The 106,341-nt window shown below is 37.7% G+C and overlaps 6 protein-coding genes across 7 annotated transcripts; 4 read left to right on the top strand and 2 right to left on the bottom strand.

Moving 5' to 3' along the window:
* Positions 1-405: 405 nt before the first annotated feature.
* nol10 (nucleolar protein 10) lies at positions 406-27,574 on the bottom strand. Its single transcript, XM_041813243.1, has 21 exons — positions 27,417-27,574; positions 26,684-26,729; positions 25,791-25,889; positions 25,621-25,698; positions 25,499-25,536; positions 25,000-25,136; positions 24,835-24,900; positions 24,635-24,695; positions 23,239-23,324; positions 22,850-22,928; positions 22,402-22,551; positions 21,586-21,652; positions 20,213-20,265; positions 13,415-13,541; positions 11,350-11,429; positions 11,093-11,191; positions 9,454-9,546; positions 8,745-8,921; positions 7,783-8,084; positions 5,097-5,199; positions 406-971 (listed from the first exon to the last, which is right to left on the bottom strand). The coding sequence occupies exons 1-21, from the start codon at positions 27,480-27,482 to the stop codon at positions 834-836; spliced, it is 2,145 nt and encodes a 714-aa protein (XP_041669177.1). The 5' UTR covers positions 27,483-27,574; the 3' UTR covers positions 406-833.
* A 1,416-nt stretch (positions 27,575-28,990) lies between these two features.
* Positions 28,991-51,493, top strand: LOC121526588 (V-type proton ATPase subunit C 1-B-like). The gene is made up of 15 exons (XM_041813234.1): positions 28,991-29,005; positions 29,115-29,218; positions 34,106-34,171; positions 35,409-35,610; positions 37,922-37,989; positions 38,460-38,545; positions 40,845-40,939; positions 43,967-44,058; positions 44,271-44,366; positions 44,466-44,534; positions 46,373-46,465; positions 46,556-46,643; positions 48,312-48,409; positions 48,531-48,660; positions 50,588-51,493. Exons 1-15 carry the CDS (start codon positions 28,991-28,993, stop codon positions 50,675-50,677), a joined length of 1,392 nt encoding a protein of 463 aa, XP_041669168.1. The 3' UTR covers positions 50,678-51,493.
* A 2,330-nt stretch (positions 51,494-53,823) lies between these two features.
* On the top strand, positions 53,824-64,318 carry sdsl (serine dehydratase-like). The gene is made up of 9 exons (XM_041812147.1): positions 53,824-53,943; positions 57,440-57,602; positions 58,012-58,048; positions 58,142-58,281; positions 58,380-58,468; positions 58,604-58,837; positions 58,914-59,044; positions 61,284-61,370; positions 62,412-64,318. Exons 2-9 carry the CDS (start codon positions 57,456-57,458, stop codon positions 62,513-62,515), a joined length of 969 nt encoding a protein of 322 aa, XP_041668081.1. The 5' UTR covers positions 53,824-53,943; positions 57,440-57,455; the 3' UTR covers positions 62,516-64,318.
* A 3,447-nt stretch (positions 64,319-67,765) lies between these two features.
* On the top strand, positions 67,766-78,341 carry bsdc1 (BSD domain containing 1). Its single transcript, XM_041812355.1, has 11 exons — positions 67,766-67,816; positions 68,388-68,442; positions 70,617-70,733; positions 70,913-71,080; positions 71,161-71,215; positions 71,497-71,612; positions 71,773-71,841; positions 73,445-73,529; positions 76,095-76,586; positions 76,738-76,841; positions 76,931-78,341. The coding sequence occupies exons 1-11, from the start codon at positions 67,806-67,808 to the stop codon at positions 76,958-76,960; spliced, it is 1,302 nt and encodes a 433-aa protein (XP_041668289.1). The 5' UTR covers positions 67,766-67,805; the 3' UTR covers positions 76,961-78,341.
* Positions 78,342-79,951: 1,610 nt separating this feature from the next.
* On the bottom strand, positions 79,952-89,855 carry gjb9a (gap junction protein beta 9a). The gene is made up of 4 exons (XM_041812357.1): positions 89,704-89,855; positions 83,803-84,018; positions 81,341-81,642; positions 79,952-81,244 (listed from the first exon to the last, which is right to left on the bottom strand). Exons 2-4 carry the CDS (start codon positions 83,971-83,973, stop codon positions 80,902-80,904), a joined length of 816 nt encoding a protein of 271 aa, XP_041668291.1. The 5' UTR covers positions 83,974-84,018; positions 89,704-89,855; the 3' UTR covers positions 79,952-80,901.
* Positions 89,856-91,708: 1,853 nt separating this feature from the next.
* LOC121526297 (protein tyrosine phosphatase type IVA 2-like) lies at positions 91,709-100,435 on the top strand. 2 transcript variants are annotated; one of them, XM_041812819.1, is made up of 8 exons: positions 91,709-91,807; positions 92,505-92,640; positions 94,239-94,360; positions 95,847-96,380; positions 96,487-96,579; positions 96,884-97,014; positions 99,032-99,106; positions 99,259-100,435. In XM_041812819.1, the coding sequence occupies exons 4-8, from the start codon at positions 96,285-96,287 to the stop codon at positions 99,368-99,370; spliced, it is 507 nt and encodes a 168-aa protein (XP_041668753.1). In that variant the 5' UTR covers positions 91,709-91,807; positions 92,505-92,640; positions 94,239-94,360; positions 95,847-96,284; the 3' UTR covers positions 99,371-100,435. The 2 variants fall into 2 exon arrangements, with proteins under 2 accessions (XP_041668753.1, XP_041668754.1); XM_041812820.1 differs by lacking the exon at positions 94,239-94,360.
* Positions 100,436-106,341: the final 5,906 nt, after the last annotated feature.

Genomic DNA, 106,341 nt, shown 5'->3' with positions numbered 1-106,341 from the left:
CCAGAACACAACTCCCCCGTGAAATTGGGCATTGTCGTTTTTTCCACTTCTTGCTTTTGTAGGAGATGGGTCATGGTGAAAATTCATGGTGACATCAAATGAGTTCAAATGAGCCATGGGGCCAGTGTTGGCATGCTGAGGGGCTTTTACAGACCTCCCTCACTTTTGAAATGGGCCAATGCTGAGGCAGGGGGGGTTCATACCATTAGCAATTTGGGGGGATGGGGAGGACACCCAGGCAGGGCTTCTATTTCCAAGAACTGCAGTTGTTGGCGGGGAAAAGAAAAAAAAGAAAAATTCTCCTCCTCTCCGCTTACTTTATGACGCATATAGGTACTTAACTTCTGCAGAGAAAGCACGCTCTGGTGCCACACTGAAAGATGAATGAATACCATGCAGACAAAAAGGTTTTGTACTTAATGTAATCTATAGTACAAGAGTTGTTCATCCATGTTGTTTTAACAATAAACAACAAAAAGCATTAAAAATACATTTTTACACACATATTACCAAACTTTCTTTGCTGTGATAGCAGAATTCAACAGAAGAATTTACAGTCTTGAAACTTTTAATGGCCTGAGTGTTAAAAAAGACGCAGGGAGTTTCTACTCAGTATGGGTGAAATTTGCAGGGAGCAGCTAAACACATGGTCCAGACCACCCAGGAGAGAGAGACAGGCCTGTGTGTTCGTCTCCGTCAGTCTCTGCCACCGATGCATCGCGTCTCCACTGAGTCTCTGCAGCTTAAAGATCCATTTTTTAAGGCATCTGCATGTGCCTGTCATGATGTGGGCCGTGGACGTTTTCAGTGAAGACAACACTGAGCTGCTCTCCTCAGTACCGGCCTCTCCCTCTCCCTCTCCCCCAGCCTCTGCCCCGGCTGCTGCTCAGGTGTCCGGCTGAGCGCCTCAGCTTCTTTCTCTCCTCGTGGTGCGCCCATTCTGCCTGCTGCTGCGTCCTCTGCTGCTCTGACTGCAGAAGGGAACAGAATAATGAATGTTAAATATATGCAACCTAAATGTTCACTGATTTAGCATTTATACTTAAGGCAAAAAAGGGAACATTTTTCAAACCGTATTTTATGTTTATTTCACTGTGCCTTTGTAATATTGTCTCACCTATTTTTATTTAAGCAGGTTTCTGCCTTTTCACACAGCTTTGATCCACCATTCCCCTACTTTTGACCTGTTTATATACTCAAGCTGTTTACACTTCCCTTTTCTCTTGCACCATGGATTGAAAAAGCTGATACACCCCTGTCAAAATGGCACAGTTTTGTGATGTACACCATGAGGCGTACATGCATCATTTCACAACTTTTCTGCGTTTACTGAAACCTATAACCAAGGCCACTCATGACGGAGGATAAAAGGGAGAGCTTTCTGGGACCCAGCAAAATAGGGGGCCCAAGAAGGTCAGCAACGTAATGCTCTATTTTACAGTTAATCATTCATAACAATATTTTATCATTTTATTTTTAACCTGAAAAATAACCACTCTTATCAAAGCAAAAAAAAAAGAAATTAATTTATTTATGCTGTAGTATAACATAGACTTTCAAACTTTAAACCCATTCTCTTAAAACAGAATTACCTTTTTTGTGATGTTAACAATGTGGATGGGCACGCTGGCTAAACCATTTGTAAAGTAATGCCTGATTTCATAGCTAAGCCATGATGTGAACAAACATCAGGATGCTAGAGAATAAAGTACAAAAAACTGAAATAACTTTGAGGTAAAAAATAATTAAATAATTGCAAAAAGGCAAAAACAGTGAAAACTGGCAAAAAAGAAAGGGTTAAAAGTGGCAAAAAAAAAATGTAGAAGAAAGTGGTGATGTTTGGTGACAGAGTGGCAAGAATGGATTCAAGGAGGAAAAAATGGCATACAAGCAACAAAAATTTGTTAAAAAAAGGCAGAAAAGAGCTAAGAGTGGGCAGAAAATGGTGGAAAGTGGCAAAAATTGGGGGGGGCAGGTGGCCTGTTGGTTTTAGGCGCGTTCCATGTATGCTCCACAGCTCAATCGCCCCTGACTTGAATTCTGCCCACAGTCTTCCTCTGTCAATAAAAGCATAAAAAGCCAGAAAATAAAATCTAATCTAAAAAAGTGGCAAAAAAATTGGTTAAAAGTGGCAAAAAAAAATGCAGCAAAAAGTGGTTATAGAGTGGCAAAAATGGGCTTAAAGGGGCAAAAATGGGTGGTAAAAATAGTGAAAATCAATTGAAAAGCTGCAAAAATTGGTTGAAGGTGGCTAGAATGGGTTAAACAAGAGGCAAAATGGACAAGAAGCAGAAACAATGGGTTAAGCGAGCAGAAAATGCTGAAAAAAAGGGCAGAAAATTGTGGAAAGTGGCAAAAATTGGTTAAGGGAAAAACTGCCTTGAGTAGTGGAAATTAGTTAAAAATAGCAAAAACAGATTAGAAGTGGCAAAAATGGGCATCAAGTGGCAAAAATTGATTAAAAGAGGCAAAAATGGCTCAAATGTAGAAAAAATGTGTGGAAAAAACTGTTGGAAATGGTGGCATGAATAACATCAGTACGTCAAAACCCAATTAAAGCTTGACACACTTTTCAGCTCCAAAACGAGGTAAATGTTAGCCATGACAGTAGCACCAATGCTTCTGATCCAACACACACTGATATCAGTGAATCACAACTGGGGAGGGCTCATCGCTAGTTTGCTCACAGGCCCATCCAGTTCTTTGTGCAGGCCTGTCTTTAACATATACAATTCAGGATCAAATAATAAAACATTTTTAAAAACTGGTTGCATAAATATGCACACCACTAGATTAAAATTTTTTGAATCACCCTTTGATTTGATTACAACATTCAGTCTTTTTGGGTAGGAGTCCATCTGCGTAACATTTCTATACTGGGCAAAATGTACCCACTCTTCATTGCAAAAGCTTTCAAAATCTGCCAGATTATGAGGGCGTTTCCTGTGCACAGCCCTCTTCAGGCCACCCACAGACTTTTCAGCAGGATTCAGGTCTGACCCTTTCTAAAACTTACCTTTCTACTTTTTCTTTTCATGCATTTTACTTACATCACACATTTTGCCTTATGCTTACTTTTGTTCTATTGTTTTAATTTTTGCTCACTGTTCATCTTCTCATCATTTGCTCATCTGTTGTGCTTCTGTCTGCTTTGTGCTAAATGGGCACTTCAAAGAGTTTGACATCCAACAGCCCAGACTGCATACAGACGTGGCCTAGGATACCTTAATTCAGACTGGACTGGTAATGGAAATGCAACACGTATTGCCACACATTAAGGACCACCCTGTCAACTGACATGATCTGCTGTTTTCTGCCAATAAACAAAAGGCTTGGCTTCATTTATGTCTGTCCAGTCTCGCTTGAAGTGATGGGATTAGTGGCTCTGTTTAGAGTTTTAGATTGTTTGGGTCAGCTCACCAGTAAGAGACAATCTTTCAGCTCCCAAAAAGCTCTTCATCTGGTACAATTTTGCCTTTTTATTTCTAAAAACGACACAAAAAGAAAAAAGGGAAACTGCTTCTCAAGCGGGAGGCGTTACCAACCATTCACAAAAGGAACTGACTCATCTCTGAAAATAATAATAATGATAATAATAATAATAAAAAACTATGACTCCTCATTAGTGGTCTTGATTTGAGTTGTCATTTAATTTCATGTCATGCAAATTCAACCAGTCACCAACAAAGTTGCTCAACAGTACTCTACATTCAGGAAGTATTCAGACCCCCCTTCACTTCTATTTTATTTAGTTGCAGCCTGATGCTACAATCGACCAAACAATAAAAACAAACAAACAAACAAAAAAAGTGAAAACTGATTTTTTTTGTTTTGTTTTGTTGGCAAATGAATGGAAAAGAAAAAACTGAAATATCACATTGACAAAAGACCAGCTCCGGTGCCTCCCATTACTTTCAATCTTTGCTGAAACGTTTCCACACCTTGATTGGTGTCCATCTGTGGTTAATTAAATTGACTGAACATTTAGAACAGCTCTATAAATAAGGACCTCACAGCTGACAATATATATCAGAGCAAAAACCAAGGCCATGAGGACAGAGGAACTGCCTGCAGAGCTCAGAGACAGGATTGTTGCAAAGCACAGATCTGGAGAAGGCTACAAAAAAATCTGCTGTACTGAAGGTTCCCAAGAGCACAGTGGCCTCCATAATTCTCAGATGAAAGAAGTTTGGCACAACCAGGACTCCTTTAAGAGAAGCCCGCTTGGTGATTGCAGAAAGCTCTACATCAAAGCCAAGCCTCTTATGTGTTTGCATTGAGGAGAGGTTTTCCATCTGGACACTATGCCATGAAGCATAAGAATTGTTGTCCTTGTAGAACTTTGTCCGATTTCTACACAAGGATCTCTGGAGCTCAGTCAGAGTGACCTCTCTTACTACGGCCTTTCTTCCCCTATTGCTCAGTCTGGGTGACCAGCTCTTGGAAGAGTTGATGTGCTGGTTTGTAGCACACAGCCAACATTTTAAATTTAAAAATCGATCATTAAAATTGTATCTTATACATTTAAGGTGTTCAAATAAAATACTGAAAATACAGCAGCTAAGCTATAAATTAAGTTTGTCTGAATAAAAACAGAAACCATCCTAAAACTAGACACATTACTTAATGACATCTAACATGGCTTTCAAAGTAGTGGATTATTGTGTCATAAAATACCATAAAATAAATAAATAAATCTTTACTGTGGCAGGAGGGCTGATATTACACGTATCCTGGGCATATATAGAGTTTATTTCTCACATCTTTGCTTGAGAAATATTAAAACTACTGAGATGTGGATTTGAGGAGAAGTGCTTTAGAGTTTCCTTAAAAGTTCTGAGCAAAATAAAGAGGGTTTCATATAACTCTTTGGCCTGTGTGTTAGCGTAGACTGCATTTGCACTGGAAAAGGATCTCAATTTGTATTTTTGCTTCTTGTAAAGTCGTTTCTCAGGGTCTACACTATGACTTTTGCTTTTTTATCTCAAAGTGTTTTATTCAAATGATGCTTACCACTATGACGTCCAGCAGCCTCCGTATGCTTCTCATAATATGCAAATTCAAAGAGAGAATAGCGAAAAATGTGAACAGCTTACCTTTTTGAGAGTGAACGTCAGCTGTTTGCTGCCCACTGCAGTGTCGGCCATGTTGTTTGTTCCAGAGTTCTCCTCTAGTTTCAGACGATCCTCTAATGAAGCCCTGAAAGGACACACACATTTTTTAGACTGAAAACATAAAGCAGCAAGGACACGGCCTAACTGTCTGTCTCTGAACTCTAGCGCTGTATTTTTGTTTTCTGTCAAATATTCTTATCACTTCAGGACAATGTGGCAGGAAAACAAAATCCCAGATTTACAGCAGGGTCTTTTTTTTTACTAAATTAATTTCACGCTGCCAATTTTTCTCACCTCTTAGCAGCTATTTCTTGTTCGCTGCTCTTTTTCACAGCTCATTTATTTTTATTTGTTAAGGAACAAAAGACACAGACGTTGACAAGTGCCTAGGATTTGTTTTCAAAATCATGACTGATTACAAAAGTTTGACAGCATATTGGATCTCATTTTTCATTTCATGTTTAAAACTCAATTATTTTGCGTTTCAAAACAAATTTCTAAGTTCATATGTGTTTTATTCATATTTGAAACATTTGCTGTTTAACACTGTTATGCTTTATGTCAGTGGTTCCCAACCTTTATTCCTTGCCACCCCCACACATACTTAAAAAAATCCCCTCCCCATACATTTTTTCTTGCTAAAATATAATTACAATGTTGTATTAGAGCCCCTTATAGAAAATCAAAACAATGATGAAGCTCTATTATTAGCAGCAATAAACTCAAAATTCTCAAGTGTATAAAGTTGGAAATTTACAAAACAATAACTGTTACGACCACGGTCGTCATGTATTTTGTTATTGTATATTGTATCTTGTGTTTGCTTCGAATTGGTTGTGTCTGGAGCGTGTGTGGTGAGTGTGTGTGGCTCATGTGCTCTCTATCTGTCCTATTAGGTGTGCTATCGCCTGCTGCTGATTGGCTGCTCTGGATCCCGTGTGGACAGGTTGTAGGCTGCTGTGAAATGGGGCGTAACTATAACTTTCGACTTTGAATGTCATAAATAATGTAAATGAACCAAAACTTAATGTTTTTGGTATTATAAAGCCAAAAATTTAGCCACTTATTCAGTTTCATTTTCTTGTAAAATTTTGACTTAACAGTGTTGCAAATTTAAGACTTTATCATCTCAAAAAAACAGATCCTCTTATTTTTGTTATCTCTTAGGGTAGCCCCAATACACTGTCATATATTATGTTTCTAATCTAATAGTGAAATATATGCACACCCAATTTTGATGACATCAGAGCAGACAGGGCTTCGCGCCCCCCCTGAAATCTTTGTCGCCGCCCCCTAGGGGTGCCCAGACCCCAAGTTGGGAACCACTGCTTTATGTAATAGGCAGAGGGTATGTACAAAATGACTCACTGATGTCCAGTTATCCCTGGTTAAAGTAATCTAGTTAAGGTTAACAATAGGGGTGCAACGATACACAAAATTCACGGTTCAGTTCGGTTTGATACGTTTTTGTCATGGTACGATACTTTTTCGATACAAAAATAGAGAAATTTCCATGTCTTTTTTTACTTGTTTACTGAAAATTAAATGTATCTGGTGCAGCTATACCTGACACATGTTCTGCTGTGCATACTTAGCACCATATAAAACAAAAACAGCACCATGTAAAAGTAAGAATAATATTAAAAAAATACATTTATTTGATGGAGAAATCACCCATCTTACGTGGTGCATTCTTAGCAGCAGAGTATATATTAAAAATAAATTGCTCAATAAATGTTTTTTGAAACATTTGAAACATTCTAACAACACAGTATCAACCAAATACAGTACTATATAATTTGGGGGTCCCTGATGGTGTATTTTCTGTTTTTGACAGAATATAAAACAAACACACCCAATCCCTGACATGAAAACAATTTTCACCATAGAACCACTGTTCTATGGTGTACAATTCTATGAGAATATTTAAAAAAACATCAAATGAAAAATTAAATGTATCTGGTGCAGCTATACCTGACACATGTTCTGCTGTGCAGAACATATCCACTGAGCTTTCAGCACAGAGCGCCTCATCAGAAGTTGATGAAATAAATATAAAATTGCGTATCGTTCAATTCATTGGTCACGGTTCGGTACGCACTGTTATGAACGATTCAGTATAGATACATGTATTGTTGCACCCCTAGTTAACAATTAGGTTAGAGATTTTCATTACCAACTGTTTGTTGTTGTGCCTTTACTTTGTAATTTGTTCAGTCTTAAGCCACGAGCACTTATCTTCCTGTTTGGATAAAAACCTGTTTTTTTCCCCTTTTTTTAAGGAACTTCTAGAAAGTAATGACATTAGCTTTATGACACAAAAGAACCTGCTACGGATAGAAAATTAAATGAAAACGGCTCAAGTAAAAACTCAAGTGTCTGAAATCAAAGTGTAAATGACATTTACTTTTCCACTGAGCTGTCTGTGAGTTAACATATTAACACTGATGGACCTAATTATAACCCTTGGTAAGCTGTAAAACCTTTCAATATTTAAAAAACATCCTTACCTTTACGTTTGTAAGTATTATGTTATTTTTCTGAATCCACCCACTGAGAAACCACAATAACAAAAGACTGAAATGTAATGTGGATACGTTTAAATGAGTGTTCCTGACATCAGACTAGCCCTTCTCTATGACCCCTTAAAGACGTTTTTAAGACGTACTTTTGCAGTTTCTGCTTGCGGGCGATGTCATTAAAACTTCTGAACTCTTCCCCGGCTTTAATCTGATAAAACTGCGGCTGACTTGTCTTCATGCCATTTGTGGTTTTCTCTTTTCTGTTCCGTTCCCCGTCCAGCAGGACGGTGCCGCGGTCCGCTTCCTTCCTCTCCTGCCGTCGGCGGTCTCGGTCCTCCTGTCGCAGCAACCTGCGCTGCTCCCTCACCTCCTCCACCCAGCTCTTATCGTCATCCGAGCTCTCATCAGAGCTGGCTCGACCCTCGGGCTCCTCCTCGTCTTCGGCTGCCTGGAAGGAGAAACAAAGTTATGATGTGATTTTTTTTTTTTTTTATATAATATCTCCCATCCGTATCAGCCTTCATTAACACAGTTTGTGGAAAACACAGCTCTGCAGAGAGAAAAAAACAGATGATTGTGTCCGGAAGGATTATGGAGCGTGCAACCACCACACTTATTTAAATATTTCCAAAACAAAAGCTAAAATGTGGAAAGCCACTAATTTATGCCATTCTGCATGCTCTCATATTCTTCCTTAGGCTTGTTATAGCTTTTCAGTGCCTACTCACGTGGAGCTCAAAATCTTCAAGTCTCATGTCTGATACCTTTAACTCATACTTTCATTGGTTTATTGCTGCATTCTAGTGCGGCACAATTTGGCAATAATATGTGAATATACTCTACAATATTGCGACTGAGATTGACATGATATCAATGGTCTACTTGGTTGGTTATCTATGAAAACTTTAGAAATTGTGATAGTTCTGAAGTTTCTATTTCTCAACTCAAAACATACAGTAATTTTTTCAAAATGAATGAGTACTTTCCAAAAAATAAAAAGTTTTTCCTTTGTTGAAAATAAAGGTACTTTTAGAAAGTGCAATAGTGGCACTATAATAAACTCAAAGACCTTTACAGATAACCAAACTACTGCTAGCTTTGGAATTACCTTTTGGGACTCAGCAGCCTGCTTAGCCAGCAGTCGCAGCTTCTTCTTCCTCTTCTGTTCGACCTTGGAGACGATGGGGTTCAGGAGGCGGAAGTCTTCGCTTTGCTCGTCCACCTGGAAGTCTGGGTTTTCAAACATCACCTTGAAGCGGTCGTCTCCCAGGATGCTCGGGAGAGCCTGCAGTTTGCAAATATTGAGATAGGAAAGTTAAGGATGTACAGACATCACTGTCTTCAAATCAAGTATAAGTGCTTAAAAATGCCAGATGGTGAATGGATTTGAGTTTTTATAGCACTTTATTAGACGTCCAATAACTCAGTGCATATTTCAGCCATTCACTCACTGATAACAAAGGCTGCTATGTAGAGTGACCATCAGTATCAGTTCATCTCATTCATGTCTTACCCAAGGATGCATCAACATGTGGCTGCAGGAGCAGGGGATCAAACCCCTGATCTTCCAGCAGAGAGATGACTGACTGACTGACTGAATTTAAGGCCATGGTTTATGTAAATAGTCCACTGTAAACTGAACAGTTTTAAAATTTAATTTCAAAGACATTTTCTGTTCAGACAACAATATTTTGTCTGAATCTGTTTAGACAACACGATCTAAAAACTGACAAAAAGAGCTCAAGTATAAATGCCTGGTTTGACTAAGCAAAGTTTAATACATGACCACGCTGATTTTGTGATACATATTTTCTTACCTTGCCCTTCTTCTTCCTAGCCACCATCTCTAGTTCATCGTCGCCTTCCTCCATCAGCTTGAGAGCCAACTCCTTGTTCACCTTGGGCAGTTTCTGTCTCAGTCAGATCACATTGCACAGATTATAAGACACAAAAGCAAAGTGTAAGTATGATCCAGTCAGGGTCATCTGTGAATAATCATACATGTGTTAACTGACAATCTGTAAAGGTGAACTGCTGTGTTTCCCACAGAATGACACATAAACTTTGGCCTGGAAAGGTGATATGTATGATGATATAATCAAATCTCATTATTTTCAGTTGAATGGCAATAATATTGGGGCTGTCAAAAGATGAACTTTTTAATCGCAATTCATCTCAGAATTTCTGTGGTTATTGGGATTAATCGCATCCATTTTATCGCATTTCCGCTATTCTCCATCTTTCCACAGTCTTATGCTAAGGGTAACTCATGTTAAGATCTTAACATGAACTTTATCACAGGAAAGAGAACTTGTTTCCGGTCTTTAAGGAACTGACTTTGGCTGGTCCACTGAGCTATCTGTGACCTTTTTTTCACAGAGAAATGAGTCACAAGAAAGAGAAACACAATATCTTTATCTGATTTCATATCTTTCATATCTTTATCTGATATTCATTTTATCTTTATCTTTATCATTGAATTTCCCTTCGGGGATGAATAAAGTTCTTGTATTATATTCTTGTATTGTATTGTATTGTATATCTGCAGTGCTTTCGGTTTGTGCTTTTTAAAGTAAAAGCACTGTATAACATTTCTGTAGAGAAACTCCCTTTGTTTGTACAGAATACTTTTATTTAGAATTTTTCCCAGCACAGTTTCACTATACAGTGAATAAAGTCACTTGTAAGGTGGTTTATTGAGGTAAAACTTATGAGGAATGACAGGGCTTTGAAGAGCAGGGAGACGCTGCGAAGATACACTCAGGCATAGTGTCAAAGCTGCAACACAGGAGCTGGAACAGACACATGCAGTGCATGTGTGCAGCAAAACATGCAGCCGGTCCAAAAAGCATTTGCTTGATGACATTGTTACACCTTCCAAAAATGCTAGTAAGATTTGCAACGGTGGGAGGAACTAGCAAGAATTAAGGGTTTTTCCATGAAAATTTCCAAGTAAACCTACACGTCCTGCAATTTTTGATTGTTAAAAAACAATAAACTGTTTATTTTGGGCGTCTAGGACCTCTGTTTTTTTTTGTAATGGGACCATATATCTTATCATATCATATCTTTTTGTCATTAAGAATATCCCTGTTGGTGGTTCATACAGTATTTCCTTTTTTGGTCATTGGCTGAATAAAGTCAGAAGAAATGTTTAATGTTGATTAATGCTATATAAACTACAATAATGTATAATAAAAACAATATTGTTTACCCTATAACTCAATTGAAAATATATCACTATATCTTAATAAAAGAAATATACACTTCCATTCCTCATATGTCCATTCAAAATATTCAATGGACAAAAAAGTATTGCCATTATTCCTCCTCTCAGTAAACACAAGAAACAAAAAAAATCAACATATCAGGACATGTTTTAACACTTCTAACACTCTGTTGAAGGGAAATATGTACACACATGCAAAGATGATAAATTTAACCCAGACTTCTCACCTTTACTTGCACTCTCTGTGTCCTGGACTCCTCAATCTTCTGCCGGATCTTGTCCTTACGGTACTCCTCGTATGCAAATGGATTTGCCATGCTTTTGACCTGGAGCCAGACCAAAACATCAGTACTGTCAAATCTTAACCTTAAGAGAAGCAACACATTTACAGCAGGTCTGCAACAAACTATACGCTGAAATTAACAACTCAGCAGCATACTGAAGGATGTAAACACAGTGTTGAAGTCATAGTACGACATCTTACCTTGTGATATAGTCTGATGTCCATGAAGTAGCCGTGCATGTAGGCTCTCAGCATAGTTGATCCCACAAGGTGAGACAAACCTGAGAAAAAATAACAAAAACACAAAAGAATAAGAGATTAGTTTATGCCTATATGTCGGAGAAAGCCAGAGTCGAAGGCATTATGTTTACAGGTTGTCTATCACAAGACCACTCTGATGGATTTTTCTATAACTCTGCACAAATGTCCACTCTGACTCGAGGATAAACTGAAAACCTTTTAGAGGTGGTAATAAAAGGTCACAAACTAACCAGGTCCTTTTCCTTGACCTACTACTGTTCTAGTTTCGAAAGTAATTCATTAAAAGCCTTGGATCTAAGCAGGCGTTTGTCAGAAAAGTGCAGAAATGATCTCATTAATGTGGACATTTATAACATTTTAACTTTCATTATGGGTATAAAGCTAGAGACAGCTATTCACTGGATTAAAATTAGATTAAGTCTGGATGGTTATGGTCGTCATTAATTTTGGTTTTCCTATTAAATGTCCCCCCAATTACCACCAAAACATTCACATCCATGATACTAACTGAACAATTTAATGAGCAGTTTTATTAATGCATGCTAGAATGAACAGATCAGTTCTGCTAGGGTTAATTATTCTTGTGTAAAAGTGTCATTTTAAAATGAAAATTCAGCAGTGGGAAAATTTCTTCTGTGGGGATGAAACATTGACTCTTTCTGATTTTATTGAAATTACCCAACATTTCGTTATACAATCCAAATTTTAATTATCACTGAAACCTTCTGCAACAGCTGTGATTTAATATCATGACAAGTAATGTCCAGATGGCATGGAAATAGGTTTGATTACACAGGTGACTCAAATAAAAAGCCACAGGTTGGTTGGGACAGAAAAACTTTAAGGGCAAAGTAGACGTCAGAGTTTCTCTCCTCTAGACTCTCGTCTGTGCCACAGCAGGGCACTGTCTGTTTGAATGCAGAGCAAGAGACAAAAAAATGAATGTCTTCAAAAGCTCTTTCATGACTTGGTTTTAATAATTAATGTTTAACATTTTAATGTTAGTTCTTAATGTATTTGTGAATCAGAGTTTTGTTGTTTTTATCGCTGTGATGCCAAAACTCCCATCTGCACAACAAATCTACCTTTTTGGGTTGAACCTTGAAAACAAAGTGACAATGACTTTTGACTTGTGCATTGAGCTTTCAGTGAGTTTTTGAAGTGAAATGAGACATTAAGGAGCAGTGGTGGACTTATTTTACATTACTGTGGCTGCAGGGTGATGCTGAAATGGCTTAACCAAGGTGTGCTGAAAGGGACAATAAAGTATGTGATTAATCATGCAATAAAAAAAAACATTAATGCACTAATTTTGGTCATTATTGATCACTTCATTTCTGCCAATACTGATAACTACCTTTTAAACTAATACAATAATATCTAACTACATAAAAATATTACAATGTGTCTTTAAATCAGAGAAACTCTACCCTGAGTTTACTCAGTGGTGCAGTAGCACACACCGCTCGTGTTGATTAACGAAAAAGGATTTATTACGTCAATGCCACAAAGAATTTGGAGTGGCTGTTCTTCCTAAGATCTCCTATCAGCAAGTTCAGCCTTGGTGTTACATAACCGGGCCACATTACGTGGCTTCTGTAAACCAACACCGCTGTTCCCCTCCTGCCCCCCTCCTCTCCTTTTATTCCACAGCAGCCAACCGCCTTCCTGCTTCTTGTCATTTGATCTCTTTACTGCTGAGCCTGCATTCCAGTGTTCATTCAACCCTTCCAGTGTCCTCTTCCCCCTCTCCCACTACACTTTCCTTACCTAAAGCCTCTCAATCATTCCCCAGGCCTCTAGTTAAACAGTCTAGCCGCTCGTGCAAATCCCAGAGGCGGCAATGTGACTGATTCATAGTTTGGGTGTAACTTTCTGGGCTGGCCTGAAATTCCCTTTCTATTCATCAGCCTCTTTGACCTCTAGCCTGCAGCGTAAAAGCAGATATTGCTCTGCTGTTTATTCCTCTGTACATTCAGGTTTGGCTGGAAAAACACAGTCTCACCCAGATTCTCCAGGTCCTTGCGGGTGACAAACTTATAGTCGTCGTACACAGTGCTCTCCGGGCTCTCCTCCAGCTCCTCTGTCAGGTTGTCGAGGAAGGAGCACCATCGTGGTGCAGGGCCCAGAGCCTAAAGAAATACACATACATGAACTTAGCTGAGATTTAGACTGTGGGGAAGTGTGAAACCTGTCATGTGTTTGCTGAAACAAAAATAGATTCTCGCTTCATGTTTCCATGGCAGGTGAAAACACTGTTATGTTTGATTTTCCAGATAGACTGTGGGATTCTGTTGATCTTTAACTAAATGTAATGCAGCAAAGAGTCCCAGCTTGTCTACTGGTCATTTTAACACTGTGCCCTTTTAATTATAAGTAAGGGCATGGTGGATATGATGCCATGAAAAATATAAAAGGGTTGCAAATTTAAACATAATTATCTACTTTTAGGGCTCCTTTCAGTCATGGGCATTAAATTATCGGCCTAACTTTTCTGATATGGTGCTCCAGAGAATGTTAAAAGGCAGTTATTAACTGCTTTTCTTTCCCCCACTTAGTCATTTTAGCTACCATCCTTTTAGGGATACCCCCATCGTGCTGTTTTTTTTTTTCCTTCTTTTTTTTGGCCACCAATAAGAGATGTAACAACATCTAAATTTTACATCACAATAAACATGACCAAAAAAAAAATCATGTTCATCAATATTACTATGGTTATAATTTGCTGAAAATACTCAATAAACTAATGTTTTGTCGTATGAAATAAGTTCATCAAGAATAATATTTTTTAAAAACTGTTATGTAGCATAGAGTACTGTGAACTTTTTAGCATTAACATTAAATTATTAACCTGTTTAAAGTAGACATGTAAACTGTGCATAAACAAAGTTGCTTTGATAATAAGGTTGACAAAATATTTTGAACTTTGAGCTTTAAACAACACATCATCTATCTCTTTATTTTTTATGTTTTAAAGGAGAGAGAAGTACCAAAGTTAGCAATGAATGAACAAATATACAAGACCCCCTTACAAATACTATTTTTCTATTGCTGGTGGAAAGATAAAAGTTAAAAGATGCATTTTTGTTAAAGAAGTAGTAAAATGTAAGTAGAGCTCAGGTTATAAAGTTAAAAGCTCATCATTCCATTTGGTTTATCTACTTTATATTGCTTGACACAACAACTAACTGAGCTTTCCTGATGTTGCATGTAAACACACCATGACATATTTCCATTGTAATTGTCAGTTGTCCAAGCTAACCATGAACACATCATATTATAACTAACTTTCAGCTTGTTAGTAAGTTACGTCAATTCTGCTGACTTTACAGGGGTTTCAACACTGGGTTCATATTTTTAACTAACAAGACTTACTACAAAGTTTAGGAGCACTTTTCACAGATGATCTGAGCAGATGAGGAGCAGCTAAAGCCAGTGAGTGCATGTGCCTCCCACAGTGTGAGTTTGGTCTTCTAAGCTGAAGGTAGGCTACGTGCTCTGATACAGCAAGAGAGCAGAGGAGAAAGACAGCGATATCTCAGCTCCCTGAATAGTTTCCTTTAAAATCCCTGTAAAGTGATATAAAAATCTTTATTCTGGGTTTTTTGTATGACAAATTGTGTTATGAACCACTGGGCCAAATATTAGTCAAGAGAAACATCTGAGTTTATAAAATTAATCTTCAAAATCAGGAACATTGAATCAGTAAATCTGCTCTTGAATGGTGTGGTCGGTTGAATGAGCTGAAGCCATGCCCACTCATAAGAAATATGTTCCTCAAATTCTAAAAAATGCTAAGACCAAATCTAAAATAGCTGTCAAAATTGACACTGGTTTGTTTAAACACCAAAAAGTCCAGATTTAAATCATGCTGTTGGTAAGATTTGAAAAAACAAGGTAACGTGACTTCTTCATCTTCCTTCAATCCTGATCCGGGCAGGGCCGGGGATCCTGGGCCCACCAGGTTCCAGGCTGTAGGCCAAGTCAGACCTGTCTCAGGCAAAACTTTTGAGCATCTGAGCTTTATTTTTTGGTTGCAGCTCACTCCTGCATGCACTAAGATGGAGGGCCCATTCGGTGACGCTCATGGTTTAAGTTGTGATATAACGATGCAAAACTTGTTGACCATTACCAAAGCAGCTAAAGTTAGGGTGATGTTTATTCATTTTAATGAAATATATGCACATCTATTGCTAAACAGCTGGACAAACTTAGATGGATTTGATAATAACAGGCCATGACACCTACCACAATTACTTTCATTATGAAAAATGTGCAGTATGTGTTGCAGGAATTTAAAGAAATCGTGTTAACGTGTGTTCGTTTAGTACATTATGACTAAAATTTGCACCCACGTTATCATCTTTGCTCTCTATATTGGCTGCAGGGCTGCTGATTCAATGCTATTGTTGTTCAGCATGATAATGTTTCAGTGGTCTGACTCAGCTCAACCTCGGGAGGTTTTCTGCATCCTGGCAGCTATTCATACATTTGGTTATTGATCGAGGTCGAGAGTTCTGTTCCAGCAGCAAACCTCCATGTGACTGCTGGGAAGTAGCCCTGTTTTATATCTCACCAAGGAAAACAATGCAGAGAGAAAAACAGCTGAACTGGGCATTTTTGTCTCCTATCACTTACATTACAGCCTCCATAAAGAGAAGGCAGTATTGATGAAGCCATAAATATCTACTAAATTGTTATTATGACAAGTTCTTTACAGTGAAATATTACAGGGGAACTGGGTATAATTTGAGGTCAACAACCTTGGGGGTTAAACATTTCAAGAAGCCGATTGAGGGAAAGAGTTGAAAAAGTAAGCAGCATGATGTCAGTCTGTCCGATTTCCTCTGCTCTAGTGATGACTGGTGATGAGCGAATTATCCACAAATTATCCTCTGTTGGCTTCCTGATTGGTCCACTGAACCACTAATCAGAGAGCCCGCTCTCATAGCAAACGTTGCCAGGCTACTCCCCCTTAGACAAACTCTCACCTGGGCCAAATCCTGGGATTTGCTTGTGAGAAAGCGTCCATTAAAGTACCTTTTAGAGCTTTCAAACCTGCTTGATTGTCACCAGGATTAAAATTCTGGTCTTGCGTCAACCCTACTTCTATTTGTTCTTTCTTGTATCCTTTTACTGATTGTTGTTCCTCAAAGTCCAAACTTTGTTCGTCTTTGTCTTTTCCTAGAAACGCCGAGCAGATCAAAGATCCACTCACTCTTTGATTTGTCAGTGAAGAAGAATGAATGGATGAGTTGAAATCTTAATGAAAAGGCTGAAGGGTTTATCTGGATAATGACGTCAAAGGGAGTCACACGCTGAGGTTAAAGATGAATGAGAAAGCTTTGAGTCAGCCTGCAGAGGTAATCAGAGGTGTGTGATGGGTGCACAGAGGGCTGACAGCAGGTTTCCAAAGAGCTTACATTACAGTAGGGTAAATGTCAGGTTGCTCAGACAAGTCTGAACACTGACTTTTTCCTAGAAGTCTGCTTCCTGAAGCCATAAACAAACATGTTTAAAATCTCTGTCAGGTCAGGAGCCACCGTTTAAAACCCAAATGTGCTGGCTGATCTCAGCGATGGTTACACAAAGACTACCTCATTAAGGAAAAGACACTAAATGATGCCACTTATGGTGAACAGACTGACTAAACAGAGACGTGTTAAAAAAAGAACATATCAAAGGCCCTCAGAAGTATACAAACATACACTTAATTTTTCTCTGTTTATATTAAGTAAACTTTTAATGTTTTTAAAGATTGAGAAATGAACACACTATCATGTCAGAACCAACTTTGTTATCCCAAGAAAATGGCATACAATTCTTAAAAATTTACTTTCATGCATGGCAAGACAGAGTAAAATAAAATATCGCTAAACATCCACTTAAGGCTAATGCACATCACTGGCTGACTTATTGTCCGGACACGCATTTGCGACACACTGAAAACAGCTCTGTGACCCAATTTTGTGTCCTGACCCACCAGCTGAGAACCACTGAGCTAAAGGGATAGCATGGATGCATTTGTGCCAAAACTAAAGCATAAAGTATGTACGAAAAGTACGAAGCTTTCAAGTTTGTCTGAGTCACCATTGTTTAAATCACCAATTTCACCACTAAACCATACTACAATACAATACAACACACCTGATGAGACAAGACGATAAGATAGGACGCAATAGTCACGTTTACATGGACACTTTTATTCCAATCTGATTGAAATCAACCCGATTAAATGTTTTGGGTCAAGCGTTTACATTGTGTGTGATCCATCCAATTCGGTGTTTATATGTGCCCGTTTTTTATCGGAATAGCAGCCACCGCGTCAACGGTCACCACTAGCAACCATAAATCATGTGACCTGTGTGTCACATGATTTATGGTTGCTGGTGGTTTCCAGTGGTATATAGTCCCGCTGCTCCGTTATTGAGGCCGACATCCCCTGAGTCTTGGCTTCTCCACTACCGGCCATTGAGTCTAGTGACCTGTTTCTGCTGGCAAGAACGGCTCCTGACAATACGTCACCACGCAGTTACGTCAAGACAAAAAGCATGCGCAGATAATGTGATACAATACATTACGAGACCATACGATGAGATAGGACATGAGATATGTTGCGATGATATACGATGTGATTCTTCAGACAACTTCAATGTTTGCCAATATCACAAACCTGTTATGATATGAGCCTTCTTCAATTCAGGAGCCTATATTATCTAAAAGCTAATATTCTGCACTAATTTCACACAGTTTAAGGGAAAAAAAACAAAGGAATTTTGCAATGTAATTGCCGAAAGGTTTCTTTGTGTTACAGACTACAATCAATCCCTCAAAGGAGGTACGCCACAATGAACTTCTCCCTCTCTGTTTAGTTGCAGAGCCTTTATTAGACACTATTTCAGCCATGGGTAGATAGTGACACCAATTGTATACAAAAAAAGTAATGCAAATACAATCAGCAAAAAAAAGGGGGAGAGGCCTGCCCTGGTGTTGTCTATGTCTGAAATATTTCCAGACAGCCAAGAGAACAGAAGACATCTTGGACATCCTCTTACTCTTAGCTGCTATCTTGTTTGAAAGTTCAGGATGACACAAAAACAGAGACACAACTTGCAGCAGTGCTAATAGAGCGCAATTTTTAATTATTGGCGGCTGGTAAAGAACAGAATGCAATGATTTATAAATCTCATAAAGCTACACTTTATTCACATAAGAACATAAACAACATATCGGAAATATTAGCTCATTCTGGTAGCAGCAACACATCTCAATGAAATAGGGACAAGGTCACGTTTATGATTTTAAACCTTGTCCTGTGTCTTCTTTGCAAGATTTTTTGTTTTAAAATGGGCAAATACTTTCTGTTGATGAAAGGCACCCGGACTCTTCTATTGTGAAGCCATGCTGTTGTGATGGATGTGGTATGTGTTTTAGCATTATTTTGCTGAAATATGCAAGGTCTTCCCTGAAAGGGATGTTGTCTGGATGGGAGCATATGTTGCTCTTTAACCTCTATATTGATAATTCCTTTCGAGATGTGCAAGCTGCCCACGCCATAGGCACTGATGCAACCCCATACCATCATAGATGCAGGCTTTTCAACTGTGTGCTGATAACAAGCTGGACAGTCCCTCTCCTCTTTAGTCCGCAGGACTCTTCATATGTTGTTTCCAAAAATAATTTCAAATTTTGATTCAAGTGACCACAAAACAGTTTTCCATTTTGCCTCTGTCCATTTGAAATGAGTTTTCGCCCAGAGATAATGGCAGTGTTTCTAGATCATATTCACATATGGCTTTTTCTTTGCATTATGCAGCTTAAACTTTATGGATGACACGACCAAAGGTGTTGACAGACATTGACATTGACATCTGAAAGTGTTCCTGACACCACGTGGTAATTTCCAGTACAGAATGATGTCTCTTTATATTGCAGAGCTGCCTGAGGGCCCAAGGATTACAATCATCCATACTGACCTTCAACCTTGTCCCTTACACATAAATTTCTCAATATTCTCTGAATCTTTTGATGAGGTTTTGAACTGCAGATAGTGGGCTATTCAAAGCCTTCGCAATAGTACGCCGAGGAAAAATTTTCTGAAATTGTTCAAAATTTTCAGACACAGTTCCTTGCAGTTTGATGAACCTCTGCCCATCTTCACTTCTGACAGACTCTGCCTCTCTAAAATGCTACTTTTACACCCAGTCATGCTACTGATGGGTTGCCATTTAATCTAATTAGTACAAAATGTTCCTCCAGCTGTTTTCCATTAGTACCACTTACTTTTTCCAGCCTTTTGTGACCTTGCCCTACTTTTTGAGATGTGTTGCTGCAATCAAATTTAACATGAGCTAATATTTTTCAAAATGGTAAAAGGCCTCAGTTTTGACATCTGGTGTGTTGTGTTTGCTCTATTGTGGGTAAAATATGGGTTTATGAGATTTGCAAATCACTGGATTCTGTTTTTGTTTACATTATATACTGTGCCCCAACATTTTTGGATGTGGGGTCGTAAATAAACCTTGCTGGCACATGTTCATGAAATCTGACCATCACCTGACAAAACAACTTGGAAGATATGACCATCAGATAATCTCTCTGTGGCAGAGAATTAATGTGCGTGCTTGTCCCCTCTCTTCTTGTGCTTATTTTAATCTCCCACACCACCTACGTAATGTCCTCCTTTTCAGTTACTCTTTCTTTCATCAGTTCATCACATGTTAAACAGGATGGGACTCTGACCCGTCAGCTGCATCCTGTTTGTAACGTTACCCATCAGGAAAAAAGAAGTCTCTAAACTTACCGGGATGTAAAACGTGCTCATCTTTGGATCTTCGTTGGCAGTGAAGAGCATACCTGTCAGACAGACACAGGATGTAAGACAATGCGAGGAAGGCATATAGATATTAATAGAGCTCACCTGCAGCGGAAATACTCGTTAGTTACACTAATGTGCATATGAAGGTTCAAGAAGTGTTTAAAAATAATACGGGTTAGTCATGAACAATTTAGACCCTTTTTCTTGGCCAAACAGTAGAGGGAAATGAACACCCTTTTTAGGCAGGTGATAAACATTATAGTATAAAAATACAAGCATGTGTGTGCTGCGCTAGAAAGAGAAAACTTAGGGCTATTTATGAAATGGGTTTAATAATCACTTTAAAGTAAAGTGGCAGTATGGGTTTGTGTGAACCTGTACAGCACGCATAAAGAATCTAGACAAAGTGTAAAGGCCAAATGTGTCTGAAAATTTCTGTACAATGGCGCCACCTTGAGGTGATTCAACTGCATTAAGGTTGGCTGTTGTTCACTTAAGCCGTTTAAACACAGAGACTCCTAAAAATGTTTGAAGACTTTAGGACAGCCTGCCCCTGAAATCTTACACTGTTTCTTATAATGACATTTTTTTTGCCTTTATATCAACGTTACAAGTAACTGTAACTGCAAGTGTCAGGGGAAGAGAGGGAAGGAGCAAAGTGGTGAGCAGAAAAGGTAAGAAGCTGCTTCTTTATGTCCCCAATGATCACATTGATTGTTTAATGTAAACATCATTATTTTTGCCTGCTTGCCTGCAGTGTATTCTCCAAAATATCACCTGCTGTGTTCTCAAATTAGCTCACTCCCACTTCATGAAGCTGGAAAGAAAACTTGGGGGTTACGTCTGGGTGAAAATGTGGCTGTCTTTACACATGCAGTTTGCCTAGAAAATGTCCAGCAATTGCTCGTTGGATGCAACAACGCACTACAGACTGCTCCTTTAACTGACATGATCTGTTGTATTTTGCTAGAAAACACAAGTATGGATTTATTTATGTCCATCCAGCCTTGGTCCAAGTGATAGGATTGACTAAATTTTGGGGGGGATCTGGATTATTTAGATTATTCAGATCAGTAAAAGGTAGTTTCCAGTCTTTCAGTTTGCACACAGCTTTTTATATCCTTAAAACAACAGAAAAAGGGAAAACAGAAACTGTCTCTCAAACAGGAGCCATTGTTTACTTGGAGCCAGCTCTTAAAAATGGCTGAATAAGGACTCACACATTACGACTCCCATGAATCTTATCCTGTCATATTGAGTTGTCACTTCAATCAAAGTGGTAACCTTCAAGATTTATAAGCTAAATGGTATATCATCATGTTCTTTAAAAGCTTACTCAATGGAGGAGCTCTTCTCACCTGAGTTGGGGTAGATGCAAACATCGTTGATGTTGGTCTGAGGCTGTATGGAGGAGAAGATTTTGCCCTGTGGAGTAAAGAAAGAATATATGATGATCTAAAGGGTGAAGACACATGTAGACTGACTTAATTCAATGAGTTAATGCTGATTTCTAAATCTTGGCCCCATTTCATAACATATTTTAAGGTAAAATGTAAAAAATATACAAAAAACAGCTCTTGATTGCTTTAGATGTCATCCATAAAATGAGATATAAAGAAAGAAATGTATATCATGAAGCATGAGCAACATACGTCCACTACACATTACTGTTTGGATCACTGGACTTATGAATGAAGGAAGTAAGATGACCAAAAACACCTTGATCTAATAGGTTTATAATATGTTTTTTTAAACAGAGTCAGGGGGTTTTCTGGGGAGCATGTAAAAGCTGGTTATAAAAGAGATCTTACTTTTTATTCAGAATCAGACAAATTTCATCTGTTTTTCTTTTCTCAGACACAATAAAACAATCAGACCACCATCACCAAGCTCAAACAGTTAAGTGGACATTAATGAAGGTTCATTTAGTCCTGTGAAACTAAACTGCAGACTCTGCAGCTTGTTTTGTGGCTGCTGACTGAGGCAATCAACTCCAGTAAAGCTTTCTGTGTCTAATAAGTCATTTTACAAGCGAAAATGTATTAAAAAAAAAAAAAAAAACAGCCAAGAACCAGAATGCAACCTCTTAATGAACAAACATAGACTGAAATTAAAAACCATGAAAAGAAAATCAACGAATAACATGAATTCTTCACAAACAGCACACATCTTACATTGTCTTTGTTCCAGATTTTTATGATTTTGGCGTCAGCGGATACAACCAGGTCCAGCTGATCATGGAAGTTGAGGGATTTGACTGGCAGGTTGTAGAAGTGATCTTTAACTAGCAGAGGCTGGTTTGAGCGCAAGTCATACAGCAGCACCTTCAAGACAAAGCAAAGAATTAAACCGCCATGTAAACAAAATGGTATCAACTCAAGATGATTAGAATTAATTATTCTAAAATACAGCCAAAGATGTGAAATTGTTTATTAACAGAGAGAGCTAAATTATATTAAAGAAGGCAACATCTCATTGGCTGCACCAAGCGTTCTTACTCAAAATCTCTTTGTTTTCAGAAAAAGCACATTTTTTACTGGATAAGATGTTAATTTTTTTATATCCATCAGGCTTTTTTTGTATATTACAAACCCAATCATCAGCTACATATTTCTGGCTCACCTGTCCTGTGCTGGTCCCAACTGCCATGGTGAGGGAGCCGTTAAACTTCAGCGCGCTGATTGAGGGTAAACCTTGAACCCTGTCAGCAAAAGCAAAGTAGAATAACATTACCCATCATTCTGGGGTGGGGGGGTTGGTAATAAAGATACAAATAAAACCAACCAGCAGATATCCGTGATTTCTTGTGACACAACAAGAAACTAACCATGAATTAGGTGCTTAGCGGGATATTTCCTCAATTTCTCACAAATATGCACAACTTGAAACTTTGTTATTTTAAGTAGCAGTCATACATGCAGTAGGGAAGACCTCTCTGTGGTTACATATAAATTACCAGCTTCATCTCAGTTAAAATGATTGTTTTCTCTGTATAACAGCTCGGTACTTACTCAGTTCCTTCAGTGAGGCTGCTGAGGGCACAGTCCAGCATGCCCACTCTGCTGCGGACACGAGGGTCCCAGCATTCAACCCTTCCCTGATAATCAAAGAGGAAGGAAGTCAAACAGTTAAATGAGGAATATTTGAAAACCCTTAAAGGCATGCTACAAACAGCATGAGTCAGTGTAAACTCTGATGGATAACCTCTGACACAGGCAGCTCCAATTGTATGAGTGAAAAGACTTGGGGACTTGTATGCCGAGAGCAAAGTGTCTTGCTGTGCAGCTCAGATTTCTTATTCCCATGTTCCACCCCATGCAGTTTTAATTCTTACGCCCAGTGCTCACAATGTTCAGTGTTTCCCACACATAGATCTCCCTCAGGTGGATCATACAGGTATTTTTTAAATCTATATATAACCACCATCCATACACCAGAGAGCATCCACTGATATGTCCCTACAGAAAATGTTGGTCTGCGGGACAATTTCACATTTTAAAAATTAAGCTTTTCAAACCAGTGACACGTCGCCAGTTTGCTGATGTACATGACTTTTTGAGAGACAATGCTAGCAGCATTAAAAAAGCCATGGACAAAAAAAGATTTTTAACAGATTTGCACATACAATACTGCTAAACAAGGGTTTGGCAGACGGGGAGTGAGATTGTGGAGTAGATTTTGAAACAATGTCTGTGTAAACTGTGTTTTTTATTAATTTATTTACATTTGATTTACTAAGTTAGGGAAATCTGATGTTGCACATGAATGATTACCAGTCTAAGCCTGACAGTGAGGAACATAATGTTAAATACGGTGTATAACCTGCACTTTTATGACCTTTTTTTAATCTCAAAACTTGTGCACACTGCAAGAGACCTAACATGACTGAAAATTCATCCCAATTTATTGTTCTCTGCAAGCATCCGCTTCAACTTCACTGCTCAGAATGTGAAGTCGAATGTTGAAGAAAGCAGCAGAGAACACTCCTCAACAACAAGTGACAGGATGAGGAGAGCAGAGCAGCATGTGGGCTGTGAGTCAATCTCATCAATGCAGGCTGAGAGCTGAACTACTATACAATAGAGAGTAGATGTGCTGACTCCATACAATGAAAGCAGGTGGAACTAAAAGAGCAAATAAGCTGTATAGAAAGTGCACATTGTCAAAATTTGTCACACAGAATGACGATTAAAACCTATTTCCCCTTTAGGAGATTTCAAAAATGGACAGTGGCTTATACACCGGATTTTAGAGTAGGTTATTAACTTCAACATTGGTATGAGATTGGACCAAAAACCCAGTAACTGGACCATTCAGAGTGTCTACACATACACAATCATTAATTGCTCTCTTGTCTCGGTTATTAAATTGTGTTTCATTTTGCACACAACCTGCTACGACACTCACCTCAGAGGTTCCCGTGGCAAACAAATGATGGACGGGGTTGATGTCGCAAACATTGTTCTCTCTGGATGAGGAATCAAGATAAAATTCCAAATGTCAGCTTTTAGAAAATTTAGAAAAAACTACCAAATACCTCTTATCAGGTTTTATTCATGTATGACTGCACATGAAAACATTTAGGGCAAACGCCTCATTCTACTTACACAGCGTCTGTCTGGAGTGAGTTTAAGAAACGTCCTTGTTCCAGATTCAGCCTGAACACCTCTGAGCTGTAACGTAAACATAACAATGTCATTTGACCAGGTTACTCCTACTAAAAACAGATCTATTAGAGTGTCTTCTCATTTATTTTACTTTTATACTCTCACCTCGTCCCCACAAAAAATAGATCACAGGAGGGGTAGTGATAAGAAAAGTCCCGTCCAAACTTTGGGATCCGTGTTTTGTAGTAGTGTCCGTGCTGTGAGTGGAACTCTACATATCGGTCACTGTGCAAAAACACCAACTGCACAAAACACAGAAAATATTTAACATTAAAAAAATACAAAATCTTCAGGAAGGACAATGAAACATTTACTCCTTATGGTGAAAATACTTCAAAGATTTAAGGGACACAATTAAGCCTTCAATGTTTTAAGAGTGTTAATGATCCTAAGGGGAAAAGAAACTATCCATGTCATTAAACATACCCTAATACTAGTATCCTAGCAATAGTTAAATATCAAAGTGTGTACAATAAAACTGATCAACATCGGATAATATTAAGTGTAATAAAAGGTAGGCCATGTGAAGCATAAAACCCAGATCACTCATATAAAAATAGAAAATCAACCTTGGACAGTGTGAGCAAGAAGACCTTTATCTAACCTTTGAGTAGTCATCCGACAGGATATCAAAAGCCACAACTGAAAGAGAAAGGAAGACTATTGGTCAGATTAATGCACTCCACATGGATGACATATGAAAAAATGCTGTGTGTGCCTCCTTACCGTCTGAATCCAGACAGCGCTCAAACTTCAGGGACAACTGGTAAGTGTCATAACAGCGAATCCTGGGTTTGTAGGTGCCTGAAATCAATCAAAATGAAAAGCTGACAACTCTTTTCTCTCCTACCTTTATGGAGCATTTATAGAGATACTTTTAGAGAGAGTTTTTTTACCTGCTGCCAGGATGAACTGACCATCTCTAGACACTTTGATTGAGGTGCACACTGTGGGCATCTCAAAGTCCTGAATGAGCTCAATCCTGCGCTGGATATCTGAAGGAAAAGATAAGAAGATTTAAAAAAAATCAGAAAAATGTGTAGGATGTAATTTACTGAATGTTGAAATCAAAGGTGAATATATTGAAAAATATCTGGGAATTATTTTAGATTCACAGTTGAAATTTAAAAACCATGTTAAAAAGATCTGCCAAACTATCAAGGTTAACCTTTGCCATTTAAAGAAGATGAGAAACTGTTTGACAACCATTTGTGCTTTTATTGTTCTGAATTCCATGATACTTACACACCTGTCTTATGATTTAACTGCCCAAAACCAAATATGCCAGTGATCAAACCCTTAGAAAACATCACTGCAACTTTAAGGAGATACGAAATTTTGAGTTTTAGTCATTTTATTCACTTCCATGACGTAAAGTTTGTGTTTGAATTGACTTGGTCTTGCACCCCTCTGCATAAACATCAAGACACTACAGAGCAGCAGCAGATCCAACTTATTACAAACTTCTCCAATTTTAAGAGAGCCAGTCTGGTTAAAGCAGCAAGGAGCTGCACTTGTGTCTGATTTTCTGTAATAATCTCACTGCTAACTGTGTTTTTACAGTTTCATATTGCACTCAGTTCGCCTTTTTAACTTACTGTTTTAACCTCATAAAAGCTCCCTTAGGGATGGGTATTGAAAATTAGCATTTTTTTTTAAAAACTATGATACTTGCATGGGATTGCTGTTCTCGGTTTGTTTGTGTATACTGCATCAATCCCTAACAAATAAACCAGAAACAAAGACATTTAACTGGTCAGTCATGCTGAAACTGTAGCATCCAACTCACCCACATCTTTCTTCTGTAACTGCCTTTTCTTCCGATCTGACAGCCACTGGAAAAAAGACATGTGATAAGGACTTGACATTAGGACAACCATTAGAGAGGGCATAGAAAAAGCAACAAGTTCAAAGCTTATATCTATGATTAATTTTGCTGGCCTTAGACTCTGGTATAGTTTACTTTTGCCTGTGATAGCACAACTGATAAATCACATAATGTAACAGTAAATTGTCAATATTGTCAATTCTTAATTGCTTTTAAATACAATGTGTGTATCAATACACACTCCTTTATTTTAATGACCAATAGCATCAAAAGTGCCAGAACTCTTAATTATAAAAATTCGTTGGCAATTTAGGCATTTTGAAGGAATTTGCTTTGATTTTTTAATTTACAGTAACATTGTTTCACAGATTATGTGCATTAGACTTGTTTTTGTTGCCGTTTTATGACAGATATTGATATTGCTTGTTAATTACTAGTATCGTGTCGAAGTTAAAAACCCTGGTATCGTGACAACCAGCAATTAACCAGATCACTTGGAAATAATACTCCTGCTTGATCTCTACTTAATTCAATGAAAACTAACAAATTATAACATATGTTACCAAAGGTACATGAAAAGAAGCTAAACGTTACTCTTATCATATTAGCTGTCTTTGCTAACTAGCTAGGTTTAACCATTATCTTTCAAGCTTGTAAAATGTAAATACGTGTCACAGCCGAGCTGTTTTCTCACCTCAGGCAGAGACTTTCCGTGGCTTAAATTATAAATCTTCACATCGTTCACACTGGAAATCTGCATCGTAGAAAGTTAGTAGGAATCTGGAAACACATAACACTGTTTCTACACACCGGTAAGCTGAACTGAACCCACGTTGTCACACCGGAGCAAAAACAGGAAGTGGGGCTGAGCTTTCAGAATTATGTCCGGGTACAACAATACTCCATGAGAACAGTTCCCTTTTCTGTCCAAAATTACCATAGTTTGTTTGGATGTAGAGCAACTCTTTAATGTACAGACCGGCTCCAAAGTTTGGTTAAATGAAAAGAATTTAATTTTTAATGACAATGGAAAGTGTCAAAAGCTTTATATTTTGAATTGTCTTCTATTGTTTGGTAAATATTGTATCCATAAGTGTAAATGGACTTAAAAGTTACCTAAAATACAACAATTTAAAATGAAAATAGAATATTATATGAGCTCACTATATGGAATGAAAGACAAAAGAGCAAAGTAAACTCTGGACATTTGTAAATCTCTAAATATGTTTATTTAATTTCTAGGAACTGCATGTTTATATGTATAAATGTACATACTTATTCTTTGATTTCTTTGGACTTTAATCAGTGTAGATTGCCATCAGAAATGTAATGCCAAAATATGATATTTAGAGTAGATGTTGGGCCAGTTTTTAATATAAGTGTGGTTCATTTAAGGGACCCACCTTCTTTTCTTTTTAGTCCAGACTACTCTTGGAGGAAAAAAGCAAAACTGATTGATTTACAAAAAACTGCAATATTTCTTAGAGCTCTTGATTAATTGACCGATAGAGTACTTGATTATAAAAAGCATGGATTACTGCAGCTCTACTCTCATTACTGTGTGTTTAAGTCCTTTGTCTTAGTTTCATTTGGGCCTTGCACCTAACCTTGCAAAACAGATGGATACGCCCGTTTCTTTGTTTCTCACTGGCGAATCCATCTTGCAAAGCTCCTGTCTGAACCGTTTAGGCCTGGTTAGAAAGTGACAGATCCAATCAGCGATGAGGGGCAGTACTTTCAGGCGCAGCAGAGTCGTGACGTAAGCAAGCAGCAACAAGAGGCCGGTGCAATTATGTCGGAAGACAGCATGGATGCTGCTAAAGCGCCAGTTTTATTAGAACTTGACATTTCTTCATTAAAAGAAGAACAAAAAACAGCAGTGAGTTGTTTTCTTTTCAAAAACAACAACATTTGTGTACTGACATGTCTATAGTCGCCATGGTTTGCGTTATTCCTCAGTAGCTGCACATGCGCACCTTGGTATTGGCTACGTCACGTGTCGTTGCTCTGATTGGCCCGTAAAGATGTGACAGACAGAACGTTCATCCAATCACACTCCAAGTTTTTTTCAAATCCTCTGCCCTTTCCCAAATGCTTAGAATTGAAAGTTTTCCATCTGGTGTGTGAGGTTACTTTGCACAATCATGCAACTGAGACTTGATTAATAATGCTAGTGTATGGACAGTAGCATTGATAAGAGGATGAATGCAGCAGCTCTAGACTTGAAAAATTGTCCCTGCAAAAAAACAAGTCACCAAGTCAGTAAAAATGCAGAAGATGCTGGTGAGGTTGAAGTTGAGGTGTGGCACCATCAGTAGGGCTGTCCAGGCTGCCACAGGACGGCCGGGACCAAAAACTTGTGGCTGCCTGTTGTGCCTTCGACCATGTTCAGCTTGGAGGCCAGGGCAAAGCCTGTAACATGGGCCGCTGTGTGACCACAGCTATCACAGGAGGCATCACACAGCTGAGAGCTTCATCAGCTCTCCTGTGTCTTCAGTCTGTTTCACAGCCTGGGCAGCTGCAACTATAGACACCTAGGTGGTCTGAGCCAGGACGTAGAGTTCCTGGTGTCATTTTTGCCCTGACTTGACCTGTGGTGATTATCTACGTATTATCTTACTCTATAAGAAACTTCAGTCATGTTTAAAGGTTGTCAGAAAAAAAACACATTTTGGCAAATATGCTATGAGACTAATGATATTAAAATGGGTTACAACCATACAGAAATGGCAGCTTTTCAACTTCCTCATCTTTCTTTTGTTCTGTGTTTAAGATTTCAGTACTTAATATTGACCTGTTTAAGATGGAATAAAACCTTAACCTGGATAATCAATGCAATATAGAATAAATTTTTACATTTTGATAGTCAATTGGAACACCATATCCTTGAGACTTCAGATTTTACCATTTAGATAATTCTAACCAAAAATATTAAATTGAATTGTTGTATAACATGCAGTCTTGATATACTTGATTTCTTTTAACCCATACAATCGAATCATTTTTATTTACTGTAAACCGCAAATTCTCTTTTTTCTTTCTTTCGTTTGTTTTTTTTTTGTTTTGTTTTCTTTTTTTGCATTTTCAAGGCACACATCATATGTTCCTTATGCCTGTTTTTTTTCATCTAATATTGCAGATTAGAAACTCGCACACAAATTTTCTCCACATAGACTCCTATTTGGATCAACAGATTTAATAATGTCCAAAGAAAATCTCTGTATTTACTACACTGGATGGATAAAAATATCTGGTCAGTAACTTATTTAATTGATGACCAGGGACTCATGTTATATTTCAAGCAAAAGTTTTCATAAGATAACCAAACATACACTTATACTGAATTTGACAAAATAATCAAAGCAAAACCCAGTTCAGTCAAACTTTAAATACAAAATATTAGAATAGACATTAAAATAAAACTGGTATGAAACTACATCACAGATACTCTGTACCCAGTAAGACCAAACAGAATCTCCATTATACAACTGTTTTCAGAATCAGATGTAAAAAATGGAAAACAAACTATATCAAATATCATTTAAGTCCTGATGTAAAATAAGTGCATTTGAAAATTTGAATAATATTTATTCATCCAATGAAATGCTAAGACTCCAGTTTAATGTTGATCATAACAGCTGTATTTCTGTGGCATGGACACTGAAACAACAGATCATCTGTTTTTCTATTGTGTGAACTCCGAAAATTTTGCGAGTCAGAAAAAATGTCTGTTGTCAGTGCTTGTGATGAACTGAAAATAAATGATGACCTCTGGTAAACTCTGTACAAGAATATACATGAGTTGTATTTTTATTATTTATTTATTATTATTTTGGTCTTTGTTTTTTTCTATTCATCCTAAATATTTTTTTCTGTTCTTGTTTTTATTAATTTATCTTTTATCATTAATGTACTTTATCATGACTGTGCCTTGCTGTTAATGTTGTTACTGTTTTCTAATACCAAATGTTTGGAAATGAACGTTTATTTAGTATTAAAGAAAAAAAAGGTTTGTGATCTACTGATTTATTGCACACTACATATTTCAATCTCCTAATAAATCATATTCATACAGTGCATGACAGAATTGATCTAAATTCATGTAATTTTATCTATATTTACAGCAAATGTTTAAAAAATATATTGAATGAACTTAAGATCTGTCCTCTGTTTGTGGAGAGAGTAATGGTGGGAACAGCGCCCTAGCGCCCCCTATTGACCTGCCGCCATCGTTGTGTGGATGTGCATGTTGAGTACTGCTGCAGTGACTAGACACTGCTTACATCCTTGCCTAAACATACTGATGTGCAGTTATATGATGTTATTCCCTCATGACAGTCTGTGTAGTATGATGTCACTGGCTCTGAGAGAGGACAGCATTGATGTAGAGGAGTTCAGCAACATTGAAACTCTACGTTAGGGATGGGCGTTTGGAAGAAACCTGCCAACTCATATATATATATATATAGGTAATTTCATATAAATTTGGGAAATCTTTAAAGATATGGGGAAATTTCATTGGTAATTTTGGGGAGGTTGTCTTTTTAAATTAAAAAGAAAAAAAAACTCCATGGAAAGCTGAGGGTTGTTAAGGTCATTTTTTGTCAGTTTCACAGAATATTTTTGTAGAATGTATTTTTAAATTTTGGGGAATTTGGACATTTATGGGGGAATAAGCTTGATGGACTTTTTGAAAACTATTATTAGGATGTTTAGGCTTTATGATAACGTTTCACTGTGTCATTCGGGGAATATGTTAAAAAAAAATTGGGGAACTTTTAATGGGATAAATTAAAGCTATATTTAAGAATTTCAGCTGATTCTCTTTGAAATGTTATGGCATGTGTGGATTTAGAAAAGGGAATTTTCAAAAATGTTCCAAATTCACTGTGGAAATATGTTGATGCTTGACCTTAACAAGTCCTTGTTGTCCATTGTGAAAATAAGGGCAAAAATGCCTCTACCATAGCTTCTCAGTGATTGACACCTTACTGATTGAGGACCCCCAACAGCTGATCACCTGACCAACACACAGCCAAAACATATCCTCTAAATGTGACCTAGTTGCTTACAGGACCTTCGGGAGATTTGTGCATCTGATTTTTTTGGTAAAAACGAAGTGGTGTTCAAGACAAGACTGAGCTTGCACACTCATCAGGTCCTACTGATCCCAATGGCGTGGGAGAAAGTCAAAATGCAGTGAAAACAAAGCTGAATTCTCAGGAAGCTAAAGAAGCGGTAACCAAGTGCAGTATAAAGCTTACAATGCTGTTATAATACCCCCTCAGGACCTGAAGGTGGTTGAACAGCCAGGAACATTCAAGAATAGTTGTGTGCAGACAAGGCTGCCCAATAGGAGTTATAAAGGGGAGGTTTCTGGGACCCAGCCAAACTGGGGGCCCATGGAGGTCAGCAAAACCATGGTCCATTGTAAAGTTAAGCTGTGAAAACCATATTTTGTATTTAACCTAAATAATAACCACTCTTATCAACAAACAAATATCTTTATGTATTCATTTAGCCTTCTTTAGATGAAAAACTTTTGTTTAAAACAAAATTTAAAGGGGTTAAAAATTGCTAAAATTTGTTCATAATGGCTAAAAATGGTAAAGAGGTGTTGAAATTGGATATTTAAAGAACACAAATGGGTTAAAAGTGGCCAAAATTTGATAAAAGTGGAAAAAATGACCCAAAAAAATGGGTTAAAGTGGCAAAAACGGGAATGAAAAGTGGCAAAAGGTGATTAAAAAGTGGCTGAAATGTCTATAACGTGCAAAAAAAATGGTGGAAATTAGGTGGAATGGGATGAAAAATCGATATAAACGGGCAAAATTGGGTTAACTGTGGTTCACAAGGATTGGAAAAATCTGTTGATAGAGAGAATAATGGGTGAACAGAGGCAACAACAGGCAGAAAGTGGCCCCCTATGGACAGTGATTGAACTGGCACAGTCATGCCTCCAGTGTTGACTCGAGTAGTTGTGTTAAAAGGGGCCGATTCCCACGTTTGTGAGTGAAGACTAGCCATAAAAAGGCTATATCTATTTTGATGTGTAATGGTGTAAAAAAGTTGAAAAGGTGGAGGCACCCGGATTTGAACCGGGGACGTAACGGTTTATAGCCGCGGCTCTACCATACTGAGCTACACCTCCTGGCGGTTAATTGAGGAACTTTTGTATATTTTGACTTTTGTATCCACGATGCTCCAGCCAATGAGGAGGCTTGTTCTCGCAGCCAATCGCGGCTCAGGACGGAGGGAGGGAGCGTTCCTATTGGCCGTTGCAAAGGTAGCGCGCGTGCACACTCAGACAACTTGATCATGGCGGACTCGCCGGCCCGAAAACCTTACTATTCTGACACTAACAACGACAGCCTACACTGAAAAGCAGCCCAAGGAAGAAAAGCCGATGCCACGACAAATAAAACAAGGACAAATGACAAGCATTTCAAAGATGGACAGAACTACGCCATAGCATCGCTCTCAACTTGGATTACCAACTGGAAGCCCTTCTCCTGGACAGGTAGGCGTCTAACTTGGTGTTCTTCTAACCTCTCATTGGGCTGTAACGGTTGTGTGAGCTTTTTAGGGAAATGGACATTTCCAAACGCTGACGTTTTGTGGCATTTTTCAGTGTTGAAAAGCACTTTAGCATAAAGCTAACGGTAGGTGAGCTTCGGTTGATGGGGGATAAATATTACTAATAACGTCATACGTACTTTTGTAATGTACATGGTTTTCTCATGACAAAACTCCTATGTGGTGTTGAGATGTTCAGGTTTGTCAAGAGACTGAAGCATGAACGTTGGTGGTATGTGACTGTGTTGTTGTTCTGAGTTGTTTAGCATAAAAGCTGTGGCAAGGTAAAACGTCACCCGGCCAGCCTGTATTTTTTTTTTCACTCTTGCATTTATTCCCGCTATGGAATTGTGTTTCTGATATTTTCTTCGCGGTGATTTGTGGCAGTGCTGAGCATAGTTTTACCATATGCAAAATAGAGCCAAATGTTCACTATTGGGGTTGGCTGAGGGTAACCATCACAGATATACAGTAACTCTGTTTATTTGCAGTGAAGTTTGTGTTGGGAAAGCTATGACTGCATTGTGTCTCTATGTCTTGGAGCTATGACAAGAACACTGTTTCATGTACACCGCACAAGGGAAAATATACTGGATCGCCAGAACCAGCAGAGTCTGGTATTTTGGCTGGATCTCTTTCTGACAGTGAGTTTCGTATGATTTGTTGCTTATTTTCGTACTTCTTCGCAAATTTAAATTTGCCCAAATATCCCTTTCTGTTTTGTCCTCCCAATGAGTATAGTGAATGCCAGCTGAATATATATTTTCATGTGTTAATTTTGTTTAAACTTGTTTTTCTCATTTTCAGAGACAACTTCTCTGTTGTTGGTGTTGAGGAGCTGGAAAACAGCAGCAATGAGGACAAAGCAGTGCAGTGACTTCAGTGCAAGGTATATTTTAGATTTTAATGACAAAACTGTTATCTGGAAAGAGGCCTGATTATCTGTGGAGTCAGACGGTTTTCATACCGCGTCGATGTCCGCCATCCTCTAAATATTAAATTGATGATAACTTCCAAATGAACACTGCAGTGACAGGAAAGCTTGAATTTAAAGTCAACCATTTATTTCAAGCTGCAAAAGTACAAACATTGGTCCTTTTAATCATCAATATGGAAAATTCTCTAGTTTTAGACCAGCAGAATATTTTGTAGTTAAGAAATTAAGTTTATACAGAAGTTCAGAAAACTGTTGTTCCTTAAATGTCCACTAGAGGCTGTCTGCAGAAATACCAGGAGACACATACATGTACATGTTAAAATTCTGATTTCTAGAAATAAATCTATTCACAGCCTGGTGTTTGTGTAAGTAGTTTGTGATTTTTTTTAGGCACACGTTGTCTGAAGAATATTATTTTTTCATATCTTCCATTTTTGTTTTAAAAAGGATAAAAAAAAATATACATTCTTAGGGGCATGGTTTGTTAGAAGGTCAGAATTTGTCTTTTTCTAGGCTGACTAAAATGCAGTATAAGACAGGGTTTTCATTATGATGAAAGTCATGAATTTGATTCAGAGGACAGCTTCATTAAACAAATAAGTGACATAACTCGGACTTCGTCCAATACTTTATATAATCTAAAAATTATACAGAAACATGTTTTTCTTTTCAAGAAAGTCCTAATTATGTTCATCATTTACTTAGTGTGTCCCGAATAAATCCTTAGTAGATTCTGTGTAATATCCTTGTGTGTCTGATCTAACTGGTTATACTTGTTCAAATCACCTGGAGTGATGTAAGAGCTACCTGTGATCCTAGAGGACAAAGAGCCATCAGTCAGTGTCGGGTAGAGCTGCTGCTTGGACTCTCACACTCACTCACAGAGGGATTGACAGAGAGTAATCATGAGGATAACGTGAAGGTAAGAATCTCTACTTTGAAACACTGTTCTTTAAATTTCTTTATTCTTTATTAAGTCTGAACTAAAGGAAAATGCTTCTATGATTATTGGAAACTATGGCTTTGTTAAAACTGCATAATTGATATTTAATCCAGGCTGTAATTTAGGAATTATAAAGTTGGCATAATAAGACAGTTGACATGCTGGGCTATCTTTTATGATTTTTACATAACTTTTTCTTCCATTTTTGTTGTTTTTTTGTTGTGTGACAGTACCTGTGGTGCCAAATCCTGTTTTTGTGGGAGGATTTTTGACTGGATGTCTCCATGCGAAGCCTTTGGAGTCATGACAGACTTGTGGTTAATTTCTGTCCCTTTGGACAAGACCAGTATAACCAGTGTGGAGAAACTCAAGCGCACCATAGCCAAAACACATCTGGCATCCTGCTGCAGGTTCTCCATTCCTGAACTCAAGGTAGGATTTTTCATCACCTCTCCATTAGAGAATCCTGAGTGGTCTTCAGTAGAAAGTAAATACTTACACAAGAACCAGATATGTGACAGTTTCATTGTCATCAAGAGAGGAAAAGAGGAACTGTATGTGTAGGTTAATGCAGTGTTAGTACAGTATAGTGCTGCTTAGGAGGCTGATGGTGTTTGGTGTCCTTCTCTGGTGAAGGTGCACAGGCTCAGGTTGCTCTTTGCAGTTTGAGGCAAAATTTCCATCTGACCCATTTCACTCAACGTGATCTATGCTCACCTGCTCACATTTTAGCTGCACTTTTCCACCTCGTTACAAGTTCAAACACTGACATTTTGAGGTAGACTCTCTGGTTTAGTTTTCAAATGGAAAGTTTAGGATTCTTGAAGAGGGGGTGTATAAGGTACTAATTATTAGTAAGTTTATTAACTACAGGAGATGTTAGTCATTCCAGCCCATCTACTGAGAAACAGGCAGGAGTGCAGGCACACTATAGCAGATGGAAATGTTTACCCCATGTAATTTCACTAATTTAAAAAAAAATCTAAAAACTCACAATATATTTAAAGTCTGTTTGGAGCAAATATAAACTGTAGAAAAAATTGGGCAAAACCTGAATGAAGTCAGTCATTTGATTACTAAATGGAACTTCTGAAGCCAATCAGCAGCAGACACCATGGTGAAGCACTGTCTAGCTGCACTGAATCTGTCCACACCATGAAGTGATGGACAGCTTGGCTCCACTCCATTCCCTGAATATTATTTTAAAATGAGAATTTTTACCATAAAATGGCATTCCATAATGTTTATTTACTGATTGATAAACCACTGTTGTCATTTAATGCCTGTATGTCACTTAATGAGGGATGTTTTAAAAGTGGTGACTGGTTTTGCATCTCTAGGTACATGCAAAGCCTTTTGGAGCAACTTTTAAACAGCTTTTCTCCATCAGTATATGAAATTCATCCATGGAACAGAGGCGTTACTTCACACAGGGGCCATCAACTACATTTGTACATGGGCCATCTTTACTTGTTCTTTGACAAACATTTAGTCTAATGTATTGTTTAAATATTTTTATTTTTTTTTCAAATTAAACTGATCATTAGCCTTTTGCAGCGAGATCAGCGAGTCCAATCCCCTATACTATAGCCAGCCACAAAGGGGAGATCGAGATCTTTTAGCTGCATATTTCTAGAGCTATCATTTTGTCCATCCTTAGGTTTGATGCTTTTCTGCTGTGTTGTTACTGATGAAAAGCCTATGCAGGAAAAAGGTCTTTTGTTTTGATTCTTTGGCAGGCATTACTCTCTCAAAGAGCCTGATGCAGTAGATGTGAAAAAAAAACAGTTTTATATTAATATCTGCTTATAATGGCTAGAAACGGAGGGGGTAAGCTGAGATATCAGTGTGGCACTGCCGTCAAACTAACTACCTGCCTACCAGACAAAGACATGGAACTGAGGCAGAGCTTAGCCTTCCAGCAAACAGCTACTCCATGCTAACCTGCAGTCATATCAGCCACACCTCCAATTAGGCATAACTTTTGTCCTTCTTAACACCAAAATATTTTTAAAAATCAGTTCCATGTAGTGTGTGCCCATAAAGGCATGAACTATTCCAAAATCATTTTAGTAGCAGGCAAATAAATCTATTGCAGTGAAAGCAAAACATATTTTATTCAAAGTTTGATAAATGTAAGTTACTACTGAGGAGCCGTACAGGAAAATGTTATCTTTTATTGTCAATACCAACATGATAATATGGATCAAAAGCCAAGTTTTTTTTGGTTTAAGACACACCTTTATAATAAAGTGAAGTGCAACAGATGTTCTGGGATGTGATGTGGAATCAGTTTCTTGCTATGTTTCACTAGAACCTCCTGATTTAGGCTTTTAGTTTTAGTTTTTTTACTTAGTAAATTATGCTTTTATTAACATGATAAAGTACAATATTTTCCCAAAATATACTTTTGTGAAGGTAATGTCACTGACATACTTAAAAAAGTACAAAATACAAAAATGCTAAGTAAATGTAATTACTTACTTTCCACCCAGTGTATAGCCTAGCTCCTGCGTCTGCAATCCTGTCCGTTTATCAGTCAAGGTGCTGAGCTGACCGACATCTTCTGTGGCTCATAAACTTACAATTGATAAGCACCTCATACAGCCCCACTCAAAAAATGCTGAACTATTCCTTTAAAAACCAGGCCATGCTGGAGCGTTGCTTGTGTGATCTGAGCTCTCTGTGATGTCGGATCGATGATACAGTAACACTAACTGTGCTGTCTCTGCTGTGACCTCAGGTGGGAATACTGGACAGTCTGCTCAGCGTGTCAGATGATCTTTCCAAGCTTGACACACTGACTGAGAGGTAAAAAATAATATCTAAGTATCAGTCTGAAAATGTTGCTCGTGCTTTTTGTCTCAGTAGTTATGGCCTGGTTGTAGCTACATGCAGCGGTGTCCTTAAATAAGTTGTGTTACTCTGAGCTTGTGTGCAGTCTGTGTCATTATAAATTGATGGTCAGGGGCCGCTGACGGTTAGTTTTCCCTCCTGATTTTAAATTCTTTGTTGGTCTACTTGAGCTGGAGTGGTGTAAGTAGGGATGATAATATTATTTTGTTTCATCTTTTCTTGTTTAAATTAATCCCTCAGTTTATTTGATAGTTCATTGTAGACCTCACTGCCATTTGGAGAAGAGACATTTCCAGAGAATAAGCCTTGAGAAACTGTGACTAAATACAATATAATAATACAATACAATACAACATAAATGACAACCTCTCTAATTCATGGAAGCATTTTTGTGATCATGACGTTTTTTCCTTTCACCTGCTCAGTGTGATTAAAAAAACACATCAGTGTATGAGGGAGGTGATGGAGCAGTCTGATGACAAAGTGCTGGAGAATGCCTTAGCCAATGGAGGTGAGTCACACGCTCACAAACACACACACCCATGCATAATGAGGGTGTTAATTACAGCTTATAGAAACTCATCCAGTAAGTGCGTTAGAAGCCTCAGGCTGTATGCACATGACACTTCATAAAGCAAACTATAGGTGAATGTACACTCATCCATATGGAAAGCTGTTTTAGCATTTATTCTATATTCTTGATACTCAGTGTCAGTGTCCTGTAGTTCTTTCACAACAGCTGAATGCCTTAGCTCATCACTTAGCTTGTCAAATGCATCCCCCTCTTCTCTCTTGCTTCCCTGCTGCTCCCCCAACCCCAGCAAAGCTTTGGCAGATGGCCGTCAACATGAGTCTGGTCCTGCTCAAGGTTCTTGCTAGTGCTAGGCTCATGGTGATAACTGTTTATGATAATACACCGAAGAGTACGGTCTAGACTTGCCCTCTTTGTAAATTGTCTTGAGACAACTTCAACTGGCGCCATACAAAAAAGGACTGGTTTATTGACTGAACTAGAGTGCTGTTTTGGTGGTAGCTAGCAGGGGCATGAGGGGGGATAAAGGGTAGAGGTTTCTGGGGCCGTGCCAAACTGGGGACCCATGGAGGTCAGGGAAATCATGGTCCATTTTAAAGTTAATCTGTGATGACCATATTTTATTTTTAACCTGCATGATAGACTTTTCTTAATTGAAAAAAAAAAAAAGAATTTTATTAATTTAAGCTGTTGTACAGTATAGCCTTTTTCAAAATAACCCATTTTCTTAAAACAGAACTACCCTTTTTTTGGTAATGTTAAAAATGTGAACAGGTACTTTGAACATGGGAAGGAATGTAAGACTTCAGGGCTATACTGTGAAGTCACAGACACCAGAATGCTGGAAAATGAAGCAGAAGGAACTGATATAACTTAGAGGGAAAAATAATTAAATGATTGAGAAAAGAGTACAAAAAACTGGCAAAATTGGTCGAAAATGGCAAAAATTTGTGAAAAGTGGTTACTTACTGGCAAAAATGTAATGAAAGCAAAAAAATGACTTTAAAAAGGCAAACTATGGCCTAAAAGGTGCAGGAAAATCGTGAAAAGTGGTTTAAAAAGTGGCAGAAATTGTCAAAAAGTGGCAACAATGCTTGGCTTAAATGGTGAAAAGTGGCTAAAATGTGGCCATGTCGAGTCATTTGAACATCATAACCCTATAATAGTTTGACACACTTTTCAGCTCCAAAATGAGGTAACTGTTAGAAAGGACACATCATCAACAAATCACAACTGGGGAGGGCCCATTATCTGGGTTTTTCAGGGGCCCAGCCAATTCTGTGTGTAGACCTACTACCTAGGAAGCTAGTAAGATGTCATGTCTTTTACTTTTTTGGTAGATTTTGCACAAAAGACTCCAGCTAGTAAAACATAAGGATGTTTTGGCCTTTAGTCAACCTGCAAATATTTCTGTGGATCTGTAGCTTAGTGTGTGTGTAATATTTTCTTTTACTGAATCAAAAAGAAGAAGAAAAACATAAAGGAATCCTGTCCTTGCATTAGCAGTGGCTATAAACTGGGAATTTACACCTGCTGCAAAAGCAATGTTATGCTGCCCACCTTCTCTGAACATTTGTTGTCCTTTGATTGGGGGGTCTTTTTCATTTTCTTTTCATTTAAAGCTCTAGAGAAGAACTTTAAACCATAGATACAGCTGCATACACATGCACACACTACAGACTGTAGATGCTAGCAGTTATACATGCACAGTTCTTTAAATGCTTACGTCTTTGCTGGCTTCCTCACCCTTTGTTTGTCATTAGATGCAGGTTGTCTATAAGAAGAAGATAACAGCACTGGATCAACAGGGATCAACACTTGATATTAAGGATATAAAACAAATGCTTAGATGGCTTTCCATACAGCAACACCCACATTTTCACTTAATCCATTCCTTTTTATTAGCTTACTGATACAGATCCACAGCTGGCAAATACAAACCAGGCTAACCAGCTTCTCTGATAACTCTTCCCATCAGACCATGGCGTGACTCACAGAGCCGTCCTGTCACCTCTGAAAGCTTACCTCAAGTCTCTTAGGGGTATTTTATCTGCTGGTGGTGTGCTCTTTTAGATGAAGTGCTGTGATTCCTTAAATTCAGTGTGCATTGTTTACATGAGTGTTCTGGCTTGTGCTACACCTTTGATTTAGCGTAATTTAATTTAATTTAGTGCAGTATTTACATTGCTGACATTTTTGTTGTATCATTTCTGTACCTCTGCATGGTGTTGTGTTTTTGCTTTTTTGTCATTGTACTCTGTCCATGGTTGTTTCTCAGTTGATCTGATGAGCTATGTGACCAAGTTTCAGTGGGACAAAGCCAGGTATCCCACAGCTCTGCCTTTGTCCAGCCTAGCAGACATCATCAACAAGGTACAAACATGTTAATATAATTTCTAATATTCTGATTTGAAAAATCAGAAAATAGGAAGATGTGAACCCAAGCCATAGCTGAAAAACCTCAATATAATCATGGCCGTTTTGAACAACTCTTAATGAAGAAGCCACTTAGTGAAGAAATTTGGAGCAAACATTAATAAAAGTTTCTTTTAGAAATGTTATGTTGTGTCAGTCTTGGTGCCCCCTTAAAGACACTTTATCTCCTATGTCTATACAGTCATTTTTTTGATACGTAACGTCTCACCCTGATTCTTTAACCAGTCAAATGCCACACCATTGACAATATTTGCCATGGAAAATGTGAACTGCTTCCGTCACATGCTGTAAGTTAGGGACACATTGATGCTTCAGTTTGATATTGGTATTGGCCGATAACGGATCTTTTGGCTGATGTAATCCATCAGCAAATAATGTGTGCAAAAAGGTGCCAAAAGCAGATTTTTATCTGCTGTGGCCATAGACTGTAGAGAGAATTGGACAAAGCCTGTGTGACGTCAGCCGTCTGCTTACAATAGGCGGACTCAAACAGCTCTTGAAGCCAAACTGCGGCGGCTTCCATATTGAAATCGATATTTCAACCAAACTTTGGATCAACCTAACAGCCCACCCACTTAGCTCAAATTCCTGTTAGCTAGCTAGCTAGCATTCTGGTTGACAGAATTGTAGCTTCTGCCTGTCAAGCTTTCTGTCAATCAAATGAGACACACCAATCAGTGCACAGTGAGGTTTTTCCTAAATATAATCTAAATGATTGTGGTACAAAAAAATTCACCCCCAGTGCAATGAGAGGACATGAAGACATTAGCTAATGAGACACATTTGGTTTTTGAACCAGGCAGTAAACCAGTTTATTTCTAGTGTAAAAAAACGGCTTTTTAACAGGTGTCCAGTTGGGACTTCTGGTGTTCCTGCAGCCAGCCTCAAGTGGACATTCGCTGTATTGCAAATTTTTTTTTGCACTTCTGCATTGGCTTCATTTTTCAGGACTGGAAGTTGAGATGTCAAGGCATATAGGCAAAATAGTTGTACAACAAATATTAGATGATCATCAAAAATTACTTCAGTGGTTAAAATGCATATTTGGAACCAGAATGCATAGAATAGCGGAGCATCATAGTCCATAGAGTACATCGAAATATCAAATCAAAGAAACTGTGAATCACTTTGCTGTAAAATGTCATAGAAAACATATAAAATATGGTTTGTAGTAGAAGAACTGTCCAGTTAAGTTTTATTACACTGCCCCCTGCCTGAAAAGTCTTTGTATGCAGTCTGAGTTTAGTTGTTTTTACACTGCCCCCTCCTGGCTGAAAGAGAGACCAGGGACCATGTGCTGCTGGCTAGTTTATTGCCATGTGAGGGCCTTGGAGTGCAGGCAGCAGTTGATTAATCTTGTGCAGGATTATCTTTTGGACAATAATTGTCAGCGAGTATGGTGTTTTTTGTGATAGGGATAGAAGCAGAGGGTTATAGGTCAGTTTGTGCTTTGTATTTTTGACTGTATATTTGTAGTGGAGTTTTAGCCAGCAGAGCTGATTGATATTTTTACCGTGCCTTATTTTCTGTCTATTTTTCTTAATGCATTTTGTAATGTGTTTTTCATTGCAGTTTTACAAAGAAATAAAAGGATAAGAATGCTTTAATAAATGACAAGAAAAGTTATGCCTTTAAATTTTTGGAGGATTTTAAGTTGTTAGCTGTCTAGCTTTGAATGTTGGCTACTCATAGCGAGGATAGTACAAGAACTGATAATTCAACTGTAGCATGCACATATTGTTTAACTTTGTAAGATACACCTTGTCTCACAATACGTAAGGCTATATTTACACATGGAGACTTTCTGTCATGCTGTTACTCAAACAAGATGTGACAAGTAAATACTGATGCTTACATTTGTCTGTATCCTGTGCTCATGTACAGTAGTTGTGTGAGTAGTTGTATGGTCATTGCCTGGGGCCTACAAATTACAACCCCAATTCCAAAAAGTTGGGCCATTGTGTAACATGTAAATAATAACAGAATGCAATAATTTGCAAACCTCATAAAGTCATATTTTATTCACGATAGAACATGAACAACATATCAGATGTTTGAACTGAGACATTTTACCATTTCATGAAAAATTTTAGCTCATCTTGAATTTGATAGCAGGCACACATCTCAAAGAAATAGGAGCGGGGTAACAAAAGGCTGATAAAGTAAGTGGCACTGATGATAAACAGATCATTTTGCTACTAATTAGGTTAATCAGGAACATGTCAGTTACATGAATGGGCATAAAAGGAGCATTTTAGAGGGAACCTCTCAGATATTAAGATAGGCAATCTGTGAAATCTGTGAAAACCTGCAAGACAAGTTTACATTGGTCTCAGAGGTTCTGTGAGGTTTGTTCCTGAAACATACTCCTGTATTGGATTTTTGCATTTCTAAAGCCCCTCTGTTCCAGCCCTGCTCAAAATGAGCTGTTTATGTAGCTTCAAATGTTAATGAGCTCTCTGACTCTGCCCCTGACACCCGCCTCTCAGGAATTTTTATGATTCTTCAGGGGATTGTGGACAGACCAGGGCATATTTTTGCTAGAAAAGACTGAAAAAGTGAGTTTTGCATAATATGTGACTTAGAATTTAGGGATTTAAGAATAATGTTCATGCACTCTAGACCTTTCACCAATAGAAAACATGTGGTGCATCATAAAATAAAAATCCAGCAAGGAAGACCTAGGACTGTTGAGCAGCTATAGACCTGCTAGCTAGAGTGAGACAACATTCCTCTCCCAAAACTCCAGCAACTGGTCTCCTCACCTCCTAGAAATTTACAGACTGTTATTAAAGCAAGAGAGGATGCTACACACCACCTGTCCCTACTTTTTTTGAGATTTTACACAGTGCCACAACTTTTTTTGGAATTCATGTTATGCTTAGTGAGGTGCTGAGGTTTTGAGTGTTCACATACTGTATACTTTTGATGCTCTTATGTGTTTTTTTGCTGCATGTGTGTCAGGAAGTTTCATTAATGGAGGCCGAGCTAAGATCCCGAACTCTCGCATACAACAGTGTGAAGTCCAGCCTGCAAAGCCTAGAGCACAAAAACCAGTAAGTTTTCTCTGCTGTGTGCTAAGTAAATACACATTATTAGTATTGTATAGTGTTAGTTTGCATGGTTTACTTGTGGAGGTCAATACTAAGGGCATTTTTGGTTTCACAGATTTCTTCACAGAGCACATATCCTTTCAATAGGACATAAGTATCCTCTGTTCACTTAAGATTAACCATGAAATGATGAACTGGACTTTCTGTCTTTCCAGAGGGAGTTTACAAACTTGCAGTCTGAATAGCATAGTGAGGAAAGAAGACCTGGTGGTGTCAGAGTACCTCACAACTCTTCTAATACTGGTCAGCAGGTCAGTGACACATTTACAAGTCTTTAACGTCATTGTAATGCATAATATTTGCGATAGTATTTCTCTATAAATGTGTTTCTCTCCATGTTTTGGCCCTAGAGGGTGCTACCTGGAGTGGGAGAGATCTTATGAGTCTTTTTCTCAGTTTGTGGTTCCTCGCTCTAGCAGGTGAGCTCTCTTTATGTAAGACAAGACTCTACACCTGATCCAGGTACAAGTGCACCAGCTGAGCTCAGAGTACCTACTCTCAGCGTCTAAAAGGTCGGGCCTGGTAACAGCAGGTGTTTCATTACCGACAGAAAGTAAGAGTCCAAGAGTAAAAGCACAGAAACAATGAAATTATTTATTTATTTATTAAGGTTTATTTAACCAGGAAAGCCTCATTGAGATTACATATATCATTTACAAGAGAATTAAATAATGTTTGTGAAATTTGAATGCTCTGTGACATCCTGCTCAAAACTTACCCCATGAATCCTCTACCCTTATAGAAAAAATAAATACTCAGAAGAATTGTTGTTTAGGGACTATCGTTATAAAAGACTGAAATGAGTATTGACTAAACTAACTTAAAAATGTAAAACCACTGCCTTACAACACAACCCAACACATTGTACTACGATATCATATATGATACAAGACAATAAAGTCCGAAGCCACAGGATACAACCCAGCTCATGATGCTACCATACAATTGGATTACAATGGTACGGTACAATATGCAATGTGTTCATGTAAACAGAAAATGTAATACTAATGCAATCCAGAAAAACAGAGCACGTGATCCATATCCACCTTATTCCTAGGGGGTCTACAGTAGCTGCAAATATGGTGGAAATTCTGGAAACTGCAGTTGTTGTTTCTTCCAATGGCTTACTAAAGTGACTTAGCACCAATTGCAGTCGTTTTGAATAGAATAAACCCAAAATTCAGTAACTACTGCTTCATTTTTATTTGAGCAGACATCCAGCTAAATGTTATTGTAAGCTGAACGTTACATTTCCCGAAATACTGTAGAAATACTGTGCTGTGAGTGTTGGTACCTGTTGCTGTGTTCTTGTTACTATTAACTAAACAAAGTTAAATTTGTGTCTTGAAAAACAGTGTTTTCAACATGCTGGTCATCAGGGATGTGATTCTTTTAATGTTCATTTTATATGAATTCTTAATATGGAATTTCAGATTTACTAAATTGAGTTGACTAAGTGAATCATGGATATTTATATAATTCATATATTTAAAGAGGGGCTAGTTGGTAGAAATTTTTTTTTTAACAATTCCACAAACTAAATAGAGAAATGTTAACGCTGTGACTAGGCTCTGCATCTGCTACAAAGTGTGTGAGGTCGTCAATGAAATAGGATTGTCCTTGTCCTTGCAAATACCAATATGAAGCTGAAAAAGAGAGCTAAATTTCCTACTGTACCTCCACAGAGGCAATTTCTTTATATTGTCCTCTCAAGAAGGAATAATAAAATCCCCTTTCAGGTTTAACAGGTGACAGTGGCATATCCTGAACTCCAAATCACTCTAACAATCAGGATTGCATCTCTTTGCAGTCTATCGGTCTGATAGACTGGGAAATTGCAAAGTATCACAGGGGCTAAGAATAAGGTGGATATGATGATTCTTACATGGCCCTTCAAATACCTGCTTCCATTTGATCCTATCTTGTGAAGTACTTTTTGTTTGGCCCAAGTTTGGTTCAGCAGTTTTCAATTCTAAGGTGGCAGTTCTTTTCCAAGTCAGTGGGCATCCTTTGTTTCTTCTTTACAGGTGTGGTCTATCTCCAAGCTACTTTAGGAATGCAGTCCTGGTCCATCCTAAGAACAAGTCTTAGCCAACAGAGCCATCAATATTTGATTTCATATTTATATTTCCCTCGTTGATAGGTGTCGCCCAGTCTTAAGTCGCTTTTGTTACTTAACTATCATCTTTCAGCTTGTCCTTTCACTTTCTTTTTTTACTCCAACTTTTTTTTTTTTTTTTTTGTGTGTGGTCATCAGGAAGTTGTACGAAGATGCAGAGGGAGGAATTTTCTCCGTTACACTTTTTAAAAGAGCTGTGTCCGAATTCAAAGCCAAAGCCCAGGAGAGCAAGTAAGCAGGATGAATTGGTAGAAAATTCTCCACCAATTTAAAGTTGTGTTATCTGTGTGAATGACCAAAGTGTAGCCTCTGATCACACAGGTTCAGCGTGCGTGATTACAGTTTTGATGTGGAGGAGAAGAGGCAGCAGGAGATGAAGCAGCTCAGTGTTCACAAGAAGGAACAGTATGTGAGTCAAACGTCATAGACCTTGTTCATAGAAGTTTCACTGTGTTTTCAATTTTGTTTGTGTACACCACATTCTTGTGAACTCAACAGCACTTCGCATCTTTCCCTAAATTAAGTCCCAAATACCCTTTTGGAGTCAAAGATAAATGTGTAAATGCAAATTATGAAGTCATTTCAAACATTTGATGAAGTAATGATAAAATAACGGATTCAATCATGTCATATTACTTCTGATGTAACAAACTGCATTTAACATCAGGTGGGAGTGTGAGACCAGCCTCCAGTGGACTCTCAAGAAACTCAGTCTATTGCACTGGCTTCATTTTTCATCATCAGATGTTGTGGCTCGTCTTCGCTGTGGATTTTGTTGTTCACTGGCAGTATAGACCCTGCTGATCACCACATAGAAATGCCATTCATGTGACCAAAATTAAAAATAGTAAATTATTTTGCTTTCATGTTGATAGGGCGCTAACAAAAATATATGGGGTGTTGATGGCTTAGCTGTTCGGTCATGTCCCACATAAGAAAGCTAGTCACCCAAGTGGGCTTTCCAGGTTCAAGTCTGATCAGGGGCTCTTCTCTTTCCTGCATGTCATTCCCCATTTCTTTTGTCCTGATTTCTTATGCTCTTCACTGTCCTGTCCTCTCCCAATAAAGGCAAAAAAGCCTCCAAATTAATGATTCCAATTGTTAAGGACTTGATAACTGTCTGTATGTTTTCTAAAATACTATCTCCGTGGGGTGTCTGTCAGGACACGGTAGGAAATAGGCATAGATTTCCTTTTCCACTTTATTGAAGGCATGTGCACATGTCAGGCATAGAAGGCATCACAGGTCTGTATGTACTCTATATCTTTGTTTGTGGTTTTCTGGTCATAACACACAAAAGGGAAACCTGATGGTGTGCTAAAGTCTGACGGAAAAATGGGAGAACAGCCATATTACTGAATCACTGAGGAACGATAACTGGGGTGGATCTCATGCAGTCATAAACTATCAGCCAGTAGTATGAGGGATCACTTCTAAACCAATCAGAGCACTGAACACATAATACGAACTGCTAAACTGAAATCTGACCTGAGAACAGTTTTGTACACCAATTGTAAACATTTACACCAAATTCCTACCCTACCGATGTAATAAAACTTTGAACAATAAACATCAGAGAGCATCCTCTCCTTTCTGTGAGGCAGAAGTAAAATTTATTGATCTTCAGCGTGTTGATTTTTGATTTAAAAACAATGAGGACACCTTGAGAACAGTCAGATTTTAAAAATGGAGTTGGTACTGAAGTTTTTTGTGTAAAACTATAATTTTGGCTCAAATTATGAATATGTCAGTCGAAATTCTAAATCAGATTTTGTATTTTGTACTTTATTTAAATTAGAGTATTTAACAGTCTGATGAGCAAAAAAAAAAAAAAAAATCTGGTGAGGCATGAACATGAACCCTAAGTTTGGGCTAGGCATCAGACATTTAACACTTTTGGCTCTACCCCTAACTTCGTACAAGTCAATAAAGTCATAACCTGTGACCTCAACAAAAATTATTGAAAATTGTGAACTGAATAAATGAATTTAAAGACTTAATCTTATGACCCTAAATTCAGTTTGAATTGGATTTTTCTTTGTTGAAGTTTGTAACTAATGTGGACATCTCCTCTCAGGGAATCTTTGTGCGTTGGCTGAAGGTGAATTTCAGCGAGGTGTTCATTGCCTGGATTCACTTAAAGGCTTTGAGGGTGTTTGTGGAATCAGTCCTCAGGTCAGTGCTACAAACATGAGTGGCTTTCTCTTCTTTTTTATCCTCATTAATGAAGAAAATATTGTGGTACACTTTCCTGTTCATTCTTTGTGAGAGTACTAATGACTTTGTCACTTCTCAGGTACGGGTTGCCAGTGAGCTATCAGGCTCTTCTGCTGCAGACAGACAGGAAGCGCTCAAAGAAACTGAGAGATATACTCTCATCACTCTTCATGCATCTGGACCCAACTGCAAAAGCTGGCAAGACAGACGTAAGAGGCCGGATCTATTTATAAAGCCACAACGGATACTTTTGTTTGGGTTAAATTTTATTTGTGGGTATTTTTTGGCCCTGTTCAACACAACCAGAGAGATTAGGGAGTATTTTCTGCACATATTTGAAGAGAATATGCAAGACTTCTCCGACGTTAAAGCATGAAGAGCTCTTTGTGAGATGGTGCAGCCATGGTTTGCTTCAAATCCATGTCACATGTTAACACAGCGCTCCAGGTTGCATCTGAAGTTATTCTGTCTGAGATTAGAGAACCATTTTCATTTCAAAAAAACAGGGTAGACCTTCACATTCCCACTTAATTTTTGGGCATGTGGGTCCTGAGGTATTTAAACACTATTGTAGTCCCAAAGTTAACTATACATATGATAAAACCAATTTTATTAACATACAAAAAGGACAAAAATTGAATATTAGAAACACAGCTATTATTACAAAAATACCTGAACTTTTTTTTTCAATTGATTATTGACCAACTTACTGATGATTAGCCATGCTTTGGAAACAGGACTAAATGTGCATTGACTTTATTTAGCATTGCTTTTCTACCCCCCTGTATAATTTCTGGCCCTCTCTAAGAATCACTACTTTAACCTTTGGTTTTAGTGTTGGCTTATACTTAACATCTGCCTCTTCTTCAAGGATCTAAATTCAACTTCTGTTTTTAATTTTTTTCGCATGTTGCAGTTGCCTGTTGCTTATATTTAGTGTTGGAATAATGCAAACTAACTCAAGACTCAACAGTAATGCTCAACAATAAGTGCACTAAAATTGGTATAACTATCAGGTGAAACAATAGTTAACCACTGATTAGCATGTAGATGGTGAGAGATTGCTCCTTAAATTTATTTGGTATGGACAACAATTGTTAGTTTTTAAGCCAAAAAGTGCTGAATAAAATACAAAAATTTTTTGTACACTGTTCTAAAAATATGCCACTAGAATTATTGCATGATATGTAACGCATAACATTTCTGCTGCTGCTGCAAAAAAAGTTTTGAACCAGTATTTTGACTCACATTTCAGGTAAAAGAAATATTGCACCTTCTGCAATTTGAAAATTGCACCAGGCCATATTGCGATTTAATCTAATTTGCAATAAGTTGCCCAGCCCTAGCCGGGTGCTCATAAACGGGAAGCATGTGCACGTTTTCCCTAACTGGCATAGAGAAATGCCTCTTTTACGCTCATGTAAGGGCATGAGACTGCAAAGCAGTGTGCAAAATCAGAAGGGGAATGAGTGAGTGGAGAAGAGGCAAGAGATCGGTGATGCTTAAATCAAAATAAACCATAAAAATAATTGTACAATAGACTCCAGATATAAGAAACACCTTAATAATTCTAAAGTGGATGTAGCGCTGAAAGAAAAAACCAAACAGGATGGTTTAATTGTGTTTAAGCGCCACTAGTGGCTATTAAATATGTGCTACAAACACATTATTTAGATGATATCACTTGTTCAGACAGTGCTTTCATCACGAATGGCATGCATTTCGTTTAGTTTAATTGGGGAATTTTTTTTAAAGTGAGAATTATTTGAATAAAACGTACATTTATTCTAAAACATGTTGCTTTAAAATGATGAAACATTTAAACACATTTGAATGCTGGTGTATGAGGATAGGGTTTTATTGGTAGTGTCTAATAATAAAACTCCGGCAAATGGACACGAAGTGTTGTTCTTAATCTAACACATTTGAGCACTGACAAGTGTAAAATTAAACATTTTTTCCTGTCATATCAGCACTCAAATGTTTATAAGAGCATTCTCTACTGTTCTTGGATTTTGTTCTTAGTTAAGTTTAAATCAAAGACGAGAAAACTTTAGTGAATGTCATTATTTTCTCAAAAACTGTCGGGTAAGAGCTCATTGTTCTCACTGCTGTGTGTTTTCTGTTGTCCATCAGGTGAGCTTTGACATCCCAGGACTGTGTCAGCAGGAGTACTCCTCCGTCATCTGCTTCAACATCAACATTAATCTGCTGGAGATCAGCTAGCAGTCCGTAGAGGAGGAAAGAGGCACAAAGACACTAAACAACCACGAGGAGCCTGTTGTTCGGGCAGTCAGAGCCAGGAAGACCGAGACCTTTGACTCTAAATAAAGCTCAACTAGTGAAGAGTATATCCATGAATAAATTGGTTTTCAACATTTCTCATGAGCTGGAAACAACTGTGGAGCTCTTCTGACAGTGCTGTAAATATTCTGTGAACAGTGGATGAACTTGGTCATCAAAATAAGAGAAGCACATGGATTAAACTTTAAGATGAGCTGCACTTGGAACTCGAGAACCACTGACTGTAAATGTTCATGTTAATGTACAGCTTTAAGTATTTAAAATCATTTCTTCTACACATCCAAATGCCATCTAATAATGCAGATCTCATCAGTCACAGTTGAAAAAACACTGTAGACACTTTTCAGGACATTATACAGTATACTTTGTGAAGGGAAGGCATATCATGACGGTATATATACAGCATCTTACCTCTTTTAACTTATTTTAGATCACAGTGTTTTCAATGTAAACCTACCATCTATGAAAGGAGTACCAGAATACCTGGTTAAAATAACAGAAACCTCAGTATAAATAAACGTGAGCCATGGCTTTGGGAATCAAAGTTTAAATGTTGCTCAAGCAGGATCCTAAGATTCGTAGAGGTGGTCTTACCCATTGTTTTCACAAATGTATAATTATAGAGGTCAGTCAGAGATCCATTCATTCTATAAGAATCTCTGTGATATTCACCCCTCCTAACCTCTCATACTTTCATCCAAAATTTGCCACAATTACATTAAAAATTTTGCCGCAATTCTGGACCTTAAGGATAACTAGTTTTATAAGTATTAAAGAGTGGCTGATTCTGTTAAAAAGGTTCCTGTGACTGATCAATACACAGAGGTGTACATATTAAATGATTAAAGTATCACTTTTAATGCATCATTTACATGTTGTTTTTTTATTGTTGAAGCTGCTAAGACAGAGCTTCTTTTAAAAGGGAGTTGTAACACTTAGATGTCAAGATACAATCACAAATGTCACAAATATTTAGTGCAAGTCTTCTTTCTGTCACCAGGGGGAGCTGTGCAAATTCTGATACATGTCCATTAATGTTCTTGTAAAGTCAGCAACGTGGAGCTGAAGGACTGTAAAGGTGCTTAGTGATACCCTGAGGTGAGGTTTTATCACACAAACAGGATTTAACTACAGAAAACTCCCGCACAGAAGCCCTGAGTAGACAAACATCTGTATTTTTAACCGTTTTATTTTCCCTTGACAATAGCAGGGGCAGTTTTGGTCATCTGGAGGCCCCAGGCAAAGACTAATAGAAAGCCCTTCCCTATTCAGATAGAGGCGATCACAGTGAGTGACGAAAATATTTTGAAACATCTCTTTTCAGGTGAAAAAATCCGAAAACTACAGGACTCACCCAAATTGAGGTATTAACGCCCAAATATTTAACATGACTTTATCAGGCCTTACAAGAACATCCTAACTAAAACTCACCATATCATAACACTTTCATGTTAAGGTCGAACTTATAGAACAGGAATATAGGCTCAATATTGATGCATTATCTGTTCCTCTGCTACCAATCATATTTAATTTACTGCATGGCATTTAACCACAATCTCATTCAACCAATTCAGTGATTCAATGTCTACAGGGATTTACCTAGCCTATACATAATTTGTATTATAAAAATATTTTTGGCTTTCTGAGATGTTTGGATCTTGCTGTTGGGACCAGGGCTCCTCCCCAAGGACCTTTTTATCTCAGTGCAATTGAGTCAAAAATCACTGTCACCAGTGTCATCCGTTCTATGCACACAAGGGTTTCTTACTTTGCTTTAGGAAAGCTATCTAGCACAGGGCTCTGTTGTACAGTTTACACTTGCTGCTGTGCGTCAGCAATACATATTTTAAAGACTGTCAGCATTAATGTGATCAAGGTCCATAATTAGTGTATTAGCTGTATTTGATTGCAATTAATTGCATGTTTTATTGTCTCTTTCAGCATATTTTAGATAAGTTACAGTGATTTTAAAAAGTCCAGCACAGCTCCTTAATGGCTCAATTCACTTTAAAAATTCCCAGACAGCTCAGACAAGTCAAAGTCATTTATACCTTGTGCTATTAATATGCCTGTTATCCTGTTATTAACGTGTTAACGCTCGTGATTAATCCAGAAAGCTTAACGCGTTAAAAAAAATAAGAACGCAATTTAATCATATGGCTTGACCACAACTTCCTCCTGCTGTCCTGCTGCGCGGATGGGGGAATTTGGGGTTGAATTTGGGTTTTTCAAAGCCACAATCATCAACATTTCAAGGAATAAAGGCTTGAAATATTTGAAATATAGCTATGCGTGATGAGTCTCTTTAATATATGGGTTTTACTTTCTGAAATGAGTGATAAAAAATATTGAACTTTTTCATGATATTCTATTTTTTTGAGATGTAGCCTACCTGTACTGTCACAAGAATCCGTGAACGGTATGACAGCTAAAAAGGCAACTAAAGTGGAGCAGCTGGCCCGAGCTACATTTATTACACTGATGAAAGACCACTGGACATCAGTCAGCAACAACAGCTACCTCAGGGTAACAGCACACCTCATCATTCACTTTACAGAAGTTATATTGTGCCTGATGTTTGTCTTCTGGGCTCATTTGCATATTATAAATATTATTGCTCAGTGAATTAAGACACTGATTTACAAACCACAAATAAGATTAAAAACTCTAGTTTGTTAAATATTTCTTCATTTAAACACCATTGATGTATTAATTTATCTCAAACAAAAATGCAAGTAAATGGTAGTATTTAAAATTTTAATACATTTTATAGATAATAATAATAATAATAATAACAATAATAGTAATAATACCTAAATAATAATTAATTACTAAATAATTTTAGTAAAAAGCGCTTTCAAAGGGCTGTATATAAAGTTAAAAAAAAATTGGGAATAGACACTTGATAATAAGAACGTTTAAAAATTAACTAAAGAACTAAAGAAATGCTGTGGTTAATCATGATTAATCACAGCATGTTACGCAATGAGCGGCGCGCGTTCCCGTGAGGTGCATGCGGAACCAACTGTCAATCGATACCGTTTCGCTTGAAGGACCGATTTAGTGGACGGAACGAAATCAGAACCAGCCTACTGTGGAGGGTCGGTGCTGTATACTTTCTCGTCAGATCCTTTGCTGATTCTCAAACTCCATACTCGCAGACTAGCTGACTTCGAAGCGCATTCCCGGTAAGTGTGTTAGTGCTTATTGCTGTCCCATTGTGAAATCGATAAGTGCGTTAAGGCTCTGGTGTGGACTTGTCAACGTCAATTCATGCACTTCATGTAGTTCTGCATGAGTGCATGCTTTCCAGTCTGCACTCATGCAGTCCATTGCAAACTTGTTGACGTGAAGCACTTCTACTCCCTCACAAAATATGACGGAGGCTTTATTGAAACAGTCCCTAATAATCAAATCAATCAAATAAAATCAAAGCAACCCTTATGCAATGATTAGATTTATTCAATCATGGGGCCATTCTTGTATTGCCAGAATATGAGGACAGGTGGCCCCTACTTTTTCCCTGTTCCAAACAAAATACCATTTTTTAATTTAACAGTAATTAAGCTTTGTATGAAACTCACAAAAACACCTCTTGATGGCTAACCCCCTACCCTTGAAAACAACTCTCCCTTTTTCCAAACCAATGCAAGGCTTCTGGGAGGGGAGGATTTACATCTATAAAACACTTTACAGGAGGCTAGTAGTTCATTTTATGTCATATGCTATTTACTTAAACCATAAACCTTTTCATAGCAACAGTCCATTTATTTTAGATATTGCGCATTTACTTTACAACTCTGTAATCATCAGTCTTGTTTGCTTGAAACCCATCTGGTTATGAGATACAGTACACTACTACCTGGATGTAAGCTTTGTTGGCATTGTTAATTAATTATTAGTGGAACTGTGTTCAGTAAAATATTTGTTGACAAGTATAATTGCATATAAAAGCTAAATCACCAAGCAATCTGAAACAGACTCAGTAAAATTGGAGTTGTTAACAGTGAAAACCTATTTTGCCTACTTTTTCCTAAAGGGAAATTCACAGGAAGAAATTGATGTGGAATTGGAAAAGAATTGAATCACCAAGAAGAATCAATAACGGCATCAATATTAATAAAATCTATCAATTCCCATCCCTTTCCATTACTCTACATATTAGCATCAGCTGCTGGCATCAGTTTTAATTGCTTACCACTGAGAGAAATCCGTGTTGGCATTCAAGGGCCTCCTGACCAGACCAGACCTTTCATAAGCAGTTAGAATGACCTGTTCTAGTTTGGTGTAGGGATGTAGTTTCAATACTCAAGTTCTCACACAGCCCAATGAATGATAGAGCTGCGGGTGGCAGGCTATGTTACTTTGTTACTGTGCACTGCTCATCATCAGTTGCTTATTATGTTCTAAACCAAAGCTTGAGCTCAGGATAAATCAGACTTTATTAAATCAGGTAGATGATGTCAAACTTCTAGGTGTCATTATAGACCATAAACTGTCCCGGGACAAGCAGGTACAAAAACTAGGATGGGAAATACTTTGTCTCATATTAAAAGGTGTACAAAGTACTTCTCACCAAAAACAGTTCAACAACTAATTTGTTCTTTGTTTTTTTTTTTTCTCATCTGGATTACTGCTCTGTAGTCTGGTCCAGCATTTCCATCAGGAATATTAAGAAACTGCAGCTGGTCCAGAATAAGGCTGCACGTGTGGCTCTATCATGCAGGTTTTGGTCAAATGTCAGTAAAATGCATGAAAATCTCACATGGTGTGAAGTTAAAAATAGATTATTATATGCACTGATGGTCTTCTTACGGATTATCATAACAACTAAAACCCCTTTAAATTTATATGAAAAGCTCTCCTTTAGTGCAGATGTACATCATTACACTACCAGGCATGCTGTTAGAGGTTGTTTTATTTTGCCTAAAGCAAAGACTTCATCAGCTCAGCGCTCAGTAATATACAGAGCAATGTAGGAATGGAACTTGCTTCCAAATGATTTTAAACAACATAATACTCTTTATAGTGCTAAAAAAATCCCTGAAAAGATATTATCTCCTAAGGAACTTTAGTAGCATATATTAATTCTGAATACTTTGTTGAATACGTGGGCTTGCTAACTTCTGTTCTTTAGAGTCACTTGGACTTGGAATTATCTACTCGTGTTACTTTGTTTTTTTTTTTGTTTTTTTTCTGACTTTCTCCATGACAAAGATTCCCTGTAAGCTATATTTGACTTGCAGTTTGAGTTTATTTTGTTTTAAATGCTTAAGTATGTTATGCTAGCAGAATTAACTACAGCAAAAAGAGGAATATACAGGTAAATACTACACAACAATTAAAACAGAATGGGCTTGTCTTATTTATTCATACCTTATTAGTCCCCCTAAAAACCTCCATGCTGCCATTAATACTTATTGGCATACACTATTGCTTGTTTGCCTTTAGAGACAATAGTGATGGTAAGTGCTCAGTGTATTGTAAATGACCGGTCCGAACATTTATCTCTGGTTAAACAATAATGAAGCACGTTGTGAGTGCATGTGTCCCTCACCATAAACACAAGTATATTACCCATGTTTACACTCACCTCATTCAATCTGATAGTGGATCACTTTGGAGTAAAGCATTAAGTAGTCCATGGTATGATCCAAACACACAGTAGAACTAAAACTTTTGGTGAGGAAGCTTCTGGCAATTTCCTTTTCCAGTTTCCTCTCCTTGTAAGAACATTTGAGAGCAGGTAAAAGTGTTATCTTAAGCTGTAACTGTAACCGTTAACCTGGCAAGACACAAAACCAACATCTACTTGTTTAGCACACACTCCTGGTCAGTGAAATAGCCTCAATATGCATTTCCTTATAGCAATACAAATCATTGCTTGTCAAGCCAAAACAGAAAAAAACTGACATTTAGGATGCACTCAGACTAGGCCATCTGTACCATGCCTCGGCCCGTTTGAGCCTATAGACCGGTACGTTTGGCCAGTGTAAGTGCAATCATTCTGTGCCTGGGCACGCTTCACGGCCCCAGCACAGAAGGACGAGGTGGGCCTATGCACGGCACCGATGCAAATGAAGGAGCCCTACGCAGGAATGTGGTGTAATGTGAAGTAACAACAAAAGGACCTGCTTCAGAGTGCAGAGAGCACACCAGGCATCAGCTGCATGCTAGAGACAGCAGGATTTTTCTAGAAAGATAGAGAGAACTCTCTATTTTGTTTCACTGCATTTCAGCAAGTTACAAGATTTTATCAGAGCTGAAGAATTAAACTTCGCAAAACTCCACTACGATCTTGTCGTAATGGATCCAATTTAAACATTTCTGAATACACCTAAATGCTTTGCAATTATGACTTTCAGTCAAATAAAGGACATATATTCCACTCATATATTTTACAGTCATTCTTTCTCAATGGCATGCATAGATACCTGACAACGTAATACAAATGGACAAAACTTAAAATTCAAACATATCCTACATCAAGGCTTGCAATCAAAGAGCACCACTTAAAACCAAACCATGCAACTAGGAGGCCAATATTATCATTATTTTACAAACAAGCTACATAAATCATCTTTATTTCACAAAGGGCTGCAACCAACCAGAGCTGACAACATTTGTTATTATTTTCATGTTTAAATCTTTACTTATCTAACAGGTTTTTTCTTGCCATTTCAGCAAACTATTGTGCGCCATGGCAAAGCAATTTCACATAAACACACCATTGTTGGAAAGTGTCAGCATGTCTAAACGAGTGGGAACCACTGTGTATTTAAAGATGGAGAACGCACAGCCCTCTGGCTCCTTCAAACTCCGTGGAATAGGACACCTCTGCCAGCAGGTAAGGATCCTAGTTCAGACATACTGTTCATCTTCTATGCCTTCACAGTGAGGAAAGTATGCCAGGAACTGGGTCTTACAGGTATCCATAAAGCAAATTTAACTACTAAATCTATGACTGTGTCTTATATAACTGTAATTGGATGATTTATCCTATTTAATGTTTCAAAGAGGTGGGAGAGTGTATTTTGAAGTTCAACACAACCCCCTTTAGGATACAAACATCTACCATCACACAATCCTTGTCTGTTTTCATTGGCTTGAGGAAAAGTGATCACATTTTCAAACAAATAACGCTGCTGCCAAATGTCAAAACAGGTGAACAGCATGCACAGGGCCAGTGATAATTGATCATTGAGTTTACAGCAGTTAAACCAACTTCTTATTTCTACCTTTGCTCTTCTTTTTAGCTTGCCAGACAGACCAAAGGAGTTGTCTGCTCTTCAGGTAACAATATTTTTAAAGTATTTTTCTTATGAACAATCAGAATCATTTTGTAACTGGTAGATAACTTGGTTTGTTTAATATGTGCACCTTTAGGTGGTAATGCAGGTATGGCTACAGCCTATGTAGCCAGGAAAATGGGTGTACCAGCCACCATTGTCATTCCTTCCTCTTCTCCCCAGTTGGTTGTTCAGAAACTCCAAGATCAGGATGCAACAGTGAAGATTGCTGGCAGGGTAAAGAATGTTATTAAATATATATTAAGTTGTTTAAAGTGCCCACATTGAAACAGGAGGTTACTTGAGAAAGCTCTGTAAAGTCTACTTCTTCTTAGGTTTGGGATGATTCTAATGCAGAGGCTCTACGACTGGCTGAAACTGAGGAACTTACCTATGTTCCTCCGTTTGATCACCCTCTACTCTGGTATTAAATTTTTTTATAGCTGAAGTTTCCCCTTTCCTGACATGGAATTTTAATGGACAATTTAACATACCCACAATGTTGATAATTTGCAGACAACTTCTTTCTGTATCTCTCTCCTTTTAAACATGAACCCAGGCAGGGCCATGCCAGTATGATCACAGAGGTTGTTGATTCTCTTGGTCCAGAAGTGAAGCCTGGAGCTGTGCTTCTGTCAGTGGGTGGAGGAGGCCTTCTCTGTGGAGTGATCCAGGGCCTCAAGGATGTTGGCTGGACAGATGTTCCAATTATTGCCATGGAAACTGTGGGGGCTGACTGTTTCAATGCTGCTGTTAAGGCGAGGAGGGTGGTCACCCTGGATGACATCACCAGGTGAGTAGTTTAAAGAGTCAAGATAATTTTTTCAAATAATGAATAAACCACTCCATCCTCATCTGTCTGTCCACAGTGAAGCTAAATGCCTTGGAGCAAGAACTGTTTGCAAGCAGGCTTTTGAATACAGCCAATGCAGTGACTTAACAATCATTTCTGAGCTAGTGACTGACCAGCAGGCTCTGCAGGCAGTTGAAACATTCCTCGGTGAGTGATTTATGACACCGTAAGCCTCTAGAGCAGCTTTTCCCAAACTTTGGTATGCTGCGGCCCAATTTGAGACCTGAAAATCTTCTTGAGTCCACCAAAAACCCTTGGACAACCATGACAGACTAGAATATTTATCTTTTGTTTATTATATTTTTGTTTCATAAACAGGGAATTTCAATGCAAATGCTTGGCTTTCAGATGAAAATTACTCAGAAGGTATTTGTTCAATAATGGTCTACTCCTATTTACAGTTGAAACCAGAAGTTTACATACACTATATAAAAAGGCACATAAACTTTTTTTTCTCACCGTCTAACATTAAATCAGATTAAACTTTTCCTGTTTTTTTTAGACAATTTGTATTACTTTCTTCAAAGTCAGAAGTTTACATATACTAAGATTACCATGCCTTTAAACAATTTGGGAAAGCCCAGATGATGATGTCATGTCTTTGGAAGCCTCTGATAGGTTTATTGACAACATTTGAGTTAATAAGAGGCCCACCTGTGGATGTATTTTAAGGCACACCGGAAACACACTGCTTCTTTGTGTAACATCATGGGAAAATCAAAAGAAACCAGCCAAGATATCAGGAAGAGAATTGTGGACTTGCACAAGTCTGGTTCATCTGTGGGTGCAATTTCCAGATGCCTGAAGGTACCACGTTCAACTGTTCAAACAATTATACGCAAGTTTAAACACCATGGGAATGTCCAGCCATCATACCGCTCAGGAAGGAGACGGGTTCTGTGTCCCAGAGATGAACGTGCTTTGGTCTGAAAAGTGCATCTCAACCCAAGAACAAAAGCAAAAGACCTTGTGAAGATGCTGGCTGAAGCTGGTAAGAGTGTGTCATTATCAACAGTCAAACGAGTCCTGTACTGACATGGGCTGAAAGGCCACTCTCCCAGGAAGAAGCCATTACTCCGAAAGAAACATAAAAAAGCCAGATTACAGTTTGCAAATGCACACAGGGACAAAGACCTTAATTTTTGGAGACATGTTCTGTGGTCTGACCAAACTAAAATTGAACTTTTTGGCCATAATGACCATTGTTACATTTGGAGAAAAAAAGGGGGAAGCTTGCAAGCCTGAGAACACCATCCCAACTGTGAAACATGGGGTTGGCAGCATCATGTTGTGGGGTTGTTTTGCTGCAGGAGGGACTGGTGCACTTCACAAAACAGATGGCATCATGAGGAAAGAACATTATGTGGAAATACTGAAGCAACATCTCAAGACATCAGCCAGGAAGTTAAAGCTTGGGCGCAAATGGGTTTTCCAAATGGACAATGACCCTAAGCATACTGCCAAACTGGTTACAAAGTGGCTTAAGGATAACAAAGTCAATGTTTTGGAATGGCCATCACAAAGCCCTGATCTCAATCCCATTGAAAATTTATGGGCAGAGCTGAAAAGGCATGTGCGAGCAAGGCGGCCTACAAACTTGGCTCAGTTACACCAGTTCTGCCCGGAGGAATGGGCCAAAATTCCTGCAAACTATTGTGAGAAGCTTGTGGAAGCATATCCGAAACGTTTGACCCAAGTAATACAGTTTAAAGGCAATGCTACCAAATACTAATGAAATGTATGTAAACTTCTAAATCTCAAGAAAATAATAAAAAATTGTCTAAAAAATGATCTCTCTCATTATTCTGGTATTTAGCAAATAGAAATAATTTTGGTAATCCTAATTGACCAAAAACAGGAAAAGTTTAATCTGATTTAATGTTAGATGGTAAGAAAAAAAAGTTTATGTGCCTTTTTATATAGTGTAGATAAACTTCTGGTTTCAACTGTATATTGTTTTAATCAGGCATCTGCAAAGTCACTTGATTACAAATTTTATCTGGTAATGTTCCTCGTGGCCCAGCAAACTCTGTCCTAGTAGCATTAATGTCTCCAAAGACACTGATAAATTTGTAGAATCGTGTAAAATGGTAAACAAATTGTCACCAGTTAATCTGACACCAGTTAAACCATGACACTGGTTATATAAATCAGACAAAAAAATAGATAAAAAGTTGGCATGAGCTAAAATGTCTGTCTTTTACTTGAGAGGCTGAATATAAAAATCTGTAATCACGTATCATATTATAAATTGAAATATGATTTAAGAAAATACAATTTATATGGTTTTTAGTTATTGTAAATGACCTCCAGCTCACACTTTGAGAAGCACTGCTCTTGAGTATTCCAGTTTTAAAATGCTATATTACTGTGGCTCATATTGTAGATGAGGAGCGCGTTTTGGTGGAAATGGCTTGTGGAGCAGCACTGGCAGCCATCTACAGTGGACTTATTCAAAGACTACAGGGTGAAGGTAATTACTAAGACTGTTTACATTTTGCACTAACTACGCATTTTGGGCATTCAGATACCATTTCACTGCACTTTAGCTCTTGTATCCATACTACTCGTTTACAGTATGCCTTCTCTGATGACCTGATATTGGAACGCACTTGCCTGCCCCTTATGCAAACAACAGTGCATACAGGTGCATCTCAAAAGATTGAATATCATAAAAAAGCTCACTTTTTCCTTGAAAATGGTGTTTTCCTGTGATTTCATTCAAAAGTGAAAGCAGTCCAGAAAAAGATGCACCTCAAACCATCACTGTGGAAACTGAAAACACTGGCACAAATGCTTTGATACAGCTCCCTGAGAACAGTCTGCCTTTTCATCAGCGACCTTCTGTGGCTTACCCTCCTTGCGTAGGATGACAGTGACTGTCATCTGGAGATTTCTCAAGTCAGCAGACTTCCATATGATTGTGGTTGTGTGAACTGAACCAGAGTGAGAGAATAAAGGCTCAGGATTCCTTTGCAAATTGGACTTTTCCACAAAATTCTAATATTTGGAGATTTTGTGTGAGCTGTTGGCCGTAACTATAAAGATTAAAACAAAAAAGAGTCTTGAATTTTTTTATGTAGTTCGAGATGAATCTAGAAAATATGGAAATTTAGCTTTCAAAAATAAATCACGGAAAAAAATGAACATTTACATGATATTCTAATTTTATGAGATGCACCTGCACATCATTTCCATGGCTCTCTTACTCTGTCTTGCTATTCTTACATTTGCTTACAATGAAGTTGCTGGTGATATGAATTAAGGGTTGAATTAGATACGAGCTAAGAGGCCAAGGGTGCATCTTTAACAGCTTTTCGTTGTCATAAACATCCTTTTAAAGGACATTGTGATACACTGGTTAGAAAATAAATTTTGTGGAGTAACACTGACCTTTTTTCCTATGTTTATTTTACTATTCATGTGTTTGTACCACATTTCTAATGATTAAACTGATACTGAAATTGAGCCTATGTGACTGGAGATTCTAAATTCTGTCTTTCCCCTTTTTTAGGGCGGCTGCCTACTCTCTTGGGCCCCCTGCTGGTGATAGTGTGTGGTGGTAGCAGTGTGGACATGAAACAGCTAACCCAGCTAAAACTCAAACTGCAGACTTAAAAGCACAGCACTGGTGTTAATGTGTGACAAGCCAATTCTTAGTTGTAAAGATCTAGTTAACAGTTAATGAAACAATTAATTATTCTTCTTATAATGCTTGTTTAATTTTTAAGTCCCATAAAACATAAAAATGTAATAATAATCTTGTGAAAACCCCAAAACACTCTGCTTCAGTGATAAAGCTGGGGATTCGAGCACTCCAATCCAACGCATTTGCTGGCTTTGGTACTTCGAGTTTCTATTAAGAAATACAGTCCAGGGCTGCTTGAAATAATAAAACATATATTTTTATGACTTTCTTAAACACTGTTCCTGGCCTTGCTGGAAAATACAATGAGGTTAAGTTGTGGAGGATCATTTAAAATAAGATAGCATTTGTTGTTGACAATTATAGACATGGTTTTAGCAGTATAATTTGATATTAACGAGGGATAGCCTTTAATTTACATTTTTATTGATAAACATGGAGAAATAACTTCAGTGATTGGCCAAATTAATTTAGTGAATTGATCTAGTACAGTGGTTCTCAACTGGTCTCACCTTTGGACCCACCGCAGGTATCATAATGACAATGTGGGACCCAAATTTCTAATATTTGTAAATCATTTGGATTAAAAAAAATAGCAATTTGTACCCCAGATAGAAATGTGATGGAACAAAGAGACTAAGGAAAATGAGACATTTAATACAAGAATTTTAAAAATCATGGAAAGTATTATAGAGGATTCCTGAAGGTTTTCTGAGAAAAATCCAAGATAAAGTCCAAAATATCTTATGTGAAAATTCTCCCAAATTTCCGCTTCCTTTGAGAATTACTGAAATGTTACTGGGTAAGATTGCTGAATGTTTCTGGGTAAGAACTGAAAGTCTCTTATTCCCTGTGAAATTTCTAAAAATAATTAGCAAAAGCCCCAGAGAAAACATCCCAAAAAAATTCTACCAAAACTCTGTGAACCTTTTGGGAAAATTACTTTAAATTTCCTTAAAAGTCAGAGAAAATTGCCTGAGTTTCAGTCAATTCACAATTAAAATTCTGAAATAATTCTGGGAAAACATTATGCAAATCTATTTTATTTACTTTTTGCCATCACAAAATTAAACAATAGAACAAAAGCACTTAAAGTCTCTTAGACAAATTCACATTCCACTGAAAACAGCTCCACAGCCCACTTTTGGGACCCACCAGTGAAGAAGTACTATTCTCATACATCATGGTTGCTAAGGAAGCAAACATGAAAAAGCATGTTTCTTGATGTGCTCTGATCTTTTTGTATTGATGAGTTTTGAAATTAAAAATGTAAATCTTACATAAAACAAAATGAGGAGAGAGACTGATGGGGCAGTATCTACATCATGAACACACAAACCATAGCATATATGTTATTGTGACTGCACTACTGCACTAAAAACAACACATTCCTTAAGCTGAAGATCTGGCGGTGAATTTTGGAGGAATGTGCTTCTCAATGGCATGGTTTGATCAGAATGTCATATATTTGGTTGTAGGCATTGTCCAGGTCCAGGATGCCATGGACAGTATCTTCTCTGACAATGCCGTCGGAGTCCGGCTCAAATGTCAGTGTCACTGGCCTTGCAGATTAGTTTAAGTCTGATAGGGTTTGTTGCATTCAGCCTTTCTTAACACAAAAGTACTGGTGACCAAAACTTTAAACATCCTCAGGATCATCCTGCAGCTGCTGAAGGAACTCAGCTACTGTCTTTAAGAAGCAGAAGCAGCTCAGGCTCGTTTTGTCGTTGGGTTTGGTGCTATCTGTACTATTTGCCTTGTGAAAATCCAGAATGCAATAAAGCCTGCAAGAAACTCTTACTGCACAAATGGTTTCATCTCTAATTTTTTAAATTATGGGGGAAAAACTTACATAATGGCATCAAGTTTGATTTCAACTCTTAGCAAAATTCAGCAACAAATATTTCATTATTGTAGACTTTAAAAGACTTTGGGTTAATCCATCAGCTGCCCAGCCATTTGAAATAGTTAATTGACATTACCAGCTATTGAGTTATGTGTCCTCATCCAGATGTCATTTTTATTTAACATTTATTTTGGTATGCACTTTTAAGAGACGTATACATGTTCAGTTTGTTCATCTGGTGAAAGGGTGGTTACTTGAGTGAACAAAGGGGTTTAATCCAAAAATGTATTGTCAAAACATTTTTTAAACGGCAACTGTCTTTTAAAAAGTAATACTGGGTACACTGTAGGTTTTTGTGCTATTGAAATCCTTTATTTTACATGGCCAAACACATTTTTAAAAGCTAACTTGTGTTACCTACTCAGGTCTTCACCAGGGCCTATGTCAGCAGTGACTTGCACATGCTTCAAGAGTTCAGTTTTATTTGAAAGTGTTCATGACTTGGATTAATTGAGCAAATTTAACACAACAGTTCATCATCTCATTCAACAATGGTTTTTTACAATGTATGATGAATGTATTTAAAAAAAATTATTATACAATGGAAAAAAGTACAAAATAATGAGACATTGTAGAATAAAAACTAAAACTTATAATTCCAGATCATACAAGGGTGAGAGATAAACAAAATCCTATCAAGTATCTTATTCAATGCTAAGCAAGCATGTGCACACATATACATCAAAGGGGGCTTGAGCACCTGCTTTTCATGAAGCACTGGATAGTTGAGAAAGCAGCCAACGTTTGGAAGGGTGTTGCAGTGACCACTCTGATGACCACTCAACAGTCACAGAGTCACTCTGATGACCACTCAACGGTCACAGAGTCACTCTGATGACCACTCAACAGTCACAGAGTCACCCTGATGACTACTCAACAGTCACAGAGTCACTCTGATGACCACTCAACAGTCACAGAGTCACTCTGATAACCATCTAACAGGCACGGAGTTACATACTCATATGTAGATTTGCACTCATCAACTATCTTAAATTATCCTACCTCTTGTAAATCAGCCCACATTCATACTTTATACCTCTGATGATGTCTAGTAAGCATTCTTGCACTATTTGCACATCTTGCAACCAAACTATCAATGCACACTGACTGTGCATGTATAAACTATATGTTCAGTATAAACTAGAAAAGTACTAACAAGAGCTTGTGCCCACTAAAACTTAAGTATAATTGTTCACTTGGTAAGGTTTTTCAACTTCTGTGTGGAAGTTTGTGTAAATTTTGTTTTGGTTAATAAATGTGTGTGTGGGTGTGTGTATGTCAATGTTGAGATGTCTTGTGTCATATGTCTGTAAGCTCCTAAATACCTTGAAATCCCCTCAGGATTGATAAAGTGTCTGTCTGTTGATTATTCAAAGTCCTGGGTTTTCACTTCTGGAAACTGCGCTTTATAGAGTTCAGTGGCCCTAAAAAGGGCCTTTTGTAGGGTTGGTAGCAACTAAATATGTCCAGGACCGCTCGGCAGCCTCAGAGTTGAAATACCAGGAGAACCTCTCCCTCTGCTGCATCGGTAACCTGGTGGACTTGTTGGATCCCCAATACGACACTTCAATGTTGGTGAATCACAGACTTTGAAGTGATCTAACTGCAATTTATTCAACCTTTCATTGCTACTATTAACTCCTTTTCACCTTTTTAATGCATTGTTGCAGATTTAAGGGGACATACTGGGCCCTCCCCGCTTGGAAGAAAGTCCCTCTCCTGATTTTCCACTGCCAGCTGGGATGCTGGATAGCTCAGTGGGTTATCCTGCTGACTTTGGTCTGTGAGATTAATGGTTTGAATCCCAGCTAGGCCCTTAACTTTGGATAAAAGTGTCTGTAACATCAGGAGTTCTGCATCAATTTGCTGAGGGGGGTGTGGTCAGGGGTGGAGTCAGACAGCTCATTAACATTTAAAGCCACAGACACAGAAATGGCTTGTTCTGAGCAGGGCTGGAATAGAGGGGTTTTAGACATGCAAAAATCCAATACTAGAGTGTTTTTTCAGCAACAAACTTTACAGGCGTGTTTTGAGGACCTATGAGAACAATATAAACTTGTCTTAAAAGGACAAAATGTGTCCCCTTTAATCCTCATTCCACTATTAATAATGCACATTTTTGCAGCTTCTTTCCAATTTTGCCACTTTCCTTCTGCGTTTTTTCTCTTTTGACCTATTATAGTAGTTAGGTATAGCAGTCACATAATGGTGAAGCTTTGGAAAACATACAATTTTATACATTTTTACATTTGTTCACAAGAAAATAGTCAAAAGAGTCAATTATTTGAAGCATATTGCAGATGAAAAACTAGCATCTCTGCAGTGACTTTGTTATCTTTTCATGGAAAATTCTCTCTATATTTGGTCTTGACTAATCTTTACATTATAATCTGTGATCAGACTCTCAGCTTACCTCTGCTGGTGTTAAAAAATTGGCTTTCTGTTTGTCCCTCATCTGAAGAAGCAGAGGATGCTGATGAAGAGGACCACAGCTGAACCGTGGAGTCGTCCTCCTCCTCTACAGACTTCTCTAGACAAAGGTCATCCACCTCCTCCTTTTCCACACTCTGTGAGCCATCCGGTTCTTCTTCAGAGTGGGATGGTCCACTGTTGTCACTGCCCCAATAAATCCAGAGAATGGGCCCTTCCCAGTTCTGATTTATTAGTGATATCAATACATGTATCAATACAGCCTGTGGTCCTTTGCCGCATGTCTCTCCCCCACTCTCGCCCCTGTTTCTGAGTCTATCCATTGTCCTCCTCCATCCAAATAAAGGCCCAAAAAACAAATCTTTAAAAATATTTATATTGCCTATTTTGTTTGATCCTGCCTTCCAAAGTTATTTATCCAGCAAAGAAAAAAATACACAGATCTATGCATAACCTTGCTTCAAACACATATTTTCAAGGTTATGTGATTCAAAGGAAAACCATATTAAAAAAAAAAAAACCTGTGTGCACGTGCTTGGTTTGGAGCACTCAGGCCTTGTGGATATGATATTTGGGAACGATGCAGGTACTTTTAAGTGCATTGTCACTGTATTGCGGATCTGAGTTACAGTGTAGAAACAAAAAAACATTTCTTCTGTCGGGCCATTTGCAACCATAAAACGACTGTTAGAATATTATTCGCCCTGCATAAGATTGAGACATGAGATAGGACAAATGTTGCGCCTTAAAACGTTGAGAAAAGGAACATAACATCCGATTGAAGCCAGTTTTGTATCTTTATTATTTCCTTGCTTCACTCCACTCCTGTTGGTGGCCCCATTCTATAGTGTGCAAAGCGCCGATAAAAACCGTAGAAGAAGAAGGGGCCGGAGTTCAGTAAATACTGATGATGTCATCGTCTGAAGATGGCTGAAGGGTGAGAGTGAACTCGCATGGACTTTTTATTTTAAAATATAACTTTATAAAGCGAAGAGTCTCGACACTGTGCGCATATAGTGTTTTTCGATGCGTTTTGTCTCACTAAAGTTGGTGTTATTTGTTTTGAAGCTGCAGTTTACTGCTCACGGAGTTAGTTCAGGAAGTGCATTTGTTTACCAAAATATAGCCTGGCTAGCGTTAGCTTAGCCCGATAGCTGTGGTGAACATAGGCTTGAACAACTCATCAAATACACAGCTTTTTATACAGCTTTATAAACAGCTGGCACCCGCAGCTGCGTTCAGCAGTCGCACTCGTAGTTTCAACAAATTAGCACAACGTGCGCTGAAAGCTAACATCAGCTGACATTTAAGCTTGCTAGGCTTTTTCTAATGTAGGTGGAGATACACAGACAGAGTGGAGTCAGGAAGTTTTAAGTTTAGCCGAAGAGACTATTTGTTTTATGGGTTTAGACGGGATCAATGTACTTAATATGTGGTACTGTGTATATATATTCATGTATTCCCAGCTGATTAGTAACTGACTCATTTCAATATCTGAACTATTGTAGAGAAAGCTGGTGGGGAGGCTGGCTTCAGCAGAGCTTCCAGGCTGTCAAAGACAAGGTAACGCAAAATCACAAGGAAAGCCAATCTGAGATCCTCCCAACAGCACACAACACAATCTGTTGCAGTCGTTAATGGTGTTATGACTTGACCATTTTTCTTTTAAAAATAAAAGATAAATAAAAACAAAGGACAAATAACTGGCTGCCCAGCATTCTTGAGTTCAAATTCTCCTGGCTATATGTGAGCATGAGCTGATAGTCTAAGTCTAGCAAATCAGTTTGGCCCCAGGCTAACATTTTCCATAAATCACTGGACTATGTGTCATAAAATAATCAAAGGTCCATTTTGAAGTTGATTTATTAAAAGAATGAAACTGCAATTTGCGACAGTTTGTACCAGAATCTTTTTGTAAATCCTCATTCAGTTTCATTACTCTATGGTAAAATATGACAGCCAGAAACAAAAGATTGAATTAAAACACAGGTTTGATGATTTTCTGGAGTTTGCACTCTATTTATTACTGCATATGTGGGAAATGAAATATTCTTAATAACCTGTTTTATTCTTCCTTTTATAATGTCAAAAAATAGTGTACACATTTATTTCTATTCTGAATTTGATTGTTTTTGATAAACGTTATCTCTATTATTGAATTGTATTAGTGCTAGCCCCTCCTCCCTTACTAGCCTTAATATTGTTTATGTGTAGCTATGCTGTTAAATCATTTGCAGAGTGACTTGAGAAAAAAAATCACGCTAGCAAGGAAAATGCTCATAAAAAGCTCTAAACAAGAAAGTACAAGAAGAAGAAAAAGTATTTGCTCATCTTACATGCATTCATGAATGTGAACCCAGTGTGTCTTTCCTGTGTTGAAGTTGTAGCTGTATGCAAGGAATGTAAGTAAGATGGCGGAGGATAGCTTAGCACCTTTTCACTCCAGACAGAGCCGCAGAAATGCAAAATTTAAGCACTTACAGCAAACTCTGGTGCAAGGCAGCACACCCTAAAGTTGTTAAGCTATGAAATCAAAACACAGCTGCAACTGCAGGTTTGGAGTGTGCTGTGTTGTTTTGAATCTCCCCTGACCATTGCCATTATCTCCTGGTTTGATAGCCTCTTGTTAGGAAAAAGAGGTTAACACACATTGTTAAGGTTGACAGTAGAAGTATTGGTATTGAAAAACCTGATTTGTCTCTAACTTTTTACAAGAGAATAAAATCTAAGGCTCAGATATCGTACAATGTCCTGATCATCCTCTTCATGCTGAGTTTGAGCTCCTGACCTCTGACAGGAGATTTAGATTGCCAAGGCTAAATCTTACATGATTAAAAATGTGTTCATAACTCTAGACATTTTACATCTGAATTTAAAAAGTGAACACATGATACACTTTATATTCACTACAGATGTCTGAAGATGTATAGTAATGATGGTTTTGCCTTCAGTTTCCTTAAATGTATATATATATATATTTTGTTTTTCTGAATTTGTGTGATGGTGCAAAGCAGATTTCCCTTAATGGACAGTAAAGTTGAAGTTAAAGCTACATAGCTCAACAGAAACTGGACAAAGCATCCCCAGAAGCATCTTTAGTGTTGGCATAACACAACAAGCCTTTCACACAGAGTGTTTTCATTAATTTACATCCTTATCTCTGCACAGCTAGTTGTCATATTATAAAAGTACTAAGGCTTTAGTTTTATATTGTATTATCAGATGACAGGATGATTGTAAAGTTTAAAATATGCAGTGTCTTGCACATTTTGTTGATGAAGGGTTAAAGAAAAGGGAATTCTGGTGGTGACTTTCGTGCCAAATCTGTGTCTTTTTCAGCACAAGGTATTGACGGCAGTGCAGCTAACATTTGTGTTTGTACTTATTTACATTGTGTTGTTGTTTTCAAATATATAGATAAAGAAATTAACGCTACTATGACAATAATCTTGCGGCTAGATACAATTGCTGGCTCCTGGTCTATGCAGTTACTGCTAATCAATTTGCAGAATATCTCATGTTTATGAGAAATAGTTTTTTGGGCAAAATCACATTATGTACTGCATATTGTTAAAGAAATGTATATATTTCTGGTGTAAGCTGCATTTAATTTCTCTTCTTTCAGTGTGTATCTGTGACAACTTTGTAAAAGTCTTACCTGTATAAGAAGCATTTATGATAAAGTTGATTGAGTTGAAGCCGTATTTTGAATCTGATTCATTTGCTCTTTATTACAGTCATCTGAGGCCTTAGAATTCATTAAGCGAGACCTCACAGAGTTCTCAACTGTAGTGCAACATGACACAACCTGCTCCATTGTGGCTACAGCCACTGCTGTCAGAAACAAGCTTGCGGTAGGTTAACATCTTAACCTTTTATTCTAATACCATCTAATACATCTTTACCTTTTATTCTATATGTAATCACATGCAGGTTTGAATCACATAATCCATGTCATATGCTCATATTCATACGTTAAAAGATTATCAGTGTAAAATCCTAGTCTCATCTGTCTGTTTATACTGCTCTCTAGGTGGAAAGTTCCTCTGAAACCACAGAAAAGGTTAAGAAGAGCCTCTCTAGTTTCTTAGGGGTAATATCAGACACGCTTGCTCCATCCCCGGATAAAACCATCGACTGTGATGTGATCACATTGGTGGCAACGCCAGCAGGAACTACAGAAGTCTATGACAGCTCTAAGGTGGGCAGGACCTTTTCTTACTTTATTTGTAGCTAAGTGCATCAATAAAAGCCTCAACTGAGGATTTCTTTTTCCTGCAGGCACGTCTCTACAGTTTGCAAGCCGACCCTGCTACATACTGCAATGAACCTGATGGTAAGTTTGCGTGGTGAGGTAAAGCAATGCCTCCACCAGAATGTTAATGTGGCATTAATTATATTTGCAATAACCTTTGAGTTTAGATTTTCATACTCTATGCACATTTGAAAAAAATATTTTTAGCATTCATTGCAAGGGTTTTACTTTTAGTAATAATTGAATTTCTGTGTCAATGCAGAATAATCAGAAACAGATGTGTTTGATATCTGTACCAAACCAATATTTAATTTTAGTTTTTACATATATGAGAGTATTTTAATGAGGAGTTGTTTTTGCAGGTCCTCCAGAGAAGTTTGAAAACTGGCTTTCCAACTTTAGTTTGGAAGAAAAAAAGGGAGAAATCTCAGAACTCCTGGTCAGCAGTCCCTCCATACGAGCCCTCTACACCAAAATGGTACGTGTTACTACTTGTCAAGACCTAATCCTATAGAAAGTAGCCCCCAGTTTTGTTTTGAGTTTATATCATATTAATTTGACTCTTGTGCAAATTAACTTGCTTTCGAGACTAAAATATTCAACTAAATGAGGGCAGTTTGTTTTTTTTGTAATAACAGGTGCCAGCAGCTGTAGCCCATTCTGAATTCTGGCAGAGATATTTCTACAAAGTCTTCCAGCTTGATCAGGTAATATTCCTTCTTATATTATCAACTTTAAACTGCAGAATATCATCAAGAAGTCTTTGCCATTATCTCAGACCATTTTCATTGGGGCCACCTAGTGGCTAATTTAAGAGCTACCATGAATTGTTAACTTCAGGACACAATAATTATTTTTAATTCTTGTGCAATGCTTGAAATGTAGAGTTCACAGGACACGTGTTTACCAGGAAAAACTGAATTCATGCATAAGGTTTGGTCACTGCAACATCACCTGACAAATTTGCACTTGTTATGTGTAACAGGATATTAACACCTTTATATAAAAACAACAGGGATTCTAGGAGTTAATTTAATTAGGTTCATACATGCAATCATTTGATATATACAATATTTTCAACTGGCTCTATGTCTATTAAGCTGACGGGTACATTTTGCTTTTTGACTCAGTAAGATAGGTGGAGAAATCTGGTGAGGTCTAAGGTGGTTTTTGTGTTGCATAATAGTACTGAAACATTACATTCCCATTGTTGAAATGAAAGTTTGCCTCCTGCTCTTTTCAGTTATAAAGTTCCACCACACCATGGCAGCATTCCTGCTTTGTTTTGTGCACAGGGATGTAGCCAAAAGAAAGAAAAATGTTTTTACAGCCCACCTCAAATCATTTTCAATTTCACAAACAGTACTCAATCCTAAATATATACTTTAAAAAATACAACAATAAAGTATTCACAGGGACTTTCCTTATAACAGCAGTTGAATAACTGATTCTGATTTGTCAGGTACAGTGTTCTATAGTCTATTGTTGATGTGTAACAGATTTCTGTAACACACATTTCCTTTGACACAGCTCTGATTTAACCTCAGTTTAATCTACAGGAAAAAATCTTATATACACAATGTCAGCTGGCTTTTATTGTTATGTCTGAGTCCACTGGCATTGACGCTTAAAAGAGAAAGAAGAGATGAAGAAAACTTTGGATAATGACAATGACAGATTAAATACAGATTAACACAGGTTAAGAAGATGCTCAAAGAAGTGCTAAATGTAACACAACATTCACAGTGGCTTTTCACATGTTATTGGAAAGCATAAGGTAAAACAACTTTAATAGTTTAAAGAAGAAAAAAATAATTAGTTGTAAAGATGATCATGTTTTACCTCACTGTCTTCTGTTACATTAACTTTTGAGTGAGTTGTAACAGCTAAGTGGTCTTATTTGAAGAAGCTGACAGAGGTAAACACTACTGTGGATCGGTTTGAACCATAGAAAGTATAGGGCTTTGTGGCATAAAATGAAAAGAATTTGAATTGATGAATTGATTTTGAGAAAAATATTTAGTTACAGATTTTTTGTCTGTTTAGTAAGTAGCCATGTAGTAGAGAGAAGAAGCAGAAGAAACCCTGACAGGATGGAGAGGTCTTGCATGTATCTCAAACGCTGAGGCAATATCCATGTTTGCAATAAATTAGTAGGCAGTGTTTTTGCTGCCTTTGTTATTGTAACTCAGGAAAAAATAATGCAGCACACTTGTTTTATGTTGTTTACTTTCTTTAAAATTTTAAGGATACCTACATTTAGATATTGCAGTACTGCAAAAAAGAAAATAAATCTGGCACTCTTTTTAGGAGGAGGCAAGAAGATTGGCTTTAAAACAGAGAGCAGAACAGACTGCATATGCAGAGACGTTGGGCTGGGAGGAGGAGGAAGAAGGTAAGCTGGCAAGCTATCTTTAATTTTGTATGCAGTCAAGTCTGTGAGTATTTGGACAGCAACACGGTGTTTATTATTTTGCTTCTCTTTACCACAGTGGTTTTGGGAAAAAGCAGTGATGGTGTGGCTGAATTGTAGACTTTCACTTTTAATTCAGGGCTGTTATAAAAATATGGCATTTACTATTTAGGAATTAAAGATGTTTCAGAATACCTCCATTATAAGGAGCTCAAAATAATTTGGACAATCCACTGATGAACCGTTTCATGACCAGGTGTGGTCTCTTCCCTCCTGACTTAAAGACAAATAAAGCAGATAAAGGTCTGGAGATGATTTCAAGTTGAATAGACATTTGGTTGCTGTTTGACCAAATCTATCAACATAAAGTCCAAGAAACAATGCAAGTATACCAAATTCTTAGTAAACATTTTTTCAAATCCCTTCAGCTCAGAAGGTTTTTACTGTCCAGACAAAAAAGCATAGTTTGGACCCTACCCCCCTCTTCTTTAGAGAACAAAAGTTTAGAAAATCTGGAGGCTAAGGGTCAGGTGTCTCGACTGTATGATATGTTTGTGTGCAGCTGCAACGAAGCATCAGGTAACATTTTACGGGCGGGGGAGGATTTACAGGTGGACATAACATTGGAGGAATGGTCAGAGGCATGTTCTTTAGTTCAAACTCAAACAGTTAATATTGAATCCAAATTACTGCAATATAAATGGCTTAGTAGACAATACATTACTCCAGCAAGACTACACCAATTTAACCCAAATATTCCTGATACGTGCAGTAAATGTGGTGACCAGAAGGGGTCTCTGTTTCATTGCATGTAGGGACATCCATTAATATTTATTAGTTTTTGGAAAAGTGTTTGAAAATTATGCAGCAAAATTATTGGTAAAGTGGTCCCTTTTACCCCAAACTATGCATTCTTAATATCTACCCAGATGAATTTGTAGTTTCAGAAAATTTAAAGTCACTGCTTAATGTACTTTTCTTGCAGGCTAAAAGATGTATTGCTCGGTTATGGAAATGAGAAATAACGTGGTGTGTCTCTGTGGTTGAAAGGAACAACCTTTTTTCTTGCGCTTGAAAAAATCAATTATTTTACAAGTTACAAACTTGGCAAGTTTTGGAATTTTTTAATAGATTTCTTGACAGTAATGGTTTATCAAGTGAGGCTTGGACTGATGAAGAATTCCTTAAGGATTGTGTCATTTCACGTCTTGTATACTTTGTTTTTCTCTTTCTAAAAAAGAGAATAAAGAGATGTTAAAAAGAATCAATGCAAGTGAAGTAGGCCATAGAAAAAAATCTACCATGGGCAGGTATACCTGCAATTGGAACAGGCTCACTGGTGTTTACTGATGGTGTGACTGCTGATAGAAGAAGCAAGATGATGTCTCCCATTCAGACAACGCTGCGTGCTTTTCGGTTACTGAAAACTGAGGCAGAAAGACCCACAATCCAGCAGCAACTGAGGGCAGCTGCAGTAAAAGCCTCTCCAGGGAGGACACTCTGAATTCGGTGATGTCAATGGGCTCCAGATTTTGGATTTTTTTTTTTTTTGTTAAGCCCCTTAAATTGAAGTTGAAAGTCCACACTTCAGTCACACCTTCACTATTTTATTCCAGATCCATTGTGGTGGTAAATGGAAGCAAAATGCTAGAAATGTGTCACTGTCCAATAGTGTTGTTGGAATGAATTTCGGGCATTGAATATAATTCTAATATTTAAAAACTCATTAATACTCAAAAGCTAAAGTCATTATTCGAGGAGGGAGGAGGCACAACAACAGGGTAGCACCGGCAGGATGCATCCCCGAGAGTCATATACAGAGTGAACCTGCGCTGCCCACGATAGCAGGTTACTGTTGTCAGCATTCAAGTGTTGTCCCCGTTCAAGTATCCCCTCCCAGCTGACATGCTGTTACCTGTGCATCCCCCGGGTACCTCTGTCAGGTTGGAGAGTTTTCTCCATGGCTGATATTACAGTTAACAAAGCACACTCTGCTCTTGATCTATAAAACGTGGATGACTTCGTGTTTTTGGCTGACAACATGTAGGGACAAACTATTACCAATACTGTTTGAACATTTTTCAGTTTTCTAATGTCTTTCATGTTATTACTGCCGTAAACAGCACAATATATTTTATTTTTGTTTGACATTTAATTCCTAACCCTTTGTAACATTGTTATACCAGTGAAAGACCTCGGATGCAGCTGGCTGTGTTTGAACCACTCATTATTTCTTCATTGCAGTCTATAAAGTATTGTTGGAAGGTTCTCTAGTGGACGAATGTATAACTACATGGTGATTAAGGCACTGGCAACTGAATGTTTTATACGTACATACATATTGATTAAAATAACAATATATGTGCATAAATATTTAAATATTATTTGAAATCTGCAAACAATAAGAAATGAAATTTGATTGGGACTTTAGATAAAGATTGACAGCCCTACTTTATAAATACTTCTAGACCTAACTGTATAGTTGATAAATAGTTTTTAAAACCTGTGGCTTACCCCGCCACTCTGATGTTCATCTCTTTCTGTCAGATGACTTTCCCAGTGCAACTCCATCATCCCAACCTACCTTAACAACTAAGCTGGACAACAACTCAACCGACCTGTCCCTGACCTCGACAACTTCTCCTGAAACAAGTCTGCATAGCGCCATCCTGTCTCCCTGCGAAGAGCATGAAGTCACCCTCTCAGTTAGCAGCGACAGCGTCAGCCAGCCAACACAAGTCGACATGCGACCAGAGCCCGTTGCTGTGGATCTGGCCAAGAAACTGACAGAAGCTAGCTTGGAAGATTTTGAAGTCAAGACGCAAGAAAAGCAGAAGCCTGGAAAGAGGGACTTACCTCTTGATGTTCGAGAGGAGGCTGGAACCCTGCCAGAGGTTAATGTTGATGAGGCATCCCCAAGGACTCCTGCCTCCATCCCGAAACCAGAAGTAACAAAGGAAGATGGGCCACAGGACCTGAGAGTGTTTGAGCTAAACTCTGATAGTGGAAAATCTACACCCTCTAACAATGGCAAGAAAGGTATGGAGACCTAACAATTTTCAGTTGACAGTAAAATTAAAGAGATAAATTTCAAATTTTGGTAATAAGTTTTCAATTAGATTTGCTTCGTAGAAGCACTACAGTCAAACTAAGGGGAATACATACTTTACAATGTCCTGTTCCCCTGCAGGGTCAAGCACAGATGTGAGTGAGGACTGGGAGAAAGACTTTGACCTTGACATGACAGAGGAAGAAGTCCAACTGGCACTCTCCAAAGTAGGAGCATCTGAGGAGGTAAGTTTGCATAATCACTTCAGTGTTATGTTAAATTAAAACATGAAAAATTACATAAATTTATCAACCCTCTTTTGCTATTCCAATAGCTGGATGAAGACTGGGAGAACTGGGACTGAGAGCCGCTGCAGCAGAAACTCGTGCCATTAATGCCAGTTCTCTTCTAGTGAACCAGGTCTAATGTGTTTAAACTCTCTGTCCACACTTGTCACCAAGTCATAATTTTCAATAGAATATTTTTCGGCCAGGTTTGGACAGTTAAGATGAACCTGTTAAAAAAAACAACAACAATGACTGGAAGGCCTAGCATCGACTGTTACTGTCAGCTTAGTGGAGATAGCTACTAGCAAAGGTAATGGCTCAGGCCGTGCTTATTTCACAAGAAACCTCTGGCTCAGAGAGAGAGAGAAACACTATAAAAGAACAAGGTTGTAATTATTCTGACCTTAAAGACACAGTGGAAAGAATGTGAAAGGCTCCATTGTAGTTACATGGCTGTTCTCCTTTTTCGCTTCATTAAATTCAATATGTATATTCTTTAAGTATGTTAGTCTGGCAAAGACTTGCAGCAGCAGCAAAAAACCTAACTGTAGGTGCTGCATGACTCCTTTCAGAGATGAAATACTGGGAAGATAGTTTTTCAGTTGATGATAAATTGCTGTAACATTTTGAGTCGCCCTGACTTTCTTATGAAAGTGAATCTTCAAAAGCAAATAGGTATTTTGGCCTTCATTCTCAGAGCACCTTTCACTTTGGATGTACTTCCAATTCTAGATATATGGCCTTATGATACACGCAGCAACATCATTCACATGTTTTTGTCACAAGCCGATTCTCTGTAACCCAAACTACATCTCTTGATCTGTTCTTTTCCTTCTTGTCATTATCATATTATTGATTTGAATAGATCAGCTTGTTGCAGGCTACATGTAGCTTGCTGTCTCTTCTTTGAGTTGTTTATCAGTTTTTCTTATTTGGGTAGATGGAATTAACTTATTAACTTAAGTAAGAAATCCTACTTTATTCACAGAATTTAAAAAAATCATCTTGTCATGGTACTTGCTTGTTTGGCTTAAATTTAGGTTACAATCTGCTGGTATTTACATGTACAGTGGGATTATAAAAGATCTATAAAAATGATTTTCTCTGAGAAAAATCATCCAAGAGATATAATTGTTAAACATAGATCAATGCTTATTATTGTGTCTTGTGCTTTTGATTGCATGTCTGTGCAATGACATGCAAAACTTTGGGCACAGGGTTATTGTTGAGTTGTGTTTTTTTGTTAAGACATTGGCTGTTCTTCAAGTTTATATGTTGTAACAATGTGTTGCATGTCTATAATTCTGAGCTGTGTATACCATTCAGTTTCATACATTGAACTAATCAAGGCTGATCTACACAACTGTTTTAAAAACTGTCTAGTTCTTTTTTTATGTTGAGTATTTTCACGGTATATTTTAAATGATAATGGCCATTAAAGGATTCATGGCAAAATAATGTGCTGTTGTGCATTATGAAGTCATTTTTGAACAGTGGTTTTCAACCGGTACCCGCCACCATGGCCCAAATTATTTTTTTCAGCCATAATCAAATGAAATAATGGGCAAAAGATGTGCAAGAATAAAGAGATGGAGACACCTCCTTCAAAATAAAAGTACATCTTGGAGCTTGTGGCCACAGATTTCTTTTCTCCCCAGGCAGACTTTTGTGACCCACTGGAACTTGCCTCCCGACCCACTTTTGGGTCCACACCCACCAGTTGAGAACTAAGGATCTAAAAGGCCCATGCAGAGAGGGGCACACTGAACTACAGCTGCAATGAGTCGTTTGTCAATAAGTCCAATGATGATTAATGCATACTATTTTAATGAATTAAGTCGTAAAGAATAGATGGAATATTTGGTCATATTTAAAAAATGAAACTTTTGATTTTTGATTTTTATGGGTACCTTTATTTCTACTTGAGTAATTACTACTGTTAAGTAACAGTACTTTTACTTGAGTACTGTACTGTACTCTGGCCTATGAAGCTTTTATTTTGAAAGCAAGTTGAACGGTCTTTTGCGCAGGCTACTGTGAGCTGGGTGAACTCTTACTCTAGTAAGTATTAGCCTAACTTACGTATATCTGAGTTACAGAACGTTAGACGGAGACACAAAAAACACTAACAATTCTATCAAAAGTTAGATTTTTTTGTACATTTAGACACTCATAGTTACACAGTATACGTGTTCCCATGGGCAGCTCCACTGCTGGTTGAACAACCACAACAAACGCATTTAGGTGTGCGCCAGTTGAATTCAGGAGAAGCCCAACAAGAGCATCAAACCTACAAAATGGTTCAAATAAGTGTTCTTCATCAGTGCACGTAAAATACCGGAAGTAAACAGGATAAAGGATTTAGGACTGTCTGGACAGCTTTAGAAATTTAAAAAAGACTTTTGAGAAATGCACAAATAAAGAGCAGTTACGTACTGAGGAGGGAGCGACAGTGACGTCTCCTTGACAACCCCATTCTCATTGGCTGACGTGTGACGACGTACGAGCAAGAAATCATTTAAAAATAATAAACACAATATATTCATTTAATTTAAACATGTTTCCTCTTGATTAACTCTACAAATGCTTAAGTTGATTTTTTTTGGAGTGTAAATGAGCCACTGAAAAAAGGAATCCATCATTGTTTTGGAATTAGAACTTCCTATCATTTCTATGCTTTCATTTTTATAATAATGAATAATGAGAAGACGAGCTGTAGTTCAATTCAGTATTTTTTAATTTAAGTAAAAAAATAACAAAGGATAGTCTTTTTCTTCTATTTTCTTTCATCAGAGGTGGTTTTTGCAGTATTTTATTCTTTCATATTCTGTGAGAGTAGCTAAACATGGAAAAGGGGTACAGCAGAGAGAAACTATGATTACTGTAAAAAAAAAAAAAAGGTCTAATAATAAAAAACAGACAAACTGAGCTATCCTCCAAAGAAGAGAATAAGAAAAAAGATTTTTTTTTCTCAGAATTCTGATTTTTTTTTTTTTTTCAGATTTTTGACTTTTATCTCAAAGTTCTGGCTTTTTGTCAGAATTCTGTTTTTTTTCAGAATTCTTCCCTTTTCTCAGAATTCTGACTTTAATCTCAAAATTCTGACTTTTTTCCTCAGAATTCTGACTTTAATCTCAAAATTCTGACTTTTTTCTCAGAATTCTGACTTTAATCTCAGAATTAGAAAAACAATAATGCATCTCAAAAAGATCATCTTCCCTAGTCCTCTGAGTTTGTTTCATAACTCCTAATTTATGAGTTTTATAGTCTTAATCACTGCATTCCTGTTTTCATTGTCACATTAAGAGTACAACTGTGACAAAGCAGAATACACTTTAAGGCTTGAAAAGTGGTTTACTGCTACAAGGCCTGCCCATCGAAGCCTTGTAGCACACTGTTATTTTTTCCAAATATCTCCTCACCCCAGAAACTCAGAAATTTATAATTTAAGGCAATCTTTCACAGTTGAAAGAGTTCAATCTCAATTAAAAGCCTAACTCATGAGCTTCAGTGCATCATAATCCCAGCAGCACTTTTGGCCCTTCAATAGAAGAAAAGCAAAGAGCACCAGAGACAGTTTTGATCAGACACAAACAATACAAATAAACGTAAATACAGAGGGCTATAATGCTTACAACATTAAGGTTTAGCATTTAATTTAAATGAAATATTGATGTTTAAACACCATAAACAATCAAATGCACTTACTAAAAACATCAGATCCCATATCCTGGATATTTCTCAATAAAAGTCTGACAAAATAATTTGACATTCAGATATATGATATGGAAGAACAGCACTGCTCACTGTCTTTTTCTTTAACAGTGGCCTTTAGAATATACAACCAGCCAGTGTTACACACCTCTTCAACAAAGAGTCATGAATGTTTTATTTTCTGCTGGATCACAGGATTGCATTTCACAGGACTGACCCTTTGACAGTCTTGTTCTCAGGAAAGGTGTGTCTTTGCTGTAGCCACCTGTTAGAAACAAACCCACTGTTTTGAGGCCCATTAGTCCTACAGTGTTGTAGTAACACCAGCTTCTTTTGCCTTTTCCCTCCTGTTTAAACTCATCTTGCTCTCTGTTAGTGTGGGGTCAGTCTTATGATACTGGGACCTGGGCAGGGCCATGTTGGTAAGCTCGTGCTGCTCAGCAAAGAGGAGTCTCTCATTTTCCTGACGGACCCTCAGCAGTTTGGCGATGCGTTTGCCGATGAGATATATCATCTCACAGATGCACATGAAGATGCACAATGCACTGGATATCACCATGAACAGCATGAAGATCTTCTTCTCTGTTGGACGGCTGATGAAGCAATCAACCGTGTTGGGGCATGGCTCAAGTGAGCACTTGGATAACCTAAAAGTGGAGTACATAAAGTCTGTTTAATTTTCTTTGTCTTGTCATGCACAAGGTTCTAGTATGAGGTTTGAACAGTAATGACACAGGTTTTACCTGGGTAAGTCGTATCCGTGGTATATTCGATACAGAATGTAAAGGAATGATGTGTCAAATCCAGCTTTGAAGACTAGACTTAGCAGATAGGTCCACCAAAGCCCCCCTCTCTTCTTGCCAGGGTTGGCGTACAGGTGAGAGCCGTGGTGCAGTTCCACATACTTTTTGTCCTTTCCTTCCCGAAATTTAACGTGAGCCATCACCATCAGAGATGGACAGGTGACAAAAATCAGTTGCAGTGCCCACAGACGAATATGGGAGATGGGAAAGATGTGGTCATAGCAGATGTTGGTACAGCCGGGCTGTAAAAAGAGCACAATTTGTTTTCTTTTTTAAAAAGCAAAGGCATTTTTAATGGGTGAATTATATTATTTGCTGAATATGTAAATAAAATAGAAATAGAAAAGAATCAAGAAGTTTATAAGAGAAGACTTTTATCACAAAAAGTATGAGTAAATGAATTGTGAATACAAAACAATACGGGTAACACTTTATTTTAGTAGGTCCTAATTCCCTTTTATTACCAAGTAATTTAACCCTAACTCTCATAATATTCTGGCAATTGTTTGGTAATTAGACCCTAACCCTCTAACCCTGACCCTTGTTAGATTGAGGCAGTTCTCTGGTAATGAGGTGGTATTTTACTATAACAGTAACCCTTAGGCCTAATCCTAACCCCCGTAATATTGTCGAAGTTCTTTACTTATTAGGTGGAATTTCAGCCTAACCCTAACCCTCTAAGCCCAACCTAACCCTTGTTATATTGTGGCAATTATCTGTAATAAGGTAGTACTTTTATTTTTATTTTTTTGAAGTTTTTTTAGAGACAAGATGATCATTTACTACCTAAGTTCCTTAATAATTCCTAGCTAATTTCTTTCTTTGAGTGAGTCTTTCCTGCAGGGGCGTAGCACGGGGGGAAAAGCGTACTGATTACCCGGGCCCACAGTTGGCAGGGGCCCTTGAGAAGCCTGTGATCAAAAGTGTGTTTTAATCAATTTTTTCTTCGTAATTTGTGTCATTATTGAATCAAAAGCGACAAAATGAATTGGTCAACAGACTGAAATTTGTATCAAATAGAGTAAAATAAATACTGGGGGGCCTCTGCTACTCCCTTAAAAATGTCCAAATGGTATAGTCCTAACCTTGCAAAGCAGATGGATACACCCATTTCCTTGTTTCTCACTGGCAAATCCATCTTGCAAAGCTCCTGTCTGAACCTTCTGGGCCCCGTTAGAAAGTGACAAAACCAATCAGTGACGAGAGGCAGCACATTCAGGCACCGCGGAGTCGTGACGTAAGCAAGCAGCGACAAGAGGCCGGTGCAAATATGGCAGAAGAGCTTAGTGTGGATGCTGCTAAAGCACCAGTTTTATCAGAACTTGACAACTTTTCTTTGTTAAAAGAAGAACAAAGAACAGCAGTGAGCTGTTTTCTTTTCAAAAACGACAAAAGTCGTGTACTGACATGTCTACAGTCGCCATGGTTCGCGGTATTCCTCGGTAGCTGCGCACGCACATCTCGATCACGGCTACATCACGCGTTTTGTTGCTCTGATTGGCCCATAGAGATGTGACAGAATGTTCATCCAATCACACTCTGAGTTTTTTCAAAGCTTTTGCCCTTTCCCGAACGCTTAGTTTTGAAGGTTTTGGAGATTTTGAAGGTTTTGAAGGTGTCAGGTCAGTATAGTCCAGCGCTGCGAAATAATGCAAGTAAATTCAGTTTAACCATAGTAAAATTTTGCTCATAAATGGGGAAATTATGCTTCAAAAATACATTAAAATATATATATTTAAAAAGTGATGCAACATTTGATGCTTGACTAGCCAGTTATGAGGGCCTTTGTAATATTCTTTCTAGGGGCCCAAATTCCCTACTGACACCTGCCTTCCTGAATAATTTTCAAGTAACTTTTCAGTCATTTCTGAATATCTGAAAACCTCCTTCATAATTCATAAGTAATGTTTTTGGTAATGTCTGCATACCAGACCACCAAATTAAGGTGAGTTATCCCCCATAATTCCCATGTAATTTAAGGTAGTCCTCAGTGCTTCCCTTCAAAATCATTGCTGAATACATTCCTTATAAATCACAAGCAACATACAGTATATAGAAAAAAACATAATTTTTTCCAAATCATTTAACAAAAGACTACCAAATTACCAGAGATTTGCCACTATATTTTGAGGGTTAGGGTTGGAGGGTTAGCTAAGAATTAACACTTATTATGAATCTACACAATAAAAGAGTGGATTTTTAAATTGCTTAATTCACAAAGTGGAAGCTGCCCATTCATGAAGCATCCTTAAAATATTAATCTGAGGATTTGTTCTTCCGGCGTGATACAAATGGAGACTGTAAAATAATTTAGCTCAAAATAAATGGAACAGAGAAAAAGTGAGTGTACTGTTTTAGAATCGGCAGATCTGCCACACAGTTAATTCCTCCAAATAAGTTACCTGGCGGGTATTACACACGAAATCCTTGCTCTCATCACCCCAAACCCTCTGTGCTGCCACCACGAAGACCAGGACTCGAAACACGAACACCATGGACAGCCATATTCTCCCAAATGCAGTGGAGTATTTATTGACTCCACTCAGCAGACTCTCTAGTCCCGACCAGTTCATTCCTGCTGCTCCACTGGCCCAGAAGACAGACACGAAAAACGAACCCTGAAGAGGCAAAGAGCAAAGAAATGACATGAAGGATATCAGATAATTAATCTGGGAAAATACAGTTTTTTTTAAATAATTTTTTGTTTGAGAGAAAACTTACTTAATTGACAATTTTCCTCAAAAATGCTACAATGACAGTAAAACACTGTTAATTGTCAGTATCTAGCCATAAGATGTGGACTGAATCGGACATGAAATTAAAGCATTTTTGTTTCTGTTCCAGTTGAATAAAAAGGCTGGAAAGAGTGTGGTTGGCTGCTTATGTCAAAACTTAACTTCTATGGGCTTTCACTTCAGGTTTCTTTGTTCTTTGATCAAGAAATAAAACTTGTTTTAGGGGGAAAGTGCCTTATCATTTAGTAATAGAAATGGAATCAAAGCACTTTCATTGTCATTACATATACACTGTAAACCAAACACATTTTTGAGTAATCATTAAGCTTGACCTTTTTTATTCAAACTGCACTAAGGAAACTTTCCTACACTTAAAAATTCTATCTGAATCCTACTCAAAAATGCTTTTAGTAAAGTTGCATGTTCTTCATCCGCCACAGTTTTCCCTCAATTCGTTCACAGATACATGAATCTTGAACACTGTAGGCAGGCCAGCTCAAGTCGTGAAAGTAAACTGCACACTGAACCAGGAAGTTCACATCCATCATTTTCAGCATACCACTGATTGTAAAGAACCACTCCTTCCCACAGATGCTTCTTGTCTGAGTCAGCTGCTTCGCTCATAGAGCAAAAGTGTCTAATTTGAGTTCAATACAAAAATATACTTAGAATGATTAAGTGTTCTTTACTTAAAACTAAAAATGTGTTCAATCAACTTGGAAAAAAATAAAGCTGGAATAGCTATTTTGGATTTTTAAAGGAAATGTCCCATAAAAATGAAAACCAGGGGCGCAGATGGCCTGGTGGTTTAAGGAGTGCCTCATGTATGCGGGTGGATGGGGTTCAAATCCAGCCTGTGGCCCTTTCCTGCATGTCTCCCCGCTCTCTCATCCCTGTTTCCGACTCTATCCACTGTTCTCCTCTATCAAATAAAGGCAAAATAGCCTAAAATGAATCTTTAAAAAAAGAAAACCACTTAAGTGCTTTTACACATGATCAGATGGCCAGATGCAGGGGCGTAGCTAGGGATTTAGGGCCCCCAGAAAAGAAAGAATATTACACAGGGCCCCCCTTAAACTGGCTAGCCAAGCAGCAAATGTTGCCTCATTTTACAAATATCCGCATTTTAATGTATATTTGAACCATAATTTCCCCATTTAGGAACAATATTTTTTACTAAAGTATTGTGTTTTACTCTACTGGATCCTAATTTTGGTCTGTTGACTGATTCATTTAGTCGCTTTTGATTCAATAATGACACTAAGGAAAAATGAATAAAAACAACTTTTTCATTGCAGACTTCTTAAAGGTTCTCCCTATTGTGCGCCTGGGTAATCAGTATCCTTTTTCCCCCCTGTGCTACGCCCCTGGCCAGATGTGAGTCCTGTAATGATCAGTGTTCCTTCAGGGACTGTTATTATATGTATTTGTGGCATTACCCTAACTTTCTGTAGTCTCCACTGTAGATTCTTAGCACTCAACCAAGAAAAAGTCGAGCACATCACCTCTATCCAACAGTGAATGGACAGGTTTACACATTAGTTTTAAGCCTGTCTTATTCTACGATGAGCTAACCAGCTGGTGGCTTTATGTGCCTTCACACCGACATGGACCATATTGTGTCCAAACATACTCTCAGAGTTAAAAGAAAATTCATAACACAAATATACTGAATATATGAAGTTTGTTTGAGCTTCTTACAAAGAAGTTACACCTATTCCCTTTACTTTTGTCTTCTATTGGCATCTTTCGTAGATATTATCATTTACAAATTACTTTAAGCACTAATCTATTTAACTTTATTGATTCGGGCATCATATTGGCACCCACACCATTTAAAACATAGTCTTTGACATCTAACTAAATGTAAATACAAACCAAATGTATAACTAAATCTAATGTGGCTACAGGGATCAGTGAGGTCGCTGTTTTTGAGTCAGAAATGTTTTTTGTTGTTGTTGTTGTTGTTTGTTTTTCCATCATGAAGTTCATTAATAAAACATGGCAGTCATTATGTCATCAAATTAACAGGCAGTATTAAGATAATTTTTTTTTGCTTTATAAAAGAGTAATTCAATATTTCACCAAATGCATGTTGCAGTCTGCTGCTTGTGCAGCTGTGGTTGAGAGCCAGATGTGTAGTCACCGGAAAAGAAGATCAGAGGCATAGCTACTTTTGATTCTGCATGCTCAAACATTTCTGGGCAAAGTTGTGTAAAAACACTCTGACTGCTTTAACAATCCTGGACTTGTGTTGTGTTCAAACATGTACAAACCAAATTCCAAAAGTCTGATACATTGTGGAAAATGTGAATAAAAACAGAACATAGTGATTTGTGAATGAACAAATCTCATTGAAAAAAACTCAAATATTTCAAAGAGATAGAGAGAAATATTTTTAACCACTCAAAATTTCTTAATGAAAAATGGTGCAGTTTCGGCCAGAAATTGAGCAAGTTATAGTTGTAAAAAAGTTTTACATTATAAAAGTTCATAAAAGTAACCACTGATTAGAAAAATAACATAAAGGAGTCACATGTGTGGTTTCAGATAGAAATGTTATCATTCAGTGGTGTCAGAAGTATTTTTATAAAACAAAGTATATAAGCCCTTAGAATAAAAACTATTTTTTTTCCAAGTCAGACTACAGGAATTAAATGTCTCTGTTGGGATTGGTGAGTCCTTTGTTTCATGTTTCTTTCCACATTAATCTATCATAACACTCAGCAGCAACATTCTTTTACCAACCTGAGAAGTCTGGGGCTTAAAAAAGCATTCAGGTTTTAAATCCTGTAAACCAGTCCCTAACTCTGGCCATGTATTTAGTATCAAACCTGTTAAACTCTATTTTACTGGAAATATACACACATCCTGAATTATTTGCCTGTAACGTTTAACCAAAAAGTTGTGACAGGGGAAAGAAAAGAGTGGGAAATTTGAAACAAACAAACAAACAAACAAACAAACACCTGGAAAATTCCACAGGTAAGTAGGTAAGTTAGTAAGAGGTTATAGTGCCATGACTGGTTATAGGAGGAGCTATACTGAAAGGCTTTGTCAGTCGAATCAACAATGGCATGTGGCTCTCCACTTTGTGAAGAGTATGTGTGCTATTAGTCCAACCACACAGCAAGGAATCCAGAGATTTCACAATCTACAGTTCAAAATATCATCAGAAGATTCAGAGAATTGGAGAAATCTCTGCACATAAGGCCTGGAACTAACATTAGATACCAGGGACCTTTGATCCCTCTGGTGGCACTACATTAAAAACCCGTCTCATTTAGCCTACGACATAGGCTTAACACTTCGGGAACTAATTGTCAGTCGACACAGTATGTTGCTGCATCCCAAGAATCTAACAATGCAAAGGGAGAAGCAAATATCATCCAGAAATGTGTGATGTGGTCAGAGTCCACTGTTTTTTGTTGTTTTTTTTTTTAGATAATGGCTTTCAAGTTCTCCAGGCTTGAAGAATCAGGTTCAAAAGCCAGCATCTGTGATGGTGTGGGGGTGTGTTAGTGCCCATGGCATGGGTAACTTGCACATCTGTGAAGGCATCATTTCAGAGAAGCATACAAGTTTTGGAGCAGCATGCTTCCATCAAGACGATGTCTTTTTTAGGGGTATAAAAGAAAGCAAGAAAATGAGCACACTCCAACAATAAACTCCCTAAGGTGCATGACATAAAAGGGCTTACAAAACTGAGAAGTCAGCAATTAAAAAGATGTCTTTTTAAGCAGTTTTATCTCTAAGGCAATAACCACAATCTACATGAATTTGACTGTCTTCTTCAGCAAAGAAGACCACGGGTTGAAACAAAAGCTTAGAAACATAACTGCTTAAAAGGACATTTTTTAAGTGCTGACTCCTCAGGTTTGTTTTTCAGGGATGTTCCTGCTTATGTTAGCAAAGCCACAGTCAGCATGAGTCACAACAGCATGGCTTCACAGTAAAAGAGTGCAGGGACTAGTCTGGCCAGCAGGCGGTCCAAACCTATCTCCAAATGAACATGTATGCATGATGAATTGTGCATTATGAAGTGATAAATATAACAATAGATCTATAAATATTGCGTCACTGCGCTGTATTTGATTGAAAAAAAAGGTTGAAAATGATTTACAAATCATGCTATTCTGTCTTTTTCCAGGAGTGGGAAGTAACTAATCACATTTTCTCAGACTGCTGTAATTAAGTGGGTTTTTTGGGTACTTATGAGTACATTTTGAAATCAGTGATTTAACTTCTACTTAAGTAAGTTTTAAACAGAGTAACTTTACTTTTACTTGAGTACAGTACTCTTGTACTTTTTCCACCACTGTTGAAAGTGAGAGAATGATTCCACAACATGATCCAAATCAGCTGTTGACTGCTGGGATTCTGTTGGCCATGATTCAGGTGGATTGTGTTGTGTTTTTTAAAGATTTACTTTTTATGCCCTTAATTTAGAGATAGGACAGTGTATAGCAACAGGGATGAGAGAGTGGGAGATGACATGCGGTGAAGAGAGCCACAGGCCAGACTTGAAACGGGATGTGACCAAACTACTAGGCAATCTGCTCCCTGATTGTTGTTGATTTTAATGTGGGACACATCTGCAACACGAGTGAAGTTATCCACTGAGTTAGAGCTCCTAAATTGTTCTCTTGTTGTTCTTGCTGATGAGGAAAGATTATATTTTACTGTATAGCTCTTTAGTAGCTACTAAATACTTCAAGTAAAATCTAAATTAAATAATTTCAACTTTTACTTGAGTAAATTTATAGATTAGTACTTCAACTGAAACAAGTTTTAACTAGAGTAACTCTGCTTTTGCTTCAGTAAAACAGCTCTGCTTTATTCACATTCAACATAGTGTCCCAACAATTTTTGGAACTGGGTTTGATTTTTGACGAATTTCAAAGTGTTTTCTTCCCCCTAGCTTGACATATTTGAATGAATGATGATGCAACAGTCATTTAATTTTGTCAAGAACTGTTAGGATGTATTGTTCTCATACAAAATGAATTTTTTGTTCAAGTGATGACATTGAAAGTTTCATCTCCCATTTCTTAAAAATAACTTCCAACACAATGGGTCATAAAGAGAAAGGAAATCCATGAAGGACCATCATCTGGCCGGTATAGTTTGTCTTGCATGAAGTGCAGGGTTACACAATGTTTGGAAAACAGTAAATTATTTAGAGTTTAGGAAAAAGGAGTGGCTCATCTCTGACGGCAGTATGAACACTTTAAACAGTGAAATGGATACTCAGAAAGGTAAGTTTAGAAGACTGTATCACAAACATTCACAAAATGTTGCTTTAGGAGCTGTTTACAATAACTGCTCGAAATATTGCCCCAGTTGAACATGTGTCTTAGTCATGGCAAAAGAAGTTTGTTCCTATTGTGACTTCTGGATGTGAAACTGCCTTTCTCCACAAACAACTTCTTTTCTAAAGGAAAAGTAACAATTAGACTACACTAATCTGTGTTAAAGAAAGACATTACTGACTTTTGTTCACCATACTGACTTAAAGCATGAAACTTATCAAGTTGAATAACGTCAAACAAAAAAAATACACCTTACCTACAGCTGTAACCCAGCAAAATAATCCAAATCCAGTTCAGAATCCAAGAGGCAAAGATTAAAATAAAACTTTAAACTTTAAAAAAGTAAAACTAGTTTGAGCTATTTAGCTCTTTTCTCTCAGTGTGTCTGCTTTCTTGCCCTTCCCTAAGAAAATCCTGCCAAACCAGATTCAGCAGCGGCTACGTCACACCTCAACACACATAAACACACATGCAGGGAGAGAGAGAGGGAGAGAGAGAGTGCATGCCCTGTCTTGTCTGAGTGTAAGAAGCAGTACAGCTCTGCTCCCTGTAAACCCATGTAAAAAACCAAACAAAACAACAATTAGATCATGAAACAAACTGTTTAACAGTGACAATACATCCACATTTGTGTGTGTCTGTGGGCGTGGATATATGAAGGCTATGTGTGGAGGTAGAAGAGGAGGAAAAATGAGGGAGGAGCTGACAAACATTAAAAACAGTTGAAAAGTGCTGTAGAAAGCTGTTGGCTAGAACCTAGGGAGGGAGCACAAAAGGATGGAAAAAGTGGCTAGTGACGGGCTGATGAGTGTACAGGAAGTTGCAGAAAGTTATTACTACAGAGGGGATTAAAGAGCCGATAAGAGCTGAGGGCCTGCGTCCATTCATGCTTTTTCCTCCCCCTACCAGCCCCCATTCTCATTACAAAACCAATGTAAGGGTTTGTGGGGATAGTTGCTTGAATAGGAAAGACAAAAGGAACAAATCAAGTCGGATCAGGTCAGCATATGAAGGTTCAGCTGTGTCAACCTTGCCCCTGCTCTGGCCTCCTGAAGGCGATCATCCAGGCACATGCTCCAACTCTCCAGATATCACTCACTGGCACATACCATCCTGAAGGTACATACAAGAACCACCCACTTAAATGTATAACAAATGTTTACATAAAACCCTTACCAAAAATTATTGATTAATATAAGCCCAAATCCCCAAATCATTCACATAAATATTTAATATTTATTTCAGCTACACTGAAATATATGCCAGAGTATCAATTTATCAATATCGAAATTTACTATCACTTAAAACCTGGTACAGATATTTAATGTTTAACAAATGTCTGGTTAAAGGCAAATCATAAATAAAATTTGATCTCCACACTTCAAAATTTAAAGACTGTGGATGATAAATGCATATATCCAAAGACATACTGTATATTAGCTATAAAAGACAAAAGGAAAAACAAAAAAGGTCTTATACAGAAGCCTTAGGAGGGCATACATACAGGCTATTTTGTCATGCTTCCTTCTATTGCATGTACATTTTGGTTATTTTCTGGAGATCTGGATAAAAAAAGCAAATTTTTAATGACAAGTTTCGTTAACAAAGATAAATAATGAAAATAATAAATAATGAAAATAATAAATAATAATAATTAAAGCTCTCTAGGGTTCTTTTTCTTTTCTTTTCTTTCTTTACCTCTTTAGGAAGAAAACATATAAACTTTAAGTTTTGTATATAATTATTACTATTATTATTATTATTATTATTGTTGTTGTTGTTGTTGTTGTTGTTACTTTCTTGATGTTTATTAACATCCCAAAGCAGTTTTCAATTTTTTTCTTTCATTTTTATGGCATATCTAATTTGTCATAAATATTAAACACATATACATATTAAAGTCGTCCTATATTTGAATGAGCTTCATCATTCCACCATTGCTTTTTAAAATTTTTATTTTTTAAGCCAAAAGGTGTTGTCACATTGTGTTCTTTTCCCTAGCTATGCATTTGCAAAGATAAAATAATGATAATAATATTTAAAAACAGTGAGGGGTCTCGATCGACGCTCAAAATGGCGAATTGTTGACGTCAAATCTGATGCCTATGCACACATGTGACTCCTAACACACAAAAGACACGATGCAGGAAGTGCAGAGGGTTTGTCTACAAATTAAAGCGCTGTCTAGTATCACACCAAATTTACTGAGCGTTTTTCAGTTTTATTTTTGAAGGCCTGTAACCGGAAGTTAGGAGGTCAACCGTTGCTGCTGTAACTTGACGTTTCTGTCAAACATGTCTGATTTGAAGAATCTCCTCTGTCATTAGCAACGGGAATATTTTCGTGGAGCACTGCCGTTTGTAAGTAGCTGCTTTCTTTGCCAGTTGTTTGGTTTCTCTTTGAAGTATCAATACTTAGACTGCGTTGACAAAGCCGGTCTGCTATGTTACCAGAGCTGGTCAATGTTTTAGCCTGCGAGTGAAAGCGTAAGCCTGTCTGATAGGAACATGGTTGACCTGTTTTAACATAATGTGGCTAGTAGCATAGCTTGTAAGGGCAGATGGCGTTGTTAAAAACAATAAGAAGTTTCTAGTGTGAAATCATATGCTGATTTCTTTACCATTCATAGCTACACTGCAAAACGTCCTATAGTGAAAGCTTGCTCTATGTCTGGTGTTTTTTTTTGCTGCTGTAAGAACAACTAACGGCACAGTACCGCAAAGCTAGTTGGCTTTTGGCTGGATAATAACGATAGGGCATTGCCTTAGCTGTGTTTAACAGGCCAGCTGGTAACTAATTTAACCGCCAGGAAACACGTCGTCTAATGACAAGTCGGTCGATGCCTTTTGCTGTAAAGCTTTGTCCAGTTTTGTCCATTAAACGTACACAATTGTACAGTATGCTGACCAAAAGCTTAGCTTCAGAACATCCCGTTATTTTTTGCATGGGCACTATTTCGGATTAAAATTTTTGTTCAAAACAGGGTATTTCACGGTGTTTTAATTTGCTAATATGAATCTGGTGGCGTCAGGGTAACGTTCAGCGTTTTCCTCCCAGGTCAACAGCAAGCTAGCGGGCCGTCATCAGCCAGGACTCATCACAGCAGCAGCATCATCAATGGTGTGTCTACATCCAAGAGCCGTCACATTTTCCTGTGCACGCTCAATGAACTATCTCCTCAGCTTTTATCATAGTAAGTATATTATTTGCCTTTATTGTAAAAGAATCCCATTTCATACAGAGGTGCAAATAGGTGGCACCACTTCACATAGAGCTAGGTGCTATGGACTGAAATCTTCTCTCTTTTTCGTAGCTGAATGGTGATGCTGATAATACATCTGCTTTTTTTCTAGAAATTAATGGTTGTTGTATCCAGAATTGTAGGCTTTGGCATGATTCTCCTGAAAACTGTACAACATAGCCTATACATGTTTAATATAGTGGCAACAAAAATATGAATCAGACATCCATCATGGGGACACTTTTTGTTTTAAATAATCAAAAATGTCTGCCTAAATGCTGTCTAAATTGTACAAAACTTTGGCAACATTTCAGTATACTGAGGTTGTCAAAAAATGTTTTTTAATACCATATGTTTCAAATCTCTGTTAAAATTCCCATTATCTTATATCATGCTGAGTTTCGTTTTTTTTTTTGTTTTTTATTTATTATTTTTTTTTTAGCTGTGGTATCATTTGATTTTACTGATCAAATACTGAACAGAAATGCTACTAAACACAGAGTTTGTTTATTCCACTGTCAGATGGCTCTTAATCATAACAACAATAACTAGAAAAGCACTCAGAGAGCGCAGACCTCCTCCATTAGCCCTATCTTCCAATAGTAAAGAATCCTTTAAATAATAACTGGATCCACACTGTGATCCGGATCACTCCCAAATCTAATCAGTTCTTCCTTATGCTATTTCTGACATTTCCCAAAAAATTCATCAAAATCCATCCCTGACTTTTTGAGTTATGTTGCTGACAAACAAACAAACTAACAAACCCTGCCGATCACATAACCTCCTTGGTGGAGGTAAATATGACAAGCAGAGACCAGGGCTGCATAGGTCTGCCTTTCCCCACTTAGGGCTGATATTTTGGGAAAATAACTGCGTTTTTCCCCCTCATAATTGCATTTATGATTTGACATGATTATTTTTCAATAATGTGAATTACTGTCTATGTGAATAAGGAAGACATGCTGTGGGTGGAAACTGTCAGTGGGTGTGCAGGATGAATTTCAGAATAAAAGCGTGCCTTAAAGTTGCGATGTAGATCAATGTTTTGGCTTTCTGTTGTTCTGATCATACAGTTAATTAACCAATCAATGTATCATGAACCAATGTTTTAGTTTCTCTGAATTTCACGTAAGAGAGAAAAGATGTCCAAAATAGCATCCTGGTTTGCACTGCAACTATTTGTACAGCATTTTGGGAGTTCTAGCAGTGGAAACCAGGAAGGGCAATTTTAACAGCTTTTCTCCACCAGCAGCTCTGTGTATGATGTATTTTTTTAATGGTTATTATTATTGCAGATTTTAAATATATATATATATAAGATAGAGCAAATAATCAAGTTCTGAAAGTGTTGTAAAATCCCATCCATAATTCTTGCTGAATGTTTTTTTTACCGAGCATTAGACCTGGCACAATTTATTTAGTTAGTTTATAGACATCAATATATCTATATCAATAAAGGCAACCTTGTCTTATCCTTGATCTTATTTGAAAACATACTGATATATTAAATACATCAATATATTACCCACTTAAACTTGATATTTCAGGCTGCACATGTATGGCGTTTGCGAGGCTAGGAGGGGAGTTTTGCCAAGCCCAGCACCTGCTGCTTATTGTGGACAAGTGAACAGGAGACGCAAGCTTGGGAAAACACCATTCACACAGACAGGTGTGTGGTATAAAGGCTTGAGTTTTGTTTCTTCTAGAATATCACTTGATGTTACAATGAAATTGTAAAGTGGTGCTCTGACACTAATACAAGTAAATGTCCATTATGGCATGAAACATTTGTTACTTTTGGCTAACGCCTTAAATATACCTGTGCATCAAATCTGTGCCAAAGTAGAACTGGTTTAGGGCCCTGTGAAATCTTTTTTTTTTTTTTTCCCCAAATTGTGCATTGTCCTCTAAACAGTTACCATTTGTACCTCATCTCTCCATACACTGCTGCCTGTCTGTCTCATACTGGACCTTTATGTTAAGTCCAGACATATTGGCTTGTTAACCACATGTCAGGACCTGTATGCTAATAAATGAACATTTGCATTATTTTATAAATACACCTTTTAAGCAGAAGTTAGTGCAGAGGCTGAGCACCTTGTCATTTCACCAACTGCACACTAACTGTGACGGTCCGTGCACACCTAGCAAGTGGTCGAGCAAGATAGAGAGAGAGAGAGGGAGAGGTGAAGCAGATAAGAAAGTGGGATTATGCTAGCTGATACTTGTTTGTAACGTTGTATCGCCCACGGGCCTTTATGAGAAAAAACTTGGGGTTTGAGGCAGCGCTCCTCTTAAATGCGGTGACTTCCTGCAGTGCGTACGTTTTGAGCCTGCCCCATCTGTATCACTTGCTGCAGGTGACTTGCTCACCATTATGTTAGCTGTGAAGTGTGGCTGGCACAGTTGCAGAGGGTAATGCAGCGTGAATTTAAAATGTGCTAAAAATATAAAATGTAAGGACTGGGTACAGATGTCAAAGCTCAAGTCTGAAGACTTTGAGGGGAAAGTAGGCCTACAAGTTAAGCCTGAAGTCACATCTGCGTGACTGGCTGGCACACGCACACAAACACCTTGTTCTTTCACGTACTCTCATCCCACCGGTGCAATGAGGTTAAATAATGCGTTGCATCATACAGCCCTGTGTTAAGCTTGGTATTCCACATTAACTGTAGATTTTTTTTTATAGGCCAGTTCCGCGAAGTGATTACATGATCGTTGAAATTATAAGGCCCTACTGTCAAACCTTGCCCAGAATTTTTTGGTATTTGGTAATACTGCCACATGATTATAAAATCACATTGTACAAGAAGCAGGCAGGATCTAGCACTTCTGCACACCTCTACAGGGGCACCGGAGTGGTCATAATCACAGTGATGTTAAGAGACTTCACTGATAATCTAAATGATCGAAGGACAGATGATAAAATAAAGCGTCTTTTCCTTTTCCTGTATCACAGTGTGGCTCTCTTGGCTTTAGAAGAGACCATAGTGTGGTGGCATCGCGCAACGATCACAAACCTCAGTTGCAGAAATTTTTCCTGTTTTCTGCCTCAGTTGATTCAAGATGCGTTCCATCTCCTCCAGTATACCCTGCCTTTTTCATGTGCTATGACTGTGGTGTAACAATGTCTGATTTTCTGTATGCCATTATAGGTCCATACTGCCATCCTGTTAAACCCATGTGAAGACAAGCCAACCTTCGGACTGTCACCTGTCCTCTGGAATAGGGGAGGCCTTGGTTAAATCATAGAAGTTTCCTCAAAGCTCCTGTCATCTCAGACTCTATCTTTCTTTACCTCTGATTCTAACAGGTTTTTTTCTGAATGGGAAACGATTTGAAAGAAAAGAGGGACAGAAAGGAAACATATTTGTTTGTTTTCTAAGCCAAGGTTTATTTGCCAAGACAGATTTTAATTGCTGTATGTACATACTAAAGAAATAGGTCCTTTAGATGATCACACATTAGGTGTTATTTTTCTTTCTCCTTCTCTTAGACATTTGGAGAACCTGTCTATATCTGTATTCTGTGAAGCACAGTACTTTTGTGCAGTACTTTTATTCCTTTATGAACAAAATCCTGTAGGTCTTAAAATGAATCGACCAGCCCCAGTGGAGATCTGTTATGACTGTCTGAGGTTCCTCATTACGCACAACCCTACTAATGCACAACTGGGGAGGTTTATAGAGGTAGCATACATTTTAAATTTTCTATCTTTCCTTATTTGATTTTTTTTTTAAATTCCTACAGACAGCCAAAATGAAATGCTTATTCAAAAGTGTGTTTGATATGCAGGATCTGAAGGCATATGGAGTCAACACACTTGTAAGAGTGTGTACTGCTACTTATGACAAGACACCGGTGGAACAAGAAGGCATAAATGTCCTGGTAGGTCACATAATTACCCATCAACCTATGAGATAAGGGTGTAATAATTATGAGGGTTTTTTTCCATATAATTTCAAGATCATTATCTTAGAATTACAGTATAGGATCATGTCATTTTGAAAAGCAATATTTCTTTTATTTATTATTTTTTAAATGAATTTAAAATGTAAAGTGTAAATTATTTTTTAAAATAAAAGTTATTTTTCCAAAAGCGGATTTTGAGCATACACAATATGCACAAAGGGTTGTGTGTGCTTTGGCATTTTATAAGAAAACTTAAAATACAACTTGATCTCTTTTCCAGGACTGGCCATTTGATGATGGATCTGCTCCGCCAGACCAGGTGGTTGATGATTGGTTGAACCTGCTGCAAACAAAGTTTAGAGATGAGCCTGGCAGCTGCATTGCTGTTCACTGTGTTGCTGGATTAGGAAGGTCAGTATGCAGTTTATTATTTAGTGAAATGAACTGCTTTCCAAAATAGATTACATGTAGTCAAGAGTCAGTGTTATTTGATAATGTTGATTTCAAAGTGATGTTAAATTGAATAATTGTTAATTGAACCAAATTAGCTGTTAGCATCTGCTAATTTTGTTGGTTTTCGATTGTATTCTGTGCTCACAGCACTCTCAGTTAAAAACAGCCCAACTTTAAAAGGAACTCTGCATGGTCAGACAAGTTCATCTTGTTGGATAGATATTTGTATCTCTCATATGCATATTGAATTAAAAACTCACTCACCATTACCTTTAGTTTGGGGTTAGTTTTTATTGCAAATCTTTTTTTTTCCGTTAAAATAGTTTTCTGAGAACATTGTTTATATTATAGCAAAATAGGTTTTGTTATTGAAATATCTCTCCATGAATCTAATCCGGACTTGTGAAGTAGAATCAAACAGGCTATGTTCACAACACAGTTTAAAATGACCAGAATCAGATTTTTTTTGCTCATATGTGACCCATATCTGATTTTTTTTCTGACAGTGTGAACAGCACAAGTCACACTGAATCTGACTTTTTGATTCAGATTCAGGCCACTGTCATATGTGGTTCTAAATCAGATACATTTCTGATCTTTTGGATTTTGACTGCACTGTGAACAAAATTATCAGATCTGAGAAAAAATCAGAATTGAGCATTAAGGCCTGCAGTGTAAATATCGTCATAGATTTTGGCAATCAGTGGTGATACCTAGCCCTGCTTCCCACACTTGCTTCCTTTACATTAGTCCCTCCCACTAAATATGTTTGGAGAGATGCATGGGTGGTATTGAGATATGAGGAAATATGTTTGTTGAGATGTGAGGCATCTTTTGCTCTGGAGCATCAAGTGAAAAGTCTGATATATCCTTGTGTTGTACATTTGTGGAAGTTGTTTTGGAGTGTCAGGTATCATCACTTATTGTAGCTCGGTTATACTGAGGTTTCGGATTCTGCCAGTAGAAAAATCACCATTAGTGGACACAGCCTCTTGGCTATGTAGACATCTGATAACACATTTTTTAAATTTATGTTTTAAATTAACTCAGAATAAGCCTTTTATTCATACATAGGGAGGGTCCCCTCCAAGGACGCTGCCATCTTGGATTTTTGCATTTTGCCTGTTTCTATGGCACCATAGAAGGAACCAAATAACAGTTAAGCATGTATTGATTTTTAAACTTCACTTGCTCCCCCAATTATCACAAGAGAAATGATCATCACACTCCAGAATTGACTGTTAGATGCTGATAGTCCCAATTTTACACACTGCACCTTTAACAGTCACAGAATGTCAGAGAATATAACTTTCATCTCACTAGCACCCCAGCCCTGCCTTAATTTATACAGATATTATTATCAGTAAAGAAGGATAGGGAAAAACTAAACGTTTGGCACACAGGGCAAGAGAGAGCAGGAGGGCCACAGAAAGAAACCATTGCTAGGCTAAGTACTAAGCTAAAGCTAAGCAAGGCTAAGTTGCAGTTGAAGCGGAAGGGAGGCTAAGAGAACAGCTGCTTAACATTGAGGGTGCTTGTTGTTATTTATATGTATGTCTAAATACACAACAGCTAAAAAAAAAAGCAGTGATAAGAAGTAGAACAGATAAACAATTTAACTTAAGCGCTATTGAGGCCACAAGAAACACTATAAGAATACAATTGTATAAACAGGAAGTGATGCAATACGCTTACAGTACATGGATGCATGACACAGGGGAAGTCTAATGACTAGTTCAACATTTTAGGATTTTAGTGAAAATCTGTACAACTTTACAATTTTTATGGCACCAGTTTTGAACCAGTACACCAAAGAAGTCCTCTGAGAGGTAGTGGGGTCAATAAGAGCAACGGTGTGGCGTGCAATTCAAGACAGACAGACAAGCTGCCAATTATAGCAGTAAGATGTATGGGCATTATACATGACTACATAGCCAAGGGGGAAAGTGAATTTTGTTCTCTCTCTGTTCCTCAGAGCTCCGGTGTTGGTAGCCCTGGCTCTAATAGAGTGTGGGATGGAATATGAAGATGCTGTACACTTCATAAGACTGTAGGTTTGAAACATTTACTCTTTTTTTTGTCCCTATAAAGCGACAACTGCTCTTTTTTATGTACCTTATATTCAAATCTGTGTGTAAAATTTGTTTCACACCTCTCTTTCTAAATATTGTTCTGAGCAGAATGTTACTTGTATTTTATCAGGAAGCGTCGAGGAGCATTCAACTCCAAGCAACTGCTTTACCTGGAAAACTACAAACCTAAACTGTGTCTGCGCTCCAAAGATGCCAACGGACAAAGCTGCTCTATTCAGTAGCTGCCTACAACCCCGTACATCCTTACTGCCGCTACTTTAAAGATGTTTATCTTTGTTGTTAAATGGAGAGTTATGTTTTTTTCTGTGACCTTAAAGCCCTTAGAACTTTTTCAAAGGTTAGAAAAGCTCTGTGTTATTAAAAAAATAAGAACACAAGGTCAGAATCCTGTGAAATCAGAGAACTTCTGATTTTGTATGAAAAGCCTTTAAATGTCAGTTTGTGATCAACTGGTTTTCCTTACTGATCAGATTTAAATATGTCAAAATGTGGCATAGATTCATAATATTTAAGACATTAGCTTAAATGTGAAAATAATCACACATAAATGCCAGTTAAAAACTATTATGACATGCTGTTTTCAGCAACACTGCAATCTACCCAGCATATATGCTACTTGTCAGAGTCAAAGTCGCATGTTCAGCCTCTCAAAAACAATCTTGTGCTGGCTGTAGATTTTTGACACTGATATGACACTAAGACAAGAGAGCTAACATGTCAAAATGTAGTGTTTTTATGTATGTAGACTTGAAATTAAACACTCTGTGGTATCACTATAAGTTCTGTTGATATCTATGATGAACCTGTCAGCTGGCTCTGTTCTATAAATGCATTCACTGGACATGCTTGGTTTAAAGCTCAGACATTGTCGGACCTGGGAGAACGTAAAGAAACGTGTTTAAGATGATAATGAAATGAATTACATTTAACAAGGCGAGAAAAATTAGCTATTATCTACAGACGTAGGAAATTCTGATGCCCCACTTATTATCCTGGAACAATGCTGTAATCACCTGAAACAGTCTCCTGATACTTTATGATTTTCCTTTTTATAACCCCCAGAAAGTTTATGTGGAGCCAAGATGGTTGCCAATGATATCGTAGTGGCCATATTATTTCTATGTCTGGCTCTTTATTTAATCTAGCTGTCTCTTCAGCTGCTGTTTGTACAATGCTCAAAGCACTTGTGTCAATATTTTCTGTAGATTTTATTCCCATTTCCTGTACCTCTACCTGTATTTGTTATTTATTCATTTTTCAGTTTTTTTTGTGAGATGTCTGCTTGAACAAATTTGTCTGCTTTGACAATTAAAGTATTTCATAATCTATCTTCTGTTTTCTGCCTCTCTAAATTTGTGTTGGCTGTAGCCAGTAGTTGGATCCAGTGGCTCATAAACAAAAGCTGCAGTCCCTGATCATTTGCAGCATATCTTCCCCCTCTTTTTATGTCAGATATTTCCATTATATTGGTGAAAAACCATGTGATGTGAATTATCTTATGTACTTTTAAACTAAGCTGTACAAAGGACCAGTCTGCCTTTACAACCAAATCAAGGTCACATTGATTGGACTTATTTATAACATAGCAGCTGCTCAATGATGATGAGCCTGACCTGACCTTTGAACTCTGTTAGTGTTTGTGCCTCTGGCTGTGTTGATGCTTGCAGACTGGCAGTGTTGCATGGATCATTCAATTTTGATTGGATTTATTGACTGACTCAAACTATAGAAGCACGCAAAATAACATTTAGCAACCTTTAGACTCCTTCATGATGTCTTCATGTATTTAAAGGGGTAGTGAGGCTGACAGCTGGATAGGACCACCCTGGTGGTGGCAATGAAAGGATGTAGGATGACGAGTGGACTTTTGAGGAGCTTGACCGGGACTGGGACACTCATTAAGCGCTGTTCAATCCATCGACCAAAAATGGAAAGAGGATGGCACAACTACAAACCTACTGAGAAATGGCGGTCCACCTAAACTTTGCATTGATCAGACTTCACAAACCTGGCCTTGGTGGAAGAGTATCAAGAAGTTAGCCATTGTTGAAAAAAGCCATAAAGACTCTCATTTGCAGTTTGTCAAAAGCCATGTGGGGGACACACCAGACGTAGAAGAAGGTGCGTTGGTGAGATAAGACCAAAACAGAACTTTTTGGCCTAAACTCAAGGCGCTATGTGTGGCGGACAACTAACACTGCACATCACCCTGAACACACCATCCCCACTGTGAAACATGGGGGTGACAGCATCAAGCTGTGGGGATGCTTTTCCTAAGCCGGGACAGGGAAGCTGATCAGAGTCGATGGCAAGATGGTTGGAGCCAAATACAAGGCAATCTTGGGGGAAAACCTGTTAGAACTGACTAAAGACTTGAGACTGGGGCGGAGGTTGACCTTCCAGCAGGACAACGACCCTAAACATACAGCCAGAGCTACAATGGAATGGTTTAGATTGAAGCATATTCATGTGTTAGAATGGCCCAGTCTAAGTCCAGACCTAAATCCCACTGAAAATCTGTGGTGAGACTTGAAAATTGCTGTTCACAGATGCTCTCCATCAAATCTGACTGAGTTTGAGCTATTTTGCAAAGAGGAATGGGCAAAAATTTCAGTCTCTAGATGTGCAAAGTTGGTAGAGACATACCCCAAAAGACTTGCAGCTGTATTTGCAGCAAAAGGTGGCTCTACAAAGTATTGACTCCAGGGGGCTAAATACTTTTGCACACCATACTTTTCAGATTTTTATTTATAAAAAATGTTGAAAGCCAACTTTCCTTTCACTGCACAACTATGTGCCACTTTATGTTGATCTATCACATGAAATCCCAATAAAATATATTTATGTTTGTGGTTGTAATGTGAAGAAATGTGGAAAATGTCAAGGGGTATGAATACTTTTGCAAGCCACTGTAACTTCGTATGGAAAAACTCCTACAAAAAAATCACATTTTTAAGGACTATGACCATGGTGGTCTAAAAGTTGTTGAATTTGAATCTATACATGGAATTTTCAAACTGAACTGGGTAAAAGAGAAATACATGGCAAAACCTGGTCCTCTAAGGTTCCACACCAAAGTGCTTATTCCAGAAAGGTTGAGGGTTAGAATTCTTGAAAATCTATGATTCAGAGATCTCTAAACTCCCTACTAAGTTATCAAAGTTCCACAAACATTTTTTTCATAATCAGAAAATGGTGCTTGCCCACAATTTAAAACCACATGATGTCACTTTGTGGAAAAATAGGAGCATTACAGTTAATAGGAAGACATTTAAACAAGAAAGGTACCAGAAAAATAATTTGTATGTTGTTGATTTAATGGATGAATGTGGCCAATTCATACAGTTCAATTCATTTATTGAAAAGTTGAATGTTAATTGCTCTCACAGAGAAATTTATCACATATTTAAGGCTATTCACTTCCTTTAAAACACCTGATACTAGATAGTCAACACACTCAAGTGTTTTTTTTTTTTAATTCCAGAACTGAACATTGATCAAATACACATCAGTGAGAGGAACAGTTGTCTCAGAACCTCTCTTGGTCTTTTCTTAACTTCTGATACCGACTCAAAACATGTTCCTTTGAGCACAGATTTGATCTTAGGAAACAGGAAAAATGTCATGTGGTGATAGATCAGGTAAGTAGGCAGGATGATCAAGCACTGTGATTTGTTTTTGGGACAGACACTGTTTAATTGAGAGCGCAGAGCTAGTGTGTTGTCTTGATGAATAATGAAACAATTTTTCCACAACTGTGCTCTCGTTCTTCTGATTCTCACAGTTTTTCTAGGACCTGTTAAACCATTGATGTCAAAGAAAACAATCAACAAGGCCTTGGCTTTGTCATTCTTTCTTAATCCTTTAAGACAATGTTGATTTCCAATGCATTGACTGCCATTTTGTCTCAGGATCATATTGGAAGATCTAAGTGTCATGAAATCACTACTTCTAAGGAAATGTGGGTTTGCTTCAATTTATTCCACAAATGTGCTTGTGTTTTTCTTTTTGAACAGGAGTCAGAAGTTTTGGGACAACTTTGGCACACTCTTTTGCCATGTTCAAACATTTATGCAAAATTTGCCGAACTGTCTCTTCATCAATGCTATCATTTTTGCACTGAGTTGTCAATTATTTCAAAAGGTTTTTTTCAGTTTGTTAAAAGTTTTCATTAGTTTTTGATGTGCATTGGTGCCCAGAATGTTCATCATCTTGGACATCCTCTCTGCCTTTTCAAAATACTTTTTGCCGTTTATGTCACACGTTTAGTGACATATAGGGTTCCCCATGCAGCTCAGTTAACGCACAAAGAGATTCGGCTGCTGTTTTACTCAATTTTCCTGAAAATTTCAAACATTTTTAAATGAATCATTTTCCAATGTCTTGTCTAAAACATGTGTGCTACAGTCAGTAACTAGCTGTGAAATAAATACCCAACCATTAATATAAAACATGAGTGTGACTTTGAACCATGTGGTTTTATCCTCATAAGCGCAGTCTCATTATTTAATAGCCATACCTCGTATATGGATAGATTTTCCCCCATGAGATAGACAGAATAACATAAAATCAGGTATCAATAACTTTGATAATCACCTGTCTTTACTAGATGCGGTCAGATTTGCATATCCTAACACAAGTGAATCATTCACAAGGTTTAAACCTGGCCTATCTCAGAAATCTCACACTGACTCATCTCTGTTTCTATGGGATTTTACTTCAAGTAGTATTTCACCAGCTCCATTGACCGACCACGTTGGAATTGATCTTCTCCTGTCTAACCCCAAAGCTAATAGATATAAAAGCCTAAGATACTGGAAGCTCAACTGATCCTTGTTAAAAGAACCACTCTTATTGCTCAGGCATTAAATAAATTATAAATAGCTTCAAATTCAGAAATTATATTTCATATATTTCTAATTTGGAACTGTTACTATTTGAATTTAGGACGTTTTCCATCAAGTTTAGTTAGGCCTTGTGAGAGTTGTATAAAATTATATGAATAATGTGTATTAAAAAAGCTTCAGTACATTATTTTGAAGTCACAAAATAATGTACTGAAGCTTAATACAGTTTTAAAATAGTTCGCCTCAGTGCATTAGAAACAGAGTAAAACCTTCTGCACTATTTTAACGTGTCCAAATGTTGGTTGATTATTCTCTCAGTAACTCTGAAAGCTCTTTATATGAATTTCAGTGTTTCGGGTTGAAACCTGAATCCCCTTATCAATCTTGTGTGTCCATCTGTGGACGTCCAAGTGTGTGTATGTGCTCTCCATGTTGCCTGTTTGCAGAGTGCAGATTCCCAGCAGATGTACCATCCCCTCATCAGCATTCTGATTTAGAGAGAAGGGTTGTGGGCTTAACCGAGAAAAAAATGAAAAGGAATTGGCAATAAGCCTCTGAAAGTGTGCTCTCCTTCAACTGAAGTTCCCCTTTATCCCCAATGCAGAGCTTCGGTCCTTTTATTTGGTCTAACAGTGGTCCAATTAACCCCAAGACAAGTTTGAACAAGCACTTCTCTATAGAGCTTATGCTAGTATACTTACCCATCTGTCTATATTATATTTAAATGAGAGTGTGCTATATAAACATGTTTTTTAAAGATATTTTGTGTGTTTTTTTATTTTTCTATACTAATTCTGCTAAGCAATTCCAGATAATAAATTTGTACAATTGCGTAGTTTAATGTGATAAAGTTGTTCATGCAGAAAAGTCATATTAACATATAAAAGTTTTATTAGTCAACTAGGCTCAGTCAACAATGGTGTAAAGGTGCCTAAAATGCATGCAAAGTAGTTTACATGATTGCTTCATTATATTTTGGAGCAAAAAATTTATCATATATGTTTTAATTCTAATCTATTATGCTGTAAAACATTTATGGGCTGCTCTTGATGCTAGCTCTTTCCTCTTTTTTTTAATTCTAACGTCAAACTTTCAGTAGTTTAAAGAAAAAGACATGTATGACAGGGTGAAGTTGGGTAGAGCTGTATCACCAGACAGCAGCCCGGCTGTGTGATTGTTTTTTAAATTTTTGGAGTTTATGTGGATCTAAGATGACAACCAGTTTTGGTAAATGTATGCTAAACAGCACCATGATGACAGCAGCTGCTAGCCATAATGGCACACAGAGGACCTGCACATATTGGACATTTCCAATGCATATCCATTACACACAAACTCCAGACCCCTGATGCCATACTGTGTGCTAACACCATCTGGGTCCAATCATGTAACACCAGATTTGCACAAGTCTGTGTCACTACTAATCTACCTAAAAAAAGGGAGGTGATCTCCACTAATCTTCACAATGTGTTGTGCTGTCCAAAATACACCCATATAAAGGGGGGGGGGGGGGGGCCTTATGGGAGGACCTGAGCCTGTGTGTCAAAGGACGAGGGACCAGGTGACAAAGCAGAGCTGGTCCCCACGAGAGTAGCTCCATCGCTTGGTTTGGCCAGCAGCTGCCTCCCCCTACTGAGACATATAGCTGACAATCCCCTTGTACTGACAAGGGCTCTTTTCAGTGTCAACAGCCTCATATATTATAGTTAACAGCTTTTGTGGTGCGCAAGGGTGTCAGGCCTTTTGGCCCGACAGCGCTTGTTACCATGATGAAATGTAGATTGAATGCAGGGGGTTTGTGTCCCAGGCACGAGAGCTTGGACTCTCCCAGCCTTTGTGCCCAAAGCATTTCTATTGTTCAAACCTATTTAGGCCTCTCAGGAGGAGGAGGTGTAGGAGGGAGGTAGCTGACAATGAGTTACATCTCTTAATTTCTTCCCTGATCTCCAACTCGTCTGTCAACCGTGGGGGATAAATAGAACTTTTCATGGTAATTAGTGCCAATAATACCTATATGTGTGGAATTATCATTGAAAAAGATTAGTAGTTTGGAGTATATAAAGAGGTTTAAGTTTTAAGTTTAATATAAATGTGTACTCTGTTGATATCATTCCTTCTACTTTACATTTGTCCTGTAAGTGCCTTCATTAATGCCCTTATGAGACAGAGACAAATCACCGGCCTCAAGCTAACTATGTCCCTCACTTGTGTCTGATAGAAAGTGGCACGCCTTCCTGGCGCCTGTGTCATCCTTTCATCTATACACCCCATTGAAGTAAAGATGGATGGTGCCCTGGCTTGAGAATGCCACATTCAGCCTTTGAGCTGGTGTATTGTCTCGTCCT

This window comes from Cheilinus undulatus, linkage group 18 (genome assembly GCF_018320785.1).
Source record: "Cheilinus undulatus linkage group 18, ASM1832078v1, whole genome shotgun sequence".
NCBI lineage: Eukaryota > Metazoa > Chordata > Actinopteri > Labriformes > Labridae > Cheilinus > Cheilinus undulatus.
Note: the sequence above shows the minus strand (reverse complement) of the source record. Positions and strands in the feature narration are given on the sequence as shown.

What these genes read in the sequence shown, in the direction of transcription:
- nol10 (XM_041813243.1), bottom strand. Translation starts at nt 27,482, where the DNA reads ATGCAGATTTCCAGTGTGAACGATGTGAAGATTTATAATTTAAGCCAC. An exon ending in TCAGTTCATCCTGGCAGCAG is followed by an intron (nt 25,699 to 25,790) that starts GTAAAAAAACTC and finishes GATTGATTTCAG; the next exon opens with GCACCTACAAACCCAGGATT. An exon ending in TGTCGGATGACTACTCAAAG is followed by an intron (nt 25,137 to 25,498) that starts GTTAGATAAAGG and finishes TGTTTTGTGCAG; the next exon opens with TTGGTGTTTTTGCACAGTGA.
- LOC121526588 (XM_041813234.1), top strand. An exon ending in GAATGCCTTAGCCAATGGAG is followed by an intron (nt 38,546 to 40,844) that starts GTGAGTCACACG and finishes GTTGTTTCTCAG; the next exon opens with TTGATCTGATGAGCTATGTG. An exon ending in TTTGTGGAATCAGTCCTCAG is followed by an intron (nt 48,410 to 48,530) that starts GTCAGTGCTACA and finishes GTCACTTCTCAG; the next exon opens with GTACGGGTTGCCAGTGAGCT.
- sdsl (XM_041812147.1), top strand. Translation starts at nt 57,456, where the DNA reads ATGGCAAAGCAATTTCACATAAACACACCATTGTTGGAAAGTGTCAGC. An exon ending in TAGGACACCTCTGCCAGCAG is followed by an intron (nt 57,603 to 58,011) that starts GTAAGGATCCTA and finishes TCTTCTTTTTAG; the next exon opens with CTTGCCAGACAGACCAAAGG. An exon ending in TCAAAGACTACAGGGTGAAG is followed by an intron (nt 61,371 to 62,411) that starts GTAATTACTAAG and finishes CCCCTTTTTTAG; the next exon opens with GGCGGCTGCCTACTCTCTTG.
- bsdc1 (XM_041812355.1), top strand. An exon ending in AAGTCTATGACAGCTCTAAG is followed by an intron (nt 71,081 to 71,160) that starts GTGGGCAGGACC and finishes TTTTTCCTGCAG; the next exon opens with GCACGTCTCTACAGTTTGCA. An exon ending in ATACTGCAATGAACCTGATG is followed by an intron (nt 71,216 to 71,496) that starts GTAAGTTTGCGT and finishes TTGTTTTTGCAG; the next exon opens with GTCCTCCAGAGAAGTTTGAA.
- gjb9a (XM_041812357.1), bottom strand. Translation starts at nt 83,973, where the DNA reads ATGAACTGGTCGGGACTAGAGAGTCTGCTGAGTGGAGTCAATAAATAC. An exon ending in TCGTGTGTAATACCCGCCAG is followed by an intron (nt 81,643 to 83,802) that starts GTAACTTATTTG and finishes CTCTTTTTACAG; the next exon opens with CCCGGCTGTACCAACATCTG. An exon ending in CACGGATACGACTTACCCAG is followed by an intron (nt 81,245 to 81,340) that starts GTAAAACCTGTG and finishes CTCCACTTTTAG; the next exon opens with GTTATCCAAGTGCTCACTTG.
- LOC121526297 (XM_041812820.1), top strand. Translation starts at nt 96,285, where the DNA reads ATGAATCGACCAGCCCCAGTGGAGATCTGTTATGACTGTCTGAGGTTC. An exon ending in AAGAAGGCATAAATGTCCTG is followed by an intron (nt 96,580 to 96,883) that starts GTAGGTCACATA and finishes TCTCTTTTCCAG; the next exon opens with GACTGGCCATTTGATGATGG. An exon ending in GCTGTACACTTCATAAGACT is followed by an intron (nt 99,107 to 99,258) that starts GTAGGTTTGAAA and finishes GTATTTTATCAG; the next exon opens with GAAGCGTCGAGGAGCATTCA.